The sequence below is a fragment of the Nuphar pumila genome, chromosome 1 (assembly GCF_984573655.1).
Source record: "Nuphar pumila chromosome 1, dmNupPumi1.hap1.1, whole genome shotgun sequence".
NCBI lineage: Eukaryota > Viridiplantae > Streptophyta > Magnoliopsida > Nymphaeales > Nymphaeaceae > Nuphar > Nuphar pumila.
Window position 1 is genome coordinate 146,749,482 of NC_143249.1, and position 144,179 is coordinate 146,893,660.

The window sequence follows — 144,179 nt, forward strand, 5'->3', positions numbered from 1 at the left end:
ATTAGCGACAACCACATTCCGTCGCTAATCTGTCGCTACGCCTGTTAGCGACGGATTAGCGATGACGAGGCGACGATATGCTTACATCGCGAATTTTTCGACGCTAACTGGCGACGGAATAAATTCGTCGCCAGGTCCGTCGCTAAGTGCGACGGACTAACGAGCGCTGTATTCTGTCGCCAATCCGCCGGTACTAAACGGCGACCACGGCTTGGCGACGGATTTACGTCCGTCATTAGGCCGTCGCTAGATTTATATGAATAACGACGGATGGTTCCATCGCTAATCCGTCGCAAACATGAAAAAAAATTAAAAAAATTTATTTGAAAATTAAATACTGAGAACGGTACAATTTATATTTCCTGTAAATAAAAAACAAACCACACAAAAAATTCCATATAAAAAGAATCTACAACAATTAATCGTTCCACCTTAAAATTAACAAGTTTAATTATTTACAATTCAACAATTACAATTAGGAAACATAAAAAAATAGAACTTCTTTAACACAGTTCTCTAATCATCGCCAAGATTTTGTGCGTCTTCTTGTTCATTGCCTTTATCTGTCCCTTCAGCTCCACTACGCTGATTATCGCTAGCAGCCTATACAAGAAAAGAACAGTCAGTATTGATAAACAAAATATAATGAAATAAATTACACACTATATGTGATTCTATCATGTGCTCATGTGTGTTCTAAGGCAATAAAAAAACTCTATATGTGATTCTATCAAGCTCATATGTGCTCTAAGGCAGGCAAAAAGTTATATATGTGATTCTATCATGCTCATATGTGTGCTAAGGCAGTCAAAAAATTGAATATGTGATTATAGCATGTTCATATGTGTTCTAAGGCAGCTAGAAAAACTCTATATATGATTCTACCATGCTTAGATGTGCTTTAAGGAAGGAAAAAAGCTATATATGTGATTCGATCATGCTCGTATGTGTGCTAAGATAGTGAAAAAATTGAATATGTGATTATAGCATGCTCATATGTGCTCTAAGGCAGGCAAAGCAAAAAAATTTATATGTGATTCTATCATAAATGATATATGTTTTAAGGCACGCAAAAAGTTATATATGTGATTCTATCATGCTCATATGTGTGATAAAGCAGTCAAAAAACTGAATATGTGATTATAACATGCTCATATGTGTTCTTAGGCAGTCAAAAAACTGAATATGTGATTATAGCATGCTCATATGTGTTCTAAGGCAGTCAAAAAAACTTTATATGTGATTCTATCATGCTCATATGTGTTCTTAGGCAGTCAAAAAACTGAATATGTGATTATGGCATGCTCATATGTGCTCTAAGGCAATAAAAAACTCTATATGTTATTATAGCATGCTCATATGTGCTCTAAGGCAATAAAAAAACTCTATATGTGATTCTATCATGCTCATATGTGCTCTAAGGCTGGCAAAAAGTTATATATGTGATTCTATCATGCTCATATGTGTGCTAAGGCAGTCAAAAAACTGAATATGTGATTATAACATGCTCATATGTATTCTTAGGCAGTCAAAAAACTGAATATGTGATTATAGCATGATCATATGTGTTCTAAGGCAGTCAAAAAAACTTTATATGTGATTCTATCATGCTCATATATGTTCTTAAGCAGTCAAAAAACTGAATATGTGATTATAGCATGCTCATATGTGCTCTAAGGCAGACAAAAAAATTTATATGTGATTATAGCATGCTCATATGTACTCTAAGGCAATAAAAAAACTCTATATGTCATTATAGCATGCTCATATATGCTCTAAGGCAATAAAAAAACTCTATATGTGATTCTATTATGCTCATATGTGCTCTAAGGCAGGCAAAAAGTTATATATGTGATTCTATCATGCTCATATGTGTGCTAAGGCAGTCAAAAAACTGAATATGTGATTATACCTGAGAGGAACCTGCAATCGAAGATCCCCTGTTCAGCACAAGATTGTTGATCTCATCTCGAAGAAAGGGAGCGACAGTGTCATGGAAGTAGTCATCCAATGTGTCCTTAATGATCTGGCGTACATCATCACCGGAAAGAATAGGCTGATGCTTGGAGCTTATGTCGGCGAAAGTAGCCTTTGAGCCGTAACTGGGAAAAGCAATAACTGGTGAAGTGTTTAGATTACTCCTAAACCCGAACACGCGACCTTTTTTGGGTTCACCTGTTGCAGTCACCCATGCTGCAGGATCAAATGATAGATGCTGAGTAGCGTCATCGCCATATCGCTCTACCATCTGTTGCTCATATGCCTCCTACAAAATAATGTTTAAAGTATGCATTAATAATTAATGATAACATTATGATAACTTGCATATTGCAATGATTATTAATAGAATAAATACATACCGTCGTTGTTCTCGCCTTCTCTGATATCAAGACTCCCGTGGTCTTCCGTTTATGTGTTTCAACAAACACATCCTTATATGGTACACTGCATCCTTTTTCTGCTTCCTGCGAAGTTAAATGACAAAAGATTTAGTACACAAGTTTGCAACAATACTTATAAAATTAATATTATATATTGATGAGTTACCATTTTCTTCAGGTGGCTCCCAAATGTCTTAGATCCACCTGTGTGTAGATGGGCTTCGGGCATCTTCACTCGATTTTGTGCAGCCTTCGCAGAGCGATTTCTAAATGCATCTCCCGCCCACTTATCGCACATTTCATCCTAGTAATCTCTCTTGATAGCAATAGGGCCATGGCCCTTCCACAGTAGTGGATCCTCTACTACGCCAGATGCTTTTTTTGCTGCAGTCTTCATAGTGTGCAGCATGTCTACAAATCAATTGACAGCCACCTTCTGCCACACCTTCCTTGCATAATTTTCTTCTACCGTAGTTGCGAAGCGATTCGAAGCCTATAAATATTTTCAGAAAGTTAGTAGACATTACTTAAATAAATTAAATATGAAACACATTAACTATGAGGAACAACTGTATACCGTGAATGAGGACCACAATCTGTCTAACACCTCCTTTGGGTACTCTTTCCATTGAGCAACCGGTCCTGGTAGATGTTGAAGAAGTGAATTCCTAATCTCCCGTACTACTTGTGGCTCAAACCTCGTGCTGCACATGAATTGTTACACAATAAATATCAATATAAAATATTTATAAGATATGCAATAATTGAAAACAAAATACTTACGGTCGATTATCGATATACACTATTTGAATGAGTCTTCTTGTGCCAGACTGAGAAGACCTTACTTCCTGTGTTGGCTCCTGACTTGTGTGATCAACTGGTGTAGGTGGGTCGTCTATAGGCAAAACGTCATCTATAAAAAAATACGTTAGAAGTTCTCAGAATGCGCATTTGAACTAATCAAGCATACAATTAGTTAATCAATATACCTATCACAGGAGCCCGTGAAGATGAAGGTTGGGCCTGGCTACTACTGAATGAGCGACCACTGTAACCTCCACGAACCATATTCTAACAAATAACATATGTCATACAATACATTCAAATAATTCACATCAAGTATTACAATACATTCAAGTCATTCGCATCAAGTATTACAATAATTCAAATCATTCATATCAGGTACTACAATGCATTCAAGTCATTCACATCAAGCATTGCAATGCATTTAAATCATTCACATCAAGTATTATAATGCATTCAAATAATTCAAATCATTCACATCAAGTATTGCAATAATTCAAATCATTTGTTACATAAATTATAATACATTCAAATAATTTAAATTATTCACATCAAGTATTGCAATGCATTCGAATCATTCGTATCAAGTATTACAATACATTTAAATAATTCAAATCATTCACATCAAGTATTATAATGCATTCAAATAATTCGTATAAAGTATCACAATACATTCAAATAAAATTTTTAATCATTCACATCAAGTGTTGCAATACAACTCATGCATTCACATCAAGTATTACAATACATTCAAATAATTCAAATCATTCACATCAAGTATTGCAATGCATTCAAATCATTCGTATCAAGTATTACAATACATTCAAATAAAATTTTTAATCATTCACACCAAGTATTGCAATACAACTCACATCAAGTACTGTAATGCATTTAAATAGAGGTTTGTAGTACAAGATTTTGCTCACTAGCTTAAGAATTCTTCCTCGTCACTAGTTTGACTTTCTTCTTCTTCTTCTTCTTCTTCATTGTTTGCCCATCCACTTGGTACATCATTTGGATCACATTCCTCTATGAATGTTTCATCGGCCAATGGAAATATGACATGCATATCATGTGCAACATCGTGACCATAAGCGAAGTCATAGACATCATCTGATTGATAGTAATCATTGTCTTTAGCTAACTTATATTCTTGTAACTGATCATACTTAGGGTATAGTTTGGACTTCACCTTGCAAACTGCCCACCATTCATTTCTATCTGACTTTTTTATACTCGGATATGAAGTATAATAAACTTGTTGAGCTTGCGAGGCTAATATGAATGGTTCATATGTTCCAAACCTGAATTTATGATTCACCTCCACAATGCCTGAAGATTTGTCGAGTCTTGTTGCAGTTGGATCAAACCAATGACACTTGAATAAAGTTACCCTGTTATTCATGCCTAAGTAAGTCAACTCCATTATTTCCTCTATAACACCTGAAAAGTATCGCAATCTTCTAAGAATCTCTATGCTAGACAATCTTGAGGATGGACCTTCTATTTCAGTTGTGCCTGCTTTAAACACATTCTTTTGTCATCAGAACGGATGATCGCTGGGTAGAAATCGACGATGGCACTCAAACCAGCAAGGCTTCCTTCCATGCCTCAATCGAAAAGCTTTGGAATCCTCCATGCAGTACGGACAAGCCAACCTCCCATGTGTGCTCCAACCAGATAGCATACCATATGCAGGGAAGTCACTGATTGTCCATAGAACAACGACCTTCATGTTGAAATTTTGTTTTTTGTGGGCATCATACGTGGTAACACCGTCATCCCACAATACTTTTAGTTCATCAATCAATGGCCTTAAATATACATCAAGATTTTGGCCAGGTGAGGTCGGACCAGGGATCAACAGAGACAAGAAAAGATTTGGACGTTTCATACACAAGCTTGGTGGAAGGTTGTATGAAGTTACAAATACTGGCCAACATGAGTATGGAGTTGATCTACCCCCAAATGGATTAAATCCATCTGTACATAGACCGCGTCTAACATTTCACACTTCCATTGTGAAGTTCTGATGAGTACGATCAAAGTGCTTCTAAGCTTCAACGTCAACAAGATGCGTGATCTTGTTTTCATCGTGTTGAACTTTATTTGCATGCCATCTCATGTGTTTAGCTGTCCTTGAAGACATATACAATCACTGAAATCTAGGAGTGATAGGAAAGTAGCAGAGCGACTTGTATGAAACTTCCTTTGATCTCGTGCTACCATTGCCTCTTGTCTTTGGCTTGAACCGAGGATGCCCACATGGTGGGCATGATATGTTGTTTTCTTGCTCCTTGAAATACAACATTGTTATCGTCTCAAAATTTTTCCCGTTTTCCCTTCCTTGCGGAAGAGAGAGAAAAATGCTTTTGCGATTCAAACTTGATCGGATTTTGGAAATTTGTTTTGAAATACTCGCCTCTGTTTTGAAAATTGCAGGAAAATCCATGGGATGGGGCTCGACCTGTCGGTACGAGGTTCGACCGTTCCTGCCGCGTTTAACAGAGGTAATCAAACCAATGACCAAAATTGTGCTTGACTTAGTAAAATCATCGAAATTGTGTTCTATCCTAAATGCACAGAGAATTCAGGCATGTGCTATGAGATTTTGTAAAATGTAAGTTAGAAAAACATGATGTATGCTCAGAAAACATTTGGAGTTGAAAAGCATTTCTCAGGAAAAAGATGGAAATCAATCTCTCAGGAAACTCAGACGAAGAAGATTTGAAATCTTGAGAAAGTTTATAAAGACTTAGAAAACCATGAAGAAATGAGAATCTCGGGAAAATCTCGAGAAAGTTTATAAAGATTTGGAAAATCTTGAAGAAATGAGAATCTCGAGAAAATGAAAAGAATTCTTGAGAAAAGATGAATACTTGAAAAGGAAAACACTTCTCAGGAAAACTCGGATTTTGAGAATTTTCTTAGGAAAACAATTGAAATTCATTAGAAAACTCTTTGAAGAAGGAAAATCAAAACTTAGAAAATTGAAATCCTGAGAATCTTGTCTTTGAAATATCTGAAAATCAACTTTGATTCTTGAGAAAGATGAGAAATTCCTTTTTTGAAATGAATCTTAAGAAAATAACATTTTCAGGGAAAATCACGGGAAAACTTTGATTTGGAAAATCCAACTTCGAAAATCTTCATAGTTTCTTGAGAAATCGATTCCATGAAGTGAAAATTTCTTGAAAAAATCATGAGAAAAACAGATGATGGAGATGATTTAAATGAATGAATGCACTTTGAAAAGATTTCTGAAAAATTGGTTGGAAAAATGTGGATTAAGCCAAAGTAAATCCTTCACATATTCTGACTGTGGCCATGAATATGTTCAGAGTTTACTTGAGTTAATTCACAACATTTTGAAAAATTAGAAATATGATGTGCATTTTTAAAATAGCCTAAGAGTGTAGGCTCAATGTGACTGGTAGAAAGATGATGGATCTGGGTCTCGTCCATATTCCGACTAGGGCCGTAAATATGGACTCCACCGAGTTCATCAACTCTCTAAGAGTTGGTGCACGTGCCATTCGTGTACATCTACAGTGAATTTTGAAAATTGAGATATATGAATCATAGAATCAGGATATTGCTGAAATAAAACTATATGAGATGCATCCTAATCTAAGCAGTAAAAGTAAATATTATTCCAAGTTTGATTATTACATCTTTGACGAGTCAAAATAAATGAAATAAAAATATATAGTGAAAAAGAATCAGCAATCCTCCAAATTTTCCTGCAAAATGAGAGTTAGTACCAAATAACCAAGAAAATGGATATATATATATATATATATATATATATATATATATATATATATATATATATATATAATATACAACGAAGAGGTATATATATATATCAAAATGCTAAAATTTGTGCTAAATGACATGTAACAATGGAGGTATATTTATATGAGAAAATAGTTATACGAATGCTCATATATGGAAATAAATGCACATGAAAGGGGCCATATGTAAATATAAGTATATATATATGTATATATATATATATACATATATACGTATACACATAGGTAGATATACATATATATATAGATATATATACCTATAATGAGAAAATATACACATTAATGGAAATTCCATATAATGGGTAAAATCAGAAAATACAGGTATATACAGTTTCTGTAGGTAATTTTACACAGCCGTAATTACCAAATTACAACATGTTTTGCAGTAGAATTGGGCATGGAGATTCTCTATATATCAATAATGAAGCGTGCAAAAGATGGCATAGAGATCATGAACGGATATGGATATATCCGTTCATGAACATAGCCGATTATCAAGACTGCATACCTGCAGAAGATGGTAAATACAACACATACGTAATGTGCAGGAAATGCACAGTGGGAACAATGGGCTGTTTTCAAGAAAATTGTGACAAGGCTGTGAAGGGTGATAGGTGGAGGTAATGGCTAATGATGTCCAGATATAGCTTCATCAAACATGAATTTTAGCATTAAGCTAAACAAAATTTCATAAATCAAATGGTGATATTCCGGCCATAACTTCATCAAACAGAAATTTAGCATTGAGCTTAAACAAAAGCATGATCACTTAAATCAAATGGTGAATGTTCCAGCCATAGCTTCATCAAACAGGAATTTTAGCATCAAGCTAAACAAAATCTCATAAATCAAATGGTGATATTCCAGCCATAGCTTCATAAAACAGGAATTTAGCATTAAGCTAAACAAAATCTCATAAATCAAATGGTGATATTACAGCCATAGCTTCATCAAACAACAATTTAGCATTAAGCTTAAACAAAAGCATGATCACCTAAATCAAATGGTGATGTAGTTGGGCTGAATGAAATGGGAAACACGTTGGGTTCTCTGCTGGGCTGAAGAAGGGGCAGCAGAAACCTTTTGCTGCTGGTGGGCTGAAAGTAGACGAAGACGCTGGGCTGAGCTGAAGTGGGGATGGACAGCAATCAGCTTCTTGTGTGGCTGGACTGAAGGGGATGCAGAGCTTCTTCACATTGGCTGGAGGAGAATCTCTATAGATGGCAGAAAGGGGGTCGATCCTCTGTAGCTGGGCTGCAGGACGGTGAGCAGCTGCTTCCCTTGAACTTGGTAGACAGCAGGAAGAAGTCGTTCTTTGCTGCTGAGGTGGAAGAAGGTGGGAAACAACTGCTTCACGCTGGACCTCCTGCTGGTTAGGCTGAAGGAGATGCAGCCACTTGATGGATGGAGCTTTCTGCTGGTAGCTAAAAGAGGATGGGAAGGCAATCGGTTGTGCTGAAGGAGAGGTGAAAGGCAGCTGCTGTTGGAGGTGGAAGAGAGCTCCACGTTGAATAGCCTCTCCTGCGGAAATAAAAAAGAAAAACAGCCAAATCAAAATTCCTCCTCTTGTGAATCAATAGCCTTCCCCTTTTAAAAAAAACTTTCAGCCCCCTTGAAGAAAAATGCATCCCCCCCATTCATGAGGTCCCGTTACCTCCTTTTTGATTTTTTTTTGAAATAGCCGTTTCAAGAGGGGCGCACCTTATGATTTTTCAAAATTTTGTTTCATTTACCTAGGTTTTAGGTAAAATGAACTTCATTTTATTTTTTTTTGGAAGTTTGGCTGTGGTGGGCACGTTTAATGCTGCTTCCTTTTGAAAATAGCATCTCATGCAAAAAAAATGAATAAATAAATGAGAGGCTTTTATGGAAAGGCCACCTCAACCCACTTTTAAAATCCTTTTGAAAATAAAGTTTTTATTTTGTTTTTGGAAAATCTTTTATTTTCAATTGGGGTACCACATGTGTGTGGGCCCACTAACTAAAAAAAAAGAAAAAATAAATAAACAAATAACATTAAGAAATTAAAAAGAAGAATTTGCAAATTGGTGCGATCTCCGGGTGGGTCCCGCTCCATTTATTTGAAAATAAAGACAGAAGAAATAAACTTCTTTTTTTTTTTTGGAATTTTTATAATACGAGATAAAACTTTGTTTATTTTCAAGAATTTGGAAAAATTGGTTTTTCAGGGCAAAAATATGGATAAAGTAAATGTAAAAAATTTTGTAAAGAGATTTAAAATCTTTTTGTAAAAAGTTTTGAGATAAAATCTTTAAAATCAATATCCAGATTGTTTTCCTTGAGAAAAACTTTTTGTAATTCAAAGTCCTGGGGATAAAATGGGAAAGATTGGCAATTTTGAAATCCCAGGGTTTTAAAAATCAATTTTGAAAAGTTTAAAAATCAAATCTGGATTGACAATTTTGAAAATCAGGAATTCTGGATCTCAAACTGACATGCTGTGCAGTGAAATGATGCAAAGTGTTGATGCAATGCTATGCAAAAACATGTTTTATGAAATGTCATTCTGAATCTAGAATTGGAAATTCTAACTTCTTGTTAGGAATAGGATTTTGAAAACTTGCAGTTTGAAGATGTCTCTGAACCTAAATATAGAAATTTTGAGGCTCAAGAATGAAATTTTGGACTTTTTGCAAGGTTCAATATCAGAAAATGACCATTTTGCCCTTCATTGATTCCCGAGAACTAAAATGTGCCGATTAAGGGCGATGTCAGTGAGATGAGTGAAAATTTGGGGTGTTTACAGATGCCCCTCTTTGCTACTAAACCGGCTTATGGTCGAGCTTAGTGGCATAGAAAAACACACCAAATTTGGGCTATATATATAAAAAAATGCCCCAGTTAGAAGGATCTGACTGGGTATGAAGAAATTAGCCCAAGGAAGATGGTAGATATGAAATGGAGAATAAAGAGAAAAGGTTTGTTCTGGTAAGAGTGAAATTCAGGTTTTTTGCCCTTAACCTGGATGAGACAGAAAATACCTTGTATGGAACGAAGCTCGGGTTTGGCCCTTAACTTGATTGGGGAATGAAATATCTCATAGAAATGAGACCCAGGTTTATACCCTTAACCTGATCGGGCGGAAAATGGAATACCTCATCAAGTGAGGCTCAGGTTTGTACCCTTATCCTGATTGGGCGGAAAATAGAATACCTCATTGAATGAGGCTCATGTTTGTACCCTTATCCTGATTGGGCGGAGAATGGAATACCTCATCAAGTGAGGCTCAGGTTTATACCCTTATCTTGATTGGGCGGAAAATGGAATACCTCATCAAAGGAGGCTCAGGTTTGTACCCTTATCCTGATTGGGAAGAAAATGGAATGGAATCCTCGAAGGAAGAGACCATGATGAAACATTCGGATTTTGCACAATAAATCCGACAGGGTTTTTGCAAAAGGAAGTAAAATGGGGTCCCTAAAGCTTAAAAAGGGGTTGATCTTGGGCGTCTCATTGCTGAGACTAAAATTAGCTTTTGAAATTGCCTTTTGCGAGAAATGATTGGTGGTTCGACCTCGAACCGAAATGAGACTGTCTATGGTGGGACAGTAGGGACACAAAGAAGTGTGCAAATCTGAGAGCTCACGCTTTCAAAGAAAGGAAGGAATCAAGTCCTTAAGAGAGATTTTAAAATTGGTGTCAGGATGTATAAAAAATGGTCATCAAGCTTTCACTTCACAACATGATAGCTAGAAAATATTGTCAAAATGCTGAGAATTTTGTTGTTGATTCAAAGTATTTGAAAATGATGCACATTGTTGCAAAGATAATCCTTCTTTTCTACTTGAAGTATTACCTCTAAACGAGTTTGACTTCGTAGAATCGAGATTTGAAATCCAAATTGCTTGTAATTGACCTTCTTCAAAGAAGCTATCAATTTCCTTGATATAAACAGAGAAGAGAATTTGATATTATGAAAGCAATCGATGAAAGAATATTGATAATAGAATTTCACAAATTTAAAGAGGATTCTTGATAAATTTGGCAGTTTGATATCCTGGGAGCTTCTCTCATGATAGTCTTTCTGCACTCTTTTGGCTTTCTTGGGCTTCGGTTACATTCTCCTTCATTTTGGAGATGTTCTGACTTTTTCTCTCTTTCTTTTCCTTTCTTGTTCTGTTTTGGGAAGGGTACGTCACATACTCCTTCAACTTGGAGATGTTTCGATCCTTCTTTGACGATATTGGCTCATGGGTTTGAGATCTTTGGTTGATAGCTGAAATTAAATATCTTTTAGGGATTGTCGAGAGGCTCATCACATCTGCCTTTATCTCGACAGTGCTTTGGACTTTCCCTGGAAGGATTAGTCACAAACTCCGTCATCTTGGAGATGTTTCAAATCTTCTTTGGCCCCGGGGTCTACTCGCTTAATTCGCCTTCATCTTGACGACAAGTGAGAGATCCCTTTTGCGGATATTTAATTGCAACTTAGGTGATTTTGAGAAGACAGAGCTTGGATGAATTCTCTTTTTTCTAACTCTCAGGATATTTCCACTGCCTCATTTAAATAAGAATGGTCTTTAAAATGTACCATTGACTGCGATCAATATCAATCATTTATGGCTTTGCAATAACATTGAATCTTCTTTTCTGGCCATATCGAGGATTTATCTTTCATCCTTTTGGTTGGCCAATAGAAAGAATTTGAGTTTTGAATCTCTTTTTGCAAAAACTTCACTCTTTTGGAAGTAATGCTAAAGGTAGCTTTGAGGTAAAGATTCATGTAATAAAGATTCTGAAATCAACAAAGAATTTGATTGACAAATTGACAAAGTTTTCTTGAAATCCTTGGTGAAAGAGAGTATTTGAGGTCCGGCTCAACACATCCGTGACAAAAATTATCATCTCATTTCCAAAGGAGACGACTAATAATATCAGTTCCATTAAGAACGACCATCTTTAGGAATAATATCAGTTCAATTAAGAACGATCATCGGTTTGCTGGGAACTATATCAGTTCAAGGGAGAACGACCATCGATTCGCTGGGAACTATATCAGTTCAAATAAGAACGACCATCGGTGGGAATAATATCAGTTCAATGAAGAACGACTATCAGTTCTTTGGAACACTATCAGTTCGATGAAGAACGACTATTAGTTCAATGAAGAACGACTATCAGTTCACTTGGAACACTATCAGTTCACTGGGAACTAGATCAGTTCGATGAAAAACGACTATCAGTTCACTTGGAACAGTATTAGTTCGATGAAGAACAACTATCAGTTCACTTGGAACACTATCAGTTCAATGAAGAACGACTATCAGTTCACTAGGAACTAGATCAGTTCGATGAAGAACGACTATCAGTTCACTTGTAACACTATCAGTTCGATGAAGAATGACTATTAGTTCGCTTGGAACACTATCAGTTCGATGAAGAACGACTATCAGTTCACTTGGAACAGTATCAGTTCGATGAAGAACGACTATCAGTTCGCTTGGAACACTATCAGTTCGATGAAGAACGACTATCAGTTCACTTGGAACACTATCAGTTCGATGAAGAACGACTATCAGTTCACTTGGAATAATATTAGTTCGATGAAGAACGACTATCTGTTCGCTTGGCACACTATCAGTTCGATGAAGAACGACTATCAGTTCGCTTGGAACAATATCAGTTCGATGAAGAACGACTATCAGTTCGCTTAGAACACTATCAGTTCGATGAAGAACGACTATCAGTTCGCTTGGAACAATATCAGTTCGATGAAGAACGACTATCAGTTCGCTTAGAACACTATCAGTTCGATGAAGAACGACTATCAGTTCGCTTGGAACACTATCAGTTCTCTTGAAACACTATCAGTTCAATGAAGAACGACTATCAGTTCGCTTGGAATACTATCAGTTCGATGAAGAACGACTATCAGTTCACTTGGAACAATATCAGTTCACTTGGAACACTATCAGTTCAATGAAGAACGATTATCAGTTCACTTGGAACACTATCAGTTCAATGAAGAACGACTATCTGTTCGCTTGGAACACTATCAGTTCGATGAAGAACGACTATCAGTTCACATGGAACACTATCAGTTCGATGAAAAACGACTATCAGTTCGCTTGGAACACTATCAGTTCGATGAAGAACGACTATCAGTTCACTTGTAACTATATCAGCTCGATGAAGAACGACTATCAGTTCACTTGGAACACTATCAGTTCGATGAAGAACGAGTATCAGTTCGCTTGGAACACTATTAGTTCGATGAAGAACGACTATCAGTTCACTTGGAACTCTATCAGTTAGATGAAGAACAAGGACCATTATAGAGAGTTAGATTGTTTCTATGAATGGTTTTAAGATTATCCCCTTATCCTGAACGGGGATTGGAATTTGGATGACCTGGCGGTCAAAATTGAGAATTTTGGTAATTTGAAAATTGGAAATTGGATGACCCGAGGGTCGAAATTGGAATTTGGTAGGTAAAATATCAAATTTGAGCAATTGACAGACCCTGAGGATTGAAATGACTTGGATTAACAAAGGAGAATAATGAGTTTGAGTCAAAGCTCGAATGAAATATAGAGATCACGAATCGGAACCCGGATCAACAAAAGAAAATGTAGAGTTTGAATCAGAGCTCAAATGATGTAGAGAGATCACGAGTCGGAACCCGGACCAACAAAAGGAAATGAAGAGCTCGAATCTGAGCCCGAATGAATAAAAAGATCTCGAGTCAGAACCCGGATCAACAAAAGAAAATGAAGAGCTCGAATCTGAGCTTGAATGAATAAAGAGATCTCGAGTCGGAACCCGGATCAACAAAAGAAAAATGAAGAGCTCGAATCTGAGCTCGAATGAATAAAGAGATCTCGAGTTAGAACCGGATCAACAAAAGAAAATGAAGAGCTCGAATCTGAGCTCGAATGAAGTAATGAGATCACAAGTCGAAACTCGGATCAACAGAGAAAAATAAAGAGCTCGAGTTAGAGCTCGAATAAAGTAGAGAGATCATGAGTCGGAACTCGGATCAACAGAGAAAAATGAAGAGCTCGAGTTAGAGTTCAAATAAGGTAAAGAGATCATGAGTCAGAACCCGGATCAACAAAAGAAAATGAAGAGATCGAGTCAGAGCTCGAGTAAATAAAGAGATCTCGAGTCGGAACCCGGATCACCAAAAGAAAAATATGGACCAACTTGAAAGTTGGAGTTTGAAAGAAAAGGAGCTTGGATCGAAATTCAGATCTTCAGAGGAGAACCCGGTTAGGGGATCAAAATTTTGCAAATTATCAATGCGGGAACTGGATTTTTGAAAAGAGGATCCTATCTGAAGAATTTTGAGAAAAAATCAACAGAGATTGTAGACTAGAGTCAGAGATTGATGATTAAGATGGGAAATCATTCATAGTCTCAGGATTTATCCCTTATCCTGAATGGGAAATGGAATTGGGTGCATAGTTAATGCAAATGTAATGCACATGCACATGAAATGCAAATGAAGTGCAAATGAATATGATTGAATGCAAATTGATGCAAATAAATGCAAAATTAATGTAAATGAGTGCATATATATGCAAAATGAGAGATTGGTTTATCCTGCCTGCATACAGGATGTTTTGAGGTAAAGATAAATTTTCAAAAAAAATGCCCTAGTGTAACTAGGGAGGAAAATTTTGAATACAAAGGATGATAATCGAAGAATAAGGTGACAGGCTTCTTGATTGAGAGACGTCCTCAAGATCATTCCTCACAAGAGACATTGTGAAAAGGAAAGAGACGTAAATAAGATGGCGCCAAGCTATTGAAAAATTCGATGACTTTATTAATGCTTTAAAATTAAGGAAAGAGAATGAGATTACATTGTTCTTTTGAAAAAGCAAGATGAGAAATGGAAAATTGTTGGCATTGTCATCTTCTAGAATGATTGTGAAAAAAAATCTTTGTCAGGATGACTAGTCCTTCTTTTCATCTTCAACGAGGAGCTTCTTGTCAATGCAGTCTTGAACAATGTTCTTAAGGACGAAGCAGTTTTCTGTATCGTGCCTTACTGCTCGATGAAACTTGCAAAACTGTTTTTTGAATCTGCCCATAATTGCTGGAGGATCATCGGCTTTAGGCAACCGAACAAGGTCTTTCTCAAGCATATATTCGAGTATACTCTCGAGTGTCTGATCCAGAGGGGTGAATTCTCGATCAGTTCTCCAGTCTTTGCGCTTTGATTTTTCCTAATCTTTCTTTTGATGCTGAGGGCTGGATTGGAGAGGTTTATCACTGTTGATGTCCTTCCCTTTTTGCCTTTTGATTCTCTCCAAACTGTTGCCATGATCATTCTTGTTGCCTTTGCTATTATTGAAAGATTTGGCCGCAAAAGTGAAGTGAGCCTTCTTCTTTTGTTCACCTTGAGGGTTATTCTTGGAAAATGTGAAGCCTTCATAGACTCCATTCTCCACGCCCAGCTCCAGCCATTCTGCTCGCTCAATGAGTTCAACAAAAGATTTGGAGGGTGAGGTAGAGATTAATCCTCTCAGAGGTTGCGAAAAATTATTGAGGATTAAGGATAAGGCATGCCTTTCTGATATAGGATCCCTCATTTTGTTGCAGATCTCTCTCCATCTGCGAATGAAGTCCCTTGCCTTTTCATCTTCATTCTGCCTTAGATTGCAGAGATGGCTCAATGTTGGGAGCGCTTCAGTATTGAACAGAAATCACTCAATGAATAGGTTGACCACCTTATCAAATTCTCGCAGCTCGATTGGATTGATATGCTCAGAGTACCACTTGGCGGCAGTGCCTTCTAGGCTACGAGGAAAACAGAGAAATAGGGCCCTATTGTCTCTCTTGAATTTGGAGCATTCGGCGAAGAACATGGCAAGGTGGGCTTTGGGATCACCAGAACCATCGAATTTAATGAACTTGCAGGGCAAATTCTCCAGATTTTCATCCACTTCTAAACCATCATAAAAATCCTCACTGGTAAAGACTTTCTTGCCCTTATCAAGGGCTTGTAGATCTTTTACCACTCTAGCCATTTCTTTGAACTGCGCTTGAAGCGATTTTTCTATTGCTTGGACTTTTGGTTTGCGAGTTGCTCCATGAATGATCTCACATTCTTCCTTGGTATCATCTGCTGATTCTTCTTCGTCCGAAGTATCTTGAACATGCTCCTTGGTTGATTTCTTGGCCACACGATCTCTAATTTTCTGACTGAATGGATTTTTGTCTGAGCTGGTCCAGCCTGCTCACTCATCATCCTCTTCATCATTTTCTGAAACATTGCGTACATCTGAGGATCTATGCCACCGTCCTCTTGCTGCTGTTCTTGACTTCTGACGGGTCGCGGGGAGCCCATCTCTTCTTCTGAGGCTGAGGAATACTATGGTGATGTGGTTCTTCTTCCTGACCTTTTTCGAACCATCAAATGCTGTGGATGCTCTCTGCAGGATAAAGTCTTGATTAGACTCTGAGGGAATTTTGGATTGGGAGGAAAATGATTATTGACGATATGCTAAACAATTGGAAGAATATCCCATTACTAGGGATGGAGTCGCCGCTGAAATCACGACAATTGTGTTGTCATTCTTTGTAAGAGAAATAACAACGGAAAATGTTCCTTGTTACCTAGGCGAGGTCGTCAACCACGAGGAAAAACACCATTTTGAAAGAAAGAGATATCTCTTGGAAAACAATCCGCAAACGGATTTAGAATAAGGATAAGGCAAGTGGGTAAACAATTTCCACCGCAATAATCAAGGTATGCACGAGGAAAATAAGGTGAAGAATTTTGCAAATAGACAAAAGAATTGAAAATCCAATGAGAGAAAACATATGATTTTGGGAAAATTGCAGGCAGGATAAAAATGCAACTGGAAATTCGAGATCCAGTAGAACGGGAGAATGAAAAAATCACCTAGAGTTTTGAAAGAAATAGGATATTTTGAAAATCATTCAGGGTTTTAAAAATCAATTTTGAAAAGTTTAAAAATCAAATCTGGATTGACAATTTTGAAAATCAGGAATTCTGGATCTCAAACTGACATGCTGTGCAGTGAAATGATGCAAAGTGTTGATGCAATGCTATGCAAAAACATGTTTTATGAAATGTCATTCTGAATCTAGAATTGGAAATTCTAACTTCTTGTCAGGAATAGGATTTTGAAAACTTGCAGTTTGAAGATGTCTCTGAACCTAAATATAGAAATTTTGAGGCTCAAGAATGAAATTTTAGACTTTCTGCAAGGTTCAATCTCAAAAAATGACCATTTTGCCCTTCATTGATTCCGGAGAACTGAAATGTGCCGATTAAGGGCGATGTCAGTGAGGTGAGTGAAAATTTGGGGTGTTAAAAAACATGGAGTGATTTGGACAAGCATCAATCTTTTTGTAACCCATACCTAGAGCGTTGACCATAACTTTTGCACGATAGAAATTTCGTGGCAATTTCTCATCTTTGGGCAACATACTCTTCACAATCATGCACAAACGATCAAAACATGATTGACTCAAATTATACTCAGACCTCAAATTCATTAGTTGAAGAACTGCAGACAAGATAGTGTCTCTCGCAACCGTTCCAAAGTGGCTCATCAGCATCTAAAAGTAAATCATAAAATCTACTAGCTGCATCGTTTAGTGATTCTTCATCTACGGCAGTTCTTACATTACTAGAACTCATAGCAGAACCTAGTTCTGTTCCTGCGGCATCAAATATCAAATCCGTATATGGATTATCGTGCACCACATTCACCCGTGCATCAAAATCGTTTCTATATTCTTCTCCATGAAACGTCCAGTTCTGATAATCACTCATGAAACCCTTCATGTATAGGTGATGTCTAACACTATGAGGTTCTACAAATCGATTATTCTTACAAATCTTGCAGGGACACCTAATCTAACCTGTGGGATCCACTGTACACTTGCCATTGCAAATTCAATAAAACTGTCAACACCATCCATATATTCATGCGATAACTCATTGTCCACTATCCTACGGTACATCCATTCACGGTTTGAAGTCATTTTCTTATGATGTTACGAATAATAGCCTAACGAATTAAAAGAGAACAATCAGAATGCTACGATGAAGAACATATCAAATGTTTCATGCAATATATGATGTTATACAATAACAAGAATTTTGATGCATGCATTGATAACTTAATATTTTCATGTGCAAACCATTAATGACACGATACAATCATTTGAAGCATGCTTTCATTATACAATTTCACATGGAAGTCATAATCAAATTGAAAGTAACTACATGCAAGCATGGATACAATTACATCAAACATTGCAATACATCGTAATCATTCATATCAAACAAATGGCAAACATGTACCTGCAGCAAACACACTTCAATATCTCACTAACTACTACCATGCCTAGCATGGACTCCATACTCCAAAAATAAGAACACTTCAATATTCATACATTAAAATCATGCTCAACATGATCTCCGAACTCCAACAAAGCAACCCTAAAAATCAACAACTAAGTGAGTGTGTGAACAATAAAGTGTTACATCTACTAAATTAAATAACATGTGATACGCTTGCATCACTTACTCACCACGGGTATTTACCCGATTTGCATTGTTTTTGACACTTACTTACCACAGGTGGCTGAGCACGAGCTGATTCCGTTAAAAAATCTGCACAAAAAAACACTATTTTAAAATGAAGTCACTATGAAATAAAAAAAAAACTGTTTTGGCAAGGGGTCGACTCCCCTGCTGTTCCGGCAGGGGGTCGACCCCCTTACAGAACATAGGGGGTTAACCCCCTTACGAAATGTAGGGGATTAACTGACCCCCAGCCTTTCTGCCAGTGAGTCGACCCCCTGCCGAAACAGCAGGGGGTCGCCCCCCTGCCTGAGCACGCAGAGGGTTGACCCCTGCCTGTTCTGGCAGGTGGTTAACCCCCCTACCGGAAAGTCAGGGGGTTAACCCCCTGCTGGGGTCGACCCCCTGCCGGAAAGGTAGGGGGCAGGGGCCCCTCGCCAGAAACGGCAGGGGGTTAACCCTCTGCTGTTCCGGCAGGGGGTTCAACCCCTACCGGAAAGACAGGGGGCCCCTGCCAAAAATGACAGGAGGTTAAACCCCGCGTTTTCCGACAGGGGGTCGACCCCTTGCCGAAAATGGCAGGGGGTTAACCCCCGCATTTTCCGGCAGGGGGTTCACTCCCTGCCGAAAAATGCAGGGAGTTAACCCCCTGCCAGAACAACAAGGGGTTAACCCCCTGCCGGAAAATGCAAGGGGTTAACCCTCTGCGTGAAAACGCAGGGGGTTAAGCCCCGCGTTTTTCGGTAGGGGGTCGACCCCCTGCTGTTCTGGCAGAGGGTTAACCCCCGCGTTTTCCGGCAGGGGGTTAACCCCCGCATTTTCCGGCAGGGGGTTAACCCCCTGCGTTTCTGGCAGGGGGTCGACTCCCTGCCAGAAAACGCGGGGGGGGGGGGGGGGGGGGGGGGGGGTCCTTTACCTTCCTCCGGGCGGCGGGGCCTGTGGACGGTGGGACCGACGAACAGCGAGAGTGGGACCGGTGAACGGCGGGAGCAGCGAAAGAAGAAAAGGAAAGTCTGTCTGAGATTAGGGTTATTCGAAACTTAGCAACGGCTTAGCGACAGAATTAATTCCGTCGCTAAGCCCACGTAAATCAAATTTACGAAACCTGCGATGGTCTGATCTTCGTCGCCACATTCGTCGCTAAGTAGCGACGGACTTGAGTTTGTCGCAAGAGTCATCGGCAAATCGTGCGACCGTAACGACAAAATAGTATGTCGCAAACTCCGTCGCTAAATAGCAACTGACTATAGTCCCTCGCTGGTTTGTGTGCTTCATTGATTATAGCGACAGATGTTTGTCGCTCGGTAATCCGTCGCTAACGAGCGACATAAATATTCCGTTACTACCTTCCGTCGCTAACAACATATTTTCTTGTAGTGGATTTTCTTAAACACAGTTCGGTCGATAGGAACTATGTTAGGGAGCTCAATGTCGTCGGAAGAGATATTGAGAATGCAGTCTAACTGAGAAATGTTGAAGGAGATGACTTTTCCATGAACCATGGAAGTGATAGTAGAGTGGTTGTGGTCGACTGAAAGATTTGTGTAAAAAACTTTGATAAGATGTGGATAAATGGTCATAGATTGGGGAGAGGCTAGAACATGAATAAATTCTGAAAGGGAAGTTTGTAGGTCAAATGATGGAAAAGCTTCAAGGTGTACTAACTTACCGGTTTGAATAGGCATGGAGTTTTTGGAATGAAAAAGGTGAATGAGATATGGAAATCTTAAATCCGATGCTTCAATCATGTTGATATCGGATGATCGTGAAGAGGAGACCATTTTCAAAGGTTTTGAGAGAATGAAAGCTTTTGAAAGAAAATAAGGACTTGGAGAGGGTAAAGACTTGAAGGATGATAGAGATTTTCGAGTAATTTAAAGCTATAAAATAGAATGAAGAAAATAATTATGATAAGAAGTGAGTGACATTTGAATTTTAGATTTTAGTTGAAAAGAGAATGCGTGAGTTGTAACGTAAAGCTCTTGTGAATGATAGATCAAATCATTATTTGGAAGATAGTGTTGATAGAATAATTTTAAACATTATTTTTCTACTTAAGGAAATTTTATAGTGTGAGAGTCTATCGAAGTTGTGATGTGTGACAGAACTTGAGTATGGAGTGTTTTATTGGAAGTAGTAAAAAAATGGTGAATAAGATAGGATGAAAGAGTAAGCCTAAAGAGGAGTGTTCTTTGAGAAGGATTCATAGATTTTGAAGATATCCACGGGATGTTGTGATGAGTAAAGGCAATTCGTGAAAAGAAGGTGTAGGAGTATCATAGAGCCATATCATGTGAGATGAATAATGGCGTAATAAAATAAACAACTTTAAATAATCTTTTTACTTTATGAGAAAGTATTCTAAATTCATGAAAGATGAATTTAGAAGAAGACAAAAGAAATACATGAGTGAGGAGTAATGATTTCTTATATAAGAAGTATTTTTATAGATATGCGTGAAAGGAGTGAGAATAGACATAAAGAAAAGGGAGATGCCATATACGAATTTAGGGTGAGATATGAGTGGACAAAAAGGACAAAAAAATTGATGCTTGATATGAGATGAGTGACATAAAGCAATGTCATGATTGACATGAATTGATGTTTGTTTAAAGGACATGGTTTGTAGAGAAACTCAATTGGAGGGGGTCCATAGTTTTTGAAAAAGATTAATTAAAATATGTAAAGGAGTCAAAGTCACAGATGGAGGCTCAATTCGTATGATAGAGAGAGAAAAAAGGATGGTTCTAATGGTACTAATGAAAAGAACATATAATAGTTTAAAAAACGAAAGACACATTGTTGAGGAGTCCTTATAATTTTTTTTATAAAAAAGTGTGAAAGATGATAGGATAAAAAGTAGATTGTACTTGAGATATGATATAAAAGATGACATAAAGTATTAAATTAAATAGTAAAACTTTATGATGTACGTGAAATATGAAAGACCTTATCTTTGAAAAAGGTGGTGAATGGAATGATGATAAAATAAAAAAATAGTAAGAAATGCAAACACTCGATTATGACACAAATTTGTAAAACAAGATTTCACATAAAGTGTTTTTATCATTTTTTTTTTACTTGTTAATCTTTGGTTAAGATGAATTTTGTCAAGTATAGATTATATTTTAATATTTTGTAAAGGTGAACTCGAGTAGACTAATCTTTCTATATTTTAATTAGTCATATGAATTGATTTTATAAATCACTTAATTTATATATCCCTAATTCTCTCCTAATTCTTATAAAGTCTTCATTTTTTAAAGGTTTAGTGAAAATGTCTGCTAATTGTTTATTAGTGGGTATAAATTCCAGTTTGATTATATTGTTTAGGACTTGTTCTCTTAGAAAGTGGTGTCTAATTTGAATATGTTTAGTTCGAGAGTGCAAAATAGGCTTTTTAGACAAGTTTTATAGCACTTGTGTTATCACATAAAATAGTTGTATTTTTAAATTGTAAACCAAAGTCTTTTAAAGTTTGTTTCATCCAGATGACCTGTGTACATGCTAGGCTGGTAGCTATGTATTCATCTTCAGTAGTTGATAATGATACACAATTTTGTTTCTTACTGAACCATGAAACTAGTGAGTGCCCAAGCATATGACATGTTCCACTTGTGTTTTTTCTGTCAGATTTACTTCCAGCAAAGTCAACATCACTGTATGAGTTTAAATCAAATGTAGATGATTTTGAATAAAATAACTCAAAATCAACCGTGTCTTTCAGGTATCTCATTATTCTTTTTACAACTTTAAGATGTGATTCTTTTGGATTTGACTGAAATCTAGCACACAAGCAAACACTGAACATGATATCTGGACGGCTAGCAGTTAAATAAAGTAGTGATCCTATCATACCTCTGTATAACTTTGTATCCACAGTCTTACCATCTTCATCTTTGTTCAATACAGTAGTTGTGCTCATAAGAGTAGTTTTTGAAGCAGTTGAGTTCATGTTGAACCTCTTCAGAAGTTTATGAGCATATTTAGATTGGTTGATGAAGACTCCATCCTTGGTTTGCTTAATATGCAGTCCAAGAAAGTAGGTGAGTTCTCCCATCATACTCATTTTGAATTCTTTCTACATGGACTTAGAAAAATCCTTACAAAGAGTGTTGTTAGTAGATCCACAGATGATATCGTCCACATAAATTTGAACGATTAGGGTATGATTATTCACTATTTTCACAACTAGAGTAGAATCTGCTTTGCCTACAGAAAAACCAGTTTTTAATAAAAAAGTTTTAAGTCTGTCATACCAAGCACGAGGTGCTTGTTTTAATCCATATAAGGCACGTTTTAGTTTGAAAACATGATCTGAAAATTGTTCATTTTCAAAGCCTGGAGGTTGTTTTACATATACTTCTTCATTTATAAAACCATTTAGAAATGCACTTTTGACATCCATTTGATATAGTTTGAAATCCATATAGCTTGCATATGCTAAAAACATTCTAATAGATTCAAGTCTAGCAACAGGAGCAAATGTTTCATCAAAATTAATACCTTCCTCCTGGTTGTATCCTTGAGCTACTAGTCTTGCCTTGTTTCTTATAACATTACCTGTTTCATCTAGCTTGTTTATGAAGATCCATCTTGTCCCAATGATCTGATGATCTTTTGGTCTTGGTACATGATCCCAAACATTGTTTCTTTGGAATTGATTCAGTTCTTTAGTCATGGCTAGCATCCAGAACTCATCGATGATGGCTTCATCAATCTTCTTTGGTTCAAGTTGAGAAATGAATGCCATGTTTGCAATCCGTTCTAGCTGAGCTCTAGTTTGAACCCCCTTGGTCAGGTCTTCCAAAATCTGCTTTTGAGGATGATCTCTGATTTGGGCAAATGTTCTTTGAAGATCATCTTCATTGGGTTTAGCTGTGTTATCTAAGAATAAATCTGTACTTTCAACATCATCATCGTTAGTCTGCTTATGAACAGATTGATCAATAGATTCACAAAAACTGACATGCATAGATTCTTCAATAGTATTTGAACTCTTATTAAATACTTTGTATGCTTTACTATGACTTGAATATCCTAAGAATATGCCTTCAACAGATTTAGCATCAAATTTATCAAGGCTATCTTTTGTGTTAAGGATAAAGCATTTACAACCAAAGACTTTAAAGTAGTCTATCCTTGGAGTTCTGTCATAGAATAATTCATAAGAAGTTTTATTTAATAAGGGCCTAATAAGAACTCTATTTGATATATAGCATGCAGTATTAACAACTTCTGCCCAAAAGTATTTAGCAAGGTTATTATGCTGGAGCATAATTCTAGCAGATTCCTGAAGGGTTCTATTCTTTCTTTCTACTACACCATTTCGAGGTGCAGCTCTAGGAAAGGCAAAGTTATGAGAAATACCATGCAAGTTACAAAAATTTACAAAAAGATCATTATCAAATTCTCCTCCATGGTCACTACGAATTTTTATAATAGAACAAGATTTTTCATTTTGTAACTTTTTACATAAAATTTCAAATTCACAAAACGTATCACTTTTGTTTTTCAAAAATATTACCCAAGTAAATCTTGAGTAATCATCTACAATGACAAAAGCATATTTATTATGATTAAGAGTAGCTACTCTAGAAGGACCAAAAAGATCCAGGTGGAGAAGCTCTAAAGGTCTTTTACTTGAAACAATATTTTTTGATTTGAAAGATGATTTTGACAATTTTCCTAGTTGACATGCATCACAAAAATAGTCCTTTTTAAATGACATTTTAGGTATCCCACATACTAAATTGTTTTTAGCTAATTTAGACATGTATTTTGACTTGACATGACCCATTCTCATGTGCCATAAATGTTGAGTGTCATTATTAGCCATAAGGCAATGTTCAGTAATATTTTCTAGGTATAATTCATATATATTATTTTCTCTTATACCTTTTAAAATGATATTTTCGTTGGTGTCTGCTATAAGGCATGCATCATGTTTAAAGCTAACATTATAACATGTGTCACACATTTGACTTATACTTAAGAGGTTATGTTTTAAGCCTTTAACAAGGAGAACATCTTTGATAAGAGGTTTATCGATATTACCAATATTACCAATACCAATTATTAGACCTTTGTTGTTATCTCCAAAGGTGACAATTCCTCCTTCTTTATGATGAAGAACATAAAAAAGGTCTGGATGTCCTGTCATATGTTTTGAACATCCACTGTCTAATAACCATCTGTTCTTTCTTTTTGGAGCCTGCAAAATATTAAGTAAAAATTCTTTATGGTACCCAATCGGGTCCCTTTTTGTTAGACTTAGGAACCCATATCCATTTTGATTTGGCTTTGTCTATAGCTTTAGAGGAGTACAAGGTATGAAAGTTGTAATGCTCCTGCTTAGGTTCAACAGAACCTTTGATGAAAACAATCTTTTTATTTATATAAGAAGGTTTATTCATGTGAGAATAACCAATACCATTCTTATAAAAAGAGAATTTTTGAGAGGATAGGAGTTTATCCAGGTTATCTTTCCCTTTACTAAACTTGAAAACCGTTTTCATAAGGTTTTCAGTTTTACTTTTTAATTCTGAAATTTCTACTTGAAGATTTATAGTCTTGGAGCTAGTAGAAGAGATTTCAGAGGTAATCATACAATTTTTCTTTTTTAACTCAGAATTTTCAATACTGAGTTTTTTATTTTTTTTGAGAAAGCTCTAAATTTTCATATTTCAAATTTTTATTTTTGAGAATCGTTTTTCTTGATTCTTTAAAAAGTTCTTGAAAAGCATTTTGAAGTTCTTCGAAAGAAAAATCGAGAGATTCACTTACAGAGCTTTCTGCCATGAAGCACATGTTGGCAGTTTCAGCTTCATCATCACTTGACTCTTCACTTGTGGATGGTTCTGAATCATCCCATTGAGCATGTAGAGCCTTTTTCTTGAAGAACCTTTTCTTTGGTTCTTCGGTTTTGGATTTTCTTTTTAGAAGAGGACAATCACGTCTCATGTGACCTGGCTTATTACACTGATAGCACATGGAATCTTTCTTAGAGTGTTTTCTTTTCTTGTGCTTATTTGGAAGCCGGTTCTTTCTCATAAAGCGCTAGAATTTTCTAGTGAGTAGCCCAATTTCAGATTCTTTTTCTGAGTCCTCATTCTCAGAAAGAGCTGGGAAGGCCAGAGTTTCTTTGTAGGTTGTTCCTCTTCCCTTTTTTCCTTCATATGGACTTAATAGGCCATAAGATTGCCTATTAAGTCATCCAGGGTAAGCTTGAATAAATCTTGAGCTTCTTCAATTGTTGTAGTATTTTTCTCCCAATCAGTTGTGAGAGATTTCAAGATTTTCTTCACCTTATCTGTCTAGGAATAGGTTTCTCCTAGAGATTTCAGGTCGTTGGTGATGTTGGTGAATCTTGTAAACATCTCTGTGATGGGTTCATCTTTGTTCATTTTGAACAACTCATATTTTTGAACTAGAGATGAGATTTTGGCTTCTTTCACTTTGTTGGTTCCTTCATGAATAACCTCCAAAGAATGCCAAATATCATGAGCAGATTCACAAATAGATATTCTGTTGAATTCATTTTGATCAATGGCACAATACAAAGCATTCATAGCCTTTGCATTTAGATTGACCATCTTCTTTTCTTCATCAGACCATAAGATATAGTCTAAGGATGGAGATGTGTATGTATGTTCAACAATTTTCCATACTGCAAAATATATGGACTTGAGAAATATAGTCATTCTGCATTTTCAGTATTCATAGTTAGAGTCGTTGAAGAAAGGAGGACGAGATGTGTGTTAACCTTCAATATCACGCACATAAAAGGTTGATGCCATAAGTGTTGAAAGACTTGTTATGTCGAAACTAGCACACCTGCTCTGATACCAAATGAAATTCCAATAGAGGGGGGGTGAATAGTGAAATAAGAAATAGATCGATAAACTAAAAATTAGATGGAATAAGGCACAACACATAAAACACAGGTTTTATAGTGGTTCGGTCAAGTCACTGACCTACATCCAATCCCCAAGCAAAACACTTAAGCTTTTCACTATAACATCCGAGTTACCAGATAAATAGTACAACACCCTCTTCCACAAAGGTCTTCTTCTCTCAACAGAGAAGGGGAACACCCTCTTCCACAGAGGTCTTCTTCTCTCAACAGAGAAGGGGCACACCCTCTTTCAGAGGTCTTCTTCTTTCAACAAAGAAGGAATACAATAAATAACAGAAAGTTACAATACTTCCTATAGAACCTTCAGAATGATATGAATGCACGAATGAAGGATTCTTAGAATGTTCTGTTATTTTCACTCAGAAGATACTCTTTGTCAAAGAGCTATTCTTGACTTTTTCTCTTTCTTTTCTCTTTCTTTTTCTAGGCTCTTTTTCAAATATCGAATAGGATTTTTTCTCGTTGTAAGCTCACATGTCCTTGTTCGAAAAACTATTTTGTTTGTGTTTATATAGCCTTCAGGAAATAGTCGTTGCCTTTTTAAAATGATTGTCTTTTTGGGATGTGAGATGTCAAGTCAATTCAAAAACACCTTTGTGTACTATATTGCTTTTTCGAAAAGGTCTTCTTTCCATAAGTGTAATATTTTGGAGTAGACTATTCGTTATAGTATTTTAGGTGTGATATGTTTTGTAAAAGGTCTATTAAATGACTTGTAGTACATTGAACGTTGGTTTGTAAATTATCATGCGGTTTTGTCTTTATTCAAATTAATGATTTGTAGTACATTAGTATTTTATTAGAAATCGTCACTTCTTGACTTAAATGTGTGTAAGTATAATAAATGCTTTTGAGTTCTTTATTTTGTAAATGGTCATATCTCAAAATACTTTATGATGAGTTATTTAATGTTTACAGAGAGAATGAAGACTTTAAGCAAGTCGGCATTCTTGAGTGGGGTTAAGATAGTCATTTCTAAAAAGTTTTTGAGGTGGTATTTAATGTTTTACAGAAAGAATGATGACTTTAAGTAAGTCGACATTCTTGAGTTGTATAAAGTAACTAAAGTCTTTTCTAAACATATTATAATAATATTAGTTTTATTTGTTTAGTTCAACTAGCCGATTTTTATGTTTGTCTTTTCCTTACATACTTAAAATCATTACTTTTTATTTGTTTTCAAGTTATCTTATTCATAAATGCATGTTAAAAGGTACAATTAATGCTTTTGAAATCATGAGCTATTATATCTTGTCAAAATACCTTTTTTCATAAAAGTTTGTAAGAAGGTACAATGATTAGTTTTAAAAAAAGGTGCTTTTTGAAAATATCATATGCTTTTATGAAACATAGCTTTTGTGAATGAGTGGCTTGTATGATAAATCATGTAATATGCAATATGCATGCTTCTGAAGGTTCTGTTACATATGACTCTAAAGAAGAAAAAAATCTTCATCTTGAAGTAGCCGATCTCTTTAGATGATCTTTAAAAATGAATGGCTCATCAAGCTTTCTCTTCAGAGAGTATGATTGTACCGAAGGTTGTACTTCAGCAGGAGGGCTCCATCCTTTTGGGTGAAATATCCTTGCATCAAATACTCGTTAAATACATGACAAATCATATCCAGTCATAATATAACATTATTCATGAAGACATATTATCATATCATATTAAATCAAATATGACAGTATATCTTATTGTGTGTCATCAAAATATAGTTTCTCAACAATGTCAAGGGTTTGGACCCCTGAGACGCTCTAGCTTGCTTGACAGACCGTCGATCTTGGCCTCTAATTCAGATGGATGGGAATGAATATGTTGATTTTCTCGAACTATATCATCAATATGGGACCTTTGTTGAAGTCAGCTTACTGTCAAGAACAGCTCGAGAAAGAATTCAGAATGCAATGATTATATGCACCGTAGGACTGGACTTCTTCCTAGATGGGCAGAACTACGTAGATGTCAGGATAGTCCAGCTCCTGCGAAGATGGGGAAGCTGACAGACCAGCCGTCTCTCCATAGCCATGGCAGAACTCGCCTTCTTGTACCGAGGGTTGACTAGCTTCACACTTGGAGAGTCCATTTTAATCGAAGGATGCATTTATGCGCTTCAGTAGTGATTTTTCCAGCATGTTCCAGCCTGAGCAAGTTCTTTCACATACAATGGTCAAGAGCTCCTTCCAGTGGCACAATATCGATCCATGGTCGACAATATTCAAGAAGAGGAAGTCGTGTGGGATTACTTTGATCGACAATTATCTCCTCCCATATACACGTATGCTTACGGCAAGCGATTCAAGTTGTTGGGACCTTTCTTTTGCACTTATTATCAGCCAGAGCGATGTGTTCGACAATTCTCACAGAGACAACAGTATATAAAGGCTTGACTACTATCAGAGATTATGGCAGAATTCGACCTCACATCCGCACAATGGTCCAGAGCATATCATTCTACCCGCTATGGCTGGGACTCCTTTGTCACTCTCACTCTCTTCCCAGGTCCTAAAGTATCTGCCGACTATTATGAATGGTGGCAAATTGTTTGTCTGCCTCCTCTTTGTTAAATTCATCATCAATGAAATAATATTCTTCTTTAATAAATTCTCTGTCTTTCTACTATGGTTTGATGACCTTGCATATTTTCAGTTGCCTATTCTTATAAAGAATGGCAGCACAATTGTCATAACTCCTGCGATAACTCATGGTCTTCCAACTATCCACCATATTTCCAGCAAATACTTTCTTTCAACATCAAAAATTTTCCTCAGAGTCTAACCAAGTCTTTGCCCTGCAAAGAGCATTCATCAACATTTGATGGTTCGGACAAGGTCAGGAAGAAAGACAACATCGCCTCAGCACTCATCAGCTTCAGTAGAAAGGATGGACTCCCTACGTTCAACCAGGAGTCAGGGCCAACAAGAGGATGATGACATAGATCCCCAAATGTATGCCATGTTCCAAAAGATGATGAACAAAATGATGAGTGAGCAGGCCAAAACCAGTTCATAAAAAAATCCATTCAGACAAAAGATCCAAGGATACACGACTAAGAAATCAATGAAGGCTTCCAAGAAGCAGGTTTAGCTAGAAGATATCTCAGATGAAACAGAGTCAACAAAAGATACCGATGAAGAATATGAGGTACCCCTAATATTTCAGAAAGCTACATGGGAGCAAAGGGTTGCCCGCAAGATGAAAGATAAAATCACAGAAGCTCAGTTCAAGGAAATGGCAAGAATAGTCAAAGATCTACAAGCTCGCGACAAGGGCAAGAAAGTCTTCACCAGCGAAGATTTCTACGATGGTTTAGAAGGGGAAAATGATCTTGAAAACCTCCCTCAAAAATTCATCAAGTTCGACAATTTCGGTGATCCCAAAGCCCACCTCGCTATGTTCTTTGCTGAATGCTCTAAGTTCAAGAGGGACAATAAGGTTCTATTTCTTTGCTTCCCTCGCAACCTAGAAGGAACCACTGCAAAATGGTATGCAGAACACATAAACCCCATCGAGTTGAAAGAATTTGATAAGGTGGTGAATTTGTTCATTAAGCGATTTCTGTTCAACACAGAGGCGCTCCCAACATTGAGTCATGTCTGTAACCTCAGACAGAGAGAAGATGAAAAGGCAAGGGATTTCATTCACCGATGGAGGTCAGCTTGAAACAAAATGAGGGACCCCATATCTGAAAGGCATGCTTTGTCCCTGATCCTCAATAATTTCTCGCAACCTCTAAGAGGATTCATCTCCACGGCACCATCCAAAACTTTTATCGAGTTGACAGAATGAGCTGAATGGCTCGAGTTGAGCATGGAGAATGAAGTCTATGAAGGCTTCACATTTTTCAAGAATAACCACCTGAATGAGCAGAAAAAAGAAAGCTCATTTCACCTATTCTGCTGGCAATAACAGTCGCCATCATTACAAGGGGCAGAAGAAAGATTACTGCTATGATGCAAGCAATTCAAATTCCAAGGGCGACCATAAAGAAACGCTCATTCCTCAATTCAACAAGCCCCCACAGCAAGGTCAAGGACCAAAGCCGAGAGAGAAAACCAAGCATAAAGGGTGGAGTTACGAAAGAAAATTTACTCCCCTTGATCAATCACTCGAGACTGTGCTCGAGTATATGTTGGCCAAAGAAATGGTCAAGCTGCCCAGACTGGCCGATCCCCCCGTGCCCATGGAGAGGTTGAAAGATCAATTCTGCAAGTTCCATCGGACAGTGAGACACAGTACTGAGAACTGTTTCGTTCTCAAGAACATTATTTAGGACTACATCGACAAGAATCTTCTGATAGAGGGTTCCGAAGAAGAAAAAATGAATATTCTGAACCATCCATTCCCTCAGCATTCTACGACGGTGATCACTGAACAACATTTTTAGCCTCAATATCATATAAAACCATGCTCCAAGCAAGACATCCGAGTACATCATCAAGTTCTCATGCTGCATCAAGCATGACCTGACAATGAAAAGAAAATGGATCTTATCTCAGCCATCAGTAAGCTGAAGGTATCTGCAGAACCTGCAGGGGCATCCCCAGAATTTGCAAAGATGATTCTCGAATTTCCCAAATGCTTCATTAAATCCATTCTAGAGAAAGGAGAGGCATCAAATCAGAATCCATTAACTACCTTATATAATGTCTCAATCCTAGGCTTAGCGAGAGCTTTTGGCAAGCATTAACGAGTAGTAGATGACCTACTGAGAAAAATTAAAGTAAAACCCAGTACAAATCCTGAAAATATGACCCATATTGTCAATCAGGCCATGACTAACGTGCCGATCACATTTTCATATGAGGATTTGCCAAAGCCTCACACTTTCCACAACAATGTGCTCTACATCATCGTCAGAACCAGGGGGATGACTGTACTCCATGTGTTGGTTGATGGAGGCAGCAACCTCAATATATGCCTCGAGATGACCGCAAAGGCTTTGGGCCTCAAGGAGGAGGAATACATTCTAGATCCAATCACTATCTATGAATTCGGTAATCATGGACAAACAACTAAAGGAAAGATCTTCCTAGATATCTTTATCAATTACTCAGTACATTCAGTCCTCTTCCATGTGATTAATGTACCACCTACCTACAATCTTGTAAACACCCCAAATTTTCACTCTAATCCAGTGCTTACATTTCATGTGTCATTGCATATCATTGCATGCATTCAGCATGCCATTTCATTGCATTGCATGTCATTGCATCTCATTTTCGAGATTCAGCACTTCTGTTCTACAAATATTTAATCCAAATTCGAGTTTAAAACTTTTCTTTCAAAAACCTGGGTTTTTAATCAATATTTTGTCATTTGCCAACCCCCAGGACCTTATATTTTGAAATGTTTTCTTATAAAATAATCTGGATTCATTTTAAACTCAATTTTCAACTGATTTCAATTCTCAGATGAGACCCATTTAGGTGGTGTCGCTTCTGGATTCCTTCATTTATCAAATTTCTCAAAAATCTTTGAGTCCTGGTTGCATCAGGACTCTATCTTTTTATCTTTTTATCTTTTTAAAAAACATTTTTAAAACTCCATTTTGATTTTAAACCAGTTATGGTCATATCCCTTGTCCATTTTCTCCATTTTGGCCAAAATCTTAGAGTCCTAGTTGGATCAGGACTCTTTTTCCAGAGTCTCAGTCAGTTCAGAACTCTACTTTTACTACCTTTTCTACCTGTTTTGGAGAAAACCTTTCAAAATCTTCCATTTTGGCCAAAATCATAGAGTCCTAGTTGGATTAGGACTCTTCTTTAAGAATCCTAGTCAGATTAGGACTCTTCTTCAAAGTTCCAATCGGACTAGGACTCTGTCTTTTGTTACTATTTTTACCTTTTTTAACCAAATCTTTCAAAATGAGTCAAAACTCAGAGTTTTAGTCAAAACAGGACTCTGTTCAGAGAGTCCTAGTTGAATCAGGACTTTGATCCTGATTTCAATTTTGAGAAAATCTTTCAAAATTCTTTCCATCTATCAAAATTGTTACACTTTTATCAAAGAATTTCAAAATTCTGAGGCTTTATCCCAGAGTCCTGATCAAATCAGGACTCTACCCCAGAGTCCTGATCGAATCAGAACTCTATCCAAAATTGGTTTTCATAATTCATTTTCACTGGTTTTCAAAAGCTTTGCCCAAATTTCATCATTTGTTTATCAGAAAACCAAAATTCTTAGAGTTATGATCGAATCAGAACTCTTTCTTAGAGTCCTAATTAGATCAGGACTCTAAACCCAAACTTTAATTTCATCCTGTTTTTAACTGTTTTTCAAAATTCTCTCATTTGTTTTCTCAGAAAATCCAAAAATCTGAGAGTTCTAGTTCAATTAGGACTCTGTCCCCAGAGTCTCAGTTGAATCATAACTCTGTTTTATTTCAATATTTGCTATTGTTTTCACTGTTTTCACAAGTTCTTTCATCTGTTTTTTGAAAAAAATACCAAAAAATCTAGAGTTTCAGTCCAATCAGGACTCTGTCCCAGAGTCCTAATCCAGTCAGAAGTCTGTTCTAGAGTTTTTACTTCCATTTTTATTTTTTTCTATTTGTTTTCAAAAATTAGGTCAATTTACAAAGTCCAGTTAATTCAGGACTCTATTTTAGAGTTCCGATTTAGTTAGGATTCTAACCCTGACTATATTTTCTGACTCATTTCACCATTTTTGATAAAATCTTTTCAAAAACTCCTTCATTTGGCTTTTAAAATCCAAAATCTCAGAGTCCTAAAATTTCAAGACTCTAACCCAGAGTTCCAGTTCGATTAAAACTCTATTTTTAAAAATTCTGAATTTCAATTATTGATTTTAACCCTTTTTCAAAGATATTTTCAAAGTTTATTTCAAACTTTTCAAAAACTGATGTGGTCCCACTCAGTTGGCTCCATATCCAGAGGAGTTCTGAATCAGTTGGAATTCTATGCCATTTCAAAACTTTTAATTTCAAGTTTACTTTTGAAAATCTTTTGAAAATTCTCTCAATTTCAAGTTTTAAAATCGTTTTTGAAAATTCAAGTGGGGTCCACTTGAGGTGGCGCCACTTTTGAGAAAGTCAGGGTTAGACTAGGGTTAGTCAGTGTCTTGGTTAGTTTTAGAAAGTTAGAAGAGTCAAAATCCCTTTTGAAAATTCATTTTAAAATTTAGTTTTAAACCATTATTTTTAAAGGTTTTTAAAACTTAAAAAAAAAACAAATGTGGAAAAACGCCAAGTGGCACCACATTTGGGGGTCTTTAGGTTTAGTTAGGACTTCAATTAGGTGTTAATTAGGTTAGGGGTATAATAGTAACTCCACCCCAAAATCGCCCCCCTTAGAATCCAATTTTTATAAAACTCTTGATTTTTAACCTAAAAAAAATATTATAAATAGAAGCCTATGGGGGTCGACCTCCACTCTCTCTCTCTTTTGGAATTCTTGGAGCTTCTCTCTCCTCTCCAGCCCTTCCTCCATTGCTGCAACTCCAAGGTAATTGTCTTCTTTAATTTTTTTAGTTTTTATTTAATGTTTTTCATGTTTTAAATGAGATTTAGCCATTGGCGCCATCTCCTTCATGGGTTAAGCCATGGATTCAACCTCAAGAACCTCAAAAACGGTTCAAGAAGATGATCTAACCCTGTTTTGTTGTTTTTCCAGGGATTCTAATCTGTTAGAATCGATTATAGCATCGTTTTTCATGTTCTTAACCATGAAAACGTGTGATTTACCCGTTAAATGGGTCAAATCCATGATTTTTAAGGTAAAATCAAATTTCAGCCATGGATTCCCTGTGTTTTATTTATTTCTTTGCTTATTCATGTTTATTACACGTTTTCCTGCATAGAAATCAATTTTATTTTACTGTTTCGGTATTTTCTTTATTGTTTTCATTGATTAATGCATGCTTCATTAGGTTTTATCAAATTTCTGTGTGTTTTAAGCTTATATCAGTAAAGAACATGTTATTTCGTATTGAAGTACTCACTCTAAATTTCTGATTGTTTTATATGTGATACATGGATATGTCAGTGAACTACTATAAACATTTCAGAGGTTTTTGAATTCAGAAACTCTGTCAAAAAAATAAAAGAGTAAACCGTGATTTTCAATCATTTAGAATCGTTGTTGATATTCATAGGTAACTTGCAGTTGTGTTATTTCTCTCATCTGATATCCGATTCAATATCCGTAAAGTGAAGTGGATTCCTATTGATGTGAACTATTTACTGTGAAATTTTGATAATTTTTTGCCTCTGTTTGATATTTTTCTTTTGTCAGAGAGTCGGATTTTAAATTTAAAACTCATTAGGGTTTACCAAAACCCTTATCTAACTTGTACTGATCATAGATCTCAAACCGTAGATCCAATTTAGAATTTGTAAAAATTGAAGTTCATTAATTTTTTGTATACTATTCACCGCTGAAATTTCAGAAATTTTTTATTAAGTTTGCTATTTATTTCTGTATTTTCAACCCGAAGTATCTGTTTTAACCCATGTTAGATTCGTTATATTTTAGTTCAGATTGCCGGAAGGGTTTCTCCCATACCGGAAATGATGTTTCCGATCTATAAAAGGATAAATTTCTGTTTTTTGTCTAGTTTACTTCAGTAAAATTTCAGAATTTTTCATGGTGAATTGACCCCTGATTTGGGTCTAACATTGAAACTAGTCTGTGACCATGGGTAAAAATAGATTATTTTAGGGGTTTAATGCAATTTTTGAATTAAAATAATGTCAAAAATATATTTTCATGATTCCAATCTGATTTTAGGGTTATAATAAGTGCAGGTGTCATTTTTTATCAAATTTGGAATTCATTTGATGCTTGAATAGATCAAATTGCAAAACAGGGTACTTGAAAGATCTAGAAACACTGCCAAAATTGTGATATTTGTGATATTTCTTGATTTTTGTGTATAATCTCATAATTTTAGGGTTTGTTTATGTTTAGAATCATGTTAGGATGTTTCATGTTTGATTTTATGCTTATTTCAATCATAAATCCCAAGTTTTTACCAAAATCTATTTCAAAAAACCCTGATTTCAAGGCCATAGTCTTGCTATCAGGGGTATTTTAGTCATTTTAACCCCAATTTCGAATTTTCAAATCTCATCTTTATTATTTATTTAGTTTTATTTCATATTTCATTAAGTTTATATTAGGGAATCATGGAAAAAGGCTTATATCTAAAAAAATCCAACAATTTCCAGATATTGCTAGATAAACCTAGAAAAGCCAACATATCTTCAGTAATCCATTTTTCTAGTTTTGCTGGGACATTGAAGACTTTACTTTCCTTTAAATTTTTGTATTTAAATTCAATTAGTGATGTAAATTGTAATTAAATTTGGAATAAGAATTTCAATTCCTGCATAGAATAGGATGCATTGCATATAGTTTTAAACTTTGATATATAACTGCAATGTATGCCAATTCATGCACATTCTTTATAAATCCACTGTGGTCTACACGAATGGCATGTGCACAAGCTCTTATAGAGTTGACAAACTCGACGAAATTCGTATTTATGGCCATAGTCAGAATACGAATGAGACCCAGATTTGTGATCTTCGTATTAGCCACATTCAGCCTACACTCTTAGGCTAACTTCAAAATGCACTGCATTTCTAAAAAATACAAAAGGATTTTCTCAATTCCTCAGAATCAAGTTTTTTAAATCCATATTCATTCATTTCATTCATTTGCAAATTCCAATTTCAATTCAGAGAAATCAATTTTCTCAAAATTTCTAAGTCTTATTCAAAAATCGATTTTCTCAAAACATTGATTTTACAATGATATTTCAAGCATTTCCCAAGTTCAAAATCCTGATTTTTCAAGTTATATTTCAAAGTTTGAATTCAGAGAAATTAAGTTTTTCCAAAGTTATTCCAAATTTCTTAGAAATCGATTTTCACAAAACTCTTATATTTCTTCAGAAATCGATTTTCACTTTCTCAGAAACATTCTCTCAATCATGATTCACGATTTTCAAAGGACTTCTTTTCCAAGAATTTTCCCAGTATTTTAAAACTCAGAAGCAAACATCATGTTTTCCAAACATGCATTTTCAGAAAATCATAGCACATGCCTGATTCTTTGTGCATTTAGGAAATAGAATACGATTTAGACAAGTTGAGCAAAGCTAAGCACACAATTGATCCTTGGTTCAATTACCCCTGGTAAAGGAACCAAGAACGGTTGAACCTCGTACCGACAGACGAGTTCCATTCTTCGGAATTATCCCGCATTTAAAACGGAGGCGAGTTATTTTCAAAAACTTTTTCAAAGGTCAGTTTGACTTGCAAAAGTAAAATTTTGCGATGATAACAGGTTTGGCGACCGTGATGGGACTAGTCTTCGCCTGATCAATTGAGTGCTTAACTTAGTTTAAATTGTCAAAATCATGTTCCATGGAATGTCAGCTTTTATTTCATGATATCATGTGAACCTAGGAGCCTAGACTTGAACCCAGCTGACATGGATTGGATGTAGACTAGGCATGGTTTGGTAGGACCATATTAAGGAGAATTATTCATGCTCACATAGACCTAGGTCTAATACAACACTCCTCAATCTAGGATTTGTATGAAAACAATGTTTGCTTTTTCAAAACTTTTTAAAATCTCTATCTCTTTAGGTTTTAGAGCCTTCTGATTTTCTTGCATGTGCTCATGTTTTCAAAAACCACCCCACCTATCTTTGCCCGGTCTTCACGTTGCTTGGCTTTCTTCCAGAACCATAGTTCGGGACAAAGCCTCACAACTGGGCCACCTATTTGGGTGAAAAAACCCTGCCACGTACCAAGGGCCATAGTCCAGCGTATATCGGCAGGTGCTCAAGGATGTTGGAAAACTTGAACCTAGAACCAGAGAAATTGATTTTATGCCACGTACATCGAGCGTTGGCTCGAGTATATAGGCATAGCATGATTGGACATAGATGATCTGGACCTTAGAGTTAGGATTAAGATCCTACAACTATTTCAAAACTTGTTCATCTAGAGTCAGCTTTTAGGGAATGCTGTATGTGCATACTTGTTTGTGCAGGATGTGGTGTATTCATTTTCTGTCTTATTTTATCAAATTTTTCCAATTTTTCCAAAATATTGGACGATTTTTCAAGTACTTCATTTATGAAACCTTTCTTTGTATTTTCTCAAAACCCTGGATGATTTTTCAAATCCTCCTTTATTTTCCTCAAAACTCCAGGTGTTGTTCCGTTCTTTCATTCTTCTGGATCTCGAATTTTCTAGCTTCATTCTTATCTTGCCTGCAATTTTTCAAAATTCCTGTATTTTTCTAAGTCTTATTCCAATTCTCTATGTTTTTTAGTCTGATGGCATCCAGTCAACTCGATTCAGTCTTTCCTGAAGGTCACATCTCCTACGAGGTGCGACAAGGTCTTCCAGAACATCGAGTCCTCAGCACCGGATCCTTCCTTCCCCGATGGTATTATTCATGGCTCAAGAACTTCTCTCATATGTTTCCGGACCATCTGGACGATTGTGGATTGGAACTGGCATCCACAGTGGGAAAGCAGACAGTTAACGACAATTTGATCCACGCATTGGCAGAGCGGTGGAATCCAAGCACTAGTACCTTGTAAGACCCACAATTTTTCAGAAAATATCTGAATAAAATTCATGAGGCATTTACCGGTAAAAATAGCATTTCTTCTCAGAATGCAAAACAAATCAATTCCTGCGAGCCAGTCATACTTAGGATATTCGTCGAATCACGAATATATGCTCAAACACTCTGGAAGCCATAACTTCCTACCTGAATGAAATCAAAGGATTCCTACGAGCCAACTTTCTTAGTTACGTCAATACGAAGAAAATGGCGTACTCAGAATTTTTCGGAAAAAAATCGCCGGAAACCCGAAATTCTTGCGGGACCCACGGAAATATTGGTGGGACCCACAGAAATATTCCTCAGAAAATATCTGGTGGGACCCACAAAAATATCCCATGGAATATCCAAGTGGGCCCCACACCAAGGAACCTCTTGGAATTAAAAAGAAGCCAAGGGGGTAGAAGGGGCATGAGAAAATCCAAGAGGAGGTGGGCTTGGGCTATAAATAGCCCTCTCCACTCTCTCTCTTCTCATAAAAATCGACCCCCCCCTCTCTCTCTTGCCTTCTCTCTCTCTCCTAAACCTCCCCTACCTAGCCTAGCCCACCTGAGCCCACCTGACCTGGTCTGAGCCTGCCTGACTTAGCCTGAGCCTGCCTGACCTGGTCCTAACCCACCTGACCTGGGTCTGAACCCACTTGACCTGGTCCAAACCCAGTTGACTTGACTTGAACCTAGTTGGGTTTAAAGTCAAAGTCAAAGTCCTTTTTGGTCCAGATTCCGGTTTGGATTTCTGAACCCAGACTTAGCCTACTTGAGCTGAGTTCGAACCTGCTGAACCCAGTTGACTTGGATCGAACCCTGTTTGGTTCAAACCACTTAGGTTGAGTAGCTTGACCTACTCTACCTCTTTCTCAACTAAGTCAGCTTCATCTGACTTAGTCTGACCTCTCGAAGGAAGGCTCGAAGCCAAAGAAGCAACCCGGAGCCGTTTCTTCCACGATTTGAAGTAAGTTCGCTTCGTTGATCCATCTCTCTCAAGTATTTGACTGTTTGTATATAGAATATACTTTCTGAAGTAGTATCTTGCTTTAGTTCTTGATTGAGCCCTTTTTGGACACTTCGGTGTTCACCCGCTCGTCTCGTAACTATCGTCGGATATATCTATGTTCAAACACGCAGTATTTGCGTTCTTCAAAATGGTATCTCGCTTTAGTTCTTGGTTGAGCCCTTTAGGACACTTCGGTGTTCACCCGCTCACCTCGTAACTATCGTTGGATGCGGATCTAGGTGTATATCTGCTGATTCTGCCGACGCATCTTATATCGCACAGGCTATGTAATTTACCTTTGCCGTCGCGTCGTATGATGCCAAGGCTCCCTGTTTTCTGCACTTCCGATTACTGCACTTCCGATTATGCATTTACTTACGCCGTCGCGTCGAACGATGCCAAGGCTCCTGCTTTCTGCAATGTATTTACTTACGCCGTCGCGTCGAATGATGCCAAGGCTTCTGCTTTGTTATATATGTAGAATATTTCGTTCAGTTACACACCCTGAACAATAGTATATGCATTTCTTTACGCCGCCGCTGTATAAAGCACAGGCTTCTGCTTATACTACATATATAGCGCATAAATGAGCGTTCAAATGGAGATCAAACTCCAAATCGCCCATGCGATTCCTTGACCGCTCCTTGTTCAAGATTCTGCTTGACGAATGAAGCCCCTATTGGAAAGGCTTCGGTTTTTGGCAAAATGCTCTTTACGTAATGACTAAGTCAATTTCGTATGGCCTGGCTATGGCCAAGGGTTCCTGCAACCTTGATGGATGCAAAGTACGCACAACGGTGCGCATCCATTTCCCGAATTCAGCGTGGCGATTTCCTACCAAAGAGGGGAGATGCCGCTGAAATGGATAAAAGAAACACACGCTTTCTCCGTAAAAGAGAGGAAGTGCTGCTGAAATTTCTGAAGAAGCTAAGAATAGCTCAGAAAGAACGTAGCAGGATACTCTGACATATAGCAGAGTGCTACCCAGTTCATGGTTTGCCCTCTACAACGTAGAAGGGTTCGTCGCACCACTGCCGGTAGAGCAGGGGAGGTGCTGACGAAATGGTTGGCAGAAGAGCTGCCGGAACCAATGGAACGACATAATGATGTCCGTTGATGGAACGATGCCAGATCGGCTCGTATCCTTGTGCCTGCAAGGGCACCTTGCTCGTAAGGGCCGCTGAGCCGGAGTAGAGGTTGCGCCTTGGCTAGGTTTGGACTCGTTGCGTAAAAATACGCCGAGTAGCTGATCTATTTAGATCGAGTCATATGCATGCTCATTGAGAACGGTTACACAACCAGACTCGTAAGGGCCGAAGAGCCAGAGTGTGTTGTTTCCACCCAAAGAGGTGTGATGCTTGTGGTGGCCGAAGTGCCAAAGAGCGGTGTTCTGCATGCATATGAATAAGACTTAAGGTCGCACATACCCCGCGGTTGAAGATCGTGTTAGGGGTACCCCCTCAGTAATGACTGTGTTGGGGAAGACTGAATGGGGTCGGGTACATACTCCCGTAGTGCTGAAAGCACGGGCTGCCTAAATGGCATGCAGATTCTGTCCAAGTAATTGTAAGACTGGCAGACCCCTTCAGGAATTATGCTCACTGTGCAATGACAGTGATGGTACAGCCTTGAGTGACATGTATTTTACTTTGGACCTGATAGAGTCCACGATGGCCTCAGTCACTCATGGGTTTTGGGGTCGTGGTTATCCTTAAGATCTAAGGATTGAACCCAACTACTGCAAGTAGAGGATGCATCCGAATATGGGCCTAGTAGGATTCTCCCAGTTGAAACACACTGCCCTACTATGGATAGGGTCAACAGGCCTCTGGGGTATCTAAAATACATAGAATAATCAACCCCCAGAACGTCGCGTTGATGCCCGGACAATAGCTCTACCTGCGTACCAAAGGCGGGAGCGGTTAATTATCAAACAATGCATTAGTTCTAGGTACAACGATGCTTTGAATGTATGAGTGGATGACGTGTTGAGTCAGTCCTGCATAACCTTTGTGAAGGTGTCATGTTCGGTATACTACTGGACCGACTGGGCAAAGACCCGTGTTGTATCCGCACGACTAAGCGAAGCTCGAGGAGTTGTCCTTAGATGCGTGGGATACGGATGTGCCAAGTATGAAGACTTGAGCTAGACATCACTTTGAGACCCGGAAGAGGTCATGGCTAAGTCGTGGAGACTTATGCGGCTATTCAAATCACAACCCTGAAAAGGCTTGCTCTAAGTCATGAAGACTCGAGCGGATGTTCAACTCATAGCCCTGAGGAGGCTCCTGCGATATACGCTAAGTCTTGGAGGCTTGAGCGTCGTTATTGCGCATTGCGACCCTGAGTGGTTATTATCGTGCTTGAGTTGAATGGTTACATGATTGCATGCTTACCAGACCATCAGTGGTTCTGACCCCGTTTTATGGGGATTTCAGGTGTTGGACCTGCGTGGCGATATGCGGAGCAAGGCGGCATCGAGTTCCAGAGTTTCTCTAGACAGAGTTGTACTGCTTCCTTTTTATTGAACCTACACGGCTTTACTAAGCAGTAGTGTTGTAATAATCATATGTTTTCGATAAAATGGAACACTTTGGTGGTCAATGAGTTGCTTGGCCACATACCTGCAACGTGCTCAGAGTTTTCTAAAACTGACGACTCATTATCGTCTGATTCCGCTGCTAAAAGCTTTTCTAAGTTCCGCTGCAAAGAAAAAAAAAAAGAAATTCATGAAAATTTTAACTTAGCTTTGTTTTGGAAATCCGGGGCGTTACAGAATTGGTATCAGAGCATGAGTCTGAGAAACCTGGTTCAAGATCCGTCATGGTCCCGATATCGCACTGTAAGTATATGTTTTTATACTTTTGTTCTGATCTGGGTGCATCTTTGTATAGATGGCAACTCATGACTCGCGTGGATATTGCTATCGCTGCAAGGTCATGCACGATGAGTGGATATGCCCATATGAAGTCCAAGACTGCCAATATTGTGGCGAAGATGGGCATTCCGCCAACGAATGCCAAAGGAAATATACCGCCGATATGGGTCGGCGGGCTTCAAAGGGTCTCAGGGATGAGACTTCGCGTGTCAGTGGACCGCATCACTCTAGTGTTGGGAGCAACCATACCCCAACATCTTTTGATGAATTACCAAGGCTGAGGGATTTTGATTTGAACTTCCCTGCAGAAGTCTATCACTCGCCAAGCTACCATCCGGCATCACATATGCCGAGCGTAAATGGCAGGAACAAAAGAGGGGATTCTTTCTGTTCGCCAATCATTATTCCAGACTCCCAGAGTCTTGATCTTGCTGACTGGGAAAGTGGACTGGAGTCTCTCATATATCCCCAGTATTCGCTTGCTAGTGCGGAAGTGCCGCCCAAGCCAAAGCTAGTAGTACCTGCACCAAGGCCATGTGGCAATAGATGGACCTTTTGGAGTTCGTCTTCATCAAAGAAATCCAAGTCTTAAAGAGACTGGTGATGTTTTGGAGTCAGTAGACTCATGTATATAGTTTCTCAACGCCTAAAGTCTGCCAGTGCGGCATGACGTTTTGTTTAAGGCGATGCTTGTGTAAATGTGATGTATATTAAGTAAGTAAAGCTTTTTACTTCCTCATATACATCGAGAAACTAAAAACAAGTGCTTGTGTGTGCATAGATAAATGGCTCCTAGGACGAGGAGAACCATACCAAGCGAGGAGTCCCATACGCAAGGATTCCTGTTGGAGACACTCAATAACCTGGTTACCGCCATCCGTGAAACGAGGCCAGAACCAGTCGCACCACGAAACGAACACCTGGGAGGAGTGACTTATGAGAAGTTCCTCAAGCTTGACCCACCAGTTTTCATTGGCAGAGCCGATCCTGAGCTCGCGGAGAGTTGGATCGAAGAGACAGAACGTGCCTTCTCAGTACTGGGAGTACCAGAAGAGAAGAAGACCAACTTTGGCACGTATCGATTAAAAGATAATGCACGGAAGTGGTGGGATACCACTAAACTTATCCAGTTCTCACAAGTCGAAGTCATTCCTTGGACTGACTTTCGGAGGACTTTTATGGATAACTACTTCCCGTTGCATTCCAGAAACAAGAAAAAGATGGAGTTTCTGGAGTTGGAACAGGGCGGTATGAGTCTAATGGACTATACCACAAAATTTCAGAATCTAGAGCGCTACTGCTCTCGATTGTTCGAAACAGACCAAGAAAGGGCAGACAAATATGTGAATGGTCTGCGCGAAGGGCTGCGATCTCGAGTGATAACAAGCATGCCTTCGACTTTTCAGGCTGCGGTAGCAGCAGCTTCAAAAATCCAAGAGGATTGGGCGCGATCTAAAGTGATCATAGCAAAGAAGCCCATAGTGAATGGTGGGAATCGTAAAAGGACATTCCCAAGTGGCCAGGGTTCACGACAACCCTTTCAAAAGAAGAAGTTCCAAGGAGGGAACAACACTCAACAAGTCGTGAGGCCAAGACAGAACACAACTCCGAATGGTCAGCAGTCCAACTTCAGCTGCCCAAGGTGTCGTATGAACCACCCCGGAAAGCCATGTCCTCGTGACATTGGTGGGTGCTTGTATTGTGGCAAGATGGGCCACTTTATAAGGGATTGCGCCAAGAAGGCTGCAGATGAACAGAGGAGTAGTGCCGGATCTGCCGGACCCTCTCGACCAGCACCACAACGTTCTCAGTTTCAACGACCTCCACCTAGAGTAGAACAAAGGCCTGCTGCAGGTCGTGTATATGCTGTAACGACTGAACAAGTCGAAAATGGTGACCTGATTGAAGGCACCGTACCTGTTAATGGACATGCAGCTTAGGTCTTGTTTGATTGTGGTGCTACTCATACGTTTATCTCTGACGATTTCACCGAACAACTCCACGCTTCGGTGCAACCGATTGATAAAATGATCGAAGTATATAACCCGTTGGGTTCACGCACCAAATGTATCCGGTGTGTGAAAAATTTGGATATTGAGATAGCAGGGCAACACTTGCCTACTGACGCCATCCTGATCGATATGGTACAGTACGATGTCATTCTGGGAATGAATTGGTTGGCTCAGAATAATGCCAAGATTCTGTGCCGCGAGGGCAGAGTGATTCTATCTCGACCCAGATTGCCTAAGATGGAGTACCGGTTATCCAAACCAGTTCCACAGAAAAGGCTCATATAAGCACTTAAGGTACAAAAATACCTTAGGAAGGGTTGTGTGGCCTTCCTGTTGAGTCTCTCGGTGGAAAAATCCAATGACCAACCCCTTGAGAGTTTGGAAGTGGTGCGGGAGTTTCCCGATGTGTTTCCTGAGGAATTGCCAGGACTTCCGCCACTTCGTGAGGTTGAATTTGGAATTCAATCCTTACCTGGAACAGCGCCGATATCCAAAGCCCCGTATCGAATGGCGCCAGCTGAACTCAGTGAGTTGAAGTGTCAGTTGGAAGAACTGATGGAACAAGGGTTCATCCGTCCTAGTGTGTCACCGTGGGGAGCCCCAGTGCTGTTTGTAAAGAAGAAGGATGGATCCCTTCGGTTATGCATCGATTATCGGATGCTTAACCAGGCAACTGTTAAAAATAAGTACCCGTTGCCTCGGATTGAGGACTTATTCGATCAACTCAGAACAGCGAGGGTGTTCTCCAAGATCGACCTCAGGTCTGGGTACCATCAGCTCAGAGTAAAGGAAGAGGATATACCCAAGACAGCCTTCAGAACGAGATACGGCCATTATGAGTTCGTAGTAATGCCCTTCGGACTCACTAATGCGCCTGCTGCCTTTATGGATCTAATGAACCGGATATTCAGACCATATTTGGATAGCTTTGTCATCGTCTTTATTGATGACATTCTCGTATATTCTGAGAACAAGGAACAACAGGTGGAGCACTTGAAAATCGTCTTGAAAACCCTTCAAGATAACCAACTCTATGCTAAGTTTTCAAAATGTGAATTCTGGCTAGACAAAGTGATGTTCCTTGGTCATGTGATCTCAAAAGATGGAATCGCAGTGGATCCTGCGAAGGTGGAAGCTGTGATGGACTGGAAGCAGCCAGAAAATATCACTGAGGTCCGTAGCTTCCTTGGACTTGCCAGATATTATCGGAAGTTCATACAAGACTTCTCCCGAATCGCCGTACCGATGACGAAATTACTTAAAAAGGGAGTCAAGTTTGAATGGACTGACCAGTGTAAGGAGTGCTTTGAGGTTCTCAAACAGAGGCTTACCACTGCCCCTGTCCTTACCTTACCTTCTGGTCAGGGAGGCTTCGTTGCTTATACCGATGCCTCGGGAACAGGTCTGGGTTGTGTGTTGATGCAGCATGGCAAAGTAATCGCCTATGCATCACGACAGTTGAGGGTCCATGAGAAAAACTATCCAACCCACGACTTGGAGCTTGCCGCGGTAGTGTTCGCGCTTAAAATCTGGCGACACTACCTGTATGGAGAGAAATTTGAGGTCATGTCGGACCATAAAAGCCTAAAATACCTCTTTTCTCAAAAAGAACTCAATATGCGGCAACGGCGATGGCTGGAATTCCTCAAAGACTATGAATTCACGCTTTCCTATCACCCTGGAAAGGCGAATGTTGTAGCAGATGCCCTTAGTCATAAGACTGTTGGCACTCTGGCCAGCCTAACCGGACAATGGAAGTTGATGGAGGATTTCGTCAAGTGGAAGCCATTTTTGGCTGATTCAGGTAGAATCCAAATGTCATGTTTGACGATCCACATTGAGTTCCTCGATCGCATCGTAGCCGAACAGTTCAAGGATCCCCAGTACTTGGAATTGAAAGCTCGTGCTGAAAAAGATAACACTTTCTTCCATTTGAAAGAAGATGGAGGAATATGGATGGAAGAAAGAATTTGGGTTCCAAATAACCCTGAGCTAAGACAGGAAGTACTCCAGGAGGCTCATAATAGCAAGTACATCATTCACCCTGGAGGTACGAAGATGTTCAGAGATTTACAGAGAAAGTACTGGTGGAGGGGTATGAAACGTGATGTGGCTACGTTTGTCTCGAAGTGTTTGATCTGCCAGCAAGTTAAGATCGAACATCAGCGCCCTGGTGGAAAGATGCAACGGATCGAGATTCCAGAATGGAAATGGGAAGGCATTACGATGGATTTCATCGTTGGATTGCCTCGATCCAAGAGACAACACGATTCGATATGGGTGATTGTGGACAGACTCACCAAGTCTGCTCATATTCTGCCAATCAACACTCGATACTCAACTGAACGATTGGCAGAGATCTACATTCGGGAAATTGTTAGACTCCATGGAGTGCCGATTTCGATCATATCTGATCGTGACCTGAAGTTCACCTCTCACTTTTGGGAGCAGCTTCAGAGAGCCCTGGGGACGAAACTCAAGTTTAGTACAGCATTCCATCCCCAAACAGATGGGCAATCAGAACGAACCATACAGACTCTTGAAGATATGCTAAGAGCCTGTATGCTGGAATGGAAAGGTGATTGGGATTCCCACCTAGCGTTGGCTGAATTTGCTTATAATAATAGCCACCACGCTAGCATCGGGATGGCACCGTATGAAGCCTTGTATGGACGACCCTGTAGATCACCAATCCATTGGGGTGAAGTGGGTGAGCGAACCTTGGACTCGCCCATTGTGTTGCAGCATTATACTGAGCAAGTCCACATGATCAGAAAGAAGCTACTGACTGCGCAGAGTCGACAGAAGAGCTACGCCGATCAACGGCGTAGGGAACTCACTTTTGCGGTTGGAGATAAGGTTTTTATCAAGGTCTCTCCAACCAAGAGTGTGTTTCGTTTTGGAAAGAAGGGGAAGCTCAGCCCAAGATTCGTTGGTCCCTTCGAAGTTTTGAGCCGGATCGGAGAGACTGCCTACCGAGTAGCATTGCCACCACAATACGCGCAAATACATGATGTATTTCACGTATCAATGCTTAGAAAGTACGTTCATGATCCTTCTCACATCATTCAACATGAAGACATTGACATCCGAGAAGATATGACGGTAGAAGAAAGGCCAGTGGAGATCATGGACCAACGGGAGCAAGTGCTAAGAACGAAGGTCATTCCACTTGTTAAAGTGAGGTGGCAGCATCATGGAATCGATGATTGCACTTGGGAGCCTGAATCGGATATGCGGGATAAATATCCTGAACTCTTCACCTTGTACTCTTAGCTGAATTTCGCGGACGAAATTCCTTTAAGGGGGTAATGATGTAAGACCCGCAATTTTTCAGAAAATATCTGAATAAAATTCATGAGGCATTTACCGGTAAAAATAGCATTTCTTCTCAAAATGCAAAACGAATCAATTCCTGCGAGCCAGTCATACTTAGGATATTCGTCGAATCACGAATATATGCTCAAACACTCTGGAAGCCATAACTTCCTACCTGAATGAAATCAAAGGATTCCTACGAGCCAACTTTCTTAGTTACGTCAATACGAAGAAAATGGCGTACTCAGAATTTTTCGGAAAAAAATCGCCGGAAACCCGAAATTCTTGCAGGACCCACGGAAATATTGGTGGGACCCACAGAAATATTCCTCAAAAAATATCTGGTGGGACCCACAAAAATATCCCATGGAATATCCAAGTGGGCCCCACACCAAGGAACCTCTTGGAATTAAAAAGAAGCCAAGGGGTAGAAGGGGCATGAGAAAATCCAAGAGGAGGTGGGCTTGGGCTATAAATAGCCCTCCCCACTCTCTCTCTTCTCATAAAAATCGACCCCCCCTCTCTCTCTTGCCTTCTCTCTCTCTCCTAAACCTCCCCTACCTAGCCTAGCCCACCTGAGCCCACCTGACCTGGTCTGAGCCTGCCTGACTTAGCCTGAGCTTGCCTGACCTGGTCCTAACCCACCTGACCTGGGTCTGAACCCACTTGACCTGGTCCAAACCCAGTTGACTTGACTTGAACCTAGTTGGGTTTAAAGTCAAAGTCCTTTTTGGTCCAGATTCCGGTTTGGATTTCTGAACCCAGACTTAGCCTACTTGAGCTGAGTTCGAACCTGCTGAACCCAGTTGACTTGGATCGAACCCTGTTTGGTTCAAACCACTTAGGTTGAGTAGCTTGACCTACTCTACCTCTTTCTCAACTAAGTCAGCTTCATCTGACTTAGTCTGACCTCTCGAAGGAAGGCTCGAAGCCAAAGAAGCAACCCGGAGCCGTTTCTTCCACGATTTGAAGTAAGTTCGCTTCGTTGATCCATCTCTCTCAAGTATTTGACTGTTTGTATATAGAATATACTTTCTGAAGTAGTATCTTGCTTTAGTTCTTGATTGATCCCTTTTTGGATACTTCGGTGTTCACCCGCTCGTCTCGTAACTATCGTCGGATATATCTATGTTCAAACACGCAGTATTTGCGTTCTTCAAAATGGTATCTCGCTTTAGTTCTTGGTTGAGCCCTTTAGGACACTTCGGTGTTCACCCGCTCGCCTCGTAACTATCGTTGGATGCGGATCTAGGTGTATATCTGCTGATTCTGCCGACGCGTCTTATATCGCACATGCTATGTAATTTACCTTTGCCGTCGCGTCGTATGATGCCAAGGCTCCCTGTTTTCTGCACTTCCGATTACTGCACTTCCGATTATGCATTTACTTACGCCGTCGCGTCGAACGATGCCAAGGCTCCTGCTTTCTGCAATGTATTTACTTATGCCGTCGCGTCGAATGATGCCAAGGCTTCTGCTTTGTTATATATGTAGAATATTTCGTTCAGTTACACACCCTGAACAATAGTATATGCATTTCTTTACGCCGCCGCTGTATAAAGCACAGGCTTCTGCTTATACTACATATATAGCGCATAAATGAGCGTTCAAATGGAGATCAAACTCCAAATCGCCCATGCGATTCCTTGACCGCTCCTCGTTCAAGATTCTGCTTGACGAATGAAGCCCCTATTGGAAAGGCTTCGGTTTTTGGCAAAATGCTCTTTACGTAATGACTAAGTCAATTTCGTATGGCCTGGCTATGGCCAAGGGTTCCTGCAACCTTGATGGATGCAAAGTACGCACAACGGTGCGCATCCATTTCCCGAATTCAGCGTGGCGATTTCCTACCAAAGAGGGGAGATGCCGCTGAAATGGATAAAAGAAACGCACGCTTTCTCCGTAAAAGAGAGGAAGTGCTGCTGAAATTTCTGAAGAAGCTAAGAATAGCTCAGAAAGAACGTAGCAGGATACTCTGACATATAGCAGAGTGCTACCCAGTTCATGGTTTGCCCTCTACAACGTAGAAGGGTTCGTCGCACCACTACCGGTAGAGCAGGGGAGGTGCTGACGAAATGGTTGGCAGAAGAGCTGCCGGAACCAATGGAACGGCATAATGATGTCCGTTGATGGAACGATGCCAGATCGGCTCGTATCCTTGTGCCTGCAAAGGCACCTTGCTCGTAAGGGCCGCTGAGTCGGAGTAGAGGTTGCGCCTTGGCTAGGTTTGGACTCGTTGCGTAAAAATACGCCGAGTAGCCGATCTATTTAGATCGAGTCATATGCATGCTCATTGAGAACGGTTACACAACCAGACTCGTAAGGGCCGAAGAGCCAGAGTGTGTTGTTTCCACCCAAAGAGGTGTGATGCTCGTGGTGGCCGAAGTGCCAAAGAGCGGTGTTCTGCATGCATATGAATAAGACTTAAGGTCGCACATACCCCGCGGTTGAAGATTGTGTTAGGGGTACCCCCTCAGTAATGACTGTGTTGGGGAAGACTGAATGGGGTCGGGTACATACTCCCGTAGTGCTGAAAGCACGGGCTGCCTAAATGGCATGCAGATTCTGTCCAAGTAATTGTAAGACTGGCAGACCCCTTCAGGAATTATGCTCACTGTGGAATGACAGTGATGGTACAGCCTTGAGTGACATGTATTTTACTTTGGACCTGATAGAGTCCACGATGGCCTCAGTCACTCATGGGTTTTGGGGTCGTGGTTATCCTTAAGATCTAAGGATTGAACCCAACTACTGCAAGTAGAGGATGCATCCGAATATGGGCCTAGTAGGATTCTCCCAGTTGAAACACACTGCCCTACTATGGATAGGGTCAACAGGCCTCTGGGGTATCTAAAATACATAGAATAATCAACCCCCAGAACGTCGCGTTGATGCCCGGACAATAGCTCTACCTGCGTACCAAAGGCGGGAGCGGTTAATTATCAAACAATGCATTAGTTCTAGGTACAGCGATGCTTTGAATGTATGAGTGGATGACGTGTTGAGTCAGTCCTGCATAACCTTTGTGAAGGTGTCATGTTCGGTATACTACTGGACCGACTGGGCAAAGACCCGTGTTGTATCCGCACGACTAAGCGAAGCTCGAGGAGTTGTCCTTAGATGCGTGGGATACGGATGTGCCAAGTATGAAGACTTGAGCTAGACATCACTTTGAGACCCGGAAGGGGTCATGGCTAAGTCGTGGAGACTTATGCGGCTATTCAAATCACAACCCTGAAAAGGCTTGCTCTAAGTCATGAAGACTCGAGCGGATGTTCAACTCATAGCTCTGAGGAGGCTCCTGCGATATACGCTAAGTCTTGGAGGCTTGAGCGTCGTTATTGCGCATTGCGACCCTGAGTGGTTATTATCGTGCTTGAGTTGAATGGTTACATGATTGCATGCTTACCAGACCATCAGTGGTTCTGACCCCGTTTTATGGGGATTTCAGGTGTTGGACCTGCGTGGCGATATGCGGAGCAAGGCGGCATCGAGTTCCAGGGTTTCTCTAGACAGAGTTGTACTGCTTCCTTTTTATTGAACCTACACTGCTTTCCTAAGCAGTAGTGTTGTAATAAACATATGTTTTCGATAAAATGAAACACTTTGGTGGTCAATGAGTTGCTTGGCCACATACCTGCAACGTGCTCGGAGTTTTCTAAAACTGACGACTCATTATCGTCTGATTCCGCTGCTAAAAGCTTTTCTAAGTTCCGCTGCAAAGAAAAAAAAAAAGAAATTCATGAAAATTTTAACTTAGCTTTGTTTTGGAAATCCGAGGCGTTACATACCTTCTGGTTCCCATGGGGGGAAATGACTTTATTGATGGACGAATTCTCGGAGATTATGGGATTACCTGAACCAGCTGGTCAGCCTGGAGATCCACTGGAGAAACAATTTTTGATGAATGTCAAGGGTCTGGATCCCCGAGACGCTTTAGCCCGCATGACAGGATGCAAGTCTTGGCCATTGATCGAGGAAAATGGAAACGAATATGTGAACCTGCTTGAAATCTACAGACAGTATGGGGCATTTGTGGAAGTCAGTTCCTTATCTCGAACAACTCAAGAAAGAATTCAACATGCGATGGTCTTATGCACTGTGGGATTAGCTCTCTTTTTCGATGGACAGAATTACATGGATATCAGGATAGTTCAACTTTTGCGAAGGTGGAGAAGTTGACAGACCAGCTGCCTCTCCATAGCCATGGCTGCACTTGCTTTTCTATACTGAGGGTTGACCCGTTTCACACTTGAAGAATCAATTCTAGTCGAAGGGTGCACTTATGCATTACAATCTTGGTTCCTCCGGCATGTGCCAGCCCGAGCCAGTTCATTCAGATACAATGGTGAAAAGCTTCTTTTAGTTGCGCAATACCGGTTCTTGATCGATAACCTTCAGGAGAAAGAGGTCGTGTGTGACTACTTTGATCGTCAGGAGTCACCTCTCAGATATACTTATGCATACGGCAAGCCATTCAGGCTACTTGGCCCATTCTTCTGTGCATACTACCATCCAGAGTGGTGTGTCAGACAGTTCTCTCAGAGATAGAAGCACATAGAAATTCGCCTACTATCAGGGATCTTGCCAGAGTTTCATCTCACATCAGATCAGTGGTCCGGAGCATACCATTCTGCCAGACATGGCTGGGATTCTTTTGTTACTCTCACTATTTTTCCTGGTCCTCGAGTGTCCTCTGATTATCAGGAGTGGTGGAAAATTGTTTGTCCCCCTCCCCTTTGTCAAGTGTATTATTAATGAAATCATGTTTTCCTTCAATAAAATTCCTTTAATTTTATCCTATCTTGGTTTGACGACCTCGCCTAGGTAACAAGGCATATTTTTCAGTTGTTTATTTTTGCAAAGGAATGACAACACAATTGTCGTAATCCCAGCGACGACTCAATCCCTAGTAATGGGATACTCTTTTAATTGTCTACCAAAATTCTTAGTAAATATTTTCCTCCAATCAATATTTCTTTCAAAAGCCTAACTATCAATTCTGCCCTGCAAAGAGCGTAAGCGACCTCAAGAGAGCTTTCGTGACATTCAATGGTTCAGACAAGGTCCAGAAAAAAAACCGCACCAGTCGAAGGCATGGCACACTCAACAGCTTCAGAAGAAGAGATGGGCTTCCCGCATTCCGGCAGAAATCAAGAGCAGCAGGTTGAAGACGACATTGATCCTCAAATATATGCCATGTTTAAGAAAATGATGACCAAAATGCTAGCAAAGCAAGTTGAAGGCAGTGCAGAGCAGATCCAAGTTAAGCAAAAGGCAAGAGGTCGGGCAATGAAGGAGGTCTCGAAGGCAGCCAAAAAGTCCATTCAGTATGCTGATTTGACCGATGAAGAAGAATCAACGAAAGATTCAGATGAAGAGTTCAAGACTCATCAGGCATTTCGGAAGTCAACTCAAGGGCAGGGGTCAACCCATAAATTCAAAGATCAGTCAATCAGTGACCCTGACCAACCACAATTCAAAGATGTGGTCAGAATGGTTCGAGATCTGCAGGCCCGCGACAAGAGAAAGAAGGTCTTCACCAGCGAAGACTTCTATGACAGTTTGGAGGGAGACGACAATCGGGATAATCACCCTAAGAAGTTCATCAAATTCGATGGTTCTGGTGATCCCAAGGCACACCTCGCCATGTTCTTCGCTGAATGCTCCAGATTCAAGCGAGACAATCGGGCGCTTTTTCTTTGTTTCCCTCGCAGTCTGGAGGGAACAATAGCTAAATGGTACTCGGAGCATGTTAACCCAATTGAACTGAAAGAATTTGACAAGGTGGTAAACATGTTCATTGAGTGTTTTCTCTTTAATGATGAGGCACTTCCCACCCTCAGTCATCTCTGTGGCCTCAAGCAGAGAGAAAATGAAAAGGCTAGAGATTTCATTCATCGCTGGAGGTCAACTTGCAATAAGATGAGAGACCCCATATCAGAGGGGCATGCTTTGTCCTTGATTCTAAGTAATTTCTCACAGCCTTTGAAAGGCCTCATCTCCACCGCATCATCCAGAACATTTATTGAGTTAACAGAGTGAGCCGAATGGCTCAAGTTAAGTATGGAAAACGGTTTCTATGAATGCTTCACTTTCACTAAGAATAGCAGCCAGAATGAGCAGAAGAAGAAAGCTCATTTCGCTCACTCTGCCAAAAATGATAAATGGAATCATCGCAAGGGGCAGAACGGAGATTTTTGTTATGGGGCTAGAAGTTCAAACAAGAATGATCAGAAAGGGAAGTCAATCCCGCAATTCAACAAGCCACTTTAGTTAAAACAGGGACCAAAACCCTGGGAGAAAGTAAAACATGAAGGATGGAGCTATGATAGGAAGTTCACTACACTGGACCAATCACTCGAGACTGTGCTCGAGTACATGTTGACCAAAGAAATCGTCAAATTGCCTAGACTGGTCGATTCCCCTATGCCCATGGGAAAATTCAAGGATCAATTTTGCAAATTTCACAGAACAGTGGGGCATAATACTGAGAATTGCTTTGTTCTCAAGAATATTGTTTAGGATCTCATCAACAAGAATCTTCTGGTAGAGGGTGCCGAAGATGAAAATATGGATATTTTGAAGAGACCATTTCCCCATCATTCTACAGCAGTCATCTCTGAACAGTCTTTTCAACCACAGGAGCATATCAGGTCATGCTCTAAAAAGGATATGCAAGCTCAGCATCAGGTCCTTGTACTGCAGCAGGCTCAGTCCAACGCTCAGAAGATGGATCTTATCTCAGCCTTCGGAAAGATGAAAATATCTGTCAAGCCCACTGGGGTATCTCCCGATGTAGCTAAAAGAATGCCATGGTTCCTCAAACACTTCATTAAGCCCGCCCCAGAGAAAAATGAGACATTGACTCCAAAACAATTACATCATTATCTAATGTCTCAATTTTGGATTTAGCCCAAGCTTCCGCCAAACACCAGCAGGTGTTGGATGATCTGTTGCGGAAATTCAAAGTGAAACCGAGCACAACTTCTGAGGACATGGCCCAGATAGTCAATCAAGCCATGACGAATGCTCCAATTACTTTTTCAGATAAGGATCTCCCAAAGCCTTATGTATTTCACAACAATGCTCTGTATGTTGTGATTCAAACTAGAGGGATGACAGTTCCTCATGTGCTGATAGATGGAGGTAGTAGCCTCATTATATGCCCAGAAATGACAGCCAAAGCTTTGGGCATCAAAGAAGAGGAATACATCCCAGACCCGATCACCATCTGCGGGTTCGATAATCATGGCAAAACAGCGAAAGGAAAAATCTTCCTAGAGATTTTCATTGACTACTTGGTTCATTCAGTTTTCTTTCATGTGGTCAATGTGCCACCTACTTATAATTTGCTTCTCGGGAGACCTTGGATCCATAACACGAACGCAGTGCCATCTACACTTCATCAGTGTGTCAAGTGGTCAAAAGGTGGAATGATCACAACAGTCTTGGGCGAAGATCCAGAGCAGAGGCAAACACAGCCTATGGTTCCTAGACCCACTTTTAGTACTAATATCCCTAGCATTAGGGGCATTGATGAGGTCAGCATCGAAGAAGATTCAGGAATACTGCAGACAACAAAACATCCAGAGCATACAGTGGCTATGACTCGATGGAGAGGCCCGCAGTTCTTCAAAATTGGAGGGTGAATTGACTATAGTACATTCAAAGATCATCTTTTGTTCTCTCATTTTATGAAGGCCAAAAGGGGATTTGATCTATTAATGAAGCATGGTTATCAGCCGTTTCAAGGCCTAGGCAAAAATGGAGATGTTCGTCTCGAGCCTGTAGTTCCTCAGCACTACCCTAAGGGAGCCGGATTCGGTTTCACTGGCAGAAGATCTTAAAAGGGCACTATTTTCGTCAAGGGGACACATTAAAAGAATCTGCTTGTCTTTTCATTTATATTCTTTTGTTGGGATGATATCCCATTTCATTTTCATCACTGTCATTTGATTAATTCAATCTTTCAATAAAGTTGCAAATTTTCTTTATCTATCTGGATGCCTTTTGTCTCTATACCTCTTATTATCAAATCTTTGCAAAATTATCATTATTTTGCTCTTTTATCTTTCCAATTATTTTCTCAATAAAAACAATTTATTTTATGATGGGCGATTTCCCTGAATCAATTTATTCTCCAATTTTTAGAATGTCTTCCCGATCTATCAAGAAGCTTGTTCTTAACCCAAATTCCTTTTCGAAGCCAGCAGTGATTCGTCAGATTAAATTAAGAGCAGAAAGCAGTCAGAATACAAAGCAGTCAAAAAAACCCGTTGAGTTCGATTTAGCTCTTCAAAAATTACCAGAATTTGCAGCAATTCAGAAACAAGATCAGCCATCATCCTTAGTTCAAGATCCAACTGAGGATATCAATATCGGGTGAGAAGATGATCCTAAAATTCTCAAGATTGGTAGCAGCTTGAGTCCGGAAGAGAAAGAAAGACTCATCAATTTCCTCAAGCAATATAAAGAAGTGTTTGCATGGACGTATGAAGATATGTCAGGTCTGGATACCAAATTGGTTGAGCATCGCCTCGTTCTAAAACCAAATGTCAAGCCAGTTAAGCAGAAGCTGAGAAAGATGGATCCCCGAGTGGAACAACAAGTTAAGGAAGGTCTAGAAGACCTACTCAAAGCAGGGTTCATTCGAACCATTGACTATCCAGATTGGCTAGCAAATATTGTCGTTGTTCCCAAGAAGAATGACAAAGTTTGAATTTGCATCGACTTCAGAGATCTCAATAAAGCAACTCCTAAGGATGATTATCCGCTTCCTAATATTGATCTTTTGATTGACAGCACGGCAGGCCACACCATGTTCTCTTTTATGGACGATTATTCCGGATATAATTAGATTAAGTTGGCCGCTCACTACAAGAAAATTGTTAATTAGCGACGGAAATTAGCGACGGAAAAATCCGTCGCGAATTAGCGACGGAAAAATCCATCGCGAATTAGCGACAGATTAGCTAGAGAAACCTTTCTTCATGAATCTGTCGCTAATTAGCGACGGATTAGCGAAAAAACAACTTTTATCGCTAATTCGTCGCTAATTAGCGACATCATTTTTTTGTCGCTAATTCTTAATACAAGAAAACCATTTTAGCGAAGGATTTAGAGAGAGAATTATGTTGTCGCTAATCCGTCGCTAATTAGCGACGGCTTAGCGACAAAATATATTCCGTCGTTCATTTGGTATTTTTGATTTACGACGGAATAATTCCGTCGCTAAGCCGTCATGAAATGTCGCGTAAATCCCTAATCCCATCCCTCTTTCTCTTTTTCCTGTTTCGTTGTCTTGCTCCCGCCCGCCGCCCTCTCCCTCCCGCCGCCCGTCGGCCTCTATCCGGCCCCCACCGTCCACCGCTCGCCAGCCGCCGATCGCCGTCAGCCTCCCGCCACCGCCCGGCGACGCGTAGGTAATCATTTCCGCCACTGCCCGGTCGCCCCCCTGTGTTTTCGGCTGGGGGTCGACACCCTGCATTTCCGGCAGGGGGTCGACCCCCCTGCATTTCCGGCAGAAGGGGGTCGACCCCCCTGCGTTTCCGGCAGCAGGGGGTCGCCCCCCCTGTGTTTTCGGCTGGGGGTCGACCCCCTGCATTTCCGGCAGGGGGTCAACCCCCCTGCATTTCCGGCAGAAGGGGGTCGACCCCCCTGCGTTTCCGGCAGCAGGGGGTCGCCCCATGTGTTTTCGGCTGGGGGTTGACCCCCTGCATTTTCGGCAGCAGGGGGTCGACCCCCCTGCGTTTTCGGCAGCAGGGGGTCGCCCCCACCCCCCCCCCCCTGTGTTTTCGGCAGGGGGTCGACCCCCTACCGGAATGCAGGGGGTCGACCCCACTGCATTTCCGGCAGAAGGGGGTCGACCCCCCTGCGTTTCCGGCAGTAGGGGGTCGCCCCCCCCCCCCCCCCCCCCCCCTGTGTTTTCGGCTGGGGGTCGACCCCCTGCATTTCCTACAGAAGGGGGTCGACCCCCCTGCGTTTCCGGCAGCAGGGGGTCGACCCCCCTGCGTTTCCGGCAGCAGGGGGTCGCCCCCCTGTGTTTTTGGCTGGGGGTCGACCCCCTGCATTTCCGGCAGGGGGTCGACCCCCCTGCATTTCCGGCAGAAGGGGGTCGACCCCCCTGCGTTTCCGGCAGCAGGGGGTCGCCCCCCCCCCCCCCCCCCCCCCTGTGTTTTCGGCTGGGGGTCGACCCCCTGCATTTCCGGCAGGGGGTCGACCCCCTGCATTTCCGGCAACAGGGGGTCGACCCCCTGCGTTTCCGGCAGCAGGGGGTCGCATCGCCCCCCATGCGTTTCCGACAGGGGGTCGCCCTCCTGCGTTTCCGGCAGCACATCGCAGGGGGTCGCCTCCCTGCGTTTTCGGCAAAGGGGCCGCCGCCTGCGTTCTGTGAAACTGCATCTGCCTCTTGTTTTTTTTTCAGCAAGTGGTGACTTCATTTTAACAAGTGTTTTTTGCAGATTTCTCAACGGAACTCGCTTGTGCCCCGCCACCCGTGGTAAGTAAGTGACAAAAACAATGCAAATCGGGTAAATACCCGTGGTGAGTAAGTGATGCAAGCGCATCACATGTTATTTAATTTATTGAATGTAACACTTTATTGTTCACACACTCACTTAGTTGTTGATATCTAGGACTGCTTTGTTGGAGTTCGGAGATCATGCTTTGCATGATTTTAATGTTTGAATATGGAAGTGTTCTTATTTTTGGAGTACGGAGTCCATGCTAGGCATGGTAGTAGTTAGTGGGATATTGAAGTGTGTTTGCTGCAGGTACATGTTTGACATTTGTTTGATATGAATTATTTCGATGTATTGCAATGTTTGATGTGATTGTATCCATGCTTGCATGTAGTTACTTTCAATTTGATTATGTCTTCCATGTGAAATTGTATACTGAAAGCATGCTTCAAATAAATGTATCGTGTCATGAATAGTTTGCACATGAAAATATTAAGTTATCAATGCATGCATCATAATTCTTGTGATTGTATGACATCATATATTGCATGATAAATTTGATATTTTCTTCATCATAGCATTCTGATGGTTTTCTTTTAACTGGTTAGGATACTATTCGTAACATCATACGACAGAATGACTGCAAACCGTGAATGGATGTACCGTAGGATAGTGGACAATGAGTTATCGCATGAATATATGGATGGTGTCGACAGTTTTATTGAATTTGCAACGGCAAGTGTCAGTACGGTAGATCCCACAGGTCGGATTAGGTGTCCCTGCAAGATTTGTAAGAATAATCGATTTGTAGAACCTCATGGCGTTAGACATCACCTATACAGGAAGGGTTCTGTGAGTGATTATCAGAACTGAATGTTTCATGGAGAAGAATTCAGAAACGATTTTGATGCACGGGTGAATGTGGTGCACGATAATCCATATACGAATTTGATATTTGATGCTGCAGGAACAGAACTGGGTTCTGCTATGAGTTCTAGTGATGTAAGAACTACCATAGATGAAGAATCACCAAACGATGCAGCTAGTAGATTTTATGATTTACTTAGAGATGCTGATGAGCCACTTTGGAACGGTTGTGAGAGTCACACTATCTTGTCTGCAGTTCTTCAACTAATGAATTTGAAGTCCGAGTATAATTTGAGTCAATCATGTTTTGACCGTTTGTGCATGATTGTGAAGAGTATGTTGCCAAAAGATGAGAAGTCCGAGTATAATTTGAGTCAAGCATGTGTGCTCCAACCACTATGGGATGACGGTGTTACCACGTATGATGCCCACAAAAAACAAAATTTCAACATGAAGGCCGCTGTTCTATGGACAATCAGTGACTTCCCTACATATGGTATGTTATCTGGTTGGAGCACACATGTGAGGTTGGCTTGTTCGTACTGCATAGAGGATTCCAAAGCTTTTAGATTGAGGCATGGAAGGAAGCCTTGCTGGTTTGATTGCCATCGTCGATTTCTACCCAGCTGTTATCATCGCAAAATTTTTAACTTTTACAAGTCAAACTGACCTTTGAAAAGTTTTTGAAAATAACTCGCCTCCGTTTTAAAATGCGGGAAAATTCCGTAGAATGGGACTCGCCTGTCGATACGAGGTTCAACCGTTCCTGCCACCTTTAACAGGGGTAATTGAACCAAGGATCAATCTTATGCTCTACTCTATTCAACTTGTCTAAATCATATTCTAATTTCTAAATGCACATAGAATCAGGCATGTGCTATGAATTTTCAGAAAATGCACATTTGAAAACATGATGTTTGCTTTGAATGATTGAAATATTCAGAAAATGTAAATCTTGGAAATGATATCACATGAGAAATCGTGAATTGGGATTTGAAATATACTTCTGAGAGAAATAAAAATCGATTTTGAGAAATCCTTGACATTTAGTGAAAATCGATTCTGAGAGACTTGGTTTCTCTGAATTCCAACTTTGAAATTGAAAATATATCTTGAAATTTCGAATTTTGAACTTGAGAAACACTTGAAACATACTTTGAGATCTTCATATTCTGAGAAAATCGATTTCTCCATATGACTTAGAAAATTTTGAGAAAATGAAATTCTTTGAATTGAGATTTGAATGGGAATTGGCAAATGCATGAAATGAATGGATATGGATTTGAGGAATTGAGAAATACTTTTTGTATTTTGAGAAATGCAGTGCATTTTTGAAGTTAGCCTAAGAGTGTAGGCTGAATGTGGCTAATGTGAAGATTATAAATCTGAGTATCATTTGTATTCTGACTATGGCCATAAATACAAATTCCACCAAGTTTATAAACTTCATAAAAGCTAGTGTATGTGCCATTCGTGTAGACCATAGTGAGTTTGAATATGCATGAATCATCATCCATCACACATTAACATTATTTAAAAAAATAAACTATATGCAATGCTGCCTAAGCTAAGCAGGAAATGTAAATTCTTATTCCAAAGTTTAATTACAAGTTACATCACTATTGAAATTTAAATACATGAAAAATAAAGTCTTCAATGTACCTGCAAAACAAGAAAACTTGGTTAATGAAAATATGTTGGCTTTTCTAGATTTATCCAACAATATCAGGAAATTGTTGGATTTTGCTAGATATAAGCCTTTTCCTTGATTCCCTTAAATAAAAATGATAAAGTATGAAATAAAATTGAATAAATATGAAAGATAAGATATGAAATTTCGAAATTGGGGTCAAAATGACCAAAATACCCCTAATAACAAGACTATGGCCTTGAAATTATGGTTTTTAGAAAGATATTTTGATAAAATGCAAGTTTTGAAATTTGAATGGAATAAACTCAAACCAAACATGCTATGACATGATTAAAAATATGAAATTAGGGTTAGGGATTTCGAAATTTAGGTCAAATGACCAAATTGCTCCCGATAGCAAGACTATGGCCTTAAAATCAGGGTTTTTAGAAATAGATTTTTGGTAAAAATTTGGGTTTTATGACCTAAATGAAATGAAATAACTACAAAATTAAACATAAAGTATCCTAAGATGCTTATGAACATAATAAAACCCTAAAACCATATGCTTATGCACGAAAATCCAATAATATCACAAATTTTGTGATTTTTGCAGTGTTTTTGGATCTTTCAGGAACCCGATTTTGCAATTTGCTTAATTCAGCCATCAAATGGATTCCAAAATCCATAAAAATTGGTACCTGCACTTGTTATAACCCTATTGTCGAATTGGAATTATAAAAATAATTTTTTGACATTAAATTAATCCGAAAATTGCATTAAACCCTAAAATATGCTATTTTTCACCTAATTCACCAACCAGTCTCAGTCCAAGACCCGAACCAGGGGTCAAATCTCCATGGAAATTTATGAAATTTTACAGAGACTAATTAGGAAGGAAAACAGAGATTTCCCAATTTACAGATCGGAAAAATCATCTCTGGTTAGGGAGAAACCCTTCCAGCAATCTGAGCTAAAATATATCACTCTTAACAGGGATTAAAAAAGCTATTCCAGATTGAAAATACAGACATAAATAGCAATCCTAAACACAAAATTCGGAAATTTTAGTGGTTAACAGTAGACAGAAAAATAACAATACTCACTTTTTACAGATCTAGAATCGAATCTGTGGTTTGGGATTTATGACTAACACAAGTCTGATTAGGGTTTTGGTAAACCCTAACGAGTTTTAAATTTAAAAACAGATTCTGTAAATAGGGAAAAATACTAAGCAGGGAAAATTTCACAGAAGACAGATCTACTCAATGTGAATCCATAGCACTTTACAGATCTAAAATCGGATATAAGATGAGAGAAATATCATAACAGCAAGTTACCTTCTTGATTTTAACCACGATTTTAAAGCTTTAAAAACCCGATTTGATGTCTGATTTTTTTGACAGAGTTTCCGAGATCCAAAACCTCTGATTTTTCTACAGTAACTCAATAACTCATGCATGCACCACATATAAAAAAATCCAAAATAAACAATGAGTGCTTCAATCCGAAATAACATCATCTTTACTGTTCTAAACCTAAAACACCCAGAAATTTAAGAAACTTGAAAAACCATGCATTAACTAATGTAAATCAATAAAATAAACCATAAAACAGTAAATAAAAATTATTTCTATGCTATAGAACGTAAAACAAACATGAATAAACCATGAAAAAACAGGGAATCAATGGCTGGAATTTGATATCACCTTTAAAACATAGATTTAACCCATTAAAAGGGGTAAATCATATATTTTATTGGTTAATAATGTAAAGAATCATATTAAAATCAATTCTAATGGATTAAAATCTCTGTAAATCATCCAAAACAGGGTTAGATCACCTTCTTGGATCGTTTTTGCTGATTCTTGATGGTTCTTGAGGTTGAATCCATGGTTTAATCCATGAAGGGGATGACACCAATGGCTAAAATTGATTTAAAACATGAAAAAGTATTAAATAAAACTAAAAAATATTAAAAATATTACCTTGGTGCTTGCAGCTGCAATGGAGGAAGGTGGAGGTGCTGGAGAAGAGAGAGAAGCTCCAAGAATCCAATGGGAGAGAGATGAGAAAATCGACCCCCCTTATGCATCTATTTATAATAAAAAATTAGGTTTAAAAATTGACAATTTTGAAAATTTTGGACTCTAAAGGGGGGGGGGGGGCGATTTTTGGGTGGAGTTACCTATATGCCCTTGACCTAAATTATCCTAATTAATCCCTAATTAACCCCTAGCTAAACCTAATAATCCCCTAAATGTGGTGTCACTTGGCATTTTCTCACATTGGGTTTTTAAAACACCTTTAAAAACCTTTAAAAACACTAGTTTTAAAAACTAACTTTCAAAAATGAGTTTTTCAAAATAGTTTTGACTCTTCTAAACCTCTAACACTAACCAAGACATCAACTAACCATAGTCTAGCCCTGACTGACTCAAATATGGCGCCACCCCGAGTGGGCCCTACTTGAGTTTTTACAAAAAGATGATTTTAAAACTTGAAATTGAAGGAGTTTTCAAAAGGATTTCCAAAAGTAATCTTTAAAATTAGGATTTTTGAAATGGCATAGGGTTCTAACTAAGTTAGAATTCCTCTGGATATGGTGCCAACTGAGTGGGCCCACGTCGAATTTTAGAAATTTTGAAATAAACACTGAAAATGGCTTTGAAAAAGGGTTAAAATCGATATTTGAAATTCAAGATCTTTGAAAATAGGGTCTCAAGCGAACTGGAACTTCGGGTTAGAGTCCTGAACTCTTAGGACTCTGAGATTTTAGATTTTAAAAGCCAAATGAAAGAATTTTCAAAAGATTTTATCAAGAAATGATGAAATAAGTTAGAAAACACATTCAGGGTTAGACTCCTAACTCAACCAAACTCTAAAATAGAATCCTGAACTAACTGGACTCTATAAAATGACCTAAATTTCGAAAACAAATGGAAAAGATTGAAAATGGAAGTAAAACAGACTTCAAAACAGACTCCTGACCGGATCAGGACTCCGAGACAGAGTCCTGATCGGACTGAAACTTTCAAAAATTTGAGAAATTTGATGAATAGAGGAATTCAGAAGCGACACCACCTCAATGTGTCTCATCTGTGAATTGAAATCGATTAAAATTTGAATTTGAAATGAATCCAGATTGTTTTCTTGAGAAAATATTTCGAAATATAAAGTCCTGGGGTTGGAAAATGACAGCGTATTGAATAAAAACCCAGGTTTTGAAAGTGATTTTGAAATAGAAGCTTTTAAAATTCAAATCTGGATTGAATGTTTTGAAAACAGGAGTGCTGGATCTCGAAAATGAGATGCAATGACATGCAATGCTATGCAATGACATGCAATGCTATGCAGAATACATGCAATGATCTGTAATGACTTATGAAATGGACAAACACTGGATGAGGGTGAAAATTTGGGGTGTTTATAGATGCCCCTCTTTGCTGCTAAGCAGGTTGAAAGCCGAGCTTAGTGGCAAAGAAAACACACCAAATTTGAACCACAAAAAAAAAATGCCCCAGTTAGATGAGTCTGACTGGATATGAAAGAATTTATTCAAATGATGATGATAGATATGAAATAGAGAATAAGGAGAAAATTTTACTTCAAAAAGAAATGAGATTCAGGTTTTGCCCTTAACCTGGATGGGACAGAAAATACCTCGTGTAGAAACGAAGCTCAGGTTTGACCCTTAACCTGACCGGGAAATGAAAATGGAATACCTCATCAAAGGAGGCTCAGGTTTAACCCTTAACCTAATCGGGCGGAAAATGAAATACCTCATCAAATGAGGCTCAGGTTTATACCCTTAACCTGATTGGGTGGAAAATGGAATACCTCATCAAATGAGGCTCAGGTTTATACCCTTAACCTGATTGGGCAGAAAATGGAATACCTCATCAAAGGAGGCTCAGGTTTGTACCCTTAACCTGATTGGGCAGAAAATGGAATACCTCATCAAAGGAGGCTCAGGTTTGTACCCTTAACCTGATTGGGCAGAAAATGGAATACCTCATCAAAGGAGGCTCAGGTTTGTACCCTTAACCTGATTGGGCAGAAAATGGAATACCTCATCAAAGGAGGCTCAGGTTTATACCCTTATCCTGATCGGGCAGAAAATGGAATACCTCATCAAATGAGGCCCAGGTTTATACCCTTATCCTGATTGGGCAGAAAATGAATGAAATCCTCGAAAGAAGAGACCGTGATGGAACCTTCGAATTTCCGCACAATGAATCCGATAAGGGTTTTGCAAAAGGAAGTAAATTGGGGTCCCTAAAGTTTGAAAAGGGATTGATTTTGTGCGCCTCATTGCTGAGACTAATTAACTTTTGAAATTGCCTTTTGCTGAAATTGGTGGCTTAACCTCAAGCCGAAATTGGACTGTCTATGATGGGACAGTGGGGACACAGGGAAGTGTGCGAATCTGAGAGCCCGTGCGCTCAGATTATACCAAAGAAGGGAAGGAATCTTGAAAACTCCTGTTATCAAGTCCTAAAAGGGATAACAACTGACGTCAGGATGCACCAAAGATGAACCTCAAGCTCTCGCTTCACGCCGGGATAGCTAGAAAATATTGTCAAAATGTTGAAAATTGTTGTTGATTCAAAATAATTGAAAATGATGCACTTTGTTTTGAAAGTATTCTCTCTTTTCTACCTGAAGTATTGCCTCTGACTGGGTTTAACTCCGTAGAATCAAGATTCGAATTCAAATTGCTTGCGATTGACTTTCTTTCAAGGAAGCTATCAATTTCCTTGATATGGATGGAAAAGAAAGTATTCTTGATATTGCGAGGGCTATTGGTGAAAGAATATTGATAAAAGAATTTCACAAAATTAAAGAATATTCTTGATAGATTTGGCAGTCTGATATCCTGGGATTCTTTTCTCATGATGATCTTTCTGAACTCTCTTTTTAGCAGATTGGAGCTCTCTTGGATTTTTCGGGAATTGCATCATCCTTCATTTTGGAGATGTCCTGACTTTTCTCTCTTTTTTTTTTCTTGGGAAGGGTACGTCACAAACTCCTTCATCTCAGAGATGTTCCGATCCTTCTTTTCTCTCAGGGATTATCATGATGATTATTGGCTCTTTGGTAGGAAATCTCTTGATGATAGCTGGAATTAAATATCTTTTAGGGTTTGTCGGTAGGCTCATCACACTCGCCTTCATCTCGACGGTGATCTGAACTTTCCCTGGAAGTATCCGTCACAAACTCCGTCATCTTGGAGATGATCCAAATCTTCTTTGGCCCCGGGGGTCGACTTGCTTAATTCGCCTTCATCTTGACGACAATTGAGAGATCCCTTTTGCAGATATTTAATTGCAGCTTAGGTGATTGAGGAGATATGGAGATTGAGTGGATTTTTCTGTATCACCCAGGATATTTCGACTGCTTTATTTTTCAAGAATGGTCTTTAAAAATGTGCCATTAACTGCGATCAATATCAATCACTCATGGCTTTGCAACAACATTGAATTCTCTTTGCTGGCCATATCGCGGATTTATTCTTCATCCTTTTGGTTGGCCAATAAAAAGATTTTGAATTTTGAATCCTTTTTCGCGAAAGCATTGCCCTTTCGGAAGTAATAATGGAGGTATTCTGAAGTAATAATTTTGTGCAATAAAGATTTTTGAAATCAACAAATATTTAATGACAAATTGGCAAAATTTTCTTGAAATCCTTTTGTGAAAGCGAGCATTTGAAGCACAACGCAACACATCCATGACAAAAATTCTCTTCTCCTTTCCCCAAAGGAGAAGATTCAGAAATTAGAATTGAGAATTACTCCTCTCTTCTCTGAAGAGGTGTTTGCAAAACGAACTTTCGAAGAGAAATTAAGCTTTCGTCAAAACTTCCTAACATTATGCTTCTCTTATGGAAAGGGGGCCGGAATTGGTGAGGTTGGTAAATTGGTCATGAAGGAACGAGTTCATCACACTCTCCCTGAAAAAAAAGGGTCCTTCATGATGAAATGGCCTAGTCTGAAATTATGGGGGCCACAAGGAAAGCAAGTCTTCGTCGAGTCTCTCCCTATAAAAAGGGTTCCTTCTGTGAAATTTGGAATTTTGTTTTGCAAACGGTTCACAAAGACACGAGTCCCTTCAAACTCTCCCTAAAAAGGGGCTAAGTGAACGAATTGGATAGCATGCGAAAAGAGCGAGCTCCCTCGAACTCTCCCTATAAAAAGGGTCTCTCGCAAGAGAAAATAAATGAAATTGGGTATTGGCTGACTCAAAAGGGTCAAATTTTGGAAATTGGAATTTTGAAATTTGATATTTGAAATTGGAAATCGGAAATTGGAAATTGAAAATTGGAAATTGATAATTGGAAATTGGAAATTGGAAATTTGGAAATTGATAATTGAAAATTGGAAATTGATTGACCCGAAGGTCGAAATTGTGAATTGGTTTACTGAGAATGACATGGGTTCTGTAGGGATTCGACCTACGAACTATCTATTCCATAGGGATTTAACCTAAGGATCATAGTTTAAGAAGGAATGATTCCAACTTGTGAGCTTTGAATGGACCAGGTGCTAAACTGGGTTTTTGAAGAATATTCGAATTGGAATTCAACTCTTCAAGGAAAACTAGATGAATTGGATTTTGAAAGAGAATTTGAGTCGGAACTCGGATCTTCTAGACCAACTCGCAGGGTAGTTTGAGTAGAAGTTCAAACTTGTAAAAGAAAGCTAAGCGAATTGGATTTGAAAGAAAATTCAAGTCGGAACTTAGATTTTCTAGACCAACTCTGAAGGAAAAGAAAACTCGAGTCGGAACCCGAATCTTCGAAGGAAAACCAGGTCCATTATGGAAGGAAAAGAAATCCGAGTCGGAACTCGAATTATGAAGGAAAGGTAGATCAATTTGGAAGGAGAAGAAATTCGAGTCGGAACCCGAATCCCGAAGGAAATTAGATTAACTAGAAGGTAAGAAGATTCAAGTCGGAACTCGGATCCTGAAGAAAAACTAGACCGGTTGGAAAGAAAAGAAATTTGAGTCGGAACTCAAATTCCTGAAGGGAAACTAGATCGATTAGAAGGAAAGGAAATTCAAGTCAGAACTCGAATCTCAAAGGAAAACTAAACCAGTTAGAAGGAAAAGAAATTCGAGTCGGAACTCGAATTCCTGAGGAAAACTAGATCAATTAGAAGGAAAGGAAATTCGAGTCGGAACTCGAATCTCAAAGGAAAACTAAACCGGTTAGAAGGAAAAGAAATTCGAGTCGGAACTCGAATTCCTGAGGAAAACTAGATCAATTAGAAGGAAAAGAAATTCGAGTCGGAACTCAAATCTCAAAGGAAAACTAAACCGGTTAGAAGGAAAATAAATTCGAGTCGGAACTCGAATTCCTGAGGAAAACTAGATCAATTAGAAGGAAAGGAAATTCGAGTCGGAACTCGAATCTCAAAGGAAAACTAAACCGGTTGGAAGGAAAAGAAATTCGAGTCAGAACTCGAATTCCTGAGGAAAACTAGATCAATTAGAAGGAAAAGAAATTCGAGTCGGAACTCGAATCCCAAAAAAAAACTAAATTAGTGGACACTGAATTTTAAAGTGTACCAGTGCAAACACCGGATTTTGAAAATGTGCTAATACAAGCATTATGTTTTGAAAATTTACCAGTACTAAAACCGGGTTTTGGAAGATTACCAGTACAAGCGCTGGATTTTGGAAAATTACCAGTACGAGCACTGGATTTTCAAAGATTACCAGTACGAGCACTGGATGTTGAAAGATTACCAGTACGAGCACTGGATTTTAAATGGTTACTAGTACTGGGTTTCGAAAGTTTACCAGCATGAACACTGGATTTTTTAAAATAATTACCAGCACGAACACTGGATTTTGAAGAATTACTAATTGATTTTGATAAAAGATTTTCAGTCTTCACCCTTACGACAACTTGGACAACTGTCGGGGCCTCAGGATTTATCCCTTATCCTGAATGGGGAATTCGATGCAAACGCAAATCGATGCAGATGAATGCGGATGAATGCAAATGAATGCATGCAAATGCAAATGAATGTAAATGGGTGCACATGTGTGCAAAATGAGAGATTTGTTTGATCCTGCCTGCATACAGAAAGTTTTGAAGATAAAATGAAAATTTAAAAATGTCCCAGTGTAACTGGGAAAGAAGAATTTGAACAAAAGGATAAATGATTGATGTTCGAAGAGCGCACTCTGAAGGTGACACGACAATTGGCTTTTGATTGATTCAGAAGAGACTCGGAAGTGGTTATTCCTCATAAAAGAACATTTTGCCAAGGAGAATAAAAAAAATGGCACCGAGCTTGCGAGAAAAATTAACAACTTTATTGATGTATTGAAGGAAAGGTAACAAATAAGGGAAAGACAGACGGGATTACATCATCCCTTTGAAATAATAAAAGCAAGATGAGAAATTGGGAAAGCGCTAGTGTTATCAATTTTTTTTTTTTTTAATGATTGGGGAGAAACATGATCAAGATGAATGGTCCTCCTTTTTATCTTCAGCGAGGAGATCTTTGTCAATGTTGTCTTGGACAATATTCTTAAGGACAAAACAATGCTCGGTATCGTGACCTATTGCCCGATGAAATTTGCAGAACTGATCTTTAAACCTTCCCATGGTCACAGGAGGATTTGCTATCTTGAGGAGTCTAACCTTCCCTTTGGTTATCATGCGTCCCAAAACTTGCTCCAGTGGCTGTTCTAAGGGAGTAAAATTACGATCGTATCCCCAACCATCATGCTTTGGTTTTTCTTGGAATTTTAATTCGAATTGGACACTTGAGGAAGACTTGTCATCTCGCTTGTCCATTTTATCCTTCCGACTTGCGAGGTCATTTATCTCTGGGTTTGGATTTCCTGAGCCTCCAGTATGATTTTTCCTACCTTCTCTTTTGTTTTGTCCATTGCCATTCCTGGTGGAGTTGGTAGAAAGCGTGGAGTGAGCCTTCAGAGACCCGACTGTATCCTTTGTGTGCATGTATTCCAAGAAACTCCCGAGTATTTGATCTAACGGGGCCATCTTGTGGTCCTGGTTTGGATCATCACGCTGCATCTCTTGTCGAGTACTTGATTTTTGCTGAGACTTGGATATGATAGTTGACCAGTACTCTTTCTCATTTTCAATGAAGAGATCCTTGTCGATATGATCTTGGACAATGTTTTTGAAGACGAAACAATGGTCGGTGTCATGCCCTACTCCGCGATGGAATTTGCAGAACTGGTCTGTGAATCTTCCCATGACTGTGGGAGGATTTGAGACTCTTGGAAGCTTTACCAATTCCTTAGCCAACATATATTCAAGGATTTCATCGAGAGACTGCTCGAGAGGAGTAAACTGGCGATCGCAATCCCAGCCGCTTTATCTTTTCTTTCTGTTGACTCAATTTTCCACTCTGCTTTAAAGATTTCTCTTTCTGACTTGTGTGATTGCCTTTGTTATCCTTGCACCCCTCTCGGTGGGCTTTGACAGAATTTATCTTTTTTGAATCTTGATTATTCCTGACGGGAGTGATGCTCTTGTAGAAATCTTTGCCCGTGAAGACCTTCTTGCCCTTGTCGCGGGCTTCCAAATCTTTAATCTTCTTTGCCATTTCCTTCAGTTGTATTTGGATTGGATCATCCATTGCTTGATTTTTCAATTTATAGGCTGTCCCTTGTCTATGAGGGGATCTTTGAAATGCTTGCTGAACTTCATACTCTTCATCGTGTTACCTACCGATCCTGATTCATCCGATGTATCTTCCTGTTGGATATGTTTCTTGAATAGCTTCAGAACTTTCTTGACTGCCTGGTCTTTTGCCTTCTGCTTAACCCGAGCCTCTTCTATACTAGTTTCAGTTTGTTCTGCCAGCATCTTGGTCATCATTTCCTTGAACATGACGTACATTTGGGGATCGATGCCATCATCCGCCTGCTGACCCTGACTCTGGATTGATCGAGGTGAGTCCATCTCTTCTTCTGAAGCTACTGAGTACACGATGCCTTCAACTGATGTGGTTTTCTTTCTGGATCTTGTATGAACCATCGGGTATCACAAATTTTCTCTTGGATATTGCTGATGCTCTCTACAAGGTAGAACTGATGGTTAGGCTTCTGACGGAAATTTGGTTTGGAGGAAAATATTTGTTGAGAATTTTGGTAGACAATTGAAATAATATCCTATTACTAGGGATTGAGTTGTCGCTGGGATTACGACAATTGTGTTGCTATTCTTTGCAAGATAAACAACTGAAAATATGCCTTGTTACCTAGGCGAGGTCGTCAAACCAATGTAAAATAAAGGATTTTTTATTGAGGGGAAAAACATGATTTTATCAATAATACACTTGACAGAGCGGAGGGGGACAGTCAATTTTCCACCACTCTACAAAATCAGAAGACACATGAGGACCAGGAAAAATAGTAAGACTGACAAAGGAATCCCAGCCATGTCTGGCAGAATGGTATGCTCCGGACCACTGATCTGATGCAAGGTCGAATTCTGGCAGAACCCCTGCTAGTGGACGAATCTCTACGTGCTTCTGCCTCTGAGAGAACTGTCTGACACATCGCTCCGGATGGTAGTAGGCGCAGAAGAAAGGACCAAGTAGCCTGAATCGCTTGCCATATGCATAAGTATATCTGGGAGGTGATTCCTGACGATCGAAGTAGTCCCATACGACCTCTTCCTCTTGAAGGTTGTCGATCAAGAACCGGTATCGCGCAACTGGCAAAAGATTTTCACCATTGTATCTGAAGGAACTGGCTCGGACTGGCACATGTCGGAGGAACCAAGACTGCAAGGCATAGGTGCACCCTTCGACTAGAATCGATTCTCCGAGTGCGAACCGAGTCAACCCTCGGTATAGAAAGGCGAGTGCGGCCATGGCTATTGAGAGGTGGCTGGTTTGTCGACTTCCTCATCTCCTCATAAGCTGAACTATTCTGATATCCATGTAATTTCGTCCATCGGGAAAGAAAGCTAATCCCACCGTGCACAGAACCATCGCGTGCTGAATTCTCTCTCGAGCTGTTCTGGACAGCGAGCTGACTTCCACAAATGTCCCATACTGTCTGTAGATTTCGAGCAGGTCCACATATTCGTTTCCATCCTCCTCTATCAATGGCCAAGACTTGCGTCCTGTCATGTGAGCTAAGGCATCCTTTGGGTCCAGACCCTTGACATTAATCAGAAACTGTTTCTCCAATGGATCTCCAGGCTGACCGGCTGGCTTGGGCAATCCCATAATCTCTGAAAATTCATCCATCAGTACTGTCATCTCGCCCCACAGAAACCAGAAGGTAGAAGTGCTCGGATTCCATCGCTCTGCTAGTGCATCGATCAAGTTGTCGTTGACTGTCTGCTTTCCCACTGCGGACGCCAGTTCCAATCCACACTCATCCAGATGGTCCGGAAACATACGAGAGAAGTTCTTGAACCATGAATAGTACCACCGGGGAAAGAAGGATCCGGTGCTGAGGACTCGATGTTCGGGAAGACTTTGTCGCACCTCGTAGGAGATGTGACCCTCAGGGAAGACTGAATCAAGCTGACTGGATGCCATCGGACTGGAAGACAGGGAAATTGGAATAAGACTTGGAAAAATACAGGAAATTTGAGGAAAATGCAGGCAGGATAAAAATAAAGCAAGAAATTCGAGATCCAGAAGAAAGGAAAGATGGGAAATCACCTGGAGTTTTGAAGAAAATTAAGGGAAATTTGGAAAATCGTCTAGGGTTTGATGAAATATGAAGAAATAAATGGAAAATGAAGTATTTTGGAAAATCATCCAAGGTTTAAAACATGGACAATACATGGACATGGATTGGGGAATTTTGAGAAAATCGTCCAGTTTTTTAGAAAATCGGGAAAATATGGAAAATAAAAAGGAAATAACACATTCAATCACATTTTGCATAAACAAGTATGCACATACAGCATTCCCTAAAAGCTGACTCTAGATGCACAAATTTTGAAATGGCTGTAGGACCTTAATCCTAACTCTAAGGTTCAGATCATCTGTATCCAATCCAGTTATGCCTATATACTCAAGCCAAGGCTCAATGTACGTGGCATAAAATCAATTTCTCCGGTTCTAGGTTCAAGTTTTCCAACATCCTTGAGCACCTGCCGATATACGTTGGACTATGGCCCTTGGTACGTGGCAGGGGGGTTTTCACCCAAATAGGTGGCCCAGTTGTGAGGCTCTGTCCCGAACTATGGTTCTGGAAGAGAGCCTAGCAACGTGAAGACCGGGACAATATAGGTGGGGTGGTTTTTGAAAAACATGAGCACATGCAATCAAACAGAAGGCTCTAAGTCCTAAAGAGATAGAATTTTGAAATATTTGAAGAAGCAAACATTGTTTTCATACAATTCCTAAATTGAGGAGTGTTGTATTAGACCTAAGTCTATGTGAGAATGAATAATTCTCCTCAATATGGTCCTACCAAACCATACCTAGTCTATATGCATTCCATGTCAGCTGGGTTCAGGTCTAGGCTCCTAGGTTCACATGATAGCATTAAAAGCTGACATTCCATGGAAATTGATTTTGACAATTTGAACTAAGTAGAGCATTAGATTGATCAGGCGAAGATAGGTCCCATCTCGGTCGCCAAACCTGTTATCATCGCAAAATTTTTAACTTTTACAAGTCAAACTGACCTTTGAAAAGTTTTTGAAAATAACTCGCCTCCGTTTTAAAATGCGGGAAAATTCCGTAGAATGGGACTCGCCTGTCGGTACGAGGTTCAACCGTTCCTGCCACCTTTAACAGGGGTAATTGAACCAAGGATCAATCTTATGCTCTACTCTATTCAACTTGTCTAAATCATATTCTAATTTCTAAATGCACATAGAATCAGGCATGTGCTATGAATTTTCAGAAAATGCACATTTGAAAACATGATGTTTGCTTTGAATGATTGAAATATTCAGAAAATGTAAATCTTGGAAATGATATCACATGAGAAATCGTGAATTGGGATTTGAAATATACTTCTGAGAGAAATAAAAATCGATTTTAAGAAATCCTTGACATTTAGTGAAAATCGATTCTGAGAGACTTGGTTTCTCTGAATTCCAACTTTGAAATTGAAAATATAACTTGAAATTTCGAATTTTGAACTTGAGAAACACTTGAAACATACTTTGAGATCTTCATATTTTGAGAAAATCGATTTCTCCATCTGACTTAGAAAATTTTGAGAAAATGAAATTCTTTGAATTGAGATTTGAATGGGAATTGGCAAATGCATGAAATGAATGGATATGGATTTGAGGAATTGAGAAATACTTTTTGTATTTTGAGAAATGCAGTGCATTTTTGAAGTTAGCCTAAGAGTGTAGGCTGAATGTGGCTAATGTGAAGATTATAAATCTGAGTATCATTCGTATTCTGACTATGGCCATAAATACAAATTCCACCAAGTTTATAAACTTCATAAAAGCTAGTGTATGTGCCATTCGTGTAGACCATAGTGAGTTTGAATATGCATGAATCATCATCCATCACACATTAACATTATTTAAAAAAATAAACTATATGCAATGCTGCCTAAGCTAAGCAGGAAATGTAAATTCTTATTCCAAAGTTTAATTACAAGTTACATCACTATTGAAATTTAAATACATGAAAAATAAAGTTTTCAATGTACCTGCAAAACTAGAAAACTTGGTTAATGAAAATATGTTGGCTTTTCTAGATTTATCCAACAATATCAGGAAATTGTTGGATTTTGCTAGATATAAGCCTTTTCCTTGATTCCCTTAAATAAAAATGATAAAGTATGAAATAAAATTGAATAAATATGAAAGAGAAGATATGAAATTTCGAAATTGGGGTCAAAATGACCAAAATACCCCTAATAACAAGACTATGGCCTTGAAATTATGGTTTTTAGAAAGATATTTTGATAAAATGCAAGTTTTGAAATTTGAATGGAATAAACTCAAACCAAACATGCTATGACATGATTAAAAATATGAAATTAGGGTTAGGGATTTCGAAATTTAGGTCAAATGACCAAATTGCCCCCGATAGCAAGACTATGGCCTTGAAATCAGGGTTTTTAGAAATAGATTTTTGGTAAAAATTTGGGTTTTATGACCTAAATGAAATGAAATAACTACAAAATTAAACCTAAAGTATCCTAAGATGCTTATGAACATAATAAAACCCTAAAACCATATGCTTATGCATGAAAATCCAATAATATCACAAATTTTGTGATTTTTGCAGTGTTTTTGGATCTTTCAGGAACCCAGTTTTGCAATTTGCTTAATTCAGCCATCAAATGGATTTCAAAATCCATAAAAATTGGTACCTGCACTTGTTATAACCCTATTGTCGAATTGGAATTATAAAAATAATTTTTTGACATTAAATTAATCCGAAAATTGCATTAAACCCTAAAATATGCTATTTTTGACCTAATTCACCAACCAGTCTCAGTCCAAGACCCGAACCAGGGGTCAAATCTCCATGGAAATTTATGAAATTTTACAGAGACTAACTAGGAAGGAAAACAAAGATTTCCCAATTTACAGATCAGAAAAAGCATCTCTGGTTAGGGTGAAACCCTTCTGGCAATCTGAGCTAAAATATATCACTCTTAACAGGGATTAAAAAAGCTATTCCAGATTGAAAATACAGACATAAATAGCAATCCTAAACACAAAATTCGGAAATTTTAGTGGTGAATAGTAGACAGAAAAATAAGAATACTCACTTTTTACAGATCTAGAATCGGATCTGTGGTTTGGGATTTATGACTAACACAAGTCTGATTAGGGTTTTGGTAAACCCTAACGAGTTTTAAATTTAAAAACAGATTCTCTAAAAAGGGAAAAATAATAAACAGTGATAAAAAAATCCTAAAATTTCACAGCAGACAGATCTACTCAATGTGAATCCATAGCACTTTACAGATCTAAAATCGGATATAAGATGAGAGAAATATCATAACAGCAAGTTACCTTCTTGATTTTAACCACGATTTTAAAGCTTTAAAAACCCGATTTGATGTCTGATTTTTTTGACAGAGTTTCCGAGATCCAAAACCTCTGATTTTTCTACAGTAACTCAATAACTCATGCATGCACTACATATAAAAAAATCATAAATAAACAATGAGTGATTCAATCCGAAATAACATCATCTTTACTGTTCTAAACCTAAAACACCCAGAAATTTAAGAAACTTGAAAAACCATGCATTAACTAATGTAAATCAATAAAATAAACCATAAAACAGTAAATAAAAATTATTTCTATGCTATAGAACGTAAAACAAACATGAATAAACCATGAAAAAACAGGGAATCAATGGCTGGAATTCGATATCACCTTTAAAACATAGATTTAACCCATTAAAAGGGGTAAATCATATATTTTATTGGTTAATAATGTAAAGAATCATATTAAAATCAATTCTAATGGATTAAAATCTCTGTAAATCATCCAAAACAGGGTTAGATCACCTTCTTGGATCGTTCTTGCTGATTCTTGATGGTTCTTGAGGTTGAATCCATGGTTTAATCCATGAAGGGGATGACACCAATGGCTAAAATTGATTTAAAACATGAAAAAGTATTAAATAAAACTAAAAAATATTAAAAATATTACCTTGGTGCTTGCAGCTGCAATGGAGGAAGGTGGAGGTGCTGGAGAAGAGAGAGAAGCTCCAAGAATCCAATGGGAGAGAGATGAGAAAATCGACCCCCCTTATGCATCTATTTATAATAAAAAATTAGGTTTAAAAATTGACAATTTTGAAAATTTTGGACTCTAAAGGGGGGGCCGATTTTTGGGTGGAGTTACCTATATGCCCTTGACCTAAATTATCCTAATTAATCCCTAATTAACCCCTAGCTAAACCTAAAAATCCCCTAAATGTGGTGTCACTTGGCATTTTCTCACATTGGGTTTTTAAAACACCTTTAAAAACCTTTAAAAACACTAGTTTTAAAAACTAACTTTCAAAAATGAGTTTTTCAAAATAGTTTTGACTCTTCTAAACCTCTAACACTAACCAAGACATCAACTAACCCTAGTCTAGCCCTGACTGACTCGAATATGGCGCCACCCCGAGTGGGCCCTACTTGAGTTTTTACAAAAAGATGATTTTAAAACTTGAAATTGAAGGAGTTTTCAAAAGGATTTTCAAAAGTAATCTTTAAAATTAGGATTTTTGAAATGACATAGGGTTCTAACTGAGTTAGAATTCCTCTGGATATAGTGCCAACTGAGTGGGCCCACATTGAATTTTAGAAATTTTGAAATAAACACTGAAAATGGCTTTGAAAAAGGGTTAAAATCGATATTTGAAATTCAAGATCTTTGAAAATAGGGTCTCAAGCGAACTGGAACTCCGGGTTAGAGTCCTGAACTCTTAGGACTCTGAGATTTTAGATTTTAAAAGCCAAATGAAAGAATTTTCAAAAGATTTTATCAAGAAATGATGAAATAAGTCAGAAAACACAGTCAGGGTTAGACTCCTAACTCAACCGAACTCTAAAATAGAATCCTGAACTAACTGGACTCTATAAAATGACCTAAATTTCGAAAACAAACGGAAAATATTGAAAATAGAAGTAAAACAGACTTCAAAACAGACTCCTGACCGGATCAGGACTCCGAGACAGAGTCCTGATGGGACTAAAACTTTCAAAAATTTGAGAAATTTGATGAATAGAGGTATTCAGAAGCGACACCACCTCAATGGGTCTCATCTGTGAATTGAAATCGATTAAAATTTGAATTTGAAATGAATCCAGATTGTTTTCTTGAGAAAATATTTCAAAATATAAAGTCCTGGGGTTGGAAAATGACAGCGTATTGAATAAAAACCCAGGTTTTGAAAGTGATTTTGAAATAGAAGCTTTTAAAATTCAAATCTGGATTGAATGTTTTGAAAACAGGAGTGCTGGATCTCGAAAATGAGATACAATGACATGCAATGCTATGCAATGACATGCAATGCTATGCAGAATACATGCAATGACATGCAATGATCTGTAATGACTTATGAAATGGACAAACACTGGATGGGGGTGAAAATTTGGGGTGTTTACACCAGCGATCATCCGTTCCGACGTCAAAAGAATGCATTTACAGCAGGCACAACCGAAACGGAAGGTCCATCCTCAAGATTGTCTGGCATAGAGATTCTAAGAAGATTGCGATACTTTCCAGATGTATTAACAGATGCCCGCAGTCCTACACCCTTCCGTGGTTTTGGGAAGGATCACAATTGGACGAAAAAATCTATTTTTTGGGAACTACCGTATTGGCCGACCCTATTGATACGACATAATTTGGATGTGATGCATGAAGAGAAAAATGTGTTTGATAATGTGTTCAATACAGTAATGAATATTAAAGGAAAAACGAAGGATAATCCGAAGGCTCGTATGGATTTAAAATTAATATGTAAAAGACCAGAATTGTGGAGGTGAATCATAAATCCAGGTTTGGAACATATGAACCATTCATATTAGCCTCGCAAGCTCAACAAGTTTATTATACTTCATATCCGAGTATAAAAAAGTCAGATAGAAATGAATGGTGGGCAGTTTGCAAGGTGAAATCCAAACTATACCCCGAGTATGATCAGTTACAGGAAGATGAGTTAGCTGAAGACAGTGATTACTATCAATCAGATGATGTCTGTGACTTCGCTTATGGTCACGATGTTGCGCATAATATGCATGTCATATCTCCATTGGCCGATGAAACATTCATAGAGGAATGTGATCCAAATGATGTACCAAGCGGATGGGCAAACAATGAAGAAGAAGAAGAAGAAGAAGAAAGTCAAACTAGTGACGAGGAAGAATTCTCAAGCTAGTGAGCAAAATCTTATACTACAAACCTCTATTTAAATGCATTGTAATACTTGATGTGAGTTGTATTGCAATACTTGGTGTGAATGATTAAAAATTTTATTTGAATGTATTGTAATACTTGATACGAATGATTCGAATGCATTGTAATACTTGATGTGAATGATTTCAATTATCTGAATGTATTATAATTTATGCAATTAACGAATGATTTGAATTAGTGCAATACTTGATGTCAATGATTTGAATTATTTGAATGCATTGCAATGCTTGATGTGAATGATTTGAATGCATTGTAATACTTGATGTGAATTATTTGAATGTATTGTATGACATATGTTATTTGTTAGAATATGGTTTGTGGAGGTTATAGTGGTCGCTCATCCAGTAGTAGGCAGGCTCAACCTTCATCTTCACGGGCTCCTGTGATAGGTATATCATATAACTAATTAGATGCTTGATTAGTTCAAATGCACATTCTGAGAATTTCTAATGTATTTTTTTATAGATGATGTTGCACCTGTACACGACCCACCTACACCAGTTGATCACACAAGTCAACAGCCAACACAGGAAACAGGGTCTTCTCAGGCTGGCACAAGAAGACTCATTCGAATAGTGTATATCGATAATCGACCGTAAGTATTTTGTTTTCAATTATTGCATATCTTTTAAATATTTTATATTGATATTTACTGTGTAACAATTCATGTGCAGCACGAGGTTTGAGCCACAAGAAGTAGTACAGGAGATTAGGAATTCACTTCTTCAACATCTACCAGGACCAATTGCTCAATGGAAAGAGTACCCAAAGGAGGTGTTAGACAGATTGTGGTCCTCATTCATGGTATACAGTTGTTCCTCATAGTTAATGTGTTTCATATTTAATTTATTTAAGCAATGTCTACTAACTTTCTGAAAATATTTGTAGGCTTCGAATTGCTTCGCAACTACGGTGGAAGAAAATGATGCAAGGAAGGTGTGGCAGAAGGTGGCTGCCAATCGATTTGCAGACATGCTGCACACTATGAAGACTGCAACAAAAAAAGCATCTGGCGTTGTAGATGATCCATTACTGTGGAAGGGCCATGGTCCTATTACTATCAGGAGAGATTACTGGGATGAAATGTGCGATAAGTGGGCGGGAGATGCATTTAGAAATCGCTCTGCGAAGGCTGCACAAAATCGATCGAAGATGCCCGAAGCCCATCTACACAAAGGTGGATCTAAGACATTTGGGAGCCACCTAAAGAAAATGGTAACTCATCAATATATAATATTAATTTTATAAGTATTGTTGCAAACTTGTGTACTAAATCTTTTGTCATTTAACTTCGCAGGAAGCAGAAAAAGGAGACAGTGTACCATATAAGGATGTGTTTGTAGAAACACATAAACGGAAGACCACGTGAGTCTTTGTATCAGAGAAGGCGAGAACGACAACGGTATGTATTAATTCTATTAATAATCATTGCAATATATATGCAAGTTATCATAATGTTATCATTAATTATTAATGAATACTTTAAACATTATTTTGTAGGAGGCATATGAGCAACAGATGGTAGAGCGATATGGCGAAGACGCTACTCAGCATCCATCATTTGATCCTACAGCATGGGTGACTGCAGCAGGTGAACCCAAAAAAGGTCGCGTGTTCGGGTTTGGGAGTAATATGAACACTTCACCAGTTATTGGTTCTTCCGGTTACGGCTCACCGACTTCTTGCACCGACATAAGCTCCAAGCAGCCGACTATTCTTTCCAGTGATGATGTACGCGAGATCATTAATGAATCACTGAATAACTACTTCCAATACACCGTCGCCCCCTTTCTCGGAAATGAGATCAAGGCCGCTGTTCAGGATAGGGGATCTTCGATTCCAGGTCCCTCTCAGGTATAATCACATATATAGTTTTTTTGACTGTCTTAAAGCACATCTGAGCATGGTAGAATCACATATAGAGTTTTTCTAGATGCCTTAGAACATATATGAACATGCTATAATCACATATTCAATTTTTTTACTGCCTTAGCACACATATAAGCATGATAGAATCACATATAAAGTTGCTTTGCCTGCCTTAGAGCATGTATGAGCATGCTATATTCACATATTCAATTTTTTGACTGCCTTAGCACACATACGAGCATGATCGAATCACATATATAGTTTTTTGCCTGCCTTAAAGCACATCTGAGCATGGTAGAATCACATATAGAGTTTTTTTAGATGCCTTAGAACACATATGAACATGCTATAATCACATATTCAATTTTTTGACTGCCTTAACACACATATGAGCATGATAGAATCACATATATATATATATATAACTTTTTGTCTGCCTTAGAGCACATATGAGCATGATAGAATCACATATAAAGTTTTTTTTACTGCATTAGAACACATATGAGCATGCTATAATCACATATTCAGTTTTTTGACTGCCTAAGAACACATATGAGCATATTATAATCACATATTCAGTTTTTTGACTGCCTTAGCACACATATGAGCATGCTATAATAACATATAGAGTTTTTTTACTGCCTTAGAACACATATGAACATGTTATATATCATTTATGATAGAATCACATATAAAATTTTTGGCTTTGCCTACCTTAGAGCACATATGAGCATGCTATATTCACATATTCAATTTTTTTACTGCCTTAGCACACATACGAGCATGATCGAATCAAATATATAGTTTTTTGCCTGCCTTAAAGCACATCTGAGCATGGTAGAATCACATATAGAGTTTTTTTAGATGCCTTAGAACACATATGAACATGCTATAATCACATATTCAATTTTTTAACTGCTTTAACACAAATATGAGCATGATAGAATCACATATAGAGTTTTTTTATTGCCTTAGATCACACATGAGCACATGATAGAATCACATATAGTGTGTAATTTATTTCATTATATTTTGTTTATCAATACTGACTGTTCTTTTCTTGTGTAGGCTACTAGCGATAATCAGGGTAGTGGAGCTGAAGGGACGGATAAAGACAATGAACAAGAAGATGCACACAATCTTGGCGATGATTAGAGGACTGTGTTGAAGAAGTTCTATTTTTTTTATTTTTCCTAATTGTAATTGTTGAATTGTAAATAATTAAACTTCTTAATTTTAAGGTGGAACGATTAATTGTTGTAGATACTTGTTATATGAATTTTTTTGTGTGGTTTGTTTTTTATTTACAGGAAATATAAATTGTACAGGAAATAGAAATTGTACAGTTCTCGGTAATTAATTTTCAAATAATTTTTTTTTAATTTTTTTTCGTGTTTGCGACGGATTAGCGACGGAACCATCCGTCGCTATTCATATTAATCTAGCGACGGCGTAGCGACGGAATTAAATCCGTCGCCAAGCCGTGGTCGCCGTTTAGTACCGGCGGATTGGCGACAGAATATAGCGCTCGTTATTCTGTCGCAATTAGCGACGGACCTGGCGACGGAATAATTCCGTCGCCAGTTAGCGTCGAAATATTCGCGACGTAAGCATACTGTCGCCTCGTTGTCGCTAATCCATCGCTAACCATGTTAGCGACGGAATGTGGTCGTCGCTAATCTACTACTTTGTTGTAGTGGCTCGGGATCAGTCCAAGACATCTTTCACTACTCCTTGAGGCACTTTTTGTTATATAGTCATGCCCATTGGGCTTAAAAATGTTGGAGCCACCTATCTGCATGCTATGACTGTTATTTTCCATGATCAGATGCACAAAATCATGGACGCATATGTCGATGATATTCTAGTAAAATCCAAAGAAGAGGAAGATCACATCGAAGCTCTCAATCAAGTTTTCAAGCGGCTCATTCTTTACAAGCTAAGACTCAATCCACAAAAATGTGTTTTTGGAGTCGAATCTGGCAAGTTGTTAGGCTTTCTAGTCAACAAAAAGGGGATAGAAGTGGATCCCGCTAAGGCCAAGGCCATCATTGACATGCCGCCCCCGACTAATCTCAAAGAATTGCGTAGCCTTCAGGGACGTATGCAATCAATTCAGAGATTCATATCCAATCTTGCCATGAGATATGAGCCTTTCAATCATTTACTCAGAAAAGGAGTGAAGTTTGAATGAGGATCAGAGTGTCAACAATCGTTTGATCGTATCAAGAAGTACCTTCTTAACCCACCTGTTCTGAAGCCACCGGAATTGGGAAAATCTCTTTTGCTATATGTTTCAGTTAACCAAGTCGCTTGTGGCGGATTCTTGGCACAGTATGAAGAAGGCAGTCTGATTGAACATGCCATCTACTATGTAAGCAAGACTTTCATTGACTATGAGAAGAAGTACTCTCAGATAGAGAAGACATGTCTAGCACTGGTCTGGATGTGTCAGAAGTTGAGGCATTACCTGTTAGCATCAGAAGTCAAGATTCTCTCAAAACTTAATCCTCTCAAGTACATTCTCGAACAACCATTCCTCAGTAGACGGATTGCCAAATGGCAAGTTCTATTAATGCAATACGACTTGAAATATGTCTCTCAGCAATCTATCAAAGGCCAAGCAATTGCAAATTAATTGGCAGATTTTCCTCTAGCAGAGGATGTTAAAGCCGAGGAAGATTTCCCTGATGAGCGGATCTGCAATATTCAACAATCCCCAATTTGGAATTTATTCTTCGACGGATCCAAGAATATGACAGGCATAGGAATCAGGATTCTGCTAATCACACCAGAGAAGGAGATGATCCCCCTTTCTCTCAAACTGGATTTTCAGTGCACTCACAATATGGCCGAGTATGAAACTTTGATACAGGGTCTGAAAATTCTACAGGACTTCAATGTCAAAAGAGTGCATGATTATGGCGATTCTTTGCTCGTCGTAAATCAAGTCCTAGCCGAATGGCAAGTGAAGGATCAAAAATTACTTCCTTATCAGAAGATCGTCTCAGCTCTTGCCGACAAATTCGAAGAATTCCAACTTTTCCATATCAAGAGAGACTTCAATCAAGTTGCAAACAGTTTAGCTAATCTGGGATCCATCATGTCTTTCAAGAGCGAAGAATCTTGTCGCTCCTTTGAAATTGGTGGACTTGATCAACCTGCTTTCGTCCCAGTAGAGTAGATAAACTAGGCTGAGCAAAAGAAAAAGCCCTAGTATCATGACATCAAGAATTTCATTAAAACTGACGAATTTCCTCCAAAACTCTCAAAGAAAGAGCAGCGAGCAATTCAGCGCATGTCTGCTCGATATTTTATTCTTGCCAACGTCCTCTATCGTCGTGGATTCAGTTCTGAATATTCCAGATGTTTGGACAAATAAGTCAAAGAAGTGTAGGAAGCACATGAAGGCATTTGCGGTGGTCATATTGGCTACCAAACTCTTGTCAAACAAATCATCCGAGCAAGATATTACTGAAGGACCATGCAACAAGATTGCTATCGTTTTGTGAAGAAGTGTGTTCAATGCCAGATGCATGCACCTTCTATTCATGCACCAACGACATACTTGCAATCTGTCGTCTCACCATGGTCATTTTCCATGTGGGCTTTTGATGTCGTAGGCCCCATTACTCCGTCTGCCTCAAATGGTCACAAATATTTTCTTGCCGCAACGGAATATTTTACTAAATGGGTAGAAGTAGTCACTCTGTGCACAATAGAAGGTCGACATGTGGTCTCATTCATCCACAAGAATATCATATGTCATTTCGGCATACCGCATGATATTGTGTCAGACAATGGCAGTCACTTCAAGAATGAGAGGATGAGGACGTTCTGCTCAAAGTTCAGAATTCATCATCATTTCTCCACTCCTTATTATCCTCAAGGAAATGGTTAAGCAGAGACCACCAATAAGATTCTGATCTGAATCCTGGAACGAACTCTGGAGACAGGCCGTGACTGACATGAAAAGATTCATGATGCGTTGTGGGCGTATAGAACCACCATTCGAACTCCAACTAATGCAACTCCGTCAGAACTTGTCTATGGAACTGAAGTAGTACTGCCTCTACATGTTCAGAAACCTGCTCTGAAATTTGCATCACTTCTAGAATTATCTCTTGATCAGTATCAGCAACAGCGGCTAGTACAACTTGATTTGCTAGATGAAAGAAGACTCAGAGCAGCAGAGCACGCTCAATCATATCGTCAAAGGATAGCTAGACAATATGCAAAATCTATCATTGAAAGAAAGTTTCGAGTCAATGATCTATTGCTCAGATCAATGGCTTATCTTAAACACCGCCCAGGTGGCAAGTGGTCACCCAATTGGGAAGGTCCCTATGTTGTCAAAGAGGCATTACCTCGTAACTCATATCGGCTCATCAATGCCGATAGAGTGGAATTACCAGATCCCATCAATGCTCCACATTTAAAAAAATTCTATACTTAGATTATGTCTTATCCTTTGTAATTCCTCCAAAATTTTCTTCGAATAATGATCAAATTCTCTTTTCCCAGTCATACTAGGACATTTTAAAATTTTATTTTTATCTATAAATACCCTGTATGCAGGCAGGATAAACAAATCTCCTATTTTGCACGCATGTGCACTCAGTTATATCATTTTCATATCCGCATACATCTGCATTCATCGACATCGGTATTCATTGGCAGACTTCTGCATCAAATTCACTACCCATTCAGGATAAGGGATAATCCTGAGGCCTCGACCAACATTCTCATTACAATTCCCAAATACTTTAAGAGCATAGGTCTCTTTCAAAATTTCAAGTATCAATTTAAAAGCAAGGTATGTTTTCAAAATCCAAAGCTCGAGTCGGTATATCTTTCAAAACCCAGTGCTCGAACCAGTATATTTTCAAAATCCAATGTTTACACATTTAAAAAAAAAACAATATTCATACTGGTATTCTTTCAAAATTGAGCACTTGTGTTAATGTCTCACTGGTTTGCCGTATCAGTCGACCTCTTGGGTTCAGTTTTCGTACTGATCATTCATCAAAATTCAAAGTTCCAATTACCAATTTCGGCCTTCGGGCCATCCATTTTCCAATTGTGACTTTCGGGTCAATCAAGTTCCAATTTCAAATTTCAAATTTCAAATTTCAAAATTCAAATTTCCAATTTCCAATTTCCAATTTCCAATTTCCAATTTCCAATTTCCAATTTCCAATTTCCAATTTCCAATTTCCAATTTCTAATTTCCAATTTCCAATTTCTAAATTCAAAATTCCAATTTTCCAATTTGAAATTTGAAATTTGAAATTTGAAATTTGAAATTTTAAATTCAAATTTCAAATTTTAAATTTTCGATTTTTCTAGCAGCGGTTCTTCCATTCTTCATTGGGAAGGTGCAACAACAGCCAGGATTAACCCATCTTTTTGCAACCCATCCATAGAATCACTCGGTGAGTGACCTTCTCCTTATTCCCATCTCTTTAACGTAGCTAGTTGCATAGAATCACATTGGCATATCGCATCTTAGTTCAGCAATACATATTTCTTTATTATCTGAAAGCAAAAAAAAATTACAGAAAACAAAAGAAAAGAAAAAAAATATTGTGTTCACAGATTAGCCATTTTATTTCCATTCAACGTTCTATTCTATTCTGCATGTTATTCCATCCAGTAGGTTTTGTGCTGGTTACATCCATCATTTTATATTTTTTTCCGTGTGTTATTCATTCAAATCAGCGTCTTTTGTTATTCAGTTTAGCATTTTTTTATTTTTATTTTGGTTGAGTATAGCATTGGTTCTTTAGCATCATAGCAACGTCTTGTTTTCTTTAATTTTTTTGTTCAGCAAGTAGTCTAAGATGTCCTTAGTTTATATACTATCAAATTAGTGGGTATAGAATAGTCGGTTTTGGTTTGATGTGTCATTTGAGATTCTTTTGCATAGGTGGGTGATTTTCCATTGCATTTTGGGCTGCAGTGTTAGCTTAATCAATTAGGATAGTATTAATGCTAGTTAGGTAGATGAATCAGACGTGTTTATAATATAGATTTTTGTTCAGTGTGTTTTGTTTATCAGCCATAATGTTTGTGAGTCAAATGAAAACTCATGATTAATTGGTTCCAGCCTTTCTTTTTGGTTGTTTTAGTTTTAGCTTATTAAGTTTTTTTTCTTTTTAAGTAGTTTACTATATTAGACGCTAGTTGTTTTGGGTATGCATTAACATTAGCTGATTTTTCTTATTTCACCTAAGATCAATTAAGTAGGTAGCTAGTAGTATTATTCCATGTCTTACTATTTGTTAACACCGTACAACCTATAGTATTGATTAGTTTCATTTAGTTGATTAGTGAGTTTCTTGATTTCTTGTATTAGGCATTAGTTTGTTACATTAATTCATGAATTATAGTTAGTTAAATCGGTTGTGATATTTTGTCCTTTAGTGTTAGGTTGTCAGATTAGTTTGTTCATAGTCCAGTTTATGTTTAGTTTAGTTAGTTAATGCAAATCTTGTTTTTGCTGAATATTTTTAGTTATTAGTTATTAATTTCTTGTTTAGCTTCGTTGTACTGCTTTGTTTTTGTGTTTCTATGTTGTAGAGAAGCGGTGGAACGTGCGATAAAGCTATTTTCATACCTCGGAAAGACCCTTCAGGGAGCCCTCAGAAAAGCAAAAGTTCAAGAAAACATGCATTACCTCAAGAAGGGACAAGAGGACTCGAAGCCCTGAAGCCTTCTCTTTTCTTTTTAGATTAGGGTTCTATTTCTGATATTTATTCATTTAATTTGGTCTGTAATAAAACCATTTATTTTGTTTAAGCCCTCTGCGTAGGGCCATACTCCCTTAGTTATTTAATTATTTAATTTATTCTTTTACTTTTGGCAATAAAGAGTAGTTTAGTGTGTGTTTGAATACAAGTATTTTCCGTTCCCTGAGATCGACCCGGACTCCACCACTTGTGTGAGCCGGTTTTTACATTTTTGGTGTCTGGCTTTCACTGGATTTTCATTAAAAAAAAAATATTGTTTTAAAAAGAGTTTTCATAAAACTCACACCAAATTTTGGCGCCGTTGCCAGGGAACGGCGAAATACTAGTATTCACTTTAATGCCTTGTGTTTGTTCTCGTATTTATAGGTTGTTAATTTAATTCAGTTCTTTAATTAGGATTGTTTAGTTTGCTTTTCACATTTAGGCTTAGAACTACGTGTATGCGTACCGTAGGGACAAGCTTACTTTTCTGCACAGCTCACCCATTAGGATCCCCTTAGAAGTGACTGTGTACGATTGGTACCGTGCACATAGATTGTAAATTCTCTACTGAGTGCAACCGTGTGGTGCTTGTTTATTTCTTGTTTTCAGTAATTGTTTTTGTTACTCGCTTTGTGGTTTGTGTGGTTTGGCCGCTAGCGCGTTAGTTAGGTAAAAAAACCCAATTTAGGACGGTTGCTGCACCGGTCTACCCTTTGGTGCATGCACGGGCGACGTTCGCTTGAACCTGAGCTTGCCGAATTTGTTGAGGATCCCGAATCTTTCTTTAGGAGAGCCCATCAATCCAGCCCCATGGCTGAAGATCAGCAGTTGATCCGTCCTCTTAGGGAGTACTTCATGCCCAACACATACACTCCTGCCTCCTGCATCACAAGACCTGATGTGGGAGCGAACCATTTTGAAATCAAGGCCAGTGTCATCCAGATGTTACCCTCCTTTTATGGCCTTAGCAACGAAGACCCATACCGTCATCTCGACAAATTTCTCGAGATCTGCTCTACGGTGCGGATCAACAATTTTGGAGATGACGCATTAAGGTTGACGTTATTCCCCTTCTCCCTTAAGGATAAAGCCAAGCATTGGCTGAAGGCCCTCGATACAGTTCAAATTACCACTTGGGAACATATGCAAAGGGAGTTTTTAAAGAAATACTTCCCAATTGGTAAGACGAACCAGTATCGAAAAGCCATCACCAGCTTTTCACAGATCGAGGGAGAAATGTTTCATGAAACGTGGGAGAGAATGAAAGATCTTCTCCGCAAGTGTCCCCACCACCAGGTGCCTCGCTGGCAGCTGGTGCAATATTTTTATGATGGTCTCACTGAGAAGAACCGTCAAATGGTTGACGCTGCCTGTGGGGGCACTTTTATGCTTAAAAGTGAAGATGAAGCATGGTCCCTTTTTGAGACCTTGAGGGAGAACTCCATGCACCATGCTTCTGCTTCACGATCTGAGAGGGCCACACCTGTGCAAGATGGTGCGAAGAAGGCTGGTATATTCGAGATAGGGATGCACCTTGAGTTGCAAAACAAGGTCGACTAACTGTCCCAGAAATTGGATCAGTTGTTGTCGAGTCCCTCTCCGGTCCTACAGGTGTGTGCGTTGTGTGCTAGCCCTGCACACCATGTTGTTGATTGCCCCGTTGCGCCACAGTACCCTGAGTTTGTCCAGGAGCAAGCTCAGATGGCACAGAGTTTCGCTAGGCCCGCACCCAATCCATATTCCAGTACATATAACCCGGGCTGGCGGAACCATCCTAATTTTTCATGGAGAAATCCACAAGCCCAACCTCCCAACCCTTCCCAAAGCCAACCCAGGCAAGGCGGTTATGCGCCTGGATTTCAGAGAACTAGCTACCCTTCAGTTTAGCTTACTTATAATCAACCCCAGTCTCAGGAGCCTTCGTCCAGCCAGTCCTTTGAGGACAAGATGCTGCAAGCCTTCTCGGATATCAAGGCAAATCTGAGCTCCCATACACATTCTATTGCGAAGCTTGAGACGCAAATGGGATAACTCGCCGAGGCGCTTAGCAGGCGGAGTGAGGGGGCTTTACCTAGCCAACCGGTGGTGAACCCTAGGGGTAAGGAGCCGATGCATGGTCTGCACATGACAGATGCCCATCAAGAGCAGGCTCAAGCGATAATCACCCTTAGGAATGGGAAGCAATACCAGGCGAGGAAGGCTGCAGAAGAAAGAGAGAGAATGAGTGAGAAGCAGCCTATCCCCACCGTCCCACCTCAGGAAAGAGAGAGGGCTCTAACATCTGAGCCTTCAAAGTCCTATATTCCCAAAGCCCCCTTTCCTGAGGCGTTAGAGAGGCCGAAGTCATTAGGCAGGCATGGAGTGAACATGCAGGAGATGCTTGAGATATTCAAGCACGTCCAGATAAACCTCCCCTTGCTTGATGCCATTCAGCAAGTCCCTGCATATGCAAAGTTCCTAAAGGAGCTTTGTACGCAGAAAAGAAAGTTAAAGTCACAAGTGCCGAAGAAGATATACTTGACTGAGCAGGTGAGTGCGGTGTTGCAACACCAAACCCCACCAAAGCTTAAGGACCCAGGGACTCCAATTATTTCGTGTGTCATAGGAGACATCACTGTCGAGCGTGCATTGCTCAACCTTGGGGCAAGTGTCAATATCTTGCCGGGTTTCTTTTATGACAAATTTGGATTAAAGGAGATGAAGCCAACACCTATGACCCTGCAACTTGCAGATAGATCAATCAAGGTCCCGCAAGGGATTTTGGAAGATGTTCTAGTCAAGGTAGAGGACTTCTACTTCCCTATTGACTTCATCATTTTAGATATGGAGGGAGTTAATGATATGCGACAGACCCCCATCATTCTTGGACGCCCCTTTCTGGCCACTGCCAATGCGTGCATTAATTGTCGCACAGGCGCGATGGATGTCTCATTTGGCAACAGGAAGATGAGGCTGAACATTTTTCATGCGGCGATGGGACCTGCCGGTGATGAGGCTTCTTTCGAGGTCGACTTCATTCAGGACCTGGTAGAAGCAGAGCATACCTGGTTATTGAGTGATCCACCTCAAGAGGAGGTTGATGAATCCCTCGAAGAAGATTGCCATGGGTCGATAGAGAGTCGGACAGGTGATCTGAGTTGGACCTGGCACTTCGAGCCGCTTCCTGAATTGCCAGAAAAGCCGGCCCGACCATCCATAGAGAGTCCGCCTGAGCTTGAGTTGAAGCCCTTACCGGCCTCACTCAAGTATGCCTTCCTAGGCAAGGATCAGACTCTCCCCGTCATTATTTCCGCAGACCTGACTGACACACAGGAGTGTCAGCTGTTACAGGTCTTGCACGAGCATAAAGAGGCGATTGGATGGTTGGTGGCAGATCTGAAGGGGATAGACCCCTCCTTTTGCATGCATCAGATTATCATGGATGAGGGGGCTAAACCCTCAAGAGAGGCGCAAAGGAGACTAAATCCTCATATGAAGGAGGTGGTAAAGAAGGAGGTAGTCAAATGGTTGGATGCTGGGATCATTTATCCCATCTCCGACAGTCAGTGGGTGAGCCCTACCCATGTTGTCCCCAAGAAGTCTGGGCTCACTGTAGAGATGAATGAAAAAGGAGAAAGTGTCCCCATGAGGACTACCACGGGATGGCGAGTATGCATAGATTATAGAAAGTTGAACAGTGCCACTAGGAAGGATCACTTCCCTCTGCCGTTCATCGACCAGATCTTGGAGAAACTCGCCGGCCAGCAATATTTTTGTTTCCTAGATGGTTATTCAGGATACAACCAGGTGGTCGTTCATCCCGAGGACCAGGAGAAGACGACGTTCACCTGTCCATATGGCACTTTTGCTTATAGGAGAATGCCGTTTGGGCTCTGCAATGCCCCGGCAACATTTCAGCGGTGCATGATGGCGATCTTCTCGCATATGATGGATGATGTCCTTGAGATTTTCATGGATGATTTTTCAGTCTATGGCTCTTCATTTGACGATTGTCTTCAAAAGTTATCTCGTGTGCTTCAGCGTTGTAGGGAGACAAATCTGGTTCTTAGTTGGGAAAAAAAGTCATTTCATGGTGAGACAGGGGATTGTTCTTGGACATATTGTGTCTGAGAAAGGAATCGAGGTTGATAAGGCCAAAGTGGAGACCATTGCTAGATTAGCTCCACCGACCTCTGTGTGGCAGGTGCGATCATTTCTAGGGCACGCAGGTTTTTATAGAAGGTTCATTAAGGATTTTAGCCAGATTTCTCGACCGTTGTGCAACCTTCTATCAAAAGATCAGTCGTTTATGTTTGATGATGCCTGTCTGAAGGCATTCTTGGCCCTGAAGGAGGCTCTGACTACTGCTTCTATTCTTCGATCTCCTGAGTGGTCAGTGCCATTTGAGATTATGTGTGATGCGTCAGATTACGCAGTTGGAGCGATTCTCGGTCAGAAGATTGACCGACGATCTCATGTGATTTATTATGCTAGTAGGACCCTCTCTGATGCGCAAATGCATTATACCACCACAGAGAAGGAATTACTAGCCATAGTTTTTGCTCTTGAGAAGTTTCACTCATATTTGTTAGGCTCCAAGGTCATCATTTACTCAGATCATGCAGCATTGCGATATTTGATGAGTAAAAAGGATGCCAAACCGCGTCTCATTCGATGAATCCTTCTGTTACAAGAATTTGATATCGAGATTCGAGATAAGAGTGGATGTGAGAATCTTGTAGCAGATCATTTATCCAGACTGACAGTGGAGACATCCACTGATCAGGGGGGATGAACCAAAGTTGTTTCGATTATGCCCAGATCAGATGATTCGGAGGTGTGTTCCTGAGGAGGAGTATGACTCCATTCTATCATTTTGTCATTCCTTGGCTTGTGGAGGCCATTTTTCTAGTCGAAAGACCGCCGCGAAGGTCCTTCAGTCAGGATTTTGGTGGCCGACACTGCATAGAGATGCCCATGATTTTTGTAGGAGGTGCTTGCGCTGTCAGCAGACGGGACGCATCGCCAAGCGTGATATGATGCCCCTCCTTCTTATTTTGATTGTTGAGATTTTTGATGTGTGGGGCATTGATTTTATGGGTCCTTTCCCGCCTTCGTTCGGATTTATTTATATTCTAGTGGCGGTTGATTATGTCTCAAAATGGGTCGAGGCCGTGGCCACCCAAACCAATGATCATAAGGAGGTGCTTCGATTTATCAAGCACAACATTTTTAGTCGGTTCGGAGTCCCTAGAGCGATCATTAGTGATGGTGGTACGCACTTTCGTAATGTACAAGTAGCTTCCTTACTTAGGAAATACTCGGTACATCATCGGATTGCCACACCGTACCACCCACAGACTAGTGGCCAAGTCGAGGTCTCCAATAGGGAGATCAAGCGGATTCTTGAAAAAACAGTCCGGCCAGACCGCAAGGACTGGTCTCAGCACCTTGATGATGCCCTTTGGGCCTATAGGACTGCTTTCAAGACTCCGATTGGCATGTCCCCATACCGATTGGTTTTTGGGAAACCATGCCACCTTCCTGTTGATTTGGAGCATAGGGCATATTGGGCTATCAAGAAGTTTAATTTTGATATGGCCCAAGCTGGCGCTGAGAGGAAGTTGCAGTTGAGTGAGCTTGAGGAGTTGCGCAATGAAGCCTACGAGAGTGCCAAAATATACAAGGCTAGAACCAAGCATTTCCATGATCAACATATTGTGAGGAAGCAGTTCGAGCCTGGTCAAAAGGTTTGGCTTTATCATTCACGTCTCCATCTTTTTCCAGGAAAGCTGAAGTCCAGATGGGATGGACCATTCATAGTCCATAGAGTTTTTCCACATGGAGCGGTAGATCTTTTGGACCCTCGAACGGGTAGCATTTTCAAAGTTAATGGGCAGCGACTAAAGCCCTACATTTCTGATATGGTGGTGCAGCAAGACATTGAGGCTATTAACCTCGTGGATGCATGAGGGGGAGCACAGGTTTGTATGTTGTATTGTTAGTAGGATCTAGTAAATATCATAGATGGTTTTTCGTTATTTTGCTTTGCTTTCTTGTATCTCATGAGTATATTGTTAGAGCAGGTATTCATTTTTGTGCATTCATAGGACATGCATCCATATGTCAGGTGACTTCTACTCTTTTCTTCCGATTATCTTGTTTTCATATGCAGTCCCTTAGTTTCATATAAGCATGGGCGAGTGCCACTGAGGACAGTGTCATTTAAGCATGGGGGAGGGTGTAGTTTGCACACCCAATTTTTTCATGTCTTTGTACTTGCATTTTTATGTCAACTCATAGAAATTAGGCTTTTAGGGAATGAGTTTGAACTTATATGACTGCTTTGCAACATCTAACGTTTTTAGAGAATTTTTAAGCCCCACGAAAAACTTTTTCTAACACGAATCTAGAAAACCATGGCTATTTATGTGGATTTCAAGAAATGATTATAGATGCATGTTAGAGTTTATTTTGAATCACAAGTATGGATATGCACAGTTTTATTTTTTTGAAAAACTAAGCAAATGAACAATATTGCATTTAAGAGCTCAAAAAGTGAAACGAGCATACGTTTAGTTGTTTGATATCTTCGTACTCCCTAATAGCTGGGCTTAGACACAAGTTGAAGTATTTGAGTCCATGTTGAAAAGGATAACGAAGGAAGTCAATTCTTTGTCTACGTTGATATATGTGGCCTATTTTGTTCGAGCAAGTATAGCCTGAGAGGTGTTTACACCTGGTGCCCTAAAGCCATCTGGTTTGGGAGCCACCGGCCCGAAAGCTCGTTACATGGACTTTATAGAGAGCCTAATAGATAATGACATTGCACATGACAGAGAAGTAGACTATACGTAAACTATAGAAAATTGAAGGTCTAGTGACTCGAGCAATTAAGTCTGAGGGATACTTTGTATCTGGTGCCCTAAGGTCGTCTGGCCTGGGAGTCACTGACCCAAAGCTCGTTACACGAGTCACAAAAACTGGAAATTGGGTATAGTGCTCAAAAAAAAAATTTGATTGAAAAATGTGGAAAATTGAAAATCAAGAAAGAGAAAAGAGCGTAAAAGAGAAAAGTTCATTGCTTAAAAGCAAATATTGAGAAAACCTGTGCAGAACACATATGAGTGAGGATAAGTAAATAATGATATGTATGTATTTGAATTTCTAAGGATGAAACATAAATGATTATGCTATTTAGAAAAGTGAAAGAAAATATTTTATTCTGTGGTGGCAAGTAGAAGACTCTAATCCTGTTTTGAGGATGCAATGACATGAAATATTTGTGGAAATGAACTCCTTAACTGCCTAATGCTTTGTGTTTTAAAATGCTTATGCATACTTGACACTGATGTTTGTGGGTAGCATCACTGCAAACCCTCACGAGACCTTACTCATCCACTGGGGTAACTCAGGGGTTGAAAGAGCTTGTTACATATGCTAAATGCAACCGTGATTCCTACGAAAGTGAGTTAGGTTTTTATTGTGTCTAGTTTAGTATTTTTGTTTTTGCTTCAGTTTGCTTGAGGACTAGCAAACGATAAGCATGGGGGTATTTGATCATGCATAATATTTGCATTATATTAATCATTATTTATGCATGATCCGTGTTAAAAATCGCTCTAAAAACCCATTTTTATTGTTAATTCTGAGAAATCGCATTGAATCAAATTTTATCAGAAAATCGAGTTTTCAACGCTTTCTCTACGGTTTTAGTATTTTTATTAGATTTAGATTTTCTTAATGGTAGTTTAGTTAGCTTAGGTTTGTATTAGCTAATTTGTAATTTTTAATTAGTTTAGGAAGTTTTCTTTTTAGACAATAAAATAGGTTTTACTAAAGTGGGTCTTTTTGAAAATTATTGAAAACTGTTGGACTTGTGTTGAAAAAATTGCTTTAACCTAATATTATATTATAAATAGTATACTAAAGCAAAAAGGGAGACGTTTTTTCCCTGGTTGGAGTTCACGCCTCTCTCTCTCTCTCTCTCTCTCCCTCTCCCTTTTCCTTTTCTTGTTCTTCTTTGTGTATTCTCCAGCAGCGGTTCTTCCATTCTTCATTGGGAAGGTGCAGCAACAGCCAAGATTAACCCGTCTTTTCGCAACCCATCCATAGAATCACTCGGTGAGTGACCTTCTCCTTATTCCCATCTCTTTAACGCAGCTAGTTGCATAGAATCACATTGGCATATCGCATCTTAGTTCAACAATACATATTTCTTTATTATCTGAAAGCAAAAAAAAAATACAGAAAACAAAAGAAAAGAAAAAAAAATTTGTTCACAGATTAGCCATTTTATTTCCATTCAACGTTCTATTCTATTCTGCATGTTATTCCATTCAGTAGGTTTTGTGCTGGTTACATCCATCATTTTATATTTTTTTCCGTGTGTTATTCATTCAAATCAGCGTCTTTTGTTATTCAGTTTAGCATTTTTTATTTTTATTTTTATTTTGGTTGAGTATAGCATTGGTTCTTTAGCATCATAGCAACGTCTTGTTTTCTTTAATTTTTTTGTTCAGCAAGTAGTCTAAGATGTCTTTAGTTTATATACTATCAAATTAGTGGGTATAGAATAGTCGGTTTTGGTTTGATGTGTCATTTAAGATTCTTTTGCATAGGTGGGTGATTTTCCATTGCATTTTGGGCTGCAGTGTTAGCTTAATCAATTAGGATAGTATTAATGCTAGTTAGGTAGATGAATCAGACGTGTTTATAATATAGATTTTTGTTCAGTGTGTTTTGTTCATCAGCCATAATGTTTGTGAGTCAAATGAAAACTCATGATTAATTGGTTCCAGCCTTTCTTTTTGGTTGTTTTAGTTTTAGCTTATTAAGTTTTTTTTCTTTTTAAGTAGTTTACTACATTAGACGCTAGTTGTTTTGGGTATGCATTAACATTAGCTGATTTTTCTTATTTCACCTAAGATCAATTAAGTAGGTAGCTAGTAGTATTATTCCATGTCTTACTATTTGTTAACACCGTACAACCTATAGTATTGATTAGTTTCATTTAGTTGATTAGTGAGTTTCTTGATTTCTTGTATTAGGCATTAGTTTGTTACATTAATTCATGAATTATAGTTAGTTAAATCGGTTGTGATATTTTGTCCTTTAGTGTTAGGTTGTCAGATTAGTTTGTTCATAGTCCAGTTTATGTTTAGTTTAGTTAGTTAATGCAAATCTTGTTTTTGCTGAATATTTTTAGTTATTAGTTATTAATTTCTTGTTTAGCTTCGTTGTACTGCTTTGTTTTTGTGTTTCTATGTTGTAGAGAAGCGGTGGAACGTGCGATAAAGCTATTTTCATACCTCGGAAAGACCCTTCAGGGAGCCCTCAGAAAAGCAAAAGTTCAAGAAAACATGCATTACCTCAAGAAGGGACAAGAGGACTCGAAGCCCTGAAGCCTTCTCTTTTCTTTTTAGATTAGGGTTCTATTTCTGATATTTATTCATTTAATTTGGTCTGTAATAAAACCATTTATTTTGTTTAAGCCCTCTGCGTTGGGCCATACTCCCTTAGTTATTTAATTATTTAATTTATTCTTTTACTTTTGGCAATAAAGAGTAGTTTAGTGTGTGTTTGAATACAAGTATTTTCCGTTCCCTGAGATCGACCCGAACTCCACCACTTGTGTGAGCTGGTTTTTACATTTTTGGTGTCTGGCTTTCACTGGATTTTCATTAAAAAAGAAATTATTGTTTTAAAAAGAGTTTTCATAAAACTCACACCAATGCATCAAGTGGTCGAAAGGAGGAATGATCATAACTGTACTGGGAGAAGATCTAGAAAAAAGGCTCCCACAGCCTATGATTCTCAGGCCTAGCTTCACTACAGATTTCCCTAGCATCAAGGAGAAAGAAGAAATCAGTCTCGGAAAGAGTCCAGAGATACTTCAAGCATCAGCACCATCACTGCACACGGTAGCCATGACCCGATGGAGGGGTCCTCAGTTTTTCAAGATTGGGGGTCGGCTCAATTACAGTACTTTCAGAGATCATTCGTTGTTTTCTCAGTGTATAAAAGCTAAGAAAGGATTCAATCTGCTACTGAAACATGAATACCAACCTTTTAAAGGCTTGGGCAAAAATGAAGATGGTCGAGTCGAACTAGTGATCCCGGAGCATCATCTTCATAGAGCAGGATTAGGCTTCTCCAGAAAAAGATTGCAGAAGAAGACTACTTTCATAAAGGGGGCCCATTGAGAACAATATTTGTCATTCTTTTTCTATTCTTTCTCATCAAAATAATGTCTCATTCTATCAAAGTCTTTGATCAATATAAATTCAATAAAATTTCAAGTTTTCTTTGTCTATCTAGATGCTATCTATCTCCTCATTTTCCCTTGTCAACCTTTGCGATTTCATTCATGCACCTTTCCAAATGCTATTTGTCTTATGATGGAAAATCTTCTCTAAATAAAATTTCTTCTCTAATTTTCAGAATGTCATCCCAGTCAATTAAGAGGCTTGTTCTCAACCCGAAGGCTTTCTCAAAACCAGTGGTAATTCATCAAATCAAAGCAAGAACAGAAGATCGCAAAGTTGCAAGGCAGTCAGAAGAACTTGCGAAATTCGACCCATCTCTTCAAGAATTACCAGAGTTTGCCTCAGTTCAGAAGCAGGATGAACCGTCAGCTTTGGTCCAAGATCCGACTGAAGATATCAATATCGGTTCAGAAGATACTCCTAAGATTCTCAAAATCGACACCGGTCTAAGTCCGACAGAAAAAGAGAGGCTCACCAATTTCCTCAAACAGCCTGAGGAAGTGTTCGCATGGACCTACGAAGATATGCCCAGACTAGATCCTAAGTTAGTCGAGCATCATCTCATTCTAAAGCCAGACGTCAAGCCAGTCAAGCAGAAGTTGAGAAAAATGGATCTCAGGGTGGAACAACAAGTCAAGGAAGGTCTTGAAGACCTACTCAAAGCAGGATTCATTCAAACAATTGACTACCTGGATTGGCTAGCCAATATCATCGTCATTCCCAATAAGAATGGCAAGGTGAGGATTTGCATAGATTTCAGAGATCTAAACAAAGCAACTCCAAAGGATGATTATCCACTTCCAAACATCGATCTCTTGATTGACAGCACAGCGGGGCACACCATGTTCTCATTCATGGGCGGATATTCTGGCTACAATCAAATCAAGTTGGCTGCTCATGACCAATCCAAGACTTCCTTCACTATGCCATGGGGCACTTTCTGCTATACAGTTATGCCATTTGGGCTCAAGAATGCCAGAGCCACATATCAGCGCACAATGACCGTTATCTTTCATGACCAGATGCGCAAGATCATGGATGAGTATGTCGATGATATTCTCTTAAAGTTCAGGAAGAAGATCACATCAAAGCTCTTGATCAAGTTTTCAAGCGGCTCATTCTTTATAAATTAAGACTCAATCCACAAAAATGTATTTTTGGAGTCGAATCAGGCAAATTGCTAGGCTTTCTGGTTAGCAAGAAGGGGATAGAAGTTGATCCCGCTAAGGCAAAAGCCATCATCAACATGCCGCCTCTGACTAATCTCAAAGAATTGTGTAGTTGTCAAGGACGTATGCAATCAATTCGGCGATTTATATCCAATTTAGCCATGAGATGTGAGCCCTTCAATCATTTACTCAGAAAAGGAGTAAAATTTGAATGGGGACCAAAATGTCAGCAATCATTTGATCGTATCAAGAAATATCTCATCAATCCTCCTATTTTGAAGCCGCCAAAATTAAGGAAACCCCTCTTACTGTACATCTCAGTTAATCAAGTTGCCTACGATGGATTCTTGGCACAATATGAAGAAGGTAGCCTGATCGAGCATGCGATCTATTTTGTGAGTAAGACTTTCATTGACTATGAAAAGAAATACTCTCAAATAGAAAAGACCTGCTTATCCCTGGTCTGGATGTGTCAAAAGTTGAGACACTATTTGCTAACATCTGAAGTTAAGATCCTGTCAAAATTAAATCCTCTCAAGTACATTCTCGAGCAACCCTTTCTCAACAGATGGATCACCAAATGACAAGTCTTACTGATGCAATATGACTTGGAATATTTCTCTCAACAATCGATCAAAGGCCAAGCAATTGCAGATCAATTAGCCTACTTTCCTTTAGCAGATGAAGTAAAAATTGAAGATGACTTTCCTAATGAACAAATTTGCAATATTTAGCAATCACGAGTATGGAATTTATTCTTCGATGGTTCCAAAAACATGGCAGGAATAAGCATTGGGATTTTGTTGATCACATCTGAGAAGGAGATGATTCCCTTTTCTCTCAAGCTCAATTTTCCATGTACCCACAATATGGCTGAGTATGAAACTCTGATACAAGGCCTGAAGATTCTACAAAGCTTCAATGTCAAGATAGTACATGCTTACGGCAACTCGTTGCTCGTCGTCAATCAAGTCCAAGCAGAATGGCAAGTAAAAGATCAAAAACTGCTTCCCTATCAAAAGATCGTATCTGCTCTTGCTAGCCACTTTGAAGAATTTCAGCTATTCCACATCAAGAGAGACTTCAATCAGATTGCAGAAAGTTTAGCCAATCTAGGCTCCATTATGGCCTTAAAAAATGGAGAATCATGTCGCTCATTTGAAATTGGCAGACTTGATCAACCTGCCTTCCTTCTAGCAGAGCAAGTAAACCAGGCTGAGCAAAAGAAGAAGCCTTGATATTACAATATCAAAATTTTCATAGAGACTGGCGAATTTCTTCTAGAGCTTTCAAAGAAAGAACAATGAGCAATTCAATGCATGTCTACTCGCTATTTCATTCTATGCCTAGATGAAGACAAAGCCAAAGAAGTCGTGCGGGAAGCACATGAAGGCATTTGTGATGGTCACGTCGGCTACCAAACTCTTATCAAACAAATCATTCGAGCAATATATTATTGAAAAACTATGCAACAAGACTGTTATCGCTTTGTAAAGAAATGTGTGCAATGTCAGATACATGCACCTGCTATTCACGCACCAGCTGCATATTTGCAATCAGTCATTTCTCCCTGGCCATTTTCTATGTGGGCCTTCGACATCGTAGGTCCCATCACTCCTTACGCTTCAAATGGCCACAAGTATTTTCTTGTTGCAACTGAATACATCACCAAGTGGGTAGAAGCTGTCACTCTTCATACAGTGGAAGGATGGCACGTGGTCTCATTCATCCACAAAAATATCCTTTGTCGTTTTGGCATACCGCACGACATCGTGTCAGACAATGGCAGTCATTTCAAGAATAAGAGAATGAGGACATTCTGCTCAAAATTCAAAATCCATCATCATTTCTCTGCTCTGTATTATCCTTAGGGAAACGGTCATGCGGAAGCCACCAAGAAAATCCTGATTCGGATCTTGGAGCGAACTATGAAAACAAGCCGTGATTGGCATGAAAAGATCCACGATGCACTCTGGGCATATCGGACTACCATTTGGACGCCAACTAATGCTACTCCATCAGAACTGGTCTATGGAACAAAAGTAGTGTTGCCCCTGCATGTGTAGAAACCCGCTATGAAATTTGCATAACTTCTAGAATTACCTCTTGATCAATACCAGTAGCAACGATTGGTACAACTCGATTTACTCGATGAAAAAAGGCTGAAAGCAGTGGAGCACACTCAGTCCTACCGTCAAAGGATAGCCAAGCAGTATGCCAAATCTGTTATAGAAAGGACATTCAGAGTCAATGATTTAGTACTCAGTTCCACAACTTATCTCAGGTACCATCCCGGTGGTAAATGGTCGCCAAATTGGGAAGGCCCCTACATCGTTAAAGAGACGTTGCCCCGCAATTCATATCGTCTCATCAATGCCGATGGGGTAGAATTGCCAGATCCCATCAATGCCAGACATTTGAAAAAGTTCTATGCCTGAAACACATATTCTTTCCTTTGTAAATTTCTCTTCAATAATGATCAAAATTTTCTCTCCCAGTTACACTGGGGCATTTTAAATTTTTATCACTACCCAAAAATGTCCTATATGCAGGCAGGATAAACAAACCTCTCATTTTTCACACAGGTGCACCCATGAGCATTAACTTGCATTAATTTGCATCCATTTGCATTTACTCATATTCATCTGCATTCAAGTACATTGATCAATGTTCAGGGTAAGGGTCAACCTCGAAACCCCGACAATCATTCCCATCATAGTTCTTAAAATATCGCAAGATCGTCAGTCGATCATTAGCATCGACATATTTTCAAAATCCAGTGCTCGTACTGGTATATATTTTTAAAACTCAGTGTTCTTACGCTGGTTCATTTTTCAAAATCTAGTGCTCGTACTGGTACATTTCCAAAATTTAGTGATCGTGCTGGTATGCCTGCAAAATCCAGTGCTCGTGTAAGGTCCATGATAAATTTTGAGGTAATATTACGCGAATTGTGTGGTGATTGGAAATTTCTTGTTTAAAATTACACTCTTTCATATTTATACCTTTGTGAAGATACGAATCGAAAATTGCGTAAGTTTACAATAAATAGCAATTGAGGGAAATCTATGACGAATTAACCTCTGAATTTTTTAGGGAAAGTTCATGATATGTATATTTGGGTTGACCCCAAATTTGAGGCCTGAACGACGGAAAAACCCCGTCAGTGCATGTGAATTACTGAAAAAAGCCTACCGATAGTGCACATATCGTAACGAGAGTAATTCTCACCAACGAGGGGAAATGTTTCAAGAGAGAGAGTTTTGAACAATTTATGGCAATTGGGAATTTGGAAATAAAGTTATGTTGTGGTGAAGTTAACTCTATTTAATAAATTAAATTAGCATTGTATTATTATTTAGTCGTTTTGGGTTTGGATCCGAACAGGGGTGATCCAGCCCCATGGGGCGAGTTCCCCTTATAGATGGTTGTGGCCATGAGGACCAGCTGGTCAAGGGATGACCAGGTCTGGGCGGTGGCATGGAGGTAATACTCCACTTCGGTTTGAGGTGCCGACCATGGGTTGGCCAAGTGGGCGGCAGCCCATGGCACTTTTGTAAACTTTTGGTTGTAGTTTGAAAGGTGCTCAACGTTTGGATAGAGTGGGCGGCAGCCTAAAGGCTCCCCACATAATTCTCTTAGAACTTTGATGGCTTATGTGTAGGCCCTTGAGGGGGCGTTTTTAAAGAACTTTAGATTTTTTTTTTAAAAGACATGCATTGGCCGAATGGGGCAGCCATTCAATGCTTCTTCATAGCTTGGTGGGGCGTGTTTGACCCCAGCCACCCACCTTCTGAAGCCTTAAATCCCAGCCCTTGGTTATTGTGAGTCTTTGACTTAAAAGCTTTGAAGTAGAGTAGAGAGAGAGAGAGCTATTGGCGAGTTGGAGGTCTCTCTCTCTCTCTCTCTCTCTCAATCTCTCTCTCTCTCTCTCTCTCTCTTCCTCACCTGTACCATCCGCTTCCTCTTGTTCTTTCACTCTCTAGCCATGGACTGTGTTGTGCCATCATTTGTGTGGAGCTAGTGCATCTTAGCCTCACTTCCAATCAAAATTCAAGGTGAAGTTATAATCTTTATATTTCGGTTTCTCTAGAAATGGTGTATGGCTCGAACCATGAAGCTTTGAAACCATTGCATCCGTGTATGCATGGATTCTTTGTGGAATTAGTGATGTACCCTACGGTTTACATTATTTTGTTTGGTGCATATGATTGAGCTCCTCCTCTACTTTCGATTCATGAGAAAAGAGACGATGTTCCAGCAATCGGACGAGCATAGGCATCATTTTTTTTCTCTTTATTGGCCGTTGTGGTTTCATTTAGAAATGGATCTTTCTATGCCTTTTTATTTAAAAAAAAAATGTTCATATCGTTGCTTAGGGTTTTCATTTTAGTCGTTTTGCTAATCACCATTAAAGCTATAGTGAGTTTGTCTTCTTTTTTTTCTTGTGTGGAGTGCTTTCCTATAGGGACCGACCTAGCTAGGCACACCCTGGTCCGAGCAGGGCTCGGCCAGGTGCTCCCAGCTACCTTGGCCATTTGAGGCCCTTACGTTTCCCCCCTTTGGCGCGTGTGGCGGGCCACCGGGTACTCAAGGCACCGGGTGACCCAGTTGGCCTAGGCGTTGGTCTGGGCCTATGCCCTATGACTGAGCCTGGTCTGAACCATGGGTTCAGACCAGGGGGTCTGTCAGACCAGGTGGTCTGGTCCAGAGGATCAGACCATAGGCCCAATCACTTTCTTTTCGACCTAGATGCATAGAAGTCGTCGGGTGCTAGGCGTAACCGGACAACCCTATTCCAGGACTACTGCCCATTGGTCCTGCATGTTTGGACTGAACCATGGGTTTAGTCCAGAACCTTTTGGACGTGTGCGGTCTGGTCTAGAGGACCAGACCTACTTTTCCTTGTTTTGGCTTTGGGCATATGACAAACCGTCGAGTGCTAGGCGTACCTGGGTCACCTTGTACCGGGACCATTGTCCCTTTTGTCCCACCTGTCTAGACAGACCCAAGGGTACAACCCAGAGCATTTTTAGACTCGTTTGGTTTGGTCCAGAGGACCAGACCCGTTTGTCTTTATTGGCTTTCATTTTAGTTTGGCCTTGGCGCCATGATGGTCGCCGGATACTAACTGCACCCGGATAGCCCCTCAACCCCACTGTTTTATAACTGAGTGACTGGTCTGAACGGCGGATCAGACCGGTTGTGTTATCCGCCTCTGAAGTCTGGTCCGGAGGACCAGACCTGGGCGATTTTCTTTGGCCATTGGCCTTGGTAAAGTGTTGCACCCACCCGAGCGCAGTTGCTCTCGAGTGTCCTGTTGTGTATCAGCTTTTGGGGGTCTGGTCTAAAAGACCGGACCATAACCCATTTGATTGTGTTGGTTAGTTTGGAGTACTGTGAGATGGTGCACCCCGAGCAACTTCGCTAGGTTAGTGTGCCCCTTGCACCAAGTGGTGCACTAGGCTGAACCAAGTGGTTTTGAGGCGACCCAAAGCCTCAGCCACTATAACATTTGTCTAATGTGTAAATGAGGTGTTCAAGGACACACACACACACACACACACACACACACATATATATATATATATATATATATATATATATATATATATATATATATATATATGGTAGTAAGATGTAGGTCAGCTACCTGTGGGAGCTAGCCGGACATTGGCACCTTCATGTTTTGTCCAGGTGTTCCCGCGATGACCTTTACACTCTAGAGCGAGTTGTGCCACGTAGGTGTTTTACCTTGCGACTGTCCAGTCGGATATATATACATACATATGTATATATATAGGGTAGGATGATGTAGGTCAGCTACCTGTGGGAGCTAGCCGAACATTGGCACCTTCGTGTTTTGTCCAGGTGTTCCCGCAATGACCTTTACACTCCAGAGCGAGTTGTGCCACGTAGGTGTTTTACCTTGCCACTGTCCAGTCGGATGGCTCTAAAATCTTGTCTATGAATCCGTAGTGGACCTCGTACATTCCTTGGTTTTCGTTTCAGTTGACTAGTATGTGTAAGTGGGTAAGCACTGTTGCAAACCCCACGTTTATAATGCCTACATTGGTTACAAGTCGAGGACATGTTCCGTGTCTTTGTATCGGGTCCGCAAGCGCGACACCCAAACAGTGGAAATGCTAATGTTATTCTCACAAGTTCGAAGTATCCTGAATTCCATCCTTGACATGTAAGTATGTTGAGTTAAGTAGCCTAGCAAGGTATAAGCATACGGTTGTCCTTCATGACATATTTGCATCTTTTCCTCCTGCAAGTGCGGTGATCCACCTTAGAATACAAATGTAATTCCCATACGTATGGGAATATCTTAGATTTCAATCTCAACACATAAGTGTACCAAATCGCGAGTCTTCTCTATAAGAGTGGTCTCATGTTATGTGAAACGTCAAATAAAGATCTTTGAAGTTCTGATATGCTTGAAATTGTAATTGAGAAACTTGCAACGATTGTTTCAGCGTGTTGTACTTAAAATTATATTTACATTCTTAAATTCTTGCATATCTCTTGAAATTGATGAATTGTACTCTCACACGCACATTATCATGTAATTGCATCATGTTTCTCAGTTATACAGTTATATCATGCCTCTGTTCTTTATGTTGTGCAATCGACGAAAAATCATATGGTATCTAGTTGCACTTTGTACGTAGCACATCCTGACACTCATACTGAGTAGTGCATACCTCGACTGGTACATTGCTTGAGGCATTGATGAGTGCATGAAGTGCACCTAATTTATGAAATGGAAAGACTATTATACAAACTTGAACAACATAAGGTATGAGTAGGACTATTGTAGTTTGGACTCTGTTGGAGTCTCTGAGCGATGGCCGCTGTTCGTAAGCGAACTTAATTATGACTATACCCAAATGCTGAAAGAAATAATATGGTGTTATGATTGCTTTCACGAGCGATGTGCTCTTGTTAGCCGTGTGAGGCTGAGCACGTGGATGGGCAGGCTAAGTCCTCGTTTGCGTACCTCACGGGGACCACGAGGCATAAATTCCTCGTCAGGAGGTGTGACTGAATAATGAGCCTAAGAAAGATAAACTTGCTTTGCCTCATTCACAAACGGTTCACCTTGGAAAGGGTGGATGGTACAACCCTGAGTGACTTGTCGTTACTACGACACATGTTTTTGACAGGAGTTGTAGCGTCCTTTGACCTCTAGTCACTCAGAGTCAGGGAGGTCAAAGTTACCTTTTTAGGTCCTCACTACTGCAGTAGTATGGATTGCAATCCTTACCTATGCGAGAGTTTCTCTCAGCTGTGTGCTACTCGCATAAGGTTTACTCGGTCTGTAGCATCCCCAGTTACCACACTAGAAATTGAATAACAGACGCTGGGTTTATGTCTCACAGAATGCGATGTTCCTTCGCGTACCCAAAGGAGTAATAAGAAGAACTTAAATACTAACCAATCACAACTGACATACTGTAGATGTACCTTATTTGTTCACTGTTTTAGTACTTGTTCTGCTCCTTTACTCTTCCCCTAGCTGCTTATATTTGGTAGTTGCTCTGTTCTGTTATCTACTTTACTCTGTTAGTACTTGTTACACGTACACTTACTTGACACACGCACATGTACTTTTGTGTAAATGTTTCTAATTGTCCCATCATAGCAATGATGCCTGTTTATTGAGAAATGATTATATGCTGTTGTTTCTTCACCACCTTGTAAGAGTACTGACCCCGTTTTATGGAAATGCAGGTGATGAATAGGTACGGTGTTGATGCGACGACACACGGTGGAGGCTTGGGGACCCACACTTAGTTGCAGATCTTGCTCCTGTTGGTTTTTGAGGTTTTTCCAAGGTCGGGGTTTGGGGCGCCACAGAGGTTGGTATCAGAGCAGAGGTTAAGTGTGGTCCAAGACTTTATCGTGCATCATCCATCGCACTGTAAGTATGTTTAAATTTTGTTGTTTGTATGTTCCTTACTTCTTAGTTAGAATTGTATGCTTGATTCTATGTGTGTGGGTTAGATGTCGACGAACCCAAGCTACGAGAAGATTTTGGAAGCTCTCCAAGACTTGGTCCGAGGCGAGGAGTCCTTTGGTTGAGCTGTGCAACACCTAGCTTGTGGTGTACACATGTTGGCACAACAGGCACCTCCGTGTGCCAGATGTCTTGTGAATCACGCAGGACAAATTTGTCCCTGTGAGTTGAATGATTGCCCCTTTTGTGGTCTTCAGGAGAATATCAAGGAAGAATGTCAGACGAAGCTGCAAGATGAGCTCTGGAAGAGCAATGCTGACGACATTGATGATGTAACCTCGGTCACTGGACCCATTATTGTTGAAGTGGACAGTCAGGAAGGAGACATGCGTGGAGCGCCAGACTCTCCCTAGTACTCTTCAAAATCTTATCCTTACGCAGTTTCATCAGAGTACGTGCCGAATCCTCCTGTGTCGCCAATACTAATGGAAGTCCAAGAGATATCTGATATGCTGTTGAGAACTTCTGCTTCTCCTCCTCGTATCAGGCCGCGACGTTGTGGAAGTCAGAAGGACTACCGAGATTTCTGTACTAGCAAGCCTTGATTGATGTTATGCTATGTTGTTGGAGACACTGAGTCCGTGTTTTGTTTTTGAGGTCTTGCTTGAGTTATTAGTAGTGTTTTGGATAACTCTGTCTGGATGAAGGGTGTTTCTGTCATGTAATGCATGCAACTTTCTTATTAATGCAATGAATTTTCTACATTCAAGTACTTGTCTCGTTGCTTATGTATGATTTTTGCTTATTTAGATGGCATGGCGTGCTCGTTGTGATGACCTCATGGAGACGCTCAACAACCTCACTCAGGTGGTTGGCCGTCAAGCTGAAACAATGAGGAATATGGGTGATCACATCCAGCAGATCGTCCAAGGACACGGAGCACCTGCCCAAGTTCCTGCTATCGTAGTACCATACAAGCAGTTTATGAATATGAATCATCCTTCGTTTGATGGGAAATCAACACCGGAAGCAGCAGAAGACTGGGTGCGAGAGATAGAATGAATTTTTTGTGTTTTACAAGTGAGCGATGATCGAAAGGTTGATTTCGAGACGTACCGTCTCCGAAAAGATGCTGAGAGGTGGTGGGCTACCACCTGAGAGATCAAGTTCGATAATCAGCCAATTGCGTGGGAACAGTTTGTGTAAACTTTCTTTGCTGCATATTTTTCTGCTCACGAGAGGAGCAAGAAGATGCAAAAATTCCTTGACTTGCAGCAAGGAAGTTCTACCTTGGCGGAGTACGTCACTTGTTTTCGTAGTCTTGAGAGATACTGCCCTAACCTGTATGCGACCGAGAAGGATCGAGCATTGAAGTTTGCTTGAGGTTTGAAGTCAGTTTTACGTACCAAGGTGTATATGCGTGCACCTACGACCGTTGACGAGGCTCTTGAGATAACCTCACTTCTAGAACAAGATTGGTCAGAGTCCTAGAGGACACCAACATTCAGAGGATAGCAGCAGCAGCAAGGCCAAAAGAGTTGGCCTAAAAAGCGTCAATTCCAGAAACATCAGGGTGTAAAGAGATTCTACCCACCTTCAAAGAAGAACAGAAACAACAACAACAACCAGCAGTAGCAATATCAGAATCGACGATCTCAGTACCAGCGCCAGCATCAACAGCCTCAAAGGCAGATCACAGTGGCGGGTTGTCCGAAGTGTTCCGTCGATCATCCAGGATGACCTTGCCCTCGTGATACAAGCAGATGTCTTTATTGTGGCAAGATGGGCCACTATATAAAGGATTGTCGGAAGAAGCAATCAGATGATCAAAGGAGAAATACACCAGGGACATCTTAGCCAGTGCAGCCGAGACAACCTCAGTCATATCAGCCGCAACAACAGCATCAGCAAAAGCAGGGCAACCAGAAAACCATTGCAGAACGTGCTTACGCAGCAACAGTGGAGCAAGTGACCAAGGGCGAGTTGGTCCAAGGTACTAATCCAGTTGCAGGACATGCAACCTTTACGTTATTTGATTGTGGTACTTCACATTCTTTTATAGCTATCAGATTTGCTAGAACTTTGTCTTTGACTGTAGAGTCCTTGAATTACCCGTTGGAGGTCCGTACTCCGACAGGTGATCAGTCCTTTTGTGATTCCTACATTCCGAGCATCGAGGTGTCAGTGGCAGGGCAGAACCTGTCAGCTGATGTGATCCTGCTAGACATGACTGAGTTCAATGTCATTCTAGGCATGGATTGGTTATTTGAGTACCATGCTCAAGTTTTCTGTCGGGAAGGCAAGGTTGTTCTTTTTCAGCCTGATCATCCTATCTTGGAGATCAAGCTTCCTCGACCCTTACGTGAGAGCCGTTTGATTTCTTCCTTTAAAGCCCAGAAGTATTTGCGAAACGGGGGTACTGCATTTTTGGTCAAGTTTACCCCAGTCGAACATGAGATGGTTTCGATTGATGACTTAGACGTGGTTCGGGAGTTTTTCGATGTGTATCCAGAGAAATTGCCTGGTTTGCCTTCGAAGCGAGAGATCAAATTTTGCATCGAGTTGTTGCCTAGAACTACTCCTATTTCCAAGGCACCTTATCGTATGGCTTCAACAGAGCTTGAAGAATTGAAGCGGCAGTTGGAAGAACTTTTAGAACAAGGTTTCATTCGACCTAGTGCTTCTCCGTGGGGAGCACCAGTGTTGTTCGTGAAGAAGATGGATGGATCTTTAAGGTTGTGCATTGGCTACTGGATGTTCAACCAAGCGACGATTAAGAACAAATACACATTACCCAGGATCAAAGACCTTTTTGATCAGTTGCAGAGAGCAAGGATTTTCTCGAAGATTGACCTCAGGTCAGGTTATCATCAGCTTCATATTAGAGAGGAAGATATTGCTAAGACAGCTTTCCAAACAAGGTATGGCTTGTACGAGTTCGTGGTGATGCCTTTTGGCCTCACGAATGCACCAGCTGCATTCATGGATTTGATGAATCGGATTTTTTGTCCAATTGTGGATACGTTTGTGATTGTGTTTATTGACGACATCTTGATCTACTCAGAAAGTCCTGAGCAGCATTGAGAACATTTGCGTATTGTTTTGTGTATACTACGTGAGCATCGTTTGTTTGCCAAGTTCTCCAAGTGTGAGTTTTGGCTTGAGCAAGTTATGTTTCTTGGTCACGTGATATCCAAGGATGGAGTGTCAGTTGATCCAGCGAAGGTTGAAGCAGTTTTAGGCTGGAAACAACCTCAGAATGTTTCAGAGATTCGCAGTTTTCTCGGGTTGGTAGGATATTACCGACGATTCATCCAAGATTTTTCGAGGATTGCCTTACCGCTAACAAAGCTTTTGCGTAAAGGCATCAAGTTCGAGTGGGATAACGTTTGTGAAGACAGTTTCCAGATCTTGAAGTCAAAGCTGACAACCTCGCCGGTGTTAGCTTTACCATCAGGCAGAGGTGGTTTTGTGGTGTACACGGATGCCTCTGGTACAAGATTCGGTTGTGTGCTAATGCAGTACGGCAGGGTGATCGCTTATGCTTCTAGAAAGTTGAAGAATCATGAGAGGAATTACCCGACACATGATTTGGAACTAGCAGCAATTGTGTTTGCTTTGAAATCTAGGCGACATTATCTGTATGGAGAATCGTTCGAGGTCTTTTCAGACCACAAAAGTCTCAAATATCTGTTCTCTCAGAAAGAGTTGAACATGAGACAGCGACATTGGCTCGAGTTTATTAAGGATTATGACTTTATGTTGTCTTACCACCCTGGTAAGGCGAACGTAGTGGCAGATGCGCTTAGTCGCAAATCGAGTGGTGTTCTGACTAGTCTCATGTGGAGCCAGAAACTGATTGAAGATTTCGTAGTTTGGAAGCCTTTTTCAGTTGGGGACGGATCGATCAGACTGTCTGGTCTGACCATTCGATCAGAGTTTTTGCCTAGAATTGTGGAGGCTCAGAAGCTTGATGACCAGTATGGTAAGTTTTTTGCCCTGACAAGACAAGAAGATACGTTCTTTAGTGTGTCTGATGATGGCAGTATTCGTATGAGAGATCGACTTTGGGTTCTAAGTGACCCTGAGTTGAAGAAAGAGATTCTTGACGAAGCACACATGTCGAGGTATACGATTCATCGAGGTGGAATGAAGATGTTTAAGGATTTGCAACAAAAATATTGGTGGAACGGTATGAAGTGCGAGATAGCAACGTACGTTTCAAGATGCTTGACTTGTTAGTAGGTCAAGGTGGAACACCAACGTCCTAATGGTTCACAGTGGAAGTGGGAAGATGTTATGATGGATTTTGTGGTAGGTTTACCACAGACGAGACGTAAGCATGATGTGATCTGGGTAGTCATGGACAGACTCACTAAGTCTGCCCATTTCTTAACTATCAGGCTCAACCAATCTCTTGAGAGTTTAGCTGACCTGTATGTCAGAGAGATCATATGTTGCATGGTGTGCCGAGATCGATTATTTCTGATCGTGATCCTTGGTTCACATTGCGACTGTGGGGTCAGTTGCAGTCTGCTTTGGGTACGAAGTTGAAGTTCAGTACAACTTTTCACCCTCAGACGGATGGACAATCTGAGCGGACTATTCAGACGCTAGAAGATATGTTGCGAGCCTATATGCTCAATTGGAAGGGTGAATGAGATTCACACCTGTGTTTGGTTGAATTTGCATACAATAACAGTTACCATGCTAGTATTGGGATGGCCCCGTATGAAGCATTATATGGGAGACCTTCCGATCACCATCTTATTGGGGCGATATCAACGACAGATCTAGAGAATCGCCGATTATTCTTCAGCACTACACTCAGCAAGTGCAGAAGATCCGAGAACGTTTGAAAACAACGCAAGATAGACATAAAAGTTATGCTGATAAGAGACGATGTGAGTTATCATTCGAGGTTGGTGACATGGTTTTTGTCAGAGTTTCATCGACCAAGAGTGTGTTCTGTTTTGGTAAGAAAGGGAAGTTGAGTCCTAGATACGTTGGACCGTTCGAGATTTTGGCAAGGATCAGTGAAGTGACATATCGTGTTGAGCTACCTCAACAGTATGCCCACATCCACAATGTGTTTCATGTGTCGATGCTCAGGAAGTACATTCCTGACCCATCGCACATCATTCGTTACAAAGACGTGGAAGTTCAGGAAGATTTGACATAGACGGAACGACCTATTTGTAAACACCCCAAATTTTCCTCATCCATGCTCAAATAACCTTCCTCGTGCAATGTAAACCCTGTTAGGTCAGTGTAGGAGTCAAACCCTGAGTCAGTTTCAGAAAATCACCACTTTACCCACTTTCATTAGGAAAATTATCATTTTACCCCTAGGTCATCCCGGACCCCAGTCAGTCGGAGTCAACCAAGCTCATTGGTCAGTTCAGAATAGTTAGAATATTAGTCATTTCAAGCTCATTTGAGCTCACAGTGAGAATGCCATTTTCATTTCTGACAATTTCTGCCAAAATGGGATCATTTCTTTAGAAATGAGCTCATTTCTCAATTAAATACAAGCCAATTGTCTCCGAGTCGGTTATTCCCAGTCAATCCTACTCTCCTGAGTCTAGCTTGAGCTCACCAGGAGTTCAAGTGCTCTGGTTTCAGTTCAAAACCATTTCCAAGTGTCTAGGAGTCCATTTTAACCTATTTCAGCTCATTCAGCTGAAATTGAGCTAAATTCAGCCAGTTGAGCTAGTGTTCGAGCTTTGATTTTAGTTCATGTCAGTATAACTGATCTTTGTTCTAGCTCAAACCCAACTCAAATTCGTAATTCACTTCACTCCAGTGACCATTCAGTACCATTTCTCTAAAAATTACAGCTTTTCTTGAAAATTTAGTCAGAAAGGTCAGTTGAGTCAGTGTTTGGTCAGTTCATTTGAGTTCTGAAACTCTAAAACCTAGCTCAATCTAGCTCATTTCAGTTCAATTCAGCTCAAACCCTGGTTTTCAGTGTCACTCTAGCTCGGTGGAATCTGAAAACCATTTCTTGAATTATTTCGCAAATTTTATCAATTTTAACACTTTTTGAACTGATACAAGTGCCAATCGGGGTCAAATATCCAAATTTCTTCATTCAGGGTTAGCATTTCGCATATCATTTCATATCATTTCTCAGCATTTCATAACATTTCATCACATTTCATTTCATTTTCGAAGTCCAGAACTCCAGTTTTATAAATTTCAATCCAGATTGAGTTTTAAAAATTTTCAGAAATAAATTTCAAACCCTGGATTTTCAAAATTAACATTTTTATCCCCGAAAGTCTAAATTTGGAAATATTTTCTCAAGAAAAATAATCTGGATTTATTTCAAACTCAAAATTTTAAATTCTACACTGGATTTGCTTCACAACGGGGTATTTAACTTCAAAATCCGAGCTCATTTCAAAAACTAACAAAAATAGCTCGTTTCGTTTGGAAAATTTTCAAAATGACTATTTTACCCCTCTAATATTCAAAATGAATTTCAAAATTGGAATTTGGACCCACTCTCAGATGGCCCATCCATTTACAATTTCTTTTTAATATATATATATATATATATATATATATATATATATATATATATATATATATATATATATATATATATATATATAAAGTTTTACTTTATTTTCTTTATTTTCTTTTTAGTTATTTATTTTTTTCTTTTTTTTTTACCTAAGGTGGGACCCAAAAGGGGGTCGACCATCCCCCTCTCTCTTCCTCTCCATTTCCTTTCTTTCTTCTTCTCATTTCCTTTTTCTTCTTTCTTTTCTTTCCTTCTTTCTTCTTTTCCTTCTTTCTTTCTTTTCTTCCTTTTCTTCTTCTTCTTCCTTTTCTTTTCTTTTTCCATTTTTTTTTTCTCCAGCCCATTCACGTAAGGCTCTTCTCCCCCCTCCTTTCCCTCTTCTTTCTTCCTCTTTTCTTTCCTTTTCCCTTCTTCCTTCTCTTTCTTTTCTTCTCTTCATTTTCTTTCCTTCTTCCCTTCCCTTTCTTCCTTTCCCTATTGTCCATGCCATTCACGTAAACCCCTTTTCTTTCCTTTCAAAAAAAGTTATTTCCATTAAAAACTTAGGATAAGATATTATTTTGGCCTAAGTTAAAAAACCAAAAATAAAAAAGGGAAGGGAACCCACGGTGGCTGTGGTTTTTTTCCAGCCTATCCCTTTTCATATCTTTCTCTCTCCCTCATTTGATTGGAGACTTCCCTCTCCTTGGCTGCAACTCCTTCACCTCCTTTGCAACCACCACCCTCACAACATCTTCAGCCTTGGCAGCCACCATCAACCTTTGTGCTCTCCGAGCAGCCGACCCATCTTGATTGTAGCCACCGGACCCGCTACCTCATCTCCACCAAACTTCCAGCTACCTCCACCACAGTGAGTTCAAGCTCTGCAACAGCACCACAAGAGTGCCTCTAGCCACCTTGAAGCCCAGCAGCATCCTTCAGCCTCCTTCGGATCCAACCATCTTCAAGCTTTGCGGCATCAAAGGGAGCCTTCAGCCATTTACAACAGCCTTTACCATAGCTTCCTTATTGCAGCCGATTCCAGTCCTCTTCAAGCTTCACAACATCAAAGGAAATCTTCAAACAAATCCAATCACTTCCTTCAAACACTGTTGCAGCCTCCAATCCAGCAAGCTCCATCTTTGATCACCCCTTGGATCCAGCTATCTCTTGGTCCCAACCACTGCATCAAGAATCCAAGGTAAGGTCAGTAATTTCAGCATTGTTTGTTTGATTAAGTTCACAATCTCCTTTCTTTATGCTGTTTAATATTATGAGGTTGTCACAAAAGATTTTTACCAAAACATAAATTGGCTCTATCGTGCTATTTTATTCGGGATTCATAGTCTTTCAAGTTAGGGTTGCACAAATGAGGTGATCCATCTAATGGATGGATCAGGTCCCTCGATTCAATGGCCAACATTAAAGAAATGGATTATATCTCCCTATTGTTTTCGTTTTATCATATTCCATGACATTTTAGGTTTCATTTAGAACCATCCCAATAGTTTCCAATCATTTTATTCATGTGATACAATTTATTAACATTCAATTCATTTTCTATGATGTTTTTGACTCATACGTACAGTCTAGTCTTTATTCTATGTTTGATTTTTTTGTAAATAAACCTTGAAAATTTTGCTGAGAATACATCTATTTATCTGTGATCACCTGTAAAAAACCTAGATCCATTTAAGTTTCTAAACCTTATTAAATAAATCATATGCTACAGTGGGTTTTGAACCCTCCCAAAATTTCAATTTCTGTTTTAGCAGATAAAAACCTCCTGGATCTGTTAGATGGATGATTCGAATCTCTCCCTAAAACTTTCAGTAGATTTATGGTGGAATATACTAATTTTCTGAAAATTTTGGAATCTTTATAAGTCGATTTGACTTCTGTTAAAAATTTAGTTTTTTAGACCCCAGGGAAAACCGCGATTTTCTTTGTCAGGGTATAGACCGACCCTAATGTGCTGTATCCGTTCAATCCGTAAGTTATATGTCAAAACTTTCAACATAAAAGTTGTTCCTAACCCATTTCCCTATATTTTTTCAAAATTAGAGAATTTTTGGGACTGTCCAAGTATTTTTCTCAAAATTATCTTTTCTATCTAACAGATTCTCATGCCTGAGAATTATAGAGATTCAGGTCTCTGATAACATGTGCCCATTTCCAAACCGTAACCCAACTCCCAATGCTATAAAAAGATAAAATTTGATTATTTTTGTCAAGGATATTTTCTCACAATTTCAGCCATTTTCTCATCTGTATGCTATTTTTCCCACATTTTCTTCTGAAACCTGTCTGTTTGCCCCAAATCCTAGAGTCGCCGGATTCCGATCCAATTTGATGGAGCTTTCCAGCTCCGACCATAGGTCAAAACCAAAATGTGTAAAAATACAAAATCCTTACCTTACTGTCCTCTATCACCCCATAAAATTTGGGAAATTTTTATGGAAGTTTAATATCCAAAATCTAATTTAGAATCAACATTTTAGGCAAAATTTTGATTTTTTTAGGATTTTTAGCTATTTTCCATATTAAGAAAATGAAAAAATTAGATTTTAGAGCTTTATTCTGTTTTTACGGTTAGTATAGATGTCTATGCCAAATTTGGATCAATTCCAAGTTCATTTGCTTGGTATGTTAGTTTATTTTTAAATTCAAAAGCGAAAATCAGGCGAAAATCAAGTTAAATTTGATATTTTGTGATATTTTTGTCATTTTAGGGTTTTTATCATGTAAATAAGCATGTCATGTCATATTAGAGTTAATTTTAATCTTATTTGCATTTTAATTTCTCATTTTTGCAAAATTTATTTCAAAAAACCCTGGTTTCAAGGCCATAGTCTTGTTATCAAGGGCATTTTGGTCATTTTGACCTAAATTTTGAAATTTCAATCTTTAATTCTTCAAATTTTCGTGCATATTATCATATTTCATCATATTATGTTTGATTTATTTCATTTGATTTTCAAAATTCCAAATTTGACAAAAATTCTTTTAGAAAACCCTGATTCAAGGTCATCAGGGGCATTTTGGTCATTTGGACCCCAATTTCGAATTTCCAAGTTTAATTTTGAAATTGATTCATTATTTCTCATGTTTATATCAAAAGGGGTATGAATTTGGGTTTATATCTGAATAATATCTGATAATTTCCAATATTTTTGGATAAATTCAGAAAAACCTACATTTCTGTGCTAACATTGTTTTCTAGTTTTGCAGAAACATTCAAGAAGAAGACTTAGTTTTATTCTTTATTCAATTCAATGTAAAAGCAATGTAATATTTGGAATAAGAGTTACTTCTTAGCTTAGAATAGGACCGCATTGCATATAGTTTAATTTCTGAAAATTTCAATGTCTGATGTATGATGCATATGCACATTTTCCAAAATCACTAAGGTTGATACGAATGACACGTGCATAATCTCTTAGGGAGTTCACAAATTTGGTGGGATTCGTATTTATGGCCATAGTCATAATACGAAGAAAACCAAGATTTATGATCTTCGTATTAGCCACATTCAGCTTACACTCTTAGGCTAACTTCAAAAATGCACTGCATTTCTCAAAACTCAAAAGGATTTCCTAATTCCTCAATGAAATATCTTTCAAATTCATATTCATTCATTCAATTTGCATTATTTCTAAACTCATTTCCCAATTTTATTTCAGAAAAACTAATTTTCTCAAGAATTTCTAAGTCTTTCTCAGGATTTGATTTTCTCAAAACATTGAATTTTCAGATGAGATTTCAAAGTGTTTTCCAAGTTCAAAATCATGATTTTCCAAGATTTCCACATTCTCAATTTCATTTTCAAATCCCAAAGTCCAAGTTTTCTTAAGAATTCATTTTCCAATTCAATTTCTGATTTCCAAGGAAATTCAATGATTTTCCCAGGAATTCGATTTTCAAGTACTTTTCCAATCATTTTTCAAAGACATCTTCAAGTTTCTAAAGCAAACATCATATTTCTCAAATTTGCATTATTTTCAAAATTTCATAGCACAAGCCTAATTCTCTGTGCATTACAGGAAAATAGAGCATGATTTAGATGATTTAACTTAGTCAAAGTGCACATTTGATCCTTGGTTCAATTACCCCTGGTAAAGGCGCCAGGAACGGTTGAACCTCGTACCGACAGGCGGATCCCATTCCACGGAATTTTCCCGCAAATTTTCAAAACGGAGGTGAGTGGATTTCAAAACTAGTTTTCAAAACTTTGGTCAAGTTTGACTCGCAGAATTGTTTCTTCTCACTCTCGCAAAGGGAGGGGAAAAATTTTGCGATGATAACAGGTTTGGCGACCGTGATGGGACCTGTCTTCGTCTGATCAATTTTGTGCTTTGACTTAGCTCAATTATCAAAATCGTGTTCTACGGAATGTCAACTTTTACTTTCTGGTATCATGTGAACCTAGGAGCCTAGGCTTGAACCCAGCTGACATGAAATGCATGTAGACTAGGCATGGTTTAGTAGGACCAATTGAGGAGAATTACTCATGCTCACTTAGACTTAGGTCTGAAATATAACACTCCTCAATCTAGGAATTGTATGAAAACAATGTTTGCTTCTTCAAAATTTTCAAAATTCTATCTCTTTAGGACTTAGAGCCATATGTTTGTCTGCATGTGATCATTTTTCAAAAATCACCCCACCTATCTCTACCCGGTCTTCATGTTGTTGGGCGCTCTTCCAGAATCATAGTTCAGGACAGAGCCTCACAACTGGGCCACTTATTTGGGCTAACACCCCCTGCCACATACCAAGGGCCATAGTCCAATGCATATCGACAGGTGCTCAAGGATATTGGGAAAACACAAGCCTAGAACCGAAGATGAAATTTTATGCCACATACTTCGAGCCTCGGCTCAAGTATATCGGCATAGCATGATTGGACATAGTTGATCTGAGCCTATAGTCAGGATTAGAATCCTAAAGCTCTTTCAAAACTGATGCATTTAGAGTCAGCTTCTTAGGGAATGTTGTATGTACATAATTGTTTGTAATTGAATATATGCTATTTTTTTCATCTTATTTTTCCATATTTTTTCCAATTTTTCCAAATTACTGGACGATTTTTCTAAATTATTCACTTTTTCTTTAAAATTCCAGGTGATTTTCCATTCTTTCGTTCCTCTAGACTTCGAATTTCTAGCTTTCCATTTTATCCTGCCTGCAATTTTCAAAATTCTTGTATTTTTCCAAAGTCTAATTCCAATCTTCTTGTCTTTCAGTCCAATGGCATCCAGTCAGCTCGACTCTGTCTTTCCTGAAGGTCACATCTCCTACGAGGTGCGACAAAGTCTTCCCGAGCATCGAGCTCTCAGCACCGGACCCTTTTTCCCCCGGTGGTACTATACTTGGTTCAAGAACTTCTCCTGTATGTTTCTAGACCATTTGAGCGACTGTGGGTTGGAACTGGCATCCGCAGTGGGAAAGTTGACAGTTAACGGCAATCTGATCCATGCATTAGCAGAGCGGTGGAACCCGCGCACTTGCACGTTCTGGTTCCCGTGGGGCGAGATGACCCTGTTGATGGATGAATTTTCAAAGATCATGGGACTGCCCGAGCCAGCTGGTCAGCCTGGAGATCCATTAGAGCAACAATTTTTGATCAATGTCAAGGGTTTGGATCCCAAAGATGCTTTACCTCGTATGACAGGACGTAAATCGTGGCCACTGATTAAAGAAAATGAAAATGAATATGTGAGCTTGATTGAGATCTACCAATAGTATGGGGCATTCGCAGAAGCCAGTTTATTATCCAGGACAGCTCGAGAGAGAATTCAGCATGCAATGGTTTTGTGCACTGTGGGGCTCTCTTTCTTTCCAGACGGACAGAATTATGTGGACATCAGAATAGTCTAGCTTCTGAGAAGATGGGGAAGTCGACAGACCAGCCGTCTCTCGATAGCCATGGCTGCACTTGCTTTTCTATACAAAGGATTGACTAGCTTCATGCCTGGAGAGTTCATTTTAGTCGAGGGATATACTTATGCACTTCAATCTTGGTTCCATCAGCATGTGCCGACCAGAGCTAGTTCGTTTAGAAGTAATGGCAAGGAGCTCATTCCAATTGCGCGATACCGATTCCTGATTGATCATTTGTAGGAAGAAGTGGTGTGGGATTATTTTGATCGAGAACTATCACCTCCCAGATACACCTATGCATATGGCAAGAGATTCAAGCTACTTGGTTCATTCTTTTTGCGCCTACTATCATCCAAAGCGGTGTGTTCGACAGTTTTCTCAGAGACAGAAGCATATAGAGATGCGGCTGCTATCAAGAGTTGTGCCAGAGTTCGACCTTACATCAGCACAGTTGTCCAGAACATACCATTCTGCCAGATATGGCTGTGACTCTTTTGTTACTCTTCTACTTTTTCCGGGTCCTCGTGTCTCTGCTGATTATAAAGAGTGGTGGCAAATTGTATGTCTGCCTCTTTCCCAAGTTTATTATTGATGCAATCATGTTTTCCCTTCAATGAATAAAAATCTTGCAAATTCTTTAATTCTTGGTTTGACGACCTCGCCTAGGTAACAAGGCATAATTTTCAGTTGTTTATTTTCTTTATAAAGGAATGACAACGCAATTGTCGTAATCCCAGCGATGACTCAATCCCTAGTAATGAGATATTCTTTCAAATTGTCTACAAAATTTCTCAGCAAATATTTTCTTCCAATCAAAATCTCTCTCAAAAACCTAACCATCAGCTTTTCTCTGCAGAGAGTGTTCGTGATATTCAATGGTTCAGACAAGGTCAAGAAAGAAGACCGCAGAGTACTCAATGGCTTCAGAAGAGGAAATGGATTTCTCGCGATCATTTAAAAGTCAAGGAAAGCAAGCAGATGATGGCATCGATCCTCAAATATATGCCATGTTTAAAAAGATGATGAACAAGATGTTGGCAGAGCAGGCTGAAGTTAGTACAGAAAAAATCAGGTCAAGCAGAAGGCAAAAGGCAAAAGGCTGGGTAGTCAAAAGGGTTTTAAAGTTTTCCAAGAAGCATGCTCGGAATACTAATACGACAGATGAAGAGGAATCAATAGAGGACACTGATGAAGAATATGAAGCTCAGCAAGCGTTTCAAAGATCCCCTCATAGACAAGGGATAACCTATAAATTGAAGAGTCAAGCAATGGATGATCCAGTCCAAGTACAGTTGAAGAAAATGGCTGAGGTGATTACAAATTTGCAAGACCGTGACAAGGGCAAGAAGGTCTTCATGAGCAAAGATCTCTACGAGGGCATCACCCTCATCAGAAATAATCAAGATTAAAAAAAGAAAACGAATTCCACCTTCTTCGTCAATGCCAACCGTGATTATTGCAAAGATAACGAAGGCAATCATACAAGTCAGAAAGTGAAATCTTCAAAGCAGAGTGGAAAATTGAGTAAAAAAAAAGAGAAGATAAAACATGACGGTTGGGGTTACGATCGCGAATTTACTCCTCTAGATCAACCCCTCGAAAAGATCCTTGAATACATGCTGGTCAAGGAAATGGTTAAACTCCCAAAGATTGCTAATCCTCCTGTCACAAAAGGCAAATGGAAAAATTGATTCTGCAAATTCCACCGAACAACGGGACATGATATAGAACATTGTTTCATCTTCAAGAACATCGTCCAAGACTATATCGATAAGAATTTCTTCGTTGAGGATAAGAAAGAATGCCAATCAGCTGTCTCGGCCAAGTCTTAGCAGAACTCAAGCACTCGACAAGAGGTACATCATGACAATCAAAACCAGGACAGCAAGATGGCCCCATTGGATCAAATGCTGGAGAGTTTCTTGGAATACATGCTCACAAAACACATGGTCAGACCTCTGAAGGCGTATCTTACTCCTTCTGCAAACAACAGCAAGAGTAACCAGAAAAATCATAATGACCATTCAGGGAGATCCGAGAACTGAAAGGAAAAAGTCGCCAACAATGATAAGTCTCTTCAATCTAGTCCTCAGCATAAAGAGAAAAACCAGAAGAAACCAAAACACAAAGATTGGAGCACTGATCGAAAGTTTACTCATCTGAACCAGAAGCTCGAGACTATTCTAGAAAATCTGCTCGCAAAAGGCATGGTTCATTTACCAAAAGTCATTGATCCCGACAATCATGGGTAGGTTCAAAGAACAATTTTGCAAGTTTCATTGTGCAATAGGACACGACATAGAAAATTATTTTGTCCTCAAGAACATTGTCCAGGATCGCGTTGATAAGAATATTCTAGGGGAAAATGAAATAGCAGACCAGCCTGCTATCCTTTCCAAATCCCTCTGATCCTGCTTCCAGCAGAAAGCAAACACTCAAAAGAAGCCAAAATATGAAGGTTGGAGATGTGATCGCCAATTCACCCCATTAGATCAGACACTCGAGAGCATGCTCGAGTATATGTTGGCCAAAAATATGGTCAGACTCCCAAAGGCTTCTGATCCTGTTGTCACTTTGGGGAAATGGAAGAATAAATTCTAAAAATATCACCGAGCATTGGGGCATGACATAGAACATTGCTTTGACTTCAAGAACATCGTGCAGGATTGCATCGACAAAGGATTGCTTGTAAGAGCTGAGTCAGAAGATCAATTAGCTATCTTACCTGAACACAAAAAAGAATGATGAAACTAATGCTCTCATCCTTTCCATCTTACTTTTGTCATTTTGAAAAGAAGTTGTATCCCCAATTCTCTTATCAGTTATTTTTTTAGTACATCAATAAATCATCAATTTGTCTTATTTCTCTTGCAAGATATCTCTCACAAGGAATGACCTCTTCAAAGTCTCTCCAGAATCAATCAAAAGTCAGAAAGCATTCTTCAAATATCAATTACTTATCCTTTCATCCAACCTCTCACTCTCCAGTTATACTGGGGCATTATTTTGAAAATTGTCTTCAAAACATCCTGTATGCAGGCAGGATCAAATAAATCTCTCATTTTGCATGCATGTGCATCCATTTACATCATTTTGCATTCATTTGCATTTGCATGCATTCATTCGCATTCATTTGCATCCATATGCATAGAATTCATTTCCCCTTCAGGTTAAGGGATAAACCTGAACTACCCATTCAGGATAAGGGATAAATCCTGAGACCCCGACAGTTGTCCAAGTCATCGTGAGGGTGAAGACTGAAAATCTTCTATCAAAATCAATTGGTAATTTTTCAAAAAACCAGTATTTGTGCTGGTAATTCTTCAAAACCCAGTGTTCGTGCTGGTAATTTTCAAAAAACCAGTGTTCGTGCTGGTAATTCTTCAAAACCCAGTGTTCGTGCTGGTAATTTTTAAAAAACCAGTGTTCGTGCTGGTAATTCTTCAAAACCCAATGTTCGTGCTGGTAATTTTTAAAAACCCAGTGTTCGTGCTGGTAATTCTTCAAGACCCAGTGTTCGTACTGGTAATTTTCCAAAACCTAATGTTCGTGCTGGTAAATTTTTCTTCAAAATCCTGTGTTCGTACTGGTAATTTTTCAAAATCCAGTATTTATGCTGATAATTTTTCAAAATCCAGTGCTCGTGCTAGTACTCTTTCAAAATCTGGTACTCATGCTGGTATTTTTCTAAATCTTGTTTTAATGGTTGAAACCCTTAAATCCAATTTATATTGGTCTAATTTTCCTTCCTTCAGCTCCTAGAATTGGTCTAGAAAATTAGAGTTCCGACTCGAATTTTCTTCCAAATCCAATTCAAATGTCTAGAATTGCTCTAGAAAATTAGAGTTTCGACTCGAATTTTCTTCCAAATCCAATTCAAGTGTCAGAATCGGTTTAGAAAATTGGAGTTTCGACTTGAATTTTCTTCCAAATCCGATTCACTTAGCTTTCCTTTAGAAGTTTGAGTTTCTACTCAAACTTTTCTGTAATTTAGTAATTGGTCTAGAAGATCCAAGTTCTGACTAGAATTTTCTTTCAAAAACCCAATTCATTTAGTTTTCCCTTGAAAATTTAAATTCCGATTCGAATCTTCCTTCCAAACCAAGCTTAGCACTGGTCCTTTCAAACCCAGCTTAGCACTGGTCCTTCCAAACCCAGTTTAGCATCTGGTCCTTCTAAACCCAATTTAGCACCTGGTCCTTCCAAACCCAGCTTAGCACTGGTCCTTCCAAACCTAGTTTAGCACCTGGTCCTTCCAAACCCAGCTTAGCACTGGTCCTTCCAAATCTAGTTTAGGACCTGGTCCTTCCAAACCCAGCTTAGCACCTGGTCCTTCCAAACCCAGTTTAGCACCTGGTCCTTCTAAACCCAGTCTAGCACCTAGTTCTTCCAAATCTGGTTTAGTATTGGTCCATCACAAAAACCAATCTTCGAATTGGTCCTTTTAAACCCAGTTTAGCACTTGGTCCTTCTAAACCCAGTCTAGCACCTGGTCCTTCCAAATCCAGTTTAGCATCGGTCCTTACCAAAGTCCAATTTTTGAATTGGTCCTTTTAAACTCAGTTTAGCACCTGGTCCTTCCAAACTCAGTTTAGCACCTGGTCCTTTCAAACCCAGTTTAGCACCTGGTCCTTCCAAACCTAGTTTAGCACTTGGTACTTCCAAACCCAGTTTAGTCCTTCCAAATCCGGTTTAGCATCGGTCCTTCCCAAAAACTAATCTTCGAATTGGTCCTTCTAAACCCAGTTTAGCACCTGGTCCTTCCAAATCCGGTTTAGCATCGGTCTTTTCCAAAAACCAATCTTCGAATTGGTCCTTCTAAACCCAGTTTAGCACCTAGTCCATCAAAATCTGGTTTAGCATCGATCTTTCAAAAAAAAACCAATCTTTGAATTGGTCCTTCCAAAACCCAATTTAACATCGGTCCTTCCCAAAAACCAATCTTTGAATTGGTCCTTCTAAAATCCGGTTTAGCACTGATCCTTTCCAAAAACCAATCTTCGAATTGGTCCTTCCAAATCCGGTTTAGCACTGGTCCTTCCCAAATCCAATCCTCAAATTGGTCCTTTTATAAAATCTAACCTCACATTGGTTATTTTACCAGTTCCTATATGCGTATAGGTCATTCTTTCAAATTCAATCTTTATATTAATTCCATTTCCCAATTTTGACCTCCGGGTAACCCATATTCTGACTTCCATTTTTTACTTTCGGGTTATCCAATTTCCAATTTCCAATTTCCAATTTCCAATTTCCAATTTCCAATTTCCAATTTTCAATTTCCAATTTCGACCTTTTGGTCACCTAATACCAATTTCAATCATTTCCTCTTGCAAGAGGCCCCTTTTACAGAGAGAGTTTGAGGGAGCTCGTTCTTTTCGCATGCTATCCTTTGTTCACTTAGCCCCTTTTCAGGAAGAGTTTGAAGGGACTCGTGTCTTTGTGAACCATTTGCAAAACAAATTTCCAATTTCACATAAAGAACCCTTAGTTCAGGGAGAGCTTCGACGGAAGTTCGCTTTCCTTGTTACCCCAATTTCATACTAGGCCATTTCATCATGGAGGACCCTCTTTTCAGGGAGAGTGTGATGGACTCGTTCCTTCATGACCAATTCACTGACCTCACCATTACCAGCCCCCTTTCCATAAGAGAAGCCTAATGTTAGGAAGTTTTGACAAAAGCTTAATTTCTCTTCGAAAGTTCGTTTTGCAAACACCTCCTCTTCAGGGAAGAGAGGAGTAATTTCTATTTTCCATTTCTGAATCTTCTTCTTTGGGGAAAGGAGAAGAAATTTTTTTTCATGGATGCGTTGAGTCGTGCTTCAAATGCTCGCTTTCACGAAGGATGTCAAGAACATTTTGTCAATTTGTCATTAAATATTTGTTGATTTCAAAATCTTTATTGCACAAAAACATTACCTCAGAATACCTTCAGTATTACTTTTAAATGGACAAAGCTTTTGCGAAAAAAGATTCAAAACTCAAAATCTTTCTATTGGCCAACCAAAAGGATGAAGAATAAATCCTCGATATGGCCAGCAAAGAAAATTCAATGTTGTCGTAAAGCCATAAGTGATTGATATTGATCGCAGTCAATGGCACATTTTTAAAGATCATTCTTGGAAAATAAAGCAGTCGAAATATCCTGGGTGATACAGAAAAATCCACTCAATCTCTATATCTCCTAAATCACCTAAGCTGCAATTAAATATCTGCAAAAGGGATCTCTCAATTGTTGTCAAGATGAAGACGAATTATGTGAGTTAGACCCTCGGGGCCAAAGAAGATTTGGATCATCTCCAAGATGAAAGAGTTTGTGACGAATCCTTCCAGGGAAAGTTCAGATCACCGTCAAGATGAAGGCGACTGCGATGAGCCTCCCGACACAACCTAAAAGATATTTAATTTCTGCTATCATCAAGAGATTTCCAACCAAAGAGTCAATAACCATCAATATGATCCCTGAGAGGCAAAGAAGGATCAAAACATCTCTGAGTTGAAGGAGTTCGTGAGGTACCCTTCCAAAAAAAATAGAGAAAAGTCGGGACATATCCAAAATGAAGGATGATGTAATCCCTAAAAAAACCCAAGAGAGCTCCAATTCTACAAAAAAAAAAAGTGCAGAAAGATCATAATCAGAAAAGAATCCCAGTATATTAAACTGCCAAATCTGTCAGGAATCTTCTTTAAATTTTGTGAAGTTCTATTATTAATATTCTTTCACCAATTGCTTTCACAATATCAAGAATACTCTCTTTTCTGTTCATATCAAGGAAATTGATAGATTCCTTGAAAGAAAGTCAATTGCAAGCAATTTGAATTTGAATCTTGATTCTACAGAGTTAAGCCCAATCAGAGGTAATTGTTATCATCGCAAAATTTTTTTCCTCCCTTGCGAGAGAGAAACGAATTTCGCGAGTCAAACTCGACCAAAGTTTTGAAAATGGTTTTGAAAATTACTCGCCTCCGTTTTTAAAATTTACGGGAAAATTCCGTGGAATGGGATCCGCCTGTCGGTACGAGGTTCAACCGTTCCTGGCGCCTTTACCAGGGGTAATTGAACCAAGGATCAATTACGTGCTTTAATTTGACTCAAATAGCTAAATTATGCTCTATTTTTCCTAGAATGCACAAAGAATCAGGCTTGTGCTATGAAATTTTTAAAAAATGCAAGTTTGAGAAACTATGATGTTTGCTTTGGAAAATTGAAATGCATTTGGAAAAATGATTGGAAAAGTGCTTGAAATTGGAGTTTTTGGGAAAATCATTGAATTTCATTGGAAATCAGAAATTTGCATTGAAAAGTGATTTCTCAGGAAAGCTTGAAAAACTGAGAAAATTGGTTTTGAGATTGGAAACTTGGAATTGCTTTTATGAGAAAATGGATTTGAGAATCTTGAGAAAATCTAAGAAATTTATTGGAAAATGACTTTTGAAATGGAAAATGAATTCTCAGGAAAACTGGAAAATATGAGAAAATCGATTTCTGAAAACTTGGGATTTTGAAATTTGAGAATTTGAAAACATAGGAAAATCTTGATTTGAACTTGGGAAATGCTTTGAAATGTCATTTGAAAACTTAGGATTTTGAGAAAATCAGATCCTGAGAAAGACTTGGAAATTCTTGAGAAAATTGAATTTTCTGAAATTGAAATTGGAAAATGAGTTTGAAAATAATGCAATTTGAATGATATGAATGAATGAATATGAATTTGAAAAGAGAATTTCATTGAGGAATTGGGAAATCCTTTTGAAACTTTGAGAAATGCAGTGCATTTTTGAAGTTAGCCTAAGAGTGTAGGCTGAATGTGGCTGATATAAAGATCATAAATCTTGGTTTTCTTCGTATTCTGACTATGGCCATAAATACGAATCCCACCGAGTTTATAAACTTCATAAAAGCTTGTGCACGTGCCATTCGTGTAAACCATATTGAATTTGAAATAATGTGCATGAATCATACATCACATATTAAAATTTGCATAAATTAAACTATATGCAATGCAACCCTATTCTAAGCAGAAATGTAACTCTTATTCCAAATATTACATTAATTTTTACATTGAATTGAAATAAAAGAAATAAAATGGCTAAGTCTTCTTGAATATTCCTGCAAAACTTGCGCTCGCTTGGATTGGTAGTTGGACTTGAAGAGGCTACGTGGGAGTTTGGAAGAGCGTTGGGGCTTGAAACGAGGGGCTCAAGGTAGCAAGCTGGAGCAATGGAGACCTGGAGTGGGAGAAGATTCTGATCGCCCAGGGGCTGTTGCTGGGCTGTGGTGAATGAGGATTGTAGCTGGATGGAGGTCTGGCTGGTGAAGGTGGTTGTGTTGTTGTCAAAGTGTGGTTGACACAGGTGGCTGGAGAAGGCTGCTGCTGTGGAGAGCTTGAAGTTTGAAGGTGCTGCAACGATGGAAGTTGGAGCTAATGATGATAGTATGTTGTTGCTGCCTTGATTAGGGAGGAGCTTGCTGGAACTTGAAGATGAAGCTGATGTGCTGTGGTGAAAGATGGGCTGCATCAAGTGTAGGTGGTGCTGTCAAGGAAGGAGAGGTGGAGAAGCTGCTGTGGATGTTGCAGCAATGGTGAGGAGCTGCTACAAGGAGGATGGCTGTTGTGGCTGCAACAGCCAAGAGAGAAGGAGAGAGCTCAAGGGAGAGAGAGAGAGAGAGAGAGAAAGAGAGAGACGTGAATTCTGCTTGGGAGGCCAGCCGTTCTTTTTTTCCTTTTGTTTTTGATTGGTAACTTAGGAAAGATGATATCTTTCCCTAAGTTACCATTGATTAATGAAGAAGGCTGTGTAATGCCGAAGGCTACAGCCGTATGGCTTTGGAGGAAGAAAGGAGTAAGGAAGGGAAGAAGGAAAAGGAAAAGGAAAGAAGAGGGGAGAAAGAAAAGGAAAGAAAGGGAGGAAAAGGAGAGGGAAAGAGGAAGAGAAGGGGCTGGATAGGGTATACGTGAGTGGCTGGGAGAGGAAAGAAAGGAGGAAAGAAAGAAAGAAAGAAAAAGAAAGAAGAAAGAAAGAAAAAAAAGAAAAAAAAAGAAAAAAAGGAAAGTAAAAAAATAAAAATAAAAATAAAAATAAAAATAAAAATAAAAATAAAAAAGAAAATGGAGGAAGAAAGAAAGGAAATGGGCTGGATTGAGGGCTAGGGTGGTCGACCCCCTTGTGGGTCCCACCTTAGGAAAATAAAATAATAATAAAAAAAAATAAAACAAACAAAAAAAAATAAAGAAAAAGGTAAATTTTTTTTTTCTTTTTTTATAAATTAAAACAGAAAAGGCAAATGGATGGGCCATCTCAGAGCGGGTCCAAATTCCACTTTTGAAATTCATTTTGACGATTAAAGGGGTAAAATAGTCTTTTCAGAAACTTTCCAGATGAAATGAGCTATTTTTGGCAGTTTTTGAAACGAGCTCGGATTTTGAAGTTCAATACCTCGTTGCGAAGCAAATCCAATGTAGAATTTAAAAATGTAATTTTGAAAGAAATCCAAATTGTTTTTGTTGAGAAAATGCTTCCAAATCTATTTTCAGACAAAATGAGCTATTTTTGGCAGTTTTTGAAACGAGCTCAGATTTTGAAGTTCAATAGCTCATTGCGAAGCAAATCCAGTGTAAAACTTGAAAATTTGATTTTGAAAGAAATCCAGATTATTTTCTTGAGAAAATATTTCCAAATTTATACTCCCGGGGTGAAAATGTCAATTTTGGAAACCCAGGGTTTCAAATTGATTTCTAAAAGCTTTTAAAACTCAATCTGGATTGAAATTTATAAAACTGGAGTTTTGGACTTCGAAAATGAAATGAAATGTGATGAAATGATATGAAATGATGAGAAATGACATGAAATGTTATGCGAAATGCTAACCTTGAATAAAGAATTTTGGATGTCAGACCCCGATTGACACTTGTACCAGTTTAAAAAGCATTAAAATTGATAAAATTTGCAAAATAGCTCAAGAAATGGTTTTCGGGACTCTACTGGGTCAGAGTGACACTGAAAATTGGGGTTTGAGCTTGATTGAACTGAAGTGAGCTGGATTGAGCTGGGTTTTAGAGTTTCAGAACTCAAATGAACAGACCAGGCACTGACTCAACTAACCTTTCCGATTGAATTTTCAAGAAAAGCTGCCATTTTTAGAGAAATGGTACAGAATGATCACTAGAGTGAAGTGAATTACGAACCTGAACTGGGTTTGAGCTAGAACAAAGGTCAGTAATACTGATATGAACTAAAATCAAAGCTTGAACACTAGCTCAATTGACTGAACTCAGCTCAATTTCAGCTGAAAGAGCTAAAATGGACTAAAATGGGCTCCTAGACACTTGGAAATGGTTTTGAACTGAAACTGGAGCACTTGAACTGCTGGTGAGCTCAAGTTAGACTCTGGGGAACATGACTGACTGAGAATGACTGACTTAGAGACAATTGGCTTGGATTCAAGTGAGAAATGAGCTCATTTTTGAAGAAATGATCCCATTTTGGCAGGAATGGTCAGAAATGAAAATGGTCTGTTCATTGTGAGCTCAGATGAGCTTGAGATGACTGATATTCTAATTGTCTTGAACTGACCAATGAGCTTGGTTGACTCCGACTGACTGGGGTCTGGGATGACCTAGGGGTAAAATGGTAATTTTCATAATAAAAATGGGTAAAATGGTGATTTTCTGAAACTGACTCGGGGTTTGACTCCTACATTGTCCTAACAGGGTTGGCACTGCACGAGGAGGGTTGTTTGAGAATGGATGAGGAAAATTTGGGGTGTTTACAGATGCCCCTCTTTGCTACTAAGCCGGCTTGAAGACGAGCTTAGTGGCAAAGAAAAACACACCAAATTTGGGCTATAAAAATGCCCCAGTTAGAAGGATCTGACTGGATATGAAAATATTAGCCCTAATGAAAATGGTAGATATGAAATGAAGAATAAAGAAGAAAATTTTACTTCAAAAGAAGTGAGATTCAGGTTTTGCCCTTAACCTGGATGGGACAGGAAATACCTTGTGTAGAAACGAAGCTCAGGTTTAACCCTCAACCTGATCGAGGAATGAAATACCTCATCAAAGGAGGCTCAGGTTTGTACCCTTATCCTGATTGGGAGGAAAAATGAAATACCTCATCAAAGGAGGCTCAGGTTTGTACTCTTATCCTGATTGGGCAGAAAATGAAATACCTCATCAAAGGAGGCTTAGGTTTGTACCCTTATCCTAATTGGGAAGGAAAATAAAATACCTCATCAAAGGAGGCTCAGGTTTGTACCCTTATCCTGATTGGGCGGAAAAATGAAATACCTCATCAAAAGTGGCTCAGGTTTGTACCCTTATCCTGATTGGGCGGAAAATGAAATACCTTATCAAAGGAGGCTCAAGTTTGTACCCTTATCCTGATTGGGCAGAAAATGAAATACCTCATCAAAGGAGGCTCAGGTTTGTACCCTTATCCTGATTGGGCAGAAAATGAAATACCTCATCAGAGGAGGCTCAGGTTTGTACCCTTATCACGATTGGCCAGGAAAATGAAATACCTCATCAAAGGAGGCTCAGGTTTATACCCTTATCCTGATTGGGCGGGAAATGAAATACCTCATCAAAGGAGGCTCAGGTTTATACCCTTATCCTGATTGGGCGGGAAATGAAATACCTCATCAAAGGAGGCTCAGGTTTATACCCTTATCCTGATTGGGCAGAAAATGAAATACCTCATCAGAGGAGGCTCAGGTTTATACCCTTATCCTGATTGGGCAGAAAATGAAATACCTCATCAAAGGAGGCTCAGGTTTGTACCCTTATCCTGATTGGGCAGAAAATGAAATACCTCATCAAAGGAGGCTCAGGTTTGTACCCTTATCCTGATTGGGTAGAAAAAATGAAATACCTCATCAAAGGAGGCTTAGGTTTGTACCCTTATCCTGATTGGGCAGAAAATGAAATACCTCATCAAAGGAGGCTCAGGTTTGTACCCTTATCCTGATTGGGCAGAAAATGAAATACCTCATCAAAGGAGGCTCAGGTTTATACCCTTATCCTGATTGGGTAGAAAATGAAATACCTCATCAAAGGAGGCTCAGGTTTGTACCCTTATCCTGATTGGGCGGAAAATGAAATACCTCATTAAAGGAGGCTCAGGTTTATACCCTTATCCTGATTGGGCAGAAAATGAAATACCTCATCTAAAGGAGGCTCAAGTTTATACACTTATCCTGATTGGGCAGAAAATGAAATACGTCATTAAAGGAGGCTCAGGTTTGTACCCTTATCCTGATTGGGCGGAAAAATGAAATACCTCATCAAAGGAGGCTCAGGTTTGTACCCTTATCCTGATTGGGCAGAAAATGAAATACCTCATCAAAGGAGGCTCAGGTTTGTACCCTTATCCTGATTGGGCAGAAAAATGAATAGAATCCTCGAAGGAAGAAACCATGATGGAACCTTCGGATTTCCGCACAATGAATCCGATAGGGGTTTTGCAAAAGGATGAAATTGGGGTCCCTAAAGCTTGAAAAGGGGTTTGATTTTGGGCGCCTCATTGCTGAGACTAATTAACTTTTGAAATTGGTGACCTTTTGCTGGAATTGGTGGCTTAACCTCAAGCCGAAATTGGACTGTCTATGGTGGGACAGTGGGGACACAGGGAAGTGTGCGAATCTGAGAGCCCATGCGCTCAGATTATACCAACAGAAGGGAAGGAATCTTGAAAACTCCCATTATCAAGTCCTTAAAAGGGATAACAACTAATGTCAGGATGCGCCAAAGATGAACTTCAAGCTCTCGCTTCACGCCAGGATAGCTAGAAAATATTGTCAAAATTATTGTTGATTCGAAATAATTGAAAGTGATGCACATTGCTTTGAAAATATTCCCTCTTTTCTACCTGAAGTATTATCTCCGATTGGGCTTAACTTCGTAAAATCAAGATTCGAATTCAAATTGCTTGCAATTGGCTTTCTTTCAAGGAAGCTATCAATTTCCTTGATATGAGCAGAAAAGAGAGTATTCTTGATATTGTGAAAGCAATTTGTGAAAGAATATTGATAATAGAATTTCACAAAATTTAAAGAGGATTCTTTGGCAGATTTGGCAGTCTGATATCCTGGAATTCTTTCTCATGACGATCTTTCTGCCTACTATTTTTTTTTTGACAGAATTAGAGCTCTCTTGGGTTTTTGGAGATTACATCATCCTTCATTTTGGAGATGTCTTGACTTTTCTCTCTCTCTTTTTTTTTTAGAAGGGTACGTCACAAACTCCTTCATCTCAGAGATGCTCCGATCCTTCTTTTCTCTCAGGGATTATATTGATGGTTATTGGCTCTTTGGTTGGAAATCTCTTGATGATAGCAGAAATTAAATATCCTTTAGGGTTTGTCGGGAGGCTCATCGCAGTCGCCTTCATCTTGACGGTGCTCTGAACTTTCTCTGGAAGGATCCGTCACAAACTCCGTCATCTTGGAGATGATTCAAATCTTCTTTGGCCCCGGGGGTCTACTCGCCTAATTCGCCTTCATCTTGACGACAATTGAGAGATCCCTTTTGCAGATATTTAATTGCAGCTTTAGGTGATTGAGGAGATATAGGGATTGAATGGATTTTTCTGTATCACCCAGGATATTTTGACTGCTTTATTTTCCAAGAATGATCTTTAAAAATGTGTCATTGACTGCGATCAATACCGATCACTTATGGCTTTGCAACAACATTGAATTTCCTTTGCTGGCCATATCGAGGATTTATTCTTCATCCTTTTGGTCGGCTAATAGAAAGAATTTGAATTTTGAATCCTTTTTCACGAAAGCTTTGACCTTTCAGAAATAATACTGAAGGTATTCTGAGGTAATGTTTTTGTGCAATAAAAATTTTGAAATCAACAAATATTTAATGACAAATTGACAAGATTTTCTTGAAATCCTTTGTGGAAGCGAGTATTTGAAGCACAACGTAACACATCCATGACAAAATATTTCTTCTCCTTTCCCCAAAGGAGAAGATTCAGACATTGGAAATAGAAATTACTCCTCTCTTCCCTGAAGAGGAGGTGTTTGCAAAACGAACTTTCGAAGAGAAATTAAGCTTTCGTCAAAACTTCCTAACATTAGGCTTCTCTTATGGAAAGGGGGCCGGTAATGATGAGGTCGGTGAATTGGTCATGAAGGAACGAGTCCATCACACTCTCCCTGAAAAGAGGGTCCTTCATGATGAAATGGCCTAGTTTGAAATTGCGGTCACAAGGAAAGCGAGCTTCCGTCGAAGCTCTCCCTGAATTAAGGGTTCCTTGTATGAAATTGGAAATTTGTTTTGCAAACGGTTCACATAGACACGAGTCCCTTCAAACTCTCCCTGAAAAGGGGCTAGGTGAACAAAGGATAGCATGCGAAAAGAACGAGCTCACTTGAACTCTCCCTGTACAAAGGGTCTCTCGCAAGAGGAAATGATTGGAATTGGTATGAAATTGGAATTTGGAAAATTTGAAATTTTGAAATTTGAAATTGGAAATTTGGAAATTTGGAAATTTGGAAATTTGGAAATTGATATTTGGAAACTGGAAATTGATTGACTCGAAGGTCAAAATTGGTTGACCTAAAAGTCGAAATTGGAAATTTGGAATTTAAAAATTGGAAATTGGAAATTGGGAAATTGATTGACCCGAAGGTCGAAATTGGAAATTGGTTGACCCGGAGGTCGAAATTGGAAATTTGGAAATTGGGTGGCTCGAGGGCCGAATTGGTAATTGGAATTTGAACTTTGATGAATGATCAGCACAAAGACTGAACCCGAGAGGTTGACTGATACGACCCACCAGTGAGACACTAACACAAGTGCTCAATCTTGAAAGAACACCAGCATGAATACCGGGTTTTGAAAATATGTCAACATAGACATTGGATTTTAAAAATATATCAGTTCGAGCACTGGATTTTGGAAGTGTACCAGTTTGAGCACTGGATTTCAAAATTGTACCAGTTCAAGCACTGAGTTTTGAAAATATACCTTGTTTTTAATTTGAAATTTGAATTTTTAAAAGAGACCTATGCTCTTAAAGTATTTGGGAATTGTAACGAGAATGATTGTCGGGGTCTCAGGATTATCCCTTATCCTGAATGGGTAGCGAACTCGATGCAAATGCATGCCAATGAATGCAGATGTATGCAAATATGAAAATGATATAAATGAATGCACATGCGTGCAAAATGAGAGATTTGTTTATCCTGCCTGCATACAGGATATTTGTAGATAAAAACAAAATTTTTAAAAAAATGCCCCAGTATAACTGGGAAAGGAGAATTTGACCATTATTGAACAAAATTTGGAGGAATTACAAAGAATAAGACATGGTTTAAGTATAGAATTTTTTCAAATGCCGAGCATTGATGGGATCTGGTAATTCCACTCCGTCGGCATTTATGAGCCGATATGAATTATGAGGTAATGCCTCTTTGACAACATAGGGACCTTCCCAATTTGGTGACCACTTGCCACCTGGGCGGTGCTTGAGATAAGCCGTTGATCTGAGCACTAGATCATTGACTCGAAATTTTCTTTCAATGACTGATTTTGCATATTGTCTGGCTATCCTCTGACGATATGATTGAGCGTACTCTGCTGCTCTGAGTCTTCTTTCATCTAGCGAATCAAGTTGTACTAGCCGCTGTTGGTGATACTGATCAAGAGGTAATTCGAGAAGTGATGCAAATTTCAGAGCAGGTTTCTGAACATGTAGAGGCAATACTACTTCGGTTCCGTAGACAAGTTCTGACGGAGTAGCATTAGTTGGAGTTCGAATGGTGGTTCGATACGCCCACAATGCATCATGAATCTTCTCATGCCAGTCACGGCCTGTTTCCAAAGTTCGCTCGAGGATTCGAATCAAAATCTTATTGGTGGCCTCTGCTTGGCCATTTCCTTGAGGATAATAAGGAGCGGAGAAATGATGATGAATTTTGAACTTCAAACAGAAAGTCCTCATTCTCTCATTCTTGAAATGACTGCCATTATCTGACACAATATCATGTGGTATGCCGAAACGACATAGGATATTCTTATGGATGAATGAGACCACATGTCGACCTTCTACTGTGCGTAGAGTGACTGCTTCTACCCATTTAGTAAAATATTTTGTTGCGGCAAGAAAATTTTTGTTGCCATTTGAAGCAGAAGGAGTAATGGGGCCTACAACATCAAAAGCCCACATAGAAAATGGCCATGGCGAAACGACAGATTGTAAATATGTTGCTGGCGCATGAATGGAAGGTGCATGCATCTGACATTGAACGCACTTCTTCACAAAACGATAGCAATCTTGTTGCATAGTTCTCCAGTAATATCCTGCTCGGATGATTTGTTTGACAAGAGTTTGGTAGCCAACATGACCACCGCAGATACCTTCATGTGCTTCTTGCACAACTTCTTTGGCTTCTTCTTCGTCCAAACATCTGGAATATTCAGAGTTGAATCCACGACGATAAAGGACGTCAGCAAGAATAAAATATCGAGCAGACATGCACTGAATTGCTCGCCGCTCTTTCTTTGAGAGTTCTGGAGGAAATTCGCCAGTTTCAATGAAATTCTTGATGTCATGATACCAGGGCTTCTTCTTTTGCTCAGCTTGGTTTACCTGCTCTACTGGGACGAAAGCAGGTTGATCAAGTCTGCCAATTTCAAAGGAGCGACAAGATTCTTCGTTCCTGAAAGACATGATGGATCCCAGATTGGCTAAACTGTCTGCAATTTGATTGAAGTCTCTCTTGACATGGAAAAGCTGGAATTCTTCGAAATTGCTAACAAGAGCTGAGACGATCTTCTGATAAGGAAGTAACTTCTGATCCTTCACTTGCCATTCAGCTAAGACTTGATTGACGACGAGCAAAGAGTCGCCATAAGCATGCACTCTTTTGACATTGAAGTCTTGTAGAATTTTCAGACCTTGTATCAAAGCTTCATACTCGGCCATATTATGAGTGCACTGAAAATCTAATTTGAGAGAAAAGGGGATCATCTCCTTCTCAGGTGTGATCAACAGAATCCCGATTCCTATGCCTGCCATATTCTTGGAACCGTCAAAGAATAAATTCCAAATTGGGGATTGTTGAATATTGCAGATCCGCTCATTGGGGAAATCATCCTCGACTTTAACATCTTCTGCTAAAGGAAAATCTGCTAATTGATCTGCAATTGCTTGGCCCTTGATAGATTGCTGAGAGACATATTCCAAATCGTATTGCATCAATAAAACCTGTCATTTGGCAATCCGTCCACTGAGGAAGGGTTGCTCTAGAATATACTTGAGAGGATTTAATTTGGATAGGATCTTGACTTCAGATGTCAACAGATAGTGTCTCAATTTCTGACACATCCAAACCAGAGCTAGACATGTCTTCTCTATCTAAGAGTATTTCTTCTCATAATCAATGAAGGTTTTACTCACATAGTAAATGGCATGCTCTACCAGACTGCCTTTTTCATATTGCGCCAAGAATCCGCCACAAGCCACTTGATTAACTGAAATGTATAGCAGTAGGGGTTTCCCTAATTCTGGCGGCTTTAACACAGGAGGATTGAGCAAATATTTCTTGATGCGTTCGAACGATTGCTGACACTCTGGTCCCCATTCGAATTTCACTCCTTTTCTGAGCAAATGATTGAAAGGCTCACATCTCATGGCCAAATTGGATATGAATCGCCGAATTGATTGCATACGTCCCTGAAGGCTACGTAATTCTTTCAAATTAGTCGGGAGAGACATGTCAATGATAGCTTTGGCCTTAGCGGGATCAACTTCTATCCCCTTTTTGCTGACTAGAAAGCCTAACAATTTGCCAGATTCGACTCCAAACACACATTTTTGTGGATTGAGTCTTAGCTTGTAAAGAATGAGCCGCTTGAAAACTTGATTGAGAGTTTCGATGTGATCTTCTTCTTCTTTGGATTTTACCAGAATATCATCGACATAGGCATCCATGATTTTGTGCATCTGATCATGGAAAATGACGGCCATAGCACGCTGATAAGTGGCTCCAGCATTCTTAAGCCCAAATGGCATGACTGTATAACAAAAAGTGCCCCAAGGAGTAGTGAAAGATGTCTTGGACTGATCACGAGCGGCCAACTTGATCTGATTATATCCGGAATATCCATCCATAAAAGAGAACATAGCGTGACCTACTGTGCTATCAATCAAAAGATCAATATTAGGAAGTGGATAATCATCCTTAGGAGTCGCTTTATTGAGATCTCTGAAGTCGATGCAAATTCGAACTTTACCATTTTTCTTGGGAACAACAACAATATTTGCTAGCCAATCTGGATAGTCAATGGTTCGAATGAACCCTGCTTTGAGTAGGTCTTCTAGACCTTCCTTAACTTGTCGTTCCACTCGAGGATCCATTTTTCAAAGTTTCTGCTTAACCGGCTTGACATTTGGTTTTAGGATAAGACGATGTTCAACCAATTTGGTATCTAGACCTGGCATGTCCTCATATGTCCACGCGAACACTTCTTCATGTTGCTTGAGAAAACGGGTGAGCCTTTCTTTCTCTTCCGGGCTCAAACTGCTGCCAATCTTGAGAATTTTAGGATCGTCTTCTGATCCAATATTGATATCCTCAGTCGGATCCTGAACTAAGGATGATGGCTCATCTTGTTTCTGAATTGCTGCAAATTCTGGTAATTCTTGAAGAGCTGAATCAAATTCTGCAGGTTCTTCTGACTGCTTTGTAATCTGACTACATTCTGCTCTTATTTTAACCTGATGAATCACTGTTGGCTTTGAAAAGGCCTCTTGATTAAGAACGAGCTTCTTGATAGATTGGGAAGACATTCTGAAAATTGGAGAATAAATCGATTCAGGAAAATCTCCTATCATAAAAGAAATTACTTTTGTTAAGAAAATAATTTGAAAGATAAAAGAGAAGAATAATGGCAAATTTTCAAAGATTTGATAACGAGAAGTAAAGAGACAAATGGCATCCAGATAGACAAAGGAAATTTGCAACTTTATTAAAAGATTGAATTGAGGACAATGATTGAAATGAAACGAGATATCATCCTAAATGTGAAAACAAAAGAATAGAAATGAAAGACAAGCAGATGCCCTTAGTGCGTCCCTTTGATAAAGATAGTGCCCTTCTGAGATCTTCTGCCACTAAAGCCCAATCCGGCTCTCTGAGGATAGTGCTGAGGAATTACTGGCTCGAGACGACCATTCCCATTTTTTCCCAGGCCTTGAAAAGGCTGATAACCATGCTTTACTAACAGATCGAATCCCTTTTTGGCCTTCATAAATTGGGAGAACAGTGGATGATCTTTGAATGTACTATAGTCAATTCGTCCTCCAATCTTGAAAAACTGTGGGCCTCTCCATCGAGTCATGGCCACTGTATGTGTTGGTTGTTCAGCCGTCTGCAGTATTCCCGAATTTTCTTCAAAGCTGACCTCATCAATGCCCCTAATGTTAGGGATATCAGTAGTGAAAGTGGGCCTAGGAACCATGGGTTGTGCAAGCCTCTTCTCCGGATCCTCGCCCAAGACTGTTGTGATCATTCCACCTTTTGACCACTTGACACACTGATGCAGAGTAGACGGCACCGCGTTCGTGTTGTGAATCCACGGTCGTCCCAACAACAGATTATACGTTAGGGGTACATTGACCACATGAAAGAGGACAGAGTGGACCGAGTAGTCAATGAAAATTTCCAAGAAAATTTTCCCTTTAGCTGTCTGGCCATGATTATCAAACCCGTAGATAGTGATCGGGTCTGGGATATATTCCTCTTCTCTAATGCCCAAAGCTTTGGCTGTCATTTCTGGGCATATATTGAGGCTGCTGCCTCCATCCATCAGCACATGAGGAACAGTCATTCCTCTGGATCGAATCACAACATACAAAGCGTTGTTGTGAAACACATGCGGCTTAGAAAGATCTTCATCTGAGAAAGTGATTGGAGCATTTGTCATGGCCTGATTGACTATCTGGGCCATGTCTTCAGGAGTTATGCTCGGTTTCACTTTGATTTTCCGCAACAGATCATTCAACACTTGCTGGTGCTTGGCGGAAGCTTGGGCTAAATCCAAGATTGAGACATTGGATAATACAGTAATCGGCTTTGGTGCCGATGTCTCACCTTTCTCCGGAGCGGGCTTAATAAAGTGCTTGGGGAGCCATGGCATTCTTTTAGCCACCTCAGGAGATACCCCAGCGGGTTTATCAGATACTTTCATTTTACCAAAAGCTGCAATGAGATCCATTTTCTGAGCTTTGGACTGAGCCTGCTGCAGCACAAGGACCTGATGTTGGACTTGCATATCCCTTTTAGAGCATGGCCTAATATGCTCCTGCGGCTGAAAAGGCTGTTCAGAGACGACCGCCGTAGAATGATGGGGAAAGGGTTTCTTTAGAATATCCATATTTTCATCTTCGGCACCCTCTACCAGAAGATTCTTGTCGATGAGATCCTGAACAATATTCTTGAGAACGAAGCAGTTCTCAGTATTGTGCCCCACTGTTCTGTGAAATTTACAAAATTGATCTTTGAATTTCCCCATGGGAATAGGGGGATCAACCAACCTAGGCAGTTTGACCATCTCCTTGGTCAACATATACTCGAGCACAGTCTCGAGGGATTGGTCTAGTGGAGTGAATTTCCTGTCATAACTCCACCCTTCATGCTTTACTTTTTCTCGGGGCTTCGGTCCCTGTTCTAATTGAAGTGGCTTATTGAATTGAGGGACTGACTTGCCTTTCTGATCGTTCTTGTTGGAACTTCCTACCCCATAACAGAAATCTTTGTTCTGCCCCTTACGGTGTTTCCAATTATTATTTCTGACAGAATGAGTGAAGTGAGTCTTCTTCTTCTGCTCAGTTTGGCCGTTGTTCTTAGTAAAGGTGAAACCTTCATAGAAACCATTTTCCATACTCAACTCGAGCCATTCGACTCGCTCTGTCAGTTCAATGAATGTCCTTGATGGTGCAGTAGAGATGAGACCTCTTAGAGGGTGTGAGAAGTTACTCAGAATTAGGGACAAAGCATGTCCCTCTGATATGGGGTCCCTCATCTTGTTGCAAGCTGACCTCCATCGGTGGATAAAATCTCTGGCCTTCTCATTTTCTCTCTGTTTAAGGCCGCAAAGATGGCTGAGGGTGGGAAGTGCCTCAGCATTGAAGAGAAATCGCTCAATGAACATGTTTACCACTTTGTCAAATTCTTTCAACTCAATTGGATTTACATGCTCCGAGTACCATTTAGCTGCGGTTCCCTCCAGACTGCGAGGGAAACATAGGAAAAGTGCACGGTTGTCTCGCTTGAATCTGGAGCATTCAGCGAAGAACATGGCGAGATGAGCTTTAGGATCGCCAGAACCATCGAATTTGATAAACTTTCTGGGGACATTCTCGAGATTGTCGTCCCCATCCAAACCATCATAGAAGTCTTCACTGGTGAAGACTTTCTTTCCCTTGTCGCGGGCCTGCAGGTCTCGAAGCATTCTGACCACATCTTTGAACTGCGGCTGGTCAGAGTCATTGACAGACTGCTCTTTGAATTTGTGGGCTGACCCCTGCCCCTGGGTAAACTTGCGGAATGCCTGATGGGTCTCAAACTCTTCATCTGAATCTTCCACTGATTCCTCTTCATCAGTTGCATCAACATGCTGGGCAGGCTTCTTGGATATCTTCAAGGCTTTCTTGACTGCCCGGCCTTTTGTCTTTTGCTTCACCTGTGCTTTCTCTGTACTGGCTTCAGCTTGTTCTGCCAGCATCTTAGTCATCATCTTCTTAAACATGGCATACATTTGAGGATCAATGTCATCCTCAACCTATTGGACCTGATTTTTGCCTGAGCGCGGGGAATCCATTTCTTCGTCTGAAGCTGTCGAATATGCGATTCCCTCGACTGGTGCAGTCTTCTTCCCTGACCTTGTTTGAACCATTGACTATCACGAATGCTCTCTGCAGAGCAAAATCGATGGTTAGGCTTTTGAGAGAGATTTTGATTGGAAGAAAATATTCGCTGAGAATTTTGGTAGACAATTTGAAAGATTATCCCATTACTAGGGATTGAGTCGTCGCTGGGATTACGACAATTGCGTTGTCATTCCTTTGCAAAGAAAATAAACAACTGAAAATTAAAACTTGTTACCTAGGCGAGGTCGTCAAACCAAGAATTGAAGAATTTGCAAGATTTTTATTTATTGAAAGAAAACATGATTGCATCAATAATAAACTTGAGAAAGAGGGGGCGGACAAACAATTTGCCACCACTCTTTATAACTAGCAGAGACACGAGGACCGGAAAAAAGCAGAAGAGTAACAAAAGAGTCCCAGCCATATCTGGCAGAATGGTATGCTCCGGACCACTGTGCTGATGTAAGGTCGAACTCTGGCACGACTCCTGATAGCAGCCGCATCTCTATGTGCTTTTGTCTCTGAGAAAACTGTCGAACACACCGCTCCGGATGATAGTAAGCACAGAAGAATGGACCAAGCAACTTGAATCTCTTGCCATATGCATAGGTGTATCTGGGAGGCGATAATTCTCGATCAAAATAGTCCCACACCACTTCTTCTTCCTGCAGATAGTCGATCAGGAATCGGTACCGCGCAACTGGAAGGAGCTCCTTACCGTTGTATCTGAATGAACTAGCTCTGGTCGGTACATGCTGAAGGAACCAAGATTGAAGAGCATAAGTACATCCCTCGACTAAGACGGACTCTCCAAGTGTGAAGCGGGTCAATCCTCTGTATAGAAAAGCAAGCGCGGCCATAGCTATCGAGAGATGGCTGGTCTGTCGACTTCCCCATCTTCTCAAAAGTTGAACTATTCTGACATCCACATAATTCTGTCCATCTGGAAAGAAAGCAAGTCCCACAGTACACAAAACCATCGCATGCTGAATTCTCTCTCGAGCTGTCCTGGGCAACGAGCTGACTTCTGCGAATTCTCCATACTGTCGGTAGATCTCGATCAGACTCACGTACTCATTCCCATTTTCTTCAATCAGCGGCCAAGACTTGCGCCCTGTCACGCGAGCTACGACATCTTTGGGGTCCAGACCCTTGACATTGATCAGAAACTGCTGCTCTAACGGATCTCCAGGCTGACCGGCTGGCTCAGGCATTCCCATAATCTCTGAAAATTCATCCATCAGTAGTGTCATCTCGCCCCACGGGAAGCAGAACGTGCAAGTGCGCGGATTCCACCGCTCTGCCAGTGCATGAATCAGATTGCCGTTGACTGTCAACTTTCCCACTGCAGATGCCAATTCCAACCCACAATCGCTCAAGTGGTCCGGAAACATACGAGAGAAATTTTTGAACCAGACATAGTACCACCGGGGAAAGAAGGGTCCGGTGCTAAGAGATCGATGCTCAGGAAGACTTTGTCGCACCTCATAGGAGATGTGACCCTCAGGAAAAACAGAATCGAGCTGACTAGATGCCATTGGACTGAAAGATAAGAAGACTGGAATTAGACTTTGGAAAAATACAAGAATTTTGAAAATTGCAGGCAGGATAAAATGAAAGATGGAAATTCGAAGTCCAGAGGAACGAAAGAATGGAAAATTTTCTGGAGTTTTGAAGGAAAAGGTGGATAATTTAGAAAAATTGTCCAGGTTTTTTGAGAAAAAAGGAGATATTTCATAAAAGATGAAAAATGAGGTATTTTGGAAAATTATTTGGTATTTTGGAAAAATTGGGAAAAATATGAGAAAATAAGGCGAAAATGAATATCATATATTCAATTACAAACAATTATGCACATACAACAATCCCTAGGAAGCCAACTCTAAATGCATTGATTTTGAAAGAGCTTTAGGACCCTAATCCTGACTCTAGGCTTAGATCAACTGTGTCCAATCATGCTATGCCGATATACTCGAGCCGAGGCTCGATGTACGTGGCATAAAAATTCATCTCTGGGTCTAGGCTTGTGTTTTTCCAACATCCTTGAGCGCCTGCCGATATACGTTGGACTATGGCCCTTGGTACGTGGCAGGGGGGCGTTAGCCCAAATAAGTGGCCCAGTTGTGAGGCTCTGTCCCGAACTATGGTTCTGGAAGAGAGCCCAGCAACGTGAAGACCGGGTAGACATAGGTGGGGTGGTTTTTGAAATATGATCACATGCAGGCAAACAGAGGGCTCTAAGTCCTAAAGAGATAGAATTTTGAAATTTTTTGAAGAAGCAAACATTGTTTTCATACAAGTCCTAGATTGAGGAGTGTTGTATTTCAGACCTAAGTCTAAGTGAGCATGCATAATTCTCCTCAATATGGTCCTATCAAACCATGCCTAGTCTACATGCAATCCATGTCAGCTGGGTTCAAGTCTAGGCTCCTAGGTTCACATGATATCAGAAATTAAAAGCTGACAGTTCAAAGAGCATGATTTTGATAATTGAGCTAAGTCAAAGCACATAATTGATCAGACGAAGACAGGTCCCATCACGGTCGCCAAACCTGTTATCATCGCAAAATTTTTTTCCTCCCTTGCGAGAGAGAAACGAATTTCGCGAGTCAAACTCGACCAAAGTTTTAAAAATGGTTTTGAAAATTACTCGCCTCCGTTTTTAAAATTTACGGGAAAATTCCGTGGAATGGGATCCGCCTGTCGGTACGAGGTTCAACCGTTCCTGGCGCCTTTACCAGGGGTAATTGAACCAAGGATCAATTACGTGCTTTAATTTGACTCAAATAGCTAAATTATGCTCTATTTTTCCTAGAATGCACAAAGAATCAGGCTTGTGCTATGAAATTTTTAAAAAATGCAAGTTTGAGAAACTATGATGTTTGCTTTGGAAAATTGAAATGCATTTGGAAAAATGATTGGAAAAGTGCTTGAAATTGGGGTTTTTGGGAAAATCATTGAATTTCATTGGAAATCAGAAATTTGCATTGAAAAGTGATTTCTCAGGAAAGCTTGAAAAACTGAGAAAATTGGTTTTGAGATTGGAAACTTGGAATTGCTTTTATGAGAAAATGGATTTGAGAATCTTGAGAAAATCTAAGAAATTTATTGGAAAATGACTTTTGAAATGGAAAATGAATTCTCAGGAAAACTGGAAAATATGAGAAAATCGATTTCTGAAAACTTGGGATTTTGAAATTTGAGAATTTGAAAACATAGGAAAATCTTGATTTGAACTTGGGAAATGCTTTGAAATGTCATTTGAAAACTTAGGATTTTGAGAAAATCAGATCCTGAGAAAGACTTGGAAATTCTTGAGAAAATTGAATTTTCTGAAATTGAAATTGGAAAATGAGTTTGAAAATAATGCAATTTGAATGATATGAATGAATGAATATGAATTTGAAAAGAGAATTTCATTGAGGAATTGGGAAATCCTTTTGAAACTTTGAGAAATGCAGTGCATTTTTGAAGTTAGCCTAAGAGTGTAGGCTGAATGTGGCTGATATAAAGATCATAAATCTTGGTTTTCTTCGTATTCTGACTATGGCCATAAATACGAATCCCACCGAGTTTATAAACTTCATAAAAGCTTGTGCACGTGCCATTCGTGTAAACCATATTGAATTTGAAATAATGTGCATGAATCATACATCACATATTAAAATTTGCATAAATTAAACTATATGCAATGCAACCCTATTCTAAGCAGAAATGTAACTCTTATTCCAAATATTACATTAATTTTTACATTGAATTGAAATAAAATGGCTAAGTCTTCTTCTTGAATATTCCTGCAAAACTT